Raw genomic sequence first — 133,328 nt, 5'->3', positions numbered from 1 at the left:
TCACCAGAGCAGGTGTGAAACGCTCAACTTCCCCGTCATGTTTTTAACTGTCTGCCTGGTGCATCACAATGGCTGCCTGTGCGTACCGAGCTGCCTGCGTCTGACCTTCTCCCTCAAGCAGCTGTGATTGCCCCCCACCGTTGAACAGGAATCTGCCCTTCTGCCAGTCTAATAAATACAAAAACAAATTGCAGCAGGTTAGAAGTATGCAGCGTGGGCCGGAGCTGTTAATGTAATGAACTCTGCTTCACAGAAATACAAAGCAATTAAACTCCCACAGTGCCTCCCTCTGGTCCAGACAGACAGTCTGAAGGGAGACGGGTGGTGTTGGAGACCCTGGAGGGACAGAGAGACCAAGAAAGAGCAGGAATTTGAGAGGGAGAGAGGGAGAGGGAGGGTGGAGGGCTTGCCAGAGAGAATAGAGCCATTTAGAAAGCCCACAGGAGTAGGAAGTGTGCAGATTGTGATTGAGCTTAAACACCAATTAGTCATGAGGCTGCTTCATCCAGAGGTCACGTCAGGCTTGTGAGAGCAGTGTCTGACCATCGCTCACTCGCCCGCTGTTTGTTTTGGTTGTTTGCCCGACTGATTGGCCTGATTGCCGACTGATTGCCAGACATGTTTAGGTTTTTCACATGGTGAGAAAAACAGGAATCAGGACAGAGATCACAGCCCACTGTGTTCACGTCTGCAGAACTCAGTCTGTTCATTGCAATAAGGTGAAGATGGGGATGGTTTTTTTCATGTGTGTCTGAATGGAGCATGAATATTACAGTATTGACGATACTATCTTTTGATCATGTTCTGATTGTACAAGAGAGAACATTTTATACTGTTTTCATTTCTATTTTCAGACAAATTAAATAAACTTGGTGGGAGAGGAAAGACACTGAGAGTCATGTATATATAAATAAAAGTGCAAACTGAATACCTTTTCACAGTATAAAATCTGTTGAGCATATGAACATTTGTATCATCCGCAGTCTAAGTCCAGGTTGATGGCCTTTCCGGTTGGAGTTTACATTTCCTATGTAAATTTTCTCTGGGCTCAATGGCTTCCTTCTAAAGCCCAAGATGTTTGAGGTTAATTGGTTGCTTTAATTTGCCTCTAGGTGTGAATATGTGAGTTTTTCTCTCTCAGGTATTGGTGATGTTTTCCTTAGTGTCAGCTATGATCGTTTCCATGACCCAAAGTAGCATGAAATGGTGTAACGAACATGAGTGGATTGATATGTACAAGTAGAAACATTAGGGACATTTTTGAGTTAAGACTTCTGCATTCACATTTCACACAGCAAAGTTCCGGTATGGACTCTGATTTAGCAATTAGCTCGACATGAATAGCTGTGAACCGTAGTAACTGCACTCTGGCTTTAAAGAAAACATCATAGTTTCATAGTTTCATAGTGTCCGGCTTCTGCGTTTTAATGTTTGTACCAATTAGATAATGAATACAAATGTGATGATTAAACGATGTAATCCATAAAATATCTACAGGATGGTTGTTGCGTAATGTCAGAAAACAACATCTTGACTTTAAAAAGAATCATGACTTTCTCCATGTAACCAAGCCTTTTTTTTCACTTTGTGTTGTGGATTTTCCTGTAATACCTGTGGAAAAGTCACATTTTATGAATGGCTTCTGTGGTGTTGATTGTTTGATTTTCTCATCAAACTCCTCCTCCTTGAAATTCCTAAATGTGAGACTTCCTAAAATGATGCATTATACAATATATATTATTCAGACCTCAAATCCTTTCCACCATGCTCAGACTGAGAGCCAGAATCGAGTGTGTGATGTTAATATGCTCCAATCAGGGAAGCCTGATCCCTGGGCTTCTGCTACATCTGGTTTGTAATTGGCCGTGCTGCTGTACACAAGGGGCAGAAGGCTGAGTGGACTCTCTGAGGCTGTATTGTCCTCCATGCTGTCTGCCTGAGGCGGTTTATGAAGGAAGTCCAATATCAGCCAGCAGCCCATCGCAGCACGGTTGTTACAACTGGGTATCTGCATCCTGGGCTGCACTGCCAGACTGCTTTTATATCATACTTTGCTCTTGGAATCGTTATTTGCTATGAATATATACATATATATCAGCTGATATTCACCAGATGCAAGTGTGATGGAGGAAGGCAAAGTGGGGACATGATTGAAATTCTAGTGATCCTTCAGGAAGTAATCTGGGCCGGGGCTGGCCGTGGACAGTGAATGGTTTCCGTCTGCTTCTGTTTGCGCTCGCGCTGAGATTTTTGTGAAATGAGAGTTTCCCGCCACATGGCTCACACTCCTTCTGTGTGGATATCTCTACACTGACTTGAGCCTTATCAATCTAGCTGCTTACGTGATATCAGCAAGAGGCGTTAACCTGATCCCTCCACCCAAACACAAAACATCTGTGCTGCTGACTCTCGTAAAACCAGCTGACCACCTCAGTGAGAAACGGCATCCAGGATAGCAGAGAAGCTCTTTGGCTCGAAGGAGCTCACAGTCTGCTGGCTTTGAAGCTACCAGAAAGCTGTTCTCTTGCTTAGCACATATAACACCCCAGCCTTAGCCAAAACTCAGACTCGCCTACTTACCGCACACAGGAAATGAAGAAAATCTGATGAAATGAGTGTAGAAAGCAACAAGTGTGAAGTTCAAACAGCAAAAGCAGATCGTCTGTGTGAGCAGAGTTGGTTTGCAACAGCGTGCAGAAAGCAACAGCATATTTCATATAAAACACCACAATGTTTATATACCATAGGAGCATGTTATAACTTTCCTGAATAAACATTTGGATGTGCAGGGATACACTCCAACAGTTCATCAGTGTATCAGTGTGAACAGTGTGAATTGCAATCAATTTTTTTTTTCCAATTCATTGGATAGTAGAACGACTTTATGGAATACATTTAGATTTAATGCAAGTATTTAGCATTTAAGCAAATGCTTTCATGGAACTGTAAAATGTATGCTTACATGAAACGCTTTGTTCACGTTGTCTTTTTTAAGAGAACTTGAGACAAATCAGTTAGTGATATTACTACTGTCCATTGATTCATATTTAATGCAACACTCAGACATGAAAAATAACTTAATACACCTCTAAATAAATTTAAACTGTAACAGATGTGAAGGCATAATCTTATAGTTGTTATCAAATGTATGATTTGATCCACACAAAAAAAGAAAGAAAGAAAAAGTCAGAAAAATTGACTTGACTGGCAGCAGAAATATTCCAGCTGAGGTTGAAACCCACACCTCTCATGACAACCCAGTACTGGAAACTCTGAGACTTCAGGAAAACCTCCTGGAAACACTGCATCACTAACAGTCCTCTTGCAATTTATTCCTTGAATTTGCTTGCGATTTCAACTATCTCTGGTTTAGTTTTGCAGATGTTTTTTTTTTTATGCCCATGCTCGTTACTACAGTCACAATTTAAAGATGTTCTAATTAAAAAGCAACATGAAGGATGGAACAATGAAGCTGTGGTTTGCTCTGTCACCTCAACAAGAACTGAGTTCAATTCCAGGCCAGGGCCTTTTTGTTAGAGTCTGCATGTTATTTCTGGCTGCCTTTGGCTTAATTTGTGATTATCATCAGTGACTCTAAATTTTCTGTATTTATGAAAGTGTATGTTGGTGATTTTTTTTCTCCCTCTCTCTCTCAGTGTTGGCGCTGTGACGGATTGGGGACCTGATCAGGAGGCTCTTCTCTCAGCTGGGTTTGGCTCCGGCTCCAACTCATACCTGGATAAAGTGGGCAAAGGAGATGATTGGTTGGGTGGACTGACTGGCTGAATTTGGAATCAGGGAACTACAGAATGTAGTTGAAGAATAAAAATGACTTTGAAAAAAACGTCTTCCGAAAGCACTGCTGTGCGTGTGTGTGTGTTTTCAATAGAATCTGAGAAAGCCTCACAACCCTCTATTTTGAAATATGTCTTTACTGCTCGATCGAATTCTGAAAATAAATAAAATGACCTGCTTCATTGGAGCAATAATCAAGTCAACATTTACCTTCTTTTTCATTTTAACTAAGTAACGTCTCAGTGCAAAGTGATCATGGCCACCTTCTCTTGAGGTGAAACAGTTGTGCTGCGGAGCAATGCTCGCCTCTGCTTATGGCTGAATCTCAGATGAGGATCTGACAGGAGCCGATTCATCATCCCTCTCTGGTCATCGATCACTGGCGGCAGGCAGAGGAGCAGCGCTGGACGGGGGGACGGCTCCGGCTCCCCCGGGGAGCGTTCTGCTCTGTGTGCCTACAGGGTGCTCAGTCGAACCTGTTCTTGAAGGAGTCTCCTGTAGCGTGCGGCGGTGATTAGTTCAGCCTGTGCAGGGTTCATGTGTTACAGTGATAGATTGAGAAAAAACAAAAGTCGGCACAAAAACCTATTAATCCCATTATTGCATTAGTAGGTTTAACACAGCTCTGTTTGTGTATTAATCGTGAAAAAAAAGCTTGAAAAGATTTTCCTTTTTCCTGCCAAGAACAGGTTTTTTTATTGTCTTGTTCATGTCTCATATCCTCTTTGATGTCTTCATTAGTTTCACCTACTACTTGATCGATCTTGATGCAGCCACTTCTCTATATTTGTATAATGTCAGCAGTAACACAACCAAAGCACAAGGTGAAAACCAGGTGCACTACATTCAAGGCAAATGAAGATCTAAACCTGTGTTTATCACTTGTTTTGCTGCATGACTGGTTGCACACATCCCTACATGCGTCAGATAACAGAAAAAAAACATTGAAGGCTGGAAAATCCGATCAAAAAATAAACTTCAAATCAACAGACTGAGAAGGCAGCGTAACAACGAGACAAGGCAAGACAGAGTCTGTACCCATCGATTAAGCCAGAACTTCACAAAATCTGATCTGGCTCAGACGAGTGAGTCATCTTTCAATCCCATCGCAATTGCCTCCTGTCTCTGTCCCTGAGCATTCTCAGGCAAGACACTGAACCACAGGTTGGAGCCAGCAGTGGGAGAATATTTGTTACTGGTGTTTGAGTGAATCAGTGTGATTGATTCTGAAGAGTGGTTTGAACTGCAGTTGAGGGAGGATATGTTAAGTGAGTTCCACACAGGTATAAACTTCCTGCATGCTGTACATACCAATCTCCTGATTGTCACATAAAAAAAAGTCTTTCAAAATAAATAAAATATTGGTAGAATGAGCGCTGATGATGAGGCGAGTTTACAAATTGCTGGAAATGTTGGCTTCCTGTAACAAATAGGAGTTTGTGTCTTTCAGGGAAATGTTTATCTTTCGATGAGTCATAAAAAAACAACTATTTCTTGAGAAATTAAAGGTTATCCATCCACCAGGCTCTCTTTCTAATTTCTGAAACTGGAAAACTGATCAAATTCAAATTCAAAACTGGAAAGCCTCATCCCAAAATAACAACAAACGAAATAGATTGAACAGATTTTACAGATGCTTTTGTACATACTGGACTCAACATTCAGCACTGTCTATTGATTAGTTAGCAGTTTGAAAAATAACCACAGGCTTAAATACTCAGAAGTGAATCAAGACTTAGAGGTGCACACTGGAAACTTCACTGCAAACAGGAAAACGCCAAGACAAGAAGCACAATAGTGGAATACAGATAAGGACAGGTTCAGTTCCAGAAAGGAGAAAGTCTAACAGCATGGACGATAAAGTTGCAAAAACAATGAGGGAGTATTAAAAAAAAAAAAAAAATCAGGATACAAATGTTGAGAATGACGACAGAACAGAATTTTAAAAAGACTGAAACACAAACAGCAGGAAAGTATGGAGATGAAAGTCAGATGTAAAGAGATTGGCCAAGGCAAGAGGTGACAACAGGCACTGAAAATCAGCCTTGTGTCTAGAGAAAACACACCATCATTTTTTTTTTTTTTAACACTTTAGTGAGATAGACTATTTGGCACTTTGTCTTGATTACAAGAGTCTTGAAATATGCTTGGCAACAATTTCTGAAGTGACTTAGCTATTGATTGAGCACTGTTCACACCATCTTCAAGAGTCAAGACTGTTGTATTTTCAGCCACAGGCAAGTGGGGGTTGGTGCAGGTTTTCATATCCCCTGGCAATAAAACCTGACCAAAAAAAAATCATAATAATCCAACATTAAAACACCTATACACAACATTTTTGACAATGAGTAGCCTCTGTGCATGCATATGTTTGCGTGTACGTATGCAGGTCAGCATGTGTTCCATTTCTTATTTCAGTGTGTGCAGGCGTGATGAGTGTGTGTCCCAGTCATACACTTCTGCCACCTGTGTTGCTGTCCACTGTGCCTTCTCCTTTGAAGCAGGGTGGTGGTGTGTCATCCAGATGTGGCTGCAGAGGAGCGAAGAGTTCACTTAGTCCCTGGGGATTTTCCCCTTGAGCTCCTTGTGCATGCATGGCCGCTGGGAAGAACCATACAGTCGACATATGTGCTCCTCTCTGCTCTCATCTGTCTCCCAACTCAATTCTCCCTCCATCGATACCCGTGGCTTCTGCCTCTCACCGTTTCATGTATTTCCAGTTTCTCTTCCTCTCCTTTCACATTCTCAACTGTAAAATACTTTTTTCACAAACCCTGAAAAGCCAAATGCAGTTGATTTTGACATGTTTATACTGATAATCTCACCGCAAAAAGACCTAGAAAGGCCTCTGCAAGTTTCTGACTGAAACTAAATTTAGCAACTTCAAATCCTTGTGCTATTTTCCCACAGCTCTTTTTCATTTTAGCACAGGTGTATTTCATAACGAAACGCCCAGGGGCCCTGGTATTGCTGATTCACTGCCATGTGCTCACTGAGACATTTACATTTAAATGAGGCATTGTTAATGTTATTAGACACACCTGCGACTTTGCTGCCATAATGAATCAAAAAATCAGTTGTCAAACTGCAGAGTGGAAAGATGGGGTGATAAATAAAAGAGGCGTGCATTCTCTCGCATTAGATGGACGGTTCAAAATATACACACACAAAGACACACACGTGGCAGTGGAGTTTGATATTAGCTGAGATGCAGATGACCTTCTGTTTTGGAGGTATGGGAAAGAGGAGAGCAAGAAGTTGAACAGTGGGGCCTCTGGGCAGCATGCATCAAACACAATCCCACTCTTTAAGGGCTTACGGCTAAAAGTCCCTGAGATTTAAGGAACACATGTGTCGATTTTTGTTCAAAATAGTCATTTACCAGGCTGTTCTGCGTGTGTGTGTGTGAGTGGACTCTTTCAGTAACTCTATTGGTTTCTCTCTCTCACTGTATCTGGCTAACAATGGAGTGCAGCTGCAGAGAGGGTACTGAACGGTCACTGGACTTTTTGTGGCCACATAAAGTTGCACTGAGCTGAATACACTGAACCATGTGACTCCTCACATGTAGAGAACAGCTCAAACTATACGATCTCAGTCCTGTGTCAGCGAGTCTCAACCATACTTAAAGTGCCCTTCGGCAACAAGCTAAAAGCTCATCACCTCCTCGGGACTGGGTAGAAGAATGAACAAAGACATTAAGGTAAGTATCTTTGAGCTGTGCTGCACATATTGACATGCACAGGCACTCAGACATACAGCACAACAATTACGATGAACTGAGACTGAGTTCACGACAGTATTGGAACAACAACCCTGAAATAATAAACACATGAAAAGTTTCTTTTTAACAGTGTCATTTTTCATCTGTGTGAGGAGGCGAGCCCTGGTTTGGTCTGGAAACAGGATGTGGGCAGGAGAACTGGGCATCTGCCACATGCCATGGAGCCGCCGGAGCTTATTTGCATAAGTGTGTGTGTGTGTGTGTGTGTGTGTGTGTGTGTGTGTGTGTGTGTGTGTGTGTGTGTGTGTCTGTGGCCTTGTTTTTCTGCACTGCTGTGGCCCTACATCTGAACTGTGTTGCACACTAACCTGTAGGGATTCATGTCACAGTGACATACAGACACACAGACACAACCTGCAGAGCACGTAATTATGAAGAACGCCAAAACAAACCAGCTGGAGTCCAGATAAGGATGAGTCTGGTCTCAGAACAGATGGTTCTTTTCTCAGTAACGGCAGGAACAACATGAAGATTGTGTTTTAGATTTGAGAGGCCTTCAGACTCTCTTCCAATAAGATGTCTTTACTGTGAAGAAGTAACTGCATGTAGGTCATCGACCTGGAAGTGGAGTGCATCCATCCATCCATCCATCCATCCATCCATCCATCCATCAGTTGAGGCTCCTCTCAATTTGGAGGAGTAATAGCAAAATTTTCCGTCTCTCCCAGATGACGGAGCTCCTCACTCCATCAGCAAGAGTGACGCCTGCTACCTGATGCAGAAAACTTTATTTCATGACCATAGGTGAGGGTGGAGATGTAGACTGACAGGTAACCAGAGAGTGTTGCTTCACCGCTCATCTCCCACTCCTCATTCGCCACACTGGTCTGATACAGTGGCTGCATTACTGCGGTCGCCTGCACGAACCTGTGGCTTCGCTCACTTCTCCCAGCACTCCTTCAGCAACAGACTAGTGCACCCTAGGTGTAAGAAGGAGCGTTTTCGCAGGTCATTTATTCCAGTGTCTGTCAGACTCTTCAATGCCGCTGTATAAATTCCCCTGTGTGGTGTTTTTGATGTGTTTTTGCCTCCTCCGGTCTGCATACTCAACCATCTATTTATGGGCTGTGGCGCATGCCCCATCCTCCTGTTTCTGGTGCTAAGGATGTGCACGGTGTTGCCTGCAAAATGTGTGGAATGCTTGCCTGCAAACTTTTTTGCACTTTGTGTTCTTGTTTTTCTATTTATTGATATTTATTTTGCGACTGTGGTACTTCTTCTTTGGCTGCTGTAACAGTGAAATTTCCCCATCAATAAAGTCTTATCTTATCTTATCTTATCTTATCTTATCTTATCTTATCTTATCTTATCTTATCACTCGTTATAAGATCCATAGATGCTTAAACTCCTCCACCTGGGGAAGGCGCTTCCCCCTTCTACCTGGAGAGGGAATGTTATTCTTTTCTCAGTCACTTCACACCCAGCATTGAACTGTCCCAGCAGCCCTCATGAGATGATCCCAGGGGAACAAAATCATCCACGAAAAAACAGAGACACCTCTCTCTGCCATTATAACGTATCCTATCACCAAAGAAAGAAAAAGTCACTGAAATGTGCGCTTGAGATCAGTCTCCTGTCACTCTCGACTCACACCAAGCCTGCGTTTCACTGTTCTGTCCAAATGAAGTTACTGTTATATCAGCCTCTCATTAGCACATGATGATCCATTGACTGAGCTGTTCTTACATGCCGGAAGGATAAATTCAGGACAAGTCAAAAGTCCATAACAGGACAAACACAGAGAGAGTTGCAAGCCACACAGGAATGACCCTATGCTCAATTTGTTTTTTAAAAAAGAACAATGTCACTATGTGCAGCGATCACCACTGCACCCCGTCACATGATGAAGGGAGGAAGTATTTTCTTCCTGAGACAATATCAGCCAAATCCTTTTTGACTTTGTGTTTATACTATAGCTAAAATAGACTTGTATAAGTGTGTAAAACCCTTTCCATGCTGCAAATGCTGCTGCTTGATGTTTTCACCCGTAATGATTTAGTCACTGAAAGTCAGGGTATAGCCCAGCCGATCGCCCTGCCATTTCAGCTTCATCCTGGCTTGACCTTCAGGAAAGTCTAAACTCTCAGGCTGCCTCAAACAAACAAATAACTCCTGAGGGAAAATATGTGAAAAACATGCAAACATCAGCACCTTGGCTTCAGCTAAGAGTACGGATTTTGGCCTGGGAACGTGACCTGTTTTGTGCTGGAACGGTGTCGCCTTCATAATGTATATCTAATGGTATAATGGTATTCGTGAAGTATTTTTTTTTTTCGAAAGTGACGATTAATATCAGCACTTAGTTAGATAGTATTTTAGTATTGTAACAAAGCCATATTTCTCTTTTTTTTGCATATGTTTTTGCCTTCATAAGCTTTCAGTCAAGATTATTGGTGCTTCCTTAGTTTACGTTTTTAACTTTTACAGATTTTCCTTCAGTAACATTTTATTTCCTCTGTATATTTTCAATTTCAGTTCCCACTATTTCATCATACAGACTTCAGTAAATTTAAGCAGTTGAAAATCATTTTCAAAAGTAAAGTGGCAGACATGAACTTTCTGTCAGACACAAAACTGAAATTCTGCTTGAAAACATCAATACATTGTAATTTTGGTAGAATTTAGTTTCAGTAAAATCTGTGCTCATGACAGTGTTGCAGAGTGTGAAATCTGGCCACTGCAATGTTTATTCACATTATTTTCACACTCATTAAGCCATTCAGTGACAATCACACAACAAGTGAGAAGAGGTCAGGAACTTCTAGTGTATGCCACATTTACACTTCCTTTGACATTGAATACTATTATATAATGAGAAAAATTGCTCAACAGACCATGATTTATTTCTCTGTAAAATGATGTCTGTAATTTTGATAACACTAAACTCTCAGATATGTATTTATTTTCATAATGAATTTACATTACAGCCGTATGTTAATATTCCTTTGTTCACTTTGTTCATGACTACAATAACATGCACAACGCCGTGACACAGCACTGCCCTTAACTCTTCTCCTTGTCTGTATGACAGTCATTCCTGATAATACTAATTATCATGATGATTATCAACTGTGTACTATTGACTTAAGTTCCTGTTCCCATCCAAGCTGCCTCCTGATCAGTTTCTGTAAGTGAAGCTCCTGTAATCCAAGTCCAAAAAAAACCCCTTGTGTTAAATTCAGCTAAGATTGTCTTCTTTCAAGCTTGACACAAAATCTAAATGAAGCCTGTTCGTCGTTTGCATAAACACAATAGAGCATGATGGATGTTTGTTCCCTTTCTGTGTTATGCAGTGCACTTGCATTTAGTAAACTATTTTTCATTTATTGCTCAGTTTTTCTTATATTCTCCTATATTTCTACGTATATTTCTTATAGGTAATTTCATATGTTTAAACATTTAATTTTTATTTGTGTCATTTGTTGTCCAATAGATAGTATTGTGTTGTAATTTTCTCAGTCATTTCTTCAAGTGGAAGTGAACAAAAGAGCCAAGTTGTAATCCGAAGACAAGCTGAAGGACGCTGGCCTATATTAGAGTTGTAATGATAATGCACTGCGGGTTCGTTAGAAAGAGAGAGGCATCTCACAGTGTTTTCTTGACGTAAACATTTAAATTAATGCACTTCAGAGCATTTCAAAGCAACCTTCATTAAGCCAGGCTTAATGCCCACCACATATCACAAAACCTTTGCAATCATAACCTGAGGCTTCACAAAGAACTCAACAAGGAAAAAGCAGCGAAGTTTAGTTTTGTGCAATGAAATGACAGATTGCACTGATAAAGTACAGTACGTAACTGTGAGTTACTGTATGAGACAGAGAGGGAACATTGCAGGGGCTGCTCTCGTCCTTCAAACTGCTTTTGTAAGATATTATCTAACATCAAAGAGAACACAAGAGTTTAATTAATGAATGTTATGTCTGGACATGTAATACCCTTTGAAATACAGTCTAATCTTTTCTGCTGCCCTCTCATCATTTGAGATTTACAGCGGGGAGCAGTTAGCAGTTAGAGTCACTGTGAGCCATGTTTCTACCTCGGAGGGATATCATTAGGATGTTCCTGCTGAGTTTGAAAAGGAAAAAAAAAAAAAAAAAAAGAAAAGAAAGAAAACTGGTTGGTCATATGTTCTACTTAATGCCATTAAATTCAGCTTTTTTAGGGAGCAGGTATTTGGTGCAGGGAGAGTTTTAGTCCTGTGCAGATTTTTAATGTTTTTTTGGCAAAATTTCAGCAAGACAGAAAACTTATTTTCTGTGGGGAGAAAAATCGTGACTCTCTACTTACTTTCTCCGCTGGGCCTCCTGTCACTCTGTGCTGTCAGACTTAAAGGCCAAGTCCTAAACTGCTGATAAAACACTGTCACCCCTCCACCAGTTTTGTTGACAGAGTGATTTACTGGCCTGAACATATTGATGTGTGGGCTTTAGGAGTTGCTGCAACTCATTTTTCAAATACTTCTGTTCTCGGCGACGCTTTGAACTACTTGATGTGAGTCACCCGAACTGCAAACTGGCAGAGTCAGTCTGGAGTTCTTCCTAATTCAATTAGGTAAATAGTCTGATGTCTGATCTGACTTTTTATGAAAGCAAACCATTTTTTAAATGAATTACTGGTTGGCTAATAGTACGCACAAATGTACACACTATGCTATTTTGCAACTTTGTGTTTCTTTGTGTCCTTTCAGAAGGAGAAATTAATTTTTTTTAAATGTTATTCTATCTACACACTACATTGATGAGAAATAACTGGAGGTGAAAAAAGTATGTGACAGGTCCCATGTACATACATTGTTGGCCTACAAATATTAATTTAACTTATTTACTATGATAGACATATTAGTAAAAACATGGCATTTATGAGTTATTCAACAAGACATCTCTTCAGAGATTCAACTTAAAACCCTTTTCTAAAAATTCATACACACTAGTAATGAAATGTGAGCCAGAAAAGGTAAGTTTAATAGATAAATAACCAAATACAACTTCATGAAATTTCCAGAAAAGTACAGTCACAAAGTGTTCACACTTTACCTCTATGATCAATTAAAGTGAACATACTAATTTTTATTTCCAGAACTGTCAGTTTGCAGAGGTACTTTTGGCACAGTTATGATCGTTGACGGAACATGATATGAGGCATTTTCTTTGACATTAAGTTTGAATTGAAAATCTCGAGCTTAATGCTCATTGAAGTACACTTTAATCCAATTAGAAAACAACTCAGACTCCCTCAGGATGAATGGTAATGACATGCTTATGCATACATACGATCGTAATCCAAGAAGCTAAGTGTGTTTTCTCCCCATTATTGTTGCATTGATCTCCTTCAATGGCACAGCAGACCATTAGTTAAGTGACAGCAGGTAAATATTTGAAACAATCACACTGCAAACAGTGAAACACAATTAGTGCTGCTCAGCCTGTAGTAACATAATCCTGCACCTGGACTCATTCAAAGTATCTGAAACACCTGCACAAAACAGCAATGGACCATGTCTCTTCAAGGAAGAACTCATAGAGGAAGAGCAAAAACTGAAAAGAAGAAGAAGAAGAGAGTATGCATACGAGTGCAAGTCAAACTGATAGACACATGGAAAGAGCGAGAGAGAGAGAGAGAGAGAGAGAGAGAGAGAGAAAAAAGAGAGACAAGAAAGAATGATAAGGAGGAAGATAAAGACGGAGAGACAGAACATTGCATTAGACACTAAGAGCCATTCCTCTCTCGCTAAAGGCTAATGCAATTGCCACACAATAAGAGTGTCTCAGCGGAGGCTGTAAAAAAATCTGGAGAGGGAAATGTAAGAGGAGAGGCAGAGAGGGAGGGAAAGAAGGAGGGAGGGAGGAGAGGAGGAGAACCAGCAGCTCTGCCTTCAGACTCTCATATGGATCTCCTGGGACAATGGTTGAAAGTCTCTCTCTGTTTCTACTGTAACTCCTGGCTGTGTGTAAGTGGCTGAGTGGCTTGGTGCTCTGCTCTGTCTCCAGAGTGATTTATCAGGTTTGCAGGGAGGGGAGACAGAGGGAAGAGGGGGAGACAACTCCGGTAGCAGACAGGCAGCAGTTACCAGTCAGCTGGCTGGGTGTGTTAACTCCACATCTGAACTCTATGGGAACAGAGCAGCCTCCTCTTCACTCTCCTCTCCTGGCAGACTGTGGAAGCAAGAGGGGACAGGTCTTCCTTCTTCCTGCTGTTTGCTGAGCTGACGGGCTCAGGGATCCGGCCCTGGACTGAGAGGGGACGTGACAGGACGGCACGGGACCTCGGCAGGAGAATCGGACTCTGAGGATTGCCCTGTCTGCTGATTCTTGGATCTGAAATGGCTCAGTTGGCACCACGGCGGAGCCGGTCGGGCAGCCGTGCAGCTGTCTAGTCGGTCATTAGTCAGTCAGACAGTCAGTTAGTCAGCCAGTAAATCGGTCAGTGGGGTCCATCCCAGAGAGTCAACTCTTTCCACTTTGTGCATATCCTCATCTGAACTCTGAGGTGACTCAGATAAGCCATGCAGCAAGGCGGACCTGTGGGCATGGTGAGTGGCAAACACAACTCTCTGTCTCTCACATGCTTTCTCACACATCTTCTCTTCCTCCCAGTGTTTCCCTCTGCTGCAGTTCTTCGGCAAATATTTATTGCTCTGTTTTTGTGCGTTTCAGTCTCTTATCTGAGGCAGCTGACCTGTCGGACAACAAATTTGATCAAAGTTTTCAATGTGGCGCTTCATTGTTTAAACGCAGCTGTCATAATCAAGCTTTTATCTTTCGATGGCGGGAAGAAGAAAATGTGTCTGTTTGTACAAGAAACACGCGATTGGCTCATCAGACAAGATAATTCATACAGGTGGTTTAATTGTGTTGCTGTCAGGGGTCAGATGGAAAATAACACCATCTTTCACTCAGAGCTTCTGTGAGCTTTAAGTTGATTTTGTGACAGAAAATCAATAAAAAATATTGCAGAAGTTGAATAAATCTGTATTTAATTTTGATCTGTGAGAACGGACATTTCATACATACCTGCGTGCATGCGCACATGCGTGCGCGCGCGCGCGCACACACACACACACACACACACACACACACACACACACACACACACACACACACACACACACACACACACACCTGCTTGACTCCTGGCTGCTGTGCCAGCACTTTTTCCACAGCGATCTCATGACTACGTGGGGGTTTGTACAGGGCCATAATCTCACTACTATTTAGAAAATAAGTTTGATTTGATAAACTAACCCTAAAGTGAAGTGCAGAGAACATTTTTAACAAATAATTGAAATATCTGAGCGCGATACAAGGTTTTATCAGTGTGTGCTACACCGGCGGAGTTGTTCCTACATACTGGACACTGTTGGGCAAGAACAAAGTTAATGTGCTGAAAGAACTTGTATTAGAAACATATATGTTTACTTGTGTAATTACATGCTTGGAAAATGAGGATCAAAGTAGCTGCCTGAAGTGATGAAAATAGGAAAAATAGAATCAACCACAAGGCTTAGTTGCACAAATTGATACACGGCTATATTTCTCCTACCGTTGTCTTCTTCTGATAATATAAATATTTATTTGTTTGTCATTCTTCATTACCCACCAACATTAAAAAAATTACATGACTAATTTGCAGAGCTGTGTAATCAACACAATGCCACCTGCATAATTAGTCCTCTGGAAATAGTAACAGATACCAAAATAAACTAACATCTGTTGAGAAAAGTTTGCCCAATTAGCTTCCAGCTGAACACTGCGTCACGTGTATATTTTTTTTTATTAAGTGACAACCAGTGAATGTCGAACTTCAGAAATAGACTGACTAAAGTTCAAGAAAATAACAGCCATCACAGCTTGATAACCAGATGTTTAAGCATGTGTCTTCCTGTTTTCTTCCCTTGACTGTCACAATCCACTCGATTTCTATTCTAAACTCCTCTTTAGAGGAGGTCAGACACTTTGTGTTGCCTGTTTGTGGCAAATGCTGACTTGGGCGTTGTCTTGAGAACAATATACACATGTTTGTTGTTGAGTTTGGCTGCTAATTTTATTGTTATTGATACGGTTTTACATGAGCAGAAGCACACGTGTGTGTGTGTGCATCCACCTGCGTATGTGGGTGCATTTTCTTTCTCATGTACAGATGTGTTTGCACAGTAGCTGTGTGTGTATGCATGCGTGTACATGTACGTGTGCATGTCTGTGTGTGTGTGTGTGTGTGTGTGTGTGTGTGTGAAGGTTTGCACATATCCTAAGCCACATGGTTGTCACCTCTCTCATGGTTTTCCTGCACAATGTGAGTTCGGTGGTTCCACTCAGATCAACTGCGGAGTGTTCAAGTGTGCAGGACAGCATGGTTTCCTTGGGCTCTTTCAGCTCGGCAAATGCGTCCCACCACAGAGAATTTCTGTCTGCGTGGAGGCAATTACAGCACACATCCGAAGCCATCTTAGCCTGAAACCAAATGAAGGAGCCTTTGATAGACCCCGACTGATGCATATTTACTTTTTACAACCAACCAAGTAGTAAACAGCTTGCCTTATTGGCGCTGGAGCAAGACTTTAAATACAGGCCTGTTCACACACAAGCATCCACGTTTAAACACATATTCATGAAGGCACACATACAGGCAGACAAAGAATTTTCATAGGACCAAGGTCTCTGCCAGATCACCACAGACATATCCTTGACTTGTTGCGTCTGCCAGCTCAATCCGATAGCCAGTTGCTTTATAATCAGGTTTGTTATGCTATGCCTGGCTGGCTGCTGTTTTTTTTTTTTTTTTTTTCTTTTTCCGAGCTGCAGACACAGCAACAGCAACAGCAACAGCAACAGCAGCAGCAGCAGCAGCAGCAGCAGCAGCAGCAGCAGCAGCAGCAGCAGTAGCCTCCAATTGAAGCCATGTGTGGTGGAAAAACAGGCCTCGTTGTGTGGAGAGATTGCATGCTTAGAGTGGGAGGGAGCTTGTTGGTTACAGAGGTCACAATCCGAACACGCAACTCCTCCTGGCCTTCTCGCATGCCATGTTCACAGATGCATTTCAGTAGTCTGTCAGCGTCCCCTCACCAGCGTCCTCCACTCCCTGCTCACTTTAAAATTTCACCCGGAAAAAGTGTGCCAGCAGTTCATGTTGCTGTCCTTTATTGTATCCTTACAGCGCATGTTTATATCTAATGCAGATTGAACTGAAGTCACCTGGAAAAGAGCTCCCAGCTGGTTTTCCTTATTGTAGGTTGAATCTAAATGTTAAACAGGCACCAAAGAGGGCATACTTCCACTTACAAAACACAAAAACAAATAAACGGCTGGAAAAAAATAGAGGGGTTATCTGAGTACACCGGGAGATATTGGAAGAGGGAAGTCCACCAACATCAGCACTGTCTTCCCAATTGCACAATTTAGTGTTTCTTCTGTGTATACGTCTTTTATTTCTCCCCAATCTTCTTCCTTCCCGATCCTTAGCTCTTCTTCTCAAGACTTTTTAAAAGTCCCTCTCTCCTGGTCAAAATGTCATTCATGCAGCCAAACCTATTAGCTAATATCTGAAATAGCTATCAGATTCAGAGATAGCCCATGACAGGCTGTAATGGAGCTGTGCCATTTCCCACCATGCATTATAATCGATCGTGTTCCTGCCAGAGCAGAGGGCCAGATTACTTTTTTTCTTTCTCAATTGCTCCTGCAGGAGGTACATCAGCAGAATGTCCACACACAACATGAACATGATTTAACATGGAGTATGCTGTGACATAAAACTAGCAAATCTGTTTAGTCTTGTGCTTCTTATATTTTTTTCTAAAAAAAAAAAAAAAGGTTGACAATGATTGATTTAGCGTGAAATTACATCTCTGACAAATTGCATTAACACTATGCAAAGTGGATTATTGTTAATGGGACACAAGAGAAAGGCCATGCTCGATGTCTGCTCCCTTCATCCGTCACATATGAGGGCTGGTTTATCAACACTGTGTTATCAAATAAGCTCAAAAATTAAGCCCAGAGCCAACGAACACTGGTAATGGCTTTTTAATGTCATATTTTTTTTTAAAGTTACCTAGAGAGGGGCTGCTGGGTAAAAACAGGTCCTGTGGTCAGACTAGTATCTGTATCTTATGTTCAAGAAGGTTGTTGTACATATCATAAATATTTGCTGTGCTCTAGACAGAGGTTTTATACAAAATGAAGGAATGTGTGGTCGTACATAATGAGAGAGTTATTCGTGGAGGTTTTATCTCATGCAAAGTGATAACTGAGACAAAGAGTTGAAAAAGCATTCAGAGGCTGGTTCAAACCTGGGTGCCCATATCACAGCTTAAATTTTAGATCATGAGATGGTTAAAGTTGCAGTAAAATTTTCCAGCCTTGTCGAATGTTTGGAGATGTTGATACATTTTTTTTTCAATTTGCTTTAATTGATCCCTCTAATTAAAAATGTCAGCAAAAAGTGAAATGAGGAGCTTTATTTATATAAGGTTATACTGAGAAATTGGGTGAGCATTAGCCAAAAAGTGCAAGTTCATATAAATTAAAAACATTCATCCTCAAATGAAAGCCAGAACAAGGTAACCTTTATAGCCCAGGTGTACGCAAATGTTCTTTCAATCCCAATACTGTATTTGGCAGAAGTTTACAAAGAAAGAACAAGGTGACAAAGCTTTCTTTCTTTCTTTTTCTTAATTCATAACACTGAAGAAGTGTCGTATTATTTAGACGTTATGATTACATTACTGTTGAAATACACTGATAATGACACGTGCACTGAGACCAGGCCTCTTCTTATGGGTATTCACAAATCTGGTTGTTCATGCTGAGTCAAAAGAAATGCTGAAAGATGCGGAAGATGAGTTGGTTGTTGGGTTTTGTTTATTTTATTATTATAATTTATTTTTCTATCAGTCAGGAAATCCCAGACATACAGTTCATTTTATACAGATATACAGCAGTTATATAGTGTGTTTCTTTTTTTTTAAAAAAAAAAAATCTTGTTCAGCATGTTCAAACCTCAGCTGTTGACTGTAAAGTTACACAATTGTCTGATACAGATCTTGCAGAAGGAGTGTGTTTAAGATGTAACTCAGCAGCCTGACAAACGCTCGTGGAGCACGGCTGCCAGCATTCAAATCATTCCCTCTGTTGCTGTATTAAAATCAGCTTAATGTTTCAGAGGAGTCTTTTGTGCCTAACAACAGCTTGACAGCGCTGCGTTCGTAAACCTCAGCTTTTCTAAGGCAGTTATACTGACCGTTACCATCTCTTCCTCACAGAGTCTCACTCCGTTCCGTCTCCGTCTGTCTTTATCACAACACTTTGCCTGAGCTTTGTGAGAGCAGGGTGACAAATCACAGCCACCAGTGTGTGAGAAGCACTGTGACGTCAGGGCCGCATCGCCGGGGTCAGATGGGAATTTTGACCATCACATATATCACCACCACATCCCTTGTGTAAACACTGCTAACTGCGCACAAGAGACTGTGGAGCAAATGGTACATGACTTCAGTTGTCCCTCGAAGGAAGTCTGAGTAACATGAAGTCACACATTTGTAGATTTTTATGTCCTCGTAAATGTGACACTTTTTTTTTCAGCAGCTATATCTGCTTGTTTTCCGAGTTCTCGACTGCCACTTGAGCTCGGCGCTGTTTCCACTCTGACTCACCCTTCAGTCTTTTGCCCAACCAGCAGTTCTTCAAGACTGCGTGAATGAGGTCAGTTTGTTCGGCTGAGAGTGCCAACTTAGCGCTTTCTAAACGTGGTGACTTGTTCACACCTTCAGCCATGTGTACAATAATAAGTTCCATCAGGCTGTAAATTATGTTTATTTGGACTCACACAAGCTGGAGACATTACATTCGGCTTTACCAAGCCACAAACAGATGGCTAGGGAGACTCAGGTCGGCTGCTAAAACTGATGCTTCAGTTGCAGAGAGTAAAGGTCTGGGAAAAGTATTTGGTTGATCTAAAAACAAATAAATTAAATAATGCTACAAATCAAAGTAATAGTGACATTCATATCAAAATCTTTGTGGAAGTATTTTTTTAATGTTTGAGATAAATACTTTATTTTTAGCACATTTGAACAAAAAAAGCATTTCAAATTACTGAAATTATCCAACATGTACAATATCATCTGTCACAATAAGAAAGGGGGTCACACACTGATGGTAGTGGTTAACACTTTCCCCTCACACCAAAAATATCCCAAGTTCAATGATGTTGTGCTTCTCTGTTTTGAGTTTGCATGTTAACCCTGTGTATGCATGGGTTTTATATCCAGGAATAAGTTCCCCCCCACAACAACAGGAATTCTGGGTCAATTGCTGTTTCTAGGTGTGAATGTGTGTCTGTGGTGTATCCTGCCTTCATCCATCCTCCTCAACATATAAACTGAAAAAAACTAATTGCGGAACAATTTTAAACAATTTAAAACATTGTGCAGCATAAAATAAATTCAGTTTTTACAAACTTTCCTGATTGGCACTACTCCCAACCGCTTTATGTCACTGAATTATAAGAGGTGTCTCATCTTCATGACCACTTCGTTCTTTCACTTCACTCTCACCATTTTCTTCTTTTCTTTTCATGCAAAACATGCTCCAACTCATGCACGTCAATGAAAGGCGTACGTGCACGAACACGCACGCGCATACACACATGCACACAAGGCAATCCCTCACTCTGCGTCACTGTTCAGTGAAGCACAACTTCATGTTCCACGTCTCGCAACCAAGACAAACATATTTATTCATGAAATCTCTGGCAGGGAGGGGCTGACTGTTAACACTGCATGACTAGACAGACATATTTCTCTGTCTGGAAGGATTTTACATGCCTTCGTTAGGTTGGACAACTTGTACTGTGGCTCTGTGGAAGATGTCCAATCTTTCACTAGCTGTCTTTGGGTTTTTTTTTTTTTTCATGTTTTCATATCAACCAGAAAACGGCTTTAAGAATTTATGGCAAAACGAAACATAACCACATATATTTTTAATCTCTGGTTTTAGTTACTCATAAAGCATGCTTGTGTAAGTGGGCAGAAGGTATTTTTTTTTTTTTTATCATGCATCAATGAAAACTCATGTTGAATTAAATTATGTTTCTAATTCATTCAATTGACATCAATATCTTTTGGAATTGAGTGAAACTACGGCTCAATATTTCATCCCTTTTATTTAGTTCACCTAAATCAAGTGCTCTAACAGACAAAGATGGTTTTTACTTATTCGTTTATCTTTTCACAGCGGGAGAGCTTTAGTGAATTTATGTGATGTATTGTGGCAACTTTTTCATCTTTTTACAAAATGTTTTAAAGGTTTAAGGATGGGATAATAATACATTTGCTTGTGATGTTATGGATGAAGTAACCACACCTCCTATTCTGCTGACAGCCTCCTTTACACAGTTGGGATTTTTTGATCAATAGGAGAAGCTTTCATGGTCAGATGTAACCTTGGATCCTATTTAGCTTCCCGCACTAATGACCTGTGAGATCATTATTATGAGAGAAAACAGCATGTCTGACATGGAGGTGCTGGACTGTTTCTTGCCTTGGAGCAAATCCCACATGACCTGCACAATATTGAAGTTAGTTGACTCTCTGAGCGAAGAAGTAGTCCCCCCATTTCAGCAGGAATTGAACAAACAAGATCGAACATGTTAATCAACGTGCTTTTCAAGTTCCCATTCAAAAAAAAAAAAAAATCACATTTTTTTCCTCTTTTCCACTCCTGATTTTCAGCTCAGATAAACTGCTGCAGGCCTCATCCAGAAATATACCAACATGTCATATTTTCAATAATTTGATATTACAGAACAGTAAAATCTTTAATTTTTCATCACGAACCTCCCATCATCAGAATTATGGAAGATGAGACGCTGACGACAATGAACTGTTGAGACTTGGTCCCAAACTCCTCCTCCACTCCCTCCTACTCACGGTTTGACAATCCTGTCATTATTCTGTCTCCACCAGGGTGGGCCAGGATGGAATTTTCCCTGCATAACAACATAAACAACAACAACAACAACAACAAAAGATAATGACACACAGAGATGTTACAGTTTTGCACAGAGGAAGTTGTAAAAGGAGCTGGAGTTTGTTTTTCTCCCTGTCTCCTCTTTTGAACCCAGCCATGTCAAACTGTTTCACAGTAAGAAGAGAAATCACACTGACTGTGAGTGGAAATAATCTCATCTAATGAAAGCTGGAGACAACACAGAGCTGAGTACATCTATCGTGGTTTGCTTATTGTTTGTTGAAAAGAACCAAGATATCGCTCTGATGCCTGTTCTCCACACATTTTACAGCATGTTGACGTCCAAGATCGCCAGACAGTTTGGAGTGCCTTTGCCATTTCAAGCAAGTCGTGTTTTCCCTTTTGTTCCTGAGTTGCTTTAAACAAACTTACCAGGTAGCTGGCTCGGCATGTTTCCACGAGACTCCACATCTGCTGCTTCCTGCTGACGTGTGCAGCAGAAAAGCCTGCAGAGTCATTGCTCACATCCCACTAATGCAATCTTTTGTTACAGAGATAACCTGTATCATCTTTCACTCTGGAGTCACAACGAGTGGTTTGAAATGCATCAGAGGCCATCATCAGATCAGTTCTCATGTAAAGGCTTTGTTTTTCAGAGAATGTTCCAGAGAAGTAATGTATTCCAACATTCTTTTTCCACTTTCTTCCAGGTAGGTACCTCAAAGCAGCTGTGGAAGAAAGCATCTGGTGCCCAGGATCCTAAAACTGCAGAGGACAGGTTGAGCAGGGATCCAGCTTCTGCCCTGGCTGTGCTAGGGGAGGGTTCCTGGCACCGTGATTTGATGCACATAGAGAAACAAAAATCACATTGCCAGGGATTTCCACTCCTTCACAGCCCAGCAGGTGACCCAGCGTATCAGTATGTTTTCGTATTTAGGGTGTTAGATGTGTTTATGGACTCTTCTCATCGAGACTGAGAGTTTTCTGTGGGTGAACATGTTTGAGAACTGTGCAAATTCATTTGTATGTTTTCTCTATTTTCTCTTGGGGGATTTGCACGCACCTCTGGTAGCACAGCTGAAACACACTGCAAAAGCAAGCTTCGACATCTTGAGCATTTCAGACTGTAAAACCTCCAGATTCTCCACCAGGCACTGGCGTAAAGGTCTGCAGGAGTCTCTGCTGCTCAGAAAACCAGCCACCCACTTGCTAAAGGCACAGAGCTTAGCTTATTGGTGAGCATTGATCCCTGCTATGTGTTGTTCACAGTGGCTAAGTTCAGTGCCTGAGGTGAAATAGTTGATTCAACGTTGGGGATTTGTTCCACTGAATGGAAAGAACTTGATGATCTTGGATATGAAGAAAGAAACGGGGGAGGGAGGAGGAGAGGAGTGATGAGTAATTAGGTGGAGATGGAGGGAGGTGGAAGGAGAGCGTGACTAGAATCACAGCTCTGTGTGACTTTCTGTGGACTAAATGTATTTCTTACTCATGTCATATAGTCCTGATGTCAGACTCGCAGTGCATTTTTGTTGCGTTCGCCAGGAGCAACAACGGTCTCATCTCACCTCAAGTGTTTGGCAAGACTCATCACGAACATCACATATATTAGAATTTGTTTCAGTGAGAGAGTGTGGCCTTGAAAATGCCACTGATTGTAAAACAATTTAGGGAATGTGGTGCAAAATGTCAAACCCGTCTGGGCACGCCAGTTTATGTCCAACCAAGTAAGCTGATGGCAGCTGTATTTCAGTACCAGATATCAGTTCAGCCTGCAAACACTAAACTGACCTTATGGAGCTCTCCAATCACAGCTCAGAGACTGAAAACTTCAGCAGAATCACGGAGGTAAATATGCACATCGTCTTTTGGATTTCGTGTCTATATTTTTTTCTTTTAACTTGTTCTTGTTCTTTTAACTTGTTCCTGTTGGTTATTCCTCTCTCCCGTCCTCACACCAATCGCCTCCACATCCTTCTTCTCTTCTTTTTATGAGTCTTCGCTGGCCTTCTTCTTCTCTTCCTGCCTGCTCAGCATCCTTTTCCTTGCGTAGCTATAATCTTTTACGCTGAGAAGAACCAAAAAGCTCATCCTTCTCTCTATGACTTTCCCACCAAACTGTCCGACAGGAGTGATCTCCAGTCAGCCTACTGAATCAGGGTCAGTGCCACACAAAAACACAAACATCAAGATTGCATGCAATGGATCAAAATGTGTGTTTCTCTGCTCCAATAAGTACCAATACTTGTAAACTCTACAAAATAAACACCGAATGCTGAAGTTACGTGTTGTGTATTAAATCATCTACTTCTAAGCTTGCCTCCTTCAATACACAAGTACATTTGGAGTTTATTTGAAGGACACTCACGAGATAAAACATCTCTTTTTTATGTCTGTTCTGAATAAATAAAACTGTAGAATAAAACAAACGAAGAACATTCATAGACACAGAAATACACAGAGTTCAATGGCCCACAGCAGTACATGAGTCCTGAGCATGCTGACGTTGTCTGGTCAAACTACATGTGCTACACTGCAAGTCTCTCTTTAAAAGCAGTCAGATAATTGATTTTAAACTTGCGTGGTTTTTTTTTTTTTTTTTGCATGTTATTGACCAGGCACAGCTGGAAATAATGTTGGATGTTAGTGGGTAATGAAAATAAATGTTGCGGTCATCCTTTCTGGTAAGTGCTCCGTGACAGCATCTGATATGAAACAAATTTAATTTACACACCATAAGAGCATGTGCACCAATGTGTGCACCACTAATGTAAGTATGCTGCTGGTGACACATCTTTAAACTATTTTTTACAGATCATTTGTACAGTCATTCTCCACAGTAGAGTTTTGCTTTGAAAAGAATGAAGACGATGGAAAAAGATGGTTTTATTTTATTTATTTCATAGGGACAGTGCACATTAATAAACAACTGCATTGCCAAAACAAATAACAGGTGTAAATATGCTGGATTATAGCCACAAGGCTAATTTACATCTGTAGTCCCTAGACAGATAAGAAAAAAAAAAAAAGAACACGATTAGTACAAAAGAAAACATGTTAGACAAAGAGTCAGTGATTACAAGACTGGTTTGCTTAAAGCCACACTTTGAGCTGAGCTCTGAAAAGAGGAAAAGTGAAGCATTCTCTGACAGTGAGGGGGAGACTGTTCCAGATCTTACTGGCCTTCAGAGACAGAGCATTTTGCCCAAAAGCAGTTCTTATGAATGGCACCTCACAGTCGCCCCTAGAGGTGGGACGTATCCTTGCACCAGTCTTTATTTTAAAATAGCCCAACAGTGGAGGGGGTGCCAGTCCATGAAACACTTTATACACAAATCATGCTGATTTGAAATGCTTAAAATTCTCCAAACTCAGGAAGTTGTGCTTTTGTAAATCATCACAGATATGGTGAGAGATTCTATAGATTTTGAAGCACCCACACTCGTCAGCGACCAGCATGTGATACAGTGTTCGATGTGTGACAAAAATCATTGAATGTAAGAACATTTTGGCGGCTCCAAGCGTTATATACTGACGAATCAGCCTAAAATTTCATAGATTAAACTTGACTTTGTTTGATAGGTTCTTGACATGTCTTTTAAAACTGAGTGTTGAGTCAACAGTCACACCTAAGTACTTAAAATCAGGAACAATTTCTAGTTCTTCACCTCTTAAAAATACATTAGACTGGGTAATGTTTAAAGACTGTTTGGAGAACATCATGTAGACCGTTTTTCTTACTGTTGAGCAACAGGCAAGATTTAAAAAGCCATTGATTTATCTGTTCCATAGCCGAGGTCAGGATTGAAGAAGCCTCATTAGGGGTTTTTGCATGTGTGAAGACAACTGCATCATCTGCATACATTTACATGGTCAGTCTCAGATGTACATTTCAGAATCAGATGATGATGATTAACACGGACTTTGAAGCAATACTGTCTCACACAAGGAAAAATCTGAGTTTTAAAACTGCAGTAGAGATGGAAATTGACGCTCTCTTATTGGACTGCCACTTTGAAAGGATTTTGGGGCTGTGCCCTCCCGTGCCTACTGAACTGGTATCAGTGTTTTACCTGAAAACTGGCTCAGTTCAGCAGGAACAGGAGTGGAGCCCACTGACTAACAACATGTGCCTGCAACGTACGGTAAAGTGTGGCCCTGCCCAGAGTCAGCATGTCAGTTGCTGTGGTAAAGTGAGCACACCCACCACACGGCCACATGGGATGCCTGCCTTGAGTCATTGTTTTTGATGAAACTCAAAGATGAGCCCTTTGAACTGTCGAACCCTGACGACTGTGCACAGCAGAGCTGCTTCACTCAGATGACTGTGCATCCTTTCTGAAAGACGGCTCATGGAGGGATTTGACCGTGTCTGCATGATTGGTAGATTTGGCACAATTGTGTGTATACAGGCATATATCTGTGAGAGGTTAACGGGTTTAATTAAATTGAAAGAAAAAAACAATGATTTGCCTTTCTAATCCTTGCATTGTCTTTTAATTATTGGAGATGCAACAGTGGGGGGAATTATATTTATTTCTGTCGTTCTCTGTCTCTCTCTGTCTCTCCAGACTGAGTCTGGAGTTCATCGTGAGGTTATCCCATTCAAATGTCTGCTGTGTCTTTGTAATTGATTTCACTCATCCATCCCCATTATCAGCGACTGGGAAGGTGTTCAGAGCTGCTTCCACCAAACTCTTGAGAGAACCAGGAAACACCACCAAGGAAAAGTGTCTTATTTAGACGATTTCATACCCAGAGGAAAATGGGAGCTCATCAGCAGGCCTGATGAATCCAATTATAACCACTCCCACCAGTGATTGTGGCTGCCACCTTAAAATTAAATTTCTGTTGCTTTGAATTTCTGTGGATAAATGTTTTGCTCAAACCTGAGGGAGATTAAGGATGGAGAGTTTTCTTTTTCATCATGCCAGTGGTGTGGTATTGACTTCAGGGCATTGTTTAAACCAGGTGGTATCGCTGACAAGCCGGCTACGATTTGTAAAATGTTAATTTCAACAAAATGTGAAAGACGGCCGTGCATGAAATGGATTACTCTAAATGTCAGTGCATATCTAACACCGTTCATCCATTTGGTGCATGATTTATTTTAAATTTGCAGGTGCCGCTATTGTTTCATTTTACTTCTAATCTAGGCTGATGTATTGATTGCAATAAAGGTTAAATGAATAATGATGGATTGCAGCATTGTGATTTCTTTAATGAGGATGTAACATCTAGTATTCCCAGGAGGTAAAAGAGTTGTGCCAAGTAGGAACAATGCTGGAGATGAGGACAAAAGCAGTTATTAAAAAACAAATGAACAGACGACTAAAAAAATTAGATGCTGAGAATTGACGGAAAGATAATCAATGGTAGATCATTACCACAGATTCACAAAAGCTTTTAGGGGTTTGGGCACATATCAGAATTAATCATGACTAAAATTGTAGCGTACTGTAATTATTTTAGTGTCACATTTCAGCATGATGTTGCAGTATCAGAGATGCTATCTGTCTTTATGGATGATATTATACATGGTACTTTCTTTACAGGGGGTCGTTTGGATTATTCTGCTGATGTCTGTATTGATGGACAAAACTGAAAAGCACCTACATGCTGCTTTACAACTTTTTTTTTAAGTTCAAACTTGTAAACAGCTGAAGGAGAGTCACTTTGATGGTGAGTTTAAAGGATTATGACCGGCAGAAATAAATTATTTGTAGTGAAATAGTAAAAGTGTGGCACTCATGATTGCGAAGGACACATTCTCTGCAAAATAGGATTAGATGACACTATGTGTCAGTATGCAGGTTAATGCATATGTTGAATAATATGTGAGCCTTCTGTCTCTGAGTGTATTAAAGTATGCTTAAAGTATTTGAATCCAATATTTCTTTGTCTATATTTCTCAGCCCAACAGAAAAAGGCATTTAACTGTTTTTTTCCTCCCACATATATGGATTGAGGATTCTATTGTGGATGAATCCACCATGAATAATTTCATATTTTTTATGGTTAGAATATGGTGTCATGTATTGTTTTTCTTTCTTTTTTTTTTGTTGCCAGTCTTTTAATTTATTGGTAAAAGTGAAAGGAAAACTAAGAGTTAAACTTTTTAGCATTGAACAAAAAATTGGAGGAGTCATAACTTAAATCTCATTTTCACTCCAAATTAATGAAGCGACTAAACATCACACAGCTTTTCATGTCTGGCAACATTTTCTAAGGACAATACAAAAGCTGACGTTATTCAGATCTGACAGATTTGTCCTGTGAGGAGCGGCAGAGTGCAGAGTGACACTATAGATCACTGACGTTCAAGTGAATAATCGTAGGAGAACAGTGTTAATATGACATCCAAATTCAGCAGCAGACATTCCTAGCACTCTGATTTAATAACAATCGTGTTGCAAATGACGTTGGTGCTTAAATAAAAGTACTATAAAAAGTATTAATAAAAGTAAGTAATAAAAGTATTATTACATTAAAAAATCCTCATCTGCTTTTCATTTTTTTTCATCACAGTTTTTTTGTTCTGTTTACCGGGACATATATCGGCTAACATACAATTTCAGTGCAGTTTCACCAGTTTTTAGGTGGCAAGAAATTAACGTCACAGAAAATATAGATGAACCCCCTCATCTGCACAAATATAATGACATCAAATCTGAATTTTCCGCTGGCTCTCTGGATTTACAGTTGAGCACACAGTTCATCGGTGTTTGTTTTGCTGTAAATAAACTGTGGCAAAAGCACATTTTTCTTCTTGAGGTGAGTTGACTATTTCATACATAAAAAACATATGGTCACATCCACTCAGTCAGGGTAGCACAACCATTTCAAAGCTTCCATCTTTGCTTTTAGTCTCCACAGCAATGCCAATATCCTTTCATCTACAAGCCACAAAGACTGACCAGATGTTGAGATGGGCCTGCCTTTTTCTGAGCCCGATCAGCTTCTGTTGCCCCCTTCTCCATTCAGTCAACATTCGTGTGGTTTCTGCCTGGTGGCTGTGGGCCTGGCTGTGTGATTTGGTTTAGAGCAGAGCAGGAACATCTGTTCTACAAAGCTCCAGCTTGTTCCGATCCTCAGGCCTTGAAGAAACAAATGAGGCCAGTGGTGGGATCTCTGCTGCTTAACAGGAGGACAGCTCTTCGATTAAGACTGAACTTTAGTATGTATAGAGGGAGACTTAGCGACGCGAAGTGACTCATTCAGTAAGCACACACATGAATCAGTGGCATTGAGTCAATACACAGTGAAATATAAAGAGGTATGAATATATTTCTTTTAAAATAGTAGTCTAGTAGTAGTCTTTTCTCTCTCTCTCTCTCTCTCTCTCTCTCTCTCTCTCTCTCTCTCTCTCTCTCTCTGTCTCTCTCTCTCTTTTTTTTTTTTTTTTGCTTTTGGTCTATATTAGTTTGGAGTTCCCAAAATTTTAGAATGTGTTTAGTGAAGTCCTTTGTGCCGACTACAATGTATTACAGAAAGGCAAAAGTCTTATCTCCACTGCAAAGTTGCAAGGCAAGCGAATAGGATGCAGGCAGGAGGTAGCATCTTGTTCAGAGGTCTCTGACCTTTTTGTACTGTATATTCAGTTCAACTTTGATTAGTGCCACTCATGACTGTGGTCAAAGGCAGGGTATCTTGTGGGCAGATCACTGGTCCATCACAGGGCGCACACACACACACACACACACACACACACACACACACACACACACACACACACACACACACACACACACACACACACACACACACACACACACACACACACACACACACACATCAGTTAAATGGTTAAATGCGTGTTTTTGGAGTGTAGGAGGAAGCAGGAGAAAACCTACATGGTAAACACTTGAATGCAGCGCTTAAATCCTGAAAGCCCACCACAGACCTAAGAGTGTGAACTACAACATCAATATGCTGCAGTTGAAATCATTGATCTGCCAAGAAGGCCAACAGTATGTACTTGTTTGATTTCTTACAACTGTCAAAGAAATACTCATATTAGGCTTTCTGCAGCTCCACTGTACAAAGTGATTCAAGCCACTTTCAACAGCAAATATGTCACTCTTCCAATGAGTTGTTGACAGATACATGTTTATTAAATTATCATAATAAATATCATTGAGGCATTGAGTCTTGGTTTGACTGATATTTTTCTCCACCATGTTTGGGTACCTGGCCTAAAACAAAGCTGGCCAGTGCAGCTTATCCACATATGTCAGTCTGTTGAACACCAAGAGGAGCTCATGCATCTGCCCCTTTCGCTTCTCACAGGTAAGTGCCAGCTATTGCAGAATTAGTGTTTAACCCAAATTACTATTGCTACTATTAGTTTTTAAGTGTGTCATTAAAAAAAAAAAATTACAGAAAACATTGCCAAGTCACTGATTAGCGCTTCAGAAAACTGTTGAACTGTTTTCGTGGTTGCTGCCATTCTGGAATTATTTTCAAGATAGTATTTACTGATAGTGTGAGCTTCTAACACAGTGTGAAATAATCCGGCGTTGGATTCACTCATTAAACTCTGTTCAAGTTACATCCAGCCATCAGATGTGTTGTTTTTCAAAATATTGCTATCAGCTTACTAATAAAACACTGTTGTTGTTTCTATTTTACAATGTGCTTTATGTGGTTCTTTACTAAAGCTGATGTGTAATGGAATACAAGCATATATTTTCAAGCAACCCAAAGTACATAATTAAAAATCGGTGGATTAGACAGTCAGTCAGAGAATTTTAGAGAGCTCTTCATTTGCTCTGTGTGAGCTTGAGACGAATGAACTGAAGCTGGGAAGAGAATAGGTTGAGTTCATCGAGAGAGAGCTGATTTCTCTGCATGAGATCACAAACACACACACGATTTGAGAAAATCTGAGAAATATAATAGAGCTTGTTAGATCTCGTCAAAAACTTAAAGGAGATTAAAGTGAGATAAAGTGCATTTTATTACCCAACAGAAAAAAGACGAGACACAGGAGCAATAAGCCCTACTCTCAGTTTCGTGTCACAAAGATCTCGTTATTGTCTAGGTAGGAGAAGTAAATGAAACATTGTTGAGATCTCTTTTCAAATTTTCTTTTCCTCTGGAGAATTACCATTTGTTTAATATAGCAGATGCAGAGAGACACTCCCTGTAGTGGCAGATTATAGTTTGTCAGCCTGTTTGTAAGTTTACATCTTTAACTAAAATTTATTTTTCTATTCATAGAACTCAATCATCTCTACTTGAAAATAGCTCATGAGTCATGACTGTTTGTGCTAGTTTTTTTTTTTATTTCTGATTAATCATAGAAGATAATGATCTGTACATACAGATTAAGGAATGATACAGAAAGTCAAGATAGATTAGAAAACAACCAGTGTTTTCATTCTTCACTCTGAAGACTGCTCACACTTATATATTTATGAAGAAATAAAAACAGTTTTCATTACTTATCAATACAAAAAAACCCACACCATTTAGAGAACAGGGTGGAATATTGTCACAGAAGTATTCTAATTAAACTGAGATTGTACAGTGGTAATATATTACTTGCCTTAGTGTTACTGTGAGACATCACTGATCTGTTGATCCTGAGTCTCGTTTCTGCATAGGAGCCACTTTAAAGGAATACTCCGAAGATTTTGGACGACCGCCCTATCCCTATCATTTACAAAGTGAGATAAGCTCATAAATACCTTTTTTGTGGCCGTTCGTCCAGCTGCTGGCTCCCAGCTGTTAGCATCGTAGTTAGCTTAGCTCAACTGCGGGAGGTGAAGAGGAGACAGAGCCTGACTGACGAAAGTGGGCAAAATACTCCTTCCAGTGGTCCAGGGGACGTCGTATTAGCACGTGAAGTAAATCTGAATTGTTAAAAAACTTTTTAAAAGACGTGTTTTCTTTTCAGCCCGTTAAAATAACTTTTTGATATTCACGGACCTGCACATGCGCAGTGCTCCGCGGAAGGATTTACTGGAGCACAGCAGTAGAAGCCATAGACTCAGCCCGAGAGAAGATGAAGAGAAGCGAAAAAACACACTTCCATGCATTCCCAAAGTTAACAACAGTCATTGCCAACATTTAGGAAACCCAGGGTGTCTGTGGTATTACTACTCCACACTTACAATATAAGGGGAATGAAAAAGCTTTCAGGTGAATTTCCACCCTGTTGGAATACCATTGATTGACTCTCTGTTTGTTAAAAAAAAAAATCATGTTTCTTCTTGGTGTGTGAACTCTGCCACATTGAACAATTTGATGAAGAGGAAACGCCTTAACATTTTCAGAACCCTGCTTGATTCATATATGCCCACAATAGCACCATTTCATGACAACGACTTCACAAAGTCCTTCAGTTACGGTGCAGAGAAAAATACTAAATTAGGACTACATAGCAGCACAGCCATCAATTTATATCTGTCAAATCCCTTTTATCCAAGGCAGGATTATGCAGAGCTGGAGCCAATTCCAGCTGATAACAGAAACAGATTGTCAGTCCGTCATTTCTTAAACACAGAGACAGACTGACACACTAAATACCAACCGCTATTTAAAGCTGCCAACCTAATATTGTTTGCACTGTGGCATTAATTCCAAGTACCCTGAGAAAACCTATGCATGCATAGGGAGAACATGCAAACTTCATGTTAAAAGGTCCTTCAAACTTTTTGCTGTGAGATTAATTAACAAACAGCTGAGTGGGTTGGCTGTTCGTTTTAGGCTTCTGAGTGCTTTGGTCAAGGTATTCTGGTGGTGCATTTCATTCTCCTCACATACATATGTTGCTGGTTGACAGTTTTGAACAGTACCCTCCATCCCTATAAGTTACTAGTCAAACTGTCAGGCCACTAGAAACATAAATATGGCCCAATGACAGACAACCTGAATGCCCTCTGAATTTCCTCTATCATTTCTGTATTAATGCGCAGAAATGTGCAAAATTACTGTGCTTCATTTGGAATAAGGCACTGAACTGCTGCAGCACTCCAGGGTGACGTTTTGTCAGCCAGGTGCATCCAGCTGAGACAAGCATGTGAGAGAAAAAAACGGGTCATGTATGCCAATATTTGATCTGTCTACATGCAGCAGCTACACCCTTCCTGTTATATTGTTTTTCTGGTTGGCATGAACATGTCTGAAAGGAAATGACAAATACACAAATTGATTGGGTGTTGCTGTAACCACAACACTGGATATTTGCACAGCTACTATTGATGGCTGGATGTCAAACCGAATGCTCAGCGCATGCCAAATGTGAGAGCTGTTCTCCAGGATAGAGGCTGCAGAGTAAAATCTTCCTGCCTTCCCTTTATGAAATTACCCTCTCGGTAAAATAGAATGACAATATACTGACAGATTGCTGTTACTGCTGAGTTTGTTCAGGTAAATAAATCCATCTAAACATTAATACAAAAACTATCACTGTCCATCCATCCACCCATCCATTAATCTTCCACCGCTTATCCAGGACCAGGTTGCGGGGACAGCAGTCTAAGCAGAGATCCCAAGTCTTCCTAATCCCCAGACTCTTCTTCCAGGTCTTCCCGGTGGGACATGTCCAGGAAGAGGCCTCAATGTGTAGGATTAACCGCTCTATGCTGAGTTCCTCTCTGGTGCTCGAGCTCTTTACACTATCTCAGCGCCCGACCACCCAACTGAGGAAACTCATTTTGGCTGTCTGTGTCTGGATTCTTGTCCTTTTGGTCATGAAACAAATGTCATGACCGTGAGTGAGAGTAGGAACGTAGATTGACTGCGAAACTGACAGCTTCTGCTTTCGGTTTAACTCCTTCTTCACCATGACGGACCAATACAACTTCTTCACTGCAGATGCTGCACCGAACCACCTGTCAGTCTTATGCTCCATCCTTCCCCCACTCGTTATTCATGACGAGACTGGACTGCACACCAACAAACTTGATCAACAACAGTGAGGCACCTTTCCCCAACACATGGTGGCTGAACTGTGGAGCTATAAGCAAACCCATGCCAGTCCGCTGCCTCTCACTGTGGGCAATGTCCGAGAAGTGGAGAGTTCAGCTCCTTTCAATGGATTGAGCTCCTGAACCCAAACTGTGTGTGGAGGTGAGCCTGACTATATCTAGCTGATACCTGTCAACCTCCCTCTCTAGCTCAGGCTCCTTCCCCTCAAAAAGGTGACATTCCATGTCCCAAGAGCACGTCTCTGTGTGCCTGTATTGTGTCGCCGGGCATCCCAGTGTCGACTGCCATCCAATCCACACTGCCCACAGCTCCTTCACTTCCCTTGGCGGATGTTGAAAAAAGTAACTGTATTCAATGAATGGGGAAATTGCATTTATTTTAATCACTAGCATTTAATAAAATATAGTATTATATTACACTGGCAGACACTTCATCCCCAGTCCTTTATTCATTAAATTTTCTCCTTAGTTCCATATAAATCTGCTGTTGTGTATTGCCTGACAGGCTGCAGCTCATGCTTTCTTTTTATCTAACAAATAATCACATAATCAGGTATTTTCTCATCAGTAATATCCTGACAACCTTTACTTTCCTTCAGCCTTGAAACAAACAGAACATGATGTTGCAGGTGTATACTTGACAACCTGCACAGGTATGGTAATTCTTCATTCTCTGAATAGTCACTTATCGCTGTCAAGCATTCCTGTTTTCTCAGACATCTCAATGTGGGAACTATGTGTCTCCTCAAGTCTGATTACATACACTGTTATCAGAGTTCCTCTTTAGTGTCTGTCTGGAGTGAAGTGTCAAAGAGTGTCCTATCATTTCTCTGGACAAAAGAAAACTTGTATCAGTGTTGAAGGATCATTTTCAGCAGTGCTTAAGTGCTTCTTGAAGGGTTTTTTTTTCTTATAATACAATGAAGTGGTTTGTGATCAGTGCTTCCACTGTGATTTAAGTGCTATAGAGACAATCCTGGAAACATTCATATCCATCAAAATACCTTAAACCTCCTTCTGTCAGAGCTGCTTTCTCAGACTGGTCCTGTTGCATAGCCGCCTACTTTTCTTTTTAAAGTGCTTTTCTACTTAGCCATATTTAACTCTGTGCTGTTTGCTTGGGTGAAACAAGCTGAGTGTGTTCTTCAGGGCATTTACACTTCTGAAGGTATTGTCATGTTTTAAAAGCGAAAAGTATTCTGAGGCAGCTGATTGGAGAGGTATTCAGGATCGCTTGTGAGCAATCATGCTGTTATCCAGTGCATGCATAATTTCCACCACACTTCTGCTTTTAGGTGTCTTAATGCACTGCTTAAATTGTCCCATGAATATATAAAAGCCTCGCGATGCAGCAAATAAATAGCGTTCATACAATCAGCTTTATCCATGCCGAAACTACAAGTGACTGGATGATAAAGGCCTCAGTGATGGACAACAGGGGCAAATTACAATATGTTAACTAAGAATAACAGATGATGAAGTGTCTTACTGTAACCTGCAAATTTTTTACGTTAATATTGCTACTCAAAATTAGTGGCTTTATCTTTAAAAGATTACATTGCAATACGAGTGCCATCAGTGTCAGAGTGATAATCCGGACCTATTTCTTCGGCTCTTTCAAATGCTATAAATATTTCCAAGACAAACAAATGTCTGACAGGCATACCTTTTGCAACTTTCATCCATACCATAATTCACGTCATTCAGTAAATGGAACAATCTTTGTGACTTACGCATGTTTATAAGCATATATTGGAAAAAAATCTGTCAGTGAAATAGACTGCCTTTTTGTAACTAAAGCTTTATAAACTTATAACAGACATGTGAACAGCAGAAAACAAAGTAACATCTGCACAACAAGTGTGCATGAATGGTGCATGAAAACAGCTTGTACCACAAGGTCTTTATTTCATCCACCCCTTGTTTGTTGTATATGAATCTGAGCTTGTTTATTTTCTGGACTCTGACAGCAGCAATGAATGGTACATCTTGGAGGCAGTCATGTTGTTTGTTTGCTATCTTCATGTGAACAGTGTTAACATGGAAACTGTCGTCATCCCAATTCCCAGCTGTACAACTAAGGAAAAAAGAGCTTACATGTTCACGAAAGTGAAACCCAGCAGGAATTAACATGAAATACACATTTTATGAGTAAGTTGGCAGTAATATTTTGAATGTGCAGGGAGCTTTCCAACTTTTAGATATTCTTCGTCTCACAATGAATCATGCAGTGTCCTTGTGATACTGCAACAATAATCTTTTTTTTTTCTGAGCCACACCTTAATGCATATAATCTTCAGAAACTGCAATCATGATTTACTGAATAAGGATAACTTCAGGTTATTATTGACAAACAGGTAACTTCTAAATGTGTGTTCTTGAGTTTTTCAGCTTTCAGTTGCTGTGAAAGATTAATGCCATTGAGTTGTCTCAGTGCTGATGACAACTTATTACACTTTTCACTGCGCAGCTCTTTGCCTCACCCGCCTTCCCTCTCCTCAGACAGTACATCATTAGCTGTCTGCTGAACACCTGGAGGCAAAGCCAGCGAGGTAATTATTGAGGGCATAGCCACGTCTGCACGCAACCACTATTAACCCATCGCACCTCATTTAGAGCAGAGAAAATGCATTGTTGTTGTAAGGAGAGCGGGAGAGAGAGCAGCACTGCTGATCAGCTCCTGACAGGTTAAATATGACACAACAAATGTCTGTTAGCCTTGAGCTAATAAAGCATGGAATTTGCTGTTCCCTTTTTGATCCGGCACTGAAACCTGAAACAGTGCCAGGACCAAAGATGACGGAAGTTTATCCCCCTATACTTAACAGTAAATATGCAGGAATTCAACGTAAGGGAACTCACACATGCACAACTGGCAATGGCTTGTTTGCCTTCACAAACAGAAAACAAGGGAGTGCTGGCATCAGAAAGTATCATTGAAAAATAATTCTCAAATGACTGCTGAAAGGTAATTTCCAGTTGGAGTGTGTCTGGGTGCATGTGTGTGAGAGAGGACATACACCCTCAATCCTGTGTGGCCGACTGTTTCAGGAAAAAGGATAAAGGCAGGATTTCTCAAATGTCTTTTCCCCTCAGTCGATCCTGAAGAGAATGTGCAGCTTAAGCGTGTTATTGTGAAGACCTGCATGACGGAGTCCTAAAGACAGTAAAACATCTCTGAAAATCCTTTGATAAGCAAGTCAATTCATTGTAAAAATTAAAAAAAATACATATATATATATCATTTGAGACTCACTATTCTGATGCTCATTCTAAATTACTAAGTGAATTGATTTTTTTCATGACTGTAAAAACAAACTCTCATCTGAAGTTCACATTATGATCTGTTTATGATCTGTGTGACTTTGTCTTTTCAAGAAAATCCTATATTACACCTTTAAGCTGAAACGGTCGAGGGGATGTGCTTCTGACTGTGCCCCCACCATGTGTGAGAGAGTGGGCGTGGCCAGATGCGTTCAAGGGCATCCCGGAAAGTAGGCTGTGAAAAACAGGCAGTTCTGAGGAGGGCTCCTCAGAGCCACTTTTTAGACCGCTCAAACTCCGAACATAGGATCAATTTTGGGTGAACAAACTTATATACTATGTTTCTGGGATTCTGTGACCTATATGACGTGACTGAAAAATAGCATAATATGACTCCTTTAATTCCAGGTTTCTTTACATCCACATGTAATGAAACCTGTAATACTTTCACATCTGAGAGAACTGTATTAGCTGTCCAACTTTTCATTACGTTTCTTTTTTTCCTGAAATGGCATAGTTCTGGCACATGAGAAATGTTGATTTTAGACAACAGGCAGTAAATCCCAGTATCATGCCTGTGCTTCAAAAATGCTCATTGACAGTAAATATATACACTTCCCGGAGAGGCTAATAGAGCTGAGGCAGCTGAAATATTGGATAAACCTTCAATGCTGAAATCCACAGAGACATTTTGAGGCATTTAAAACAGTCATCGCTAAGTAAGCTAGTAGTAAGGAAATGTCATAAGCCTATATCAATTCATCTTAATCTCTTTAATCACCAACATGTTTTTTTAACTGTGCTGAATTTAACATTCTGTCATCTAATTCTATCAATGCATTGATCTGCCTACTGCAAGTCATACCAATAATTATGTGTAAACACTGACATTAATGATCTACAGACTGCTCATTGACATGATGAATTCAACTGGTATCATGTTTGATAAAACCTGTTAAATTTTAACAAACTGACTGTTGGAACAAAAAGTTGGCTTGTCTTTGACATTTCATTTATATTTTCAAAAATCTGGTTTCAAACTGCACCTAACCTCTTGTTTTTTTTTAAAGAGTGCATTTTACTGGGGCATCAGTCATGTTTGAGTCATAACATGATGATGTTTGGCTGATTGCCTGCAGACTGTCAGGTCTTCGTCACACATGTGATGAAACCACACCACCCTGTGACGATTCAGCAAAACACCATAGTGGTGTGGAGCAAAAACTGAGAAAACATTCAAGCTTCATGTTGACAAAAAAAGAAAAAAAGAACCTGCTAAACTTCCCCAAGTGTATTTATATAGACACACTATATTCAAAGTGAAATACTTCATATCATGCATCTTGAAATGAGTGAGTTTGTTTCTTCTGCTTATGTTCAATTACAGTTCCTATTTCATGAAGTTAACAGTGAAACTGCCACAGAAGCTGAGTTGCAAAAACTGATCTTTCTAGTGTTCAGCAGCAGAAATACAGTACAGTACATTTACATAACTTTTGGCTACATTTTATCTGCTAAACCTTATCTCCCACTCCTGCCAGACAGTCACAATGAATTCATCAATTAACCCTGGCTGTGTGTACCCATGGGGATGCAGTCCCAGCCCTCCACTCCTCTGGAGTGAACTTCGATCAGTCATGCTGGCAGAAAAGCAGAGTGGACAGCAGAGTGAATTTAAAAAAACAAAAAAAAAAAACCTTTTGAAAAAGCTGTTGACATAAACCCTCAGAACAAATTTGCTCTGAGGTGCATTTTCAACAAAATCACCATTAAGGTGAACGACTGTCTTTACAGCTGATGTTATTTTACTGTTGTGGGATATCATGGTGACATTGAAATCAATTTCAAAATTGTTTCAAGATTACTAAAGTGCGTGTGTTTACCAAAAATAAAGTCAAGAAGATTATCCCTCTGTAGACTGCGCAGCACGGTCGTGGGTAGCTCGTATTGAGGATGTCAGTGGTCTGTGTTTGACGGTCTTAATGTAACTTCTCTTCAGTGGCTTCCTGTTCATTTTCCAACTGATTCTAAAATTAAAAAGAGAAGGCGAGGTCTGCTCCATTGCTCAACCAAAACTTTATTGTGAAAACAACCAAGCAAGGGAACATGACACACTCCAACATCAAGACAACTAATAATGCCGGCATGTAGGCCGGGTCACTCCCCCAGCAACCCCCCTGGCCCACGAGTCCGACATAAAGCAATTATAAAAGCAACACAAATTAACACACAATACAGTAACACAACTGCAAAACATAATCATAGATAAAGGAAACCCCAGGAACACACAGAACCCCCACAAATGGTCCCAAAAGTCCAGAACGGGGAGCTCCCAGCATGCCCCGCGGCTCCCCGGAACAGGCTCCCTCTAGCAGCGGCCCCTATCGACCCCCCGCGGTCGCTACAACACTAATGCCTAGCACATGTGCCCAATACTCCGAACGGAATAGGGGGAGCTAAGTAAGTCTAGCACACGTGAACCTGGTCCCCAGCTGCATTACTGAGATGCTAACCTAATATGAGGAAGTTGGCACACATAAAACAACAGACATGGCCCTTCTGGATGTCCAAAAGTTGAAAACCAACACTGTTGTAGTCTTTTCCATCAGGCCCCCCTTGACTTTGGAACCTGCTGGCCAAATATGCACTGCTCTTCATAGCCTGATAATCAAAATATAAATGTATTTTTTGTTGTTGTTACTGCTTTCATGTGAAAGCATTTTGTAAGATAATGTTATTTTCTTCACTTTAAAATGATATTGATGATTGTGATGGAGTTTGCATGTTGTTGTCGCTGAATGTGGTTGAGTTGTCTGCAGATACTCTTGTTTCTTCATACAGTGCACAAATATGCAGTTGTGGTTATTTGGTGATTCTAAGTTGACGCTACATGTCAATCTGACCTGTCCATGCTTGCAGTTCTGCACCCTGCTTTTGCCTGAAGTCACCTGTGACTGGCTCCAAACTCTCATGACCCCAAGTGGGAAAAAGTAGCATAGAGATGATGTAGCATGATGGACAATCATCCTGCAGAAACCACATGAAGAACCAATGGTGTGCCTCCCTCCAGAGGAGAGAGAAAGTACTAAACACTTCAGTGAAAGCAGTTCAGCAAAATAGACTTTATTATAATGTTTTCACATTAGATATACAAAAATTGCTTCAAATTTTAAAAAGCACAATTTTACATTTTGACGTGAATTTAGAGAAATGCTATTACAATTCATAAAAAAAATATGTGTGTGTGTGTGTGTGTGTGTGTGTGTGTGTGTGTGTGTGTGTGTGTGTGTGTGTGTGTGTGTGTGTGTGTACATATATACTTATTATTTCCAGGTGAACGGTAAATGTAAATACAGTGCAAAAACATCATCAGAATTTATATTTTCAACAGGTTTTGTCACAGTATCATCAGTGCAAATGCTTTTACACAAGTATGTCAAACCAAAACTCGGAAGAAACGGTAAGATCAGTATCGGCGCACACAGGTCTCATCTGTTTGGGTGGGGACCACATTGTGGTCTAACCACTTGAAACCGACAGGCAGCTGGTGGTAGTGCTCAGCCTGCTTTTTCTGGGTACCCTTTGAGGCTTGACTGGGCTTGTCGGAGGGGAAACCAAACTCAGATTTCTTATTTTCTTAAAACTATTCCTCAGACTGTCTCTCCTGCTCTCGGAGGTGCTGCTGGTTTCCTTGGATGTGAACGTGTCTGGGTGACAGAAGCCACCCTTCACGCAGCAGCAGCACAGCAGTTTAGCAAATGCTTTCCTCATATCACTGCTGCCCAGGGCATAGATGATAGGATTCAGAAAAGAGTTGATGACGGCCAAGGTGATACAAACATCTGCTTTGGACAGAAATTTACACTGACGGGAGGTACAGGAAAAATCCACCATTAGCAGTGCGAAGAGTGGTCCCCAACAGAGCATGAAGACTCCAACAATGATGACCACGGTTTTAAGCAGAGCTCTGGAGTGCCTGGGACTGCGCTGTGAACACAGCTGAGCACTACTGTGCACACGACAGTAGATGGCCCCATAAAGCACTCCTATTGCCAAAAGGATGAGGAGGAAGATGATGAGGGAGAAGAAGATGTAGGACTTGGAGTAAAGAGGGAGGAGAGTGGAGCATCCATCCAGATTGCAAATACAGTTCCAACCCAGCAAAGGCAGAAAGCCGATCACCAGTGCTAAAACCCAACAGAGAGCCACCAAGCCATAGATCCGATGGAAGGCGTTCATGGCAGATTTCTGGTGAAGGGGCTTCACCATTGTGGTGTAGCGCTCCACGGCAATCAGAAGCAAGCTGAATATGGATGCTGCCAGGGCCACAAACAGCATGCCCTCTCTGAAGAGCCAGAGCGCAGGTGTGAGGTGAAATGTCTGGCTGCCAGACATGCAGATGTTGACCACGTAGGCAACACCAGTGAGGAGGTCACTCAGCGTGATGTTGGCGATGCAGACGTAAACCCAGCGACGGCTGTAGCAGATCCGGGAGACGACAGCCACCAGCACCAGCAGATTCTCCACGATGATGACTACACTGAAGAAAAGAGCAACGGCTGTGGAAGTACTTATGTGGCCCGGGGTGTTGGAGATGGACCTGTTGAGCAAGCGGCCCGTGTGGTTGTAATGCTGCAGGATCACTTGGTTGATCCCATATAATTCGGTTCCGCTGCTGGAGTTACTGGCCGTGTGGTACAAGTGGGAGCAAGAGGAGGAAGAAGTGAGACTGGAGAAGACATCCATATTGACGAATCGGCAGGTCAGATTGAGAAAGTTGATGCAAACAGGCTAAACCAAGCTGGTACGAGCTACAAAGCAATTAGTGTGAAACTCCTGTGGTCAAACAGGCTATCGGCACACTCTAACTGAAGCTCTGCCTGTGCACAACACACACCTGAGGAAAGAAAAAGAAAAAGAAAATTGAAACGGACATTCATTTTAAAAAGCGATCATGAATCATGGACCATGTTACATCAGAATGTGTTAAAGTAAATACCCCCTGCTGGCAGAATGGCAGGCTCTTTAAAACACGTCTTGGATTTAAAGCATCATTTAAATGCCTCCCATATGCTGCAATGAACACCAAGCTGTGGTTAACACAGGATGAGTGCTCAGAGAGGGCATTTAAATTACCACATGAAGGAAGCACACATGTTGTTTTTAGAAATAATTGAGAAAAAAGTAGTTTCCTATTCTGGACACAAAAAAAACAAACAAAAAAAAAACAAAAAAAAAAAAACAAGATTTTAAACCTCCATCAGATTAATGATTTTAAAACCAGAATCAATAAATCAATAGATGTAATGATTAATTTTCAGACATGACAACTGTTTTTCTGTCAGTTGTTTTTAATCAAATCTGAACAAAGCTTACATTTTTCAAATTAACTAAGTAAACTAAGTAAAATTTAAATCTGTATAAAAATTAATAGCATTCTCTGCTATCCCGCCTAAATGCTAATCAAATAAGTTACAGTTGATAATCAGCGCTGCAGAGTGGGATGAATGTGCATTGGAGCGTACTTACCCTGGCTGCTGATGGTGGTGTTGAGTGTGTGAGGGTAGCTGTCACTCTCAGTGATAGTAAAGTTTTGCAACACATATAATGGGGAAGTAAAGGTATTTACAGACCACACCCAAGCACGCATGCACACACACACACACACACACACACACACACACACACACACACACACACACACACACACACACACACACACACACACACACCTAACCCCAGTGGCAATCTGACACAAACTATACCAGTGAACCTCATGAACATCATGGGACTGTGATCATGCATTTTGGTCCCCACAATTACGAGTCTCTAAGTGCATGTTCGTACTCTATGCACATGCACACAGAGAAAATGAGTCCCTCGTCACTTTAGTACCTTCACCTTATTAAAAGAGAAGAAATTCATAATTATGGAAATTGTCAAATGCAATATAGATTTTATGTTGTGTTTTTCCTGGATGTCCTGTAAGTGCCACTACAAGTGCACATCCTGACATTGCTCAAGATGCCCTCTGATAACTTGTGCGGGAAAGACTTACAAAACATGTTCCAATAAGGCAATAGTTCAAAACGTTTCAATTAGGATTTTTTTTTTTTCTCAATACTTCTCAGAGGAAGGTTCTAGAGAAAAACAGGAACCTTCAATCAGATGGAAATGAGCTCCTCCCTGCAGATAGAGTTTTCTTGAAATTCACCATCCAGCTGTGTAACCACAGTCACGCACTTCATGCCATACTCTTATCATCACTTAGGGCGCACAAGGTTTTCAAGTCATCACTGAATAACAGTCACACCCAACATTGTAGAGCATCCTGTAAGCATCAGGAAGTGATGCCATACAACAAAATAACACTTTCCAAATATGAAAACAACTACGGCTTTTGACAATTTGACAGTTCTGACGTTTAACTGCCATAGTAGAATATTCAAGCAAGTGTGATGTTATGCATTGCAAGTTTTGAGAAATGCAAGCTGCAATTGTATTGCTCCATTATAATTGTCACGGAGAATATTGCAAAAAAGAGACACATGAGCGCAACTACAACTACAGACTCCTTGGAACTCCTGCCTTAACTGCAATTAGGTCAAAGAAAAACTCATTTATTCTCAAGTGTTTTGGAAACAAGAAAAAGAAAGTCATCCTCTACAATATGTGCTATGTAAATGACTGTAGCTTCGTTTAAGCAATTCCAAACAGAAATAAAGCTTTGCATGCAAATGCAAACACATAAGAGCTATGTAAATACACTGTGAGACACCTGACCTACTTTATGCACATCTGTAATGAAGCATCACATTTCTTTAGTGCCACCATCTAATGTGTCCTGCAGTTTCCTTTCAATCTCAAGGTATAAGAGCAAAGCAGACATGCATCAATTTAAAGTACAACATCTGTAGATGTAGCGTGTATGTTCGTGCCAAACTTATGACAAGAACTGAGACTGTTTTTGTAAATAACAAGAGGAAAATGAAACCTCTGAAATTATAAGGAATGACTGCTGTGAGGTGTTACCAACACCCACAGCTGTTAGAAACGCCCTGACTTTGAAGATATGGCTTTAAACAGTGCTGTAACCACAAGTGTGTGTGTGTGTGTGTGTGTGTGTGTGTGTGTGTGTGTGTGTGTGTGTGTGTGTGTGCTTGTGTGTGTGTGTGTGTGTGTGTGTGTGTGTGTGTGTGTGTGTGTGTGTGTGTGTGTGTGTGTGTGTGTGTGTTTGTGAGCGCATGTGTCTAGCCATAATGGAAAGAAACAGTTGTATCTGTGGTACAATTATTGTTTCTCTACTATTGTTCTACAAATCACATCCAGAAGAATATTTAGAATTTACGGATAATAAAGTCTAACTTCACCTGTGTAGTTAGATGCTTCCAAAGTAAAACACATGATAAGCCTTGATATACCCGGTAACAACCATAAACTCCATTACAATAACAGTAACTCACTTTCTAAAAGTATGTATTTTGATTTAACAGGTAAAAAAAGTTTATTTCATCATCATTTCAGCAAATAATTTGAAGGGTTGAACAGCAGAAAAAGGTACCCAACACCCCCCACCCCCCACCCCCTCATCATTTCTACCGCACCCTGTAATCAGTGAGCCATGGTTTCAATTAATTATTCCAAATATTTTCACCTTTAACTTACACTCTAACACCGGCTCTTTTACATTGCACACGTACATGAGATTGTCCAAGCTGATATTTTCAGAATATTTTCCAAACTTTATATGCATTTTGGAAACTTCTATACCTTCCTGTTGTCTTTGACATATATTTCTGTTGTTAAAAAAAAAACAAAACTGTTTTGATGAAGGCATAATTCACAATAACACTGTTAGAATAGGCTGCGTCTCAAAATGTGATAGTTATGAAAACTTTGGAAGAGTAATAGTTACTTGGAATTGCATGAAGAGGATGAAAATAACTAGCATCATTTTAATGTTGTGTGCTTGTTCAGAACTTTTAACTTTCATTATTATCAACAGATCATATTAAAGCAGATGCTGGTGAAGATTATCTGCAGCTCCTCTAGTAAAAATGCACTATTGGTGCTGAACAGACTACATCTGCTGGCCACAAGGCAGAATTACAGTTTCTCTGAGGTACAATTAACTGTTCTGATACGCTGACCTGAAAGTGGCTGTTTTTGTCTTTTTTCAATTAAATTTGTTAAATTCGTTTCTCTTTTATTTTTGTATGTTAATATCTGAATTATGCGTGGCACATCAGTCTATTTCTAACTACTGATTTGTAGGGTAATCATTTGACAAATTAACATATTTCATTGTTAAAAAAATATCTCATTGTAAAACAGATGACTTCTGCCAATTTAATGCAAAATTAATTCCCAGCTAGCTAAAGAAAATGTTCACAAAAGCTGGAGACCTTGTCCTTCAATTGTAGTGTTTTGTTTTCTTTCTTTCCCTTTTCACATATTCCAGAATTTTGAGCTCAGAGCAAAGTGATAATAGTTGTTTTTTAAAGCAAAAGTGACAAATGACATGTAGAACAGTGCAAGAACAAAGACACTGAGAACATACCAATAAAAGGTGTAAGAAAAACCTGCAATATCACGCTAAAGGGGTGTGATGCACCTCCACTAACATCAACAGGATGAAGGGGAAGAAGAGAGAGATCATCGTATAACTAGAATAGTCGACAGCAATGAGGTCTGCCCATCAACCAAAACTGGATCAATAAATTCAGTGAGACCACAGAAACAGTGGGCATTAGCAACATGAAGGGGGCAAATAAAAGTAACTTTTGGTAGAATCCATTGGGTTCAGTAAGGGCTTTGAGAAGAAGCAGCCCAGCGAGGAGACACATCAATTCATACAACTGCCAGACATCCAAAATGAACCTTTATTGTGATGGTCCAGTTGCCACCATTGTGGCCTTTAATTATTGTGATCAGTGATATGCAACAGCAAGGCAGGATCTGGCCTCTGAAAATCTGAACCTGATTCTTTTAGATTTTATATTTCTAATAGCTGTTATTTGTTCTGCTGCTAAAGATAGTAAAATGAGCATCACTGCTATAAAATGAAAGACTCGAAATACTAAAATAATACAAACTCAGCTTTTGTTCACTTTAATACAAAATGAGTAAAAGCAGTCAAAAAGCTGAATGAACCAATAAAACTGCAAAAAAAGAAAAAGAAAAAAAGAATGAGAGAAAATCTTGAAAAATACCAGAGAATGTGCGGACACGCTAAAGGGAGTACAGACCAAATAGCTGACTTATTGTTATGCTGCATTTACAGCAGAGTTCTAATTATTTTATATTTTGGCATTACATAGCTTGTAGGGATCACATTTTGGTGAGCAAAAATGGTCCGGTGAACAGTAGTAAACTCAATGAGAAAGGTGAAAAATGTACCATGCAAATGGAATCTGTTTACTAAGGCCACAAATGCAGCACAAGGTAATGCAAGCTATGAAATAAATACGGCAAAGAAAGAATTATTCACAAATATGGACATAATGCATTTAGAACTATTATTCAAATGATAAAATGAAGTAGATCAGCAGGAGGAAGATCAATATTTGAAGACATCCTCAGCTCTGTCACCCCCTGCTCAGTTTCTGGTCTTTTGATCTGCATCATTGTCTTTAAACCATATACACAGCTGGTGCCAATAACATCCTGTGAACTGTCCCCTTCAGTTCTCACTAAAAAATGTTGAGTTATTTTGGGTTATTTTGTTGACCCAGTTTATCAGTTGTTAGTGTTGGGTTTGGGTTATTTTCAGCAACCTATTTGCTGAGTTATAGGGATATTATTTTAACCCAATTTCTGGGTTTTCAAGGTTATGGACCATTTTTGAGTTGATTTTCAGAAAGCAATCCATTTTTGGGTTGGAGGCTTGTTTTTTTTTTTGTTGCTAATAAGTTTTTTTTAAAGAGAGTATATTATTGAGTAATCTTATTGTCATTATTTATAATCCAACATCTTTTTCTTTAATTCTCTTATTGATAATCACACCACAGATATAATATCGGCAGTCACATCAGTAAAATTACTACTGCAGGGTGATTCATTTGTCAATTAAAACAAAATACCTGTTGAACATACAGGCAAACACAGAGCCTGAGGTGTTTGTTCACTTTTAGAAGAAAATATTTCCAAATATTAGTAAATTACGTATGGGAAAAAAAGAAAAACTAAAACATTCAATGAGTAAATGAAAGGTTGCAAGACAAAATCCTACAAAACAAAATCACGTAAAAGAGGGGTGCCTTAAAGAGATAAACTTCTTCTATTGTTCCCAATCATCTTCAAATCTAGTTTTCTGTAGCCTTATAGAAAAAATAATTCTTTCCATTACATAATTTTCGTGAATGGTATCGTACCATCCTCATGGATGGGCTGCCTGGTTTAAGCCACTTCCTAGTAATTACTTTCTCAGCTGATACACTCAATATCCCAAAAAGGTATCTAGTCTTAATATTTGTCGATAATGAGTCTGATATTCCAAAAAGGAATTCATCCTAGCTAAAACCTTTTTTTGACACAAAAATACAGCTCTTAATTCTGTACAGATCGTTTTCCAAAATATGGTTATAACAGGACAAGCCCAAAACAGATGAAAGTGTATAATGACACATCTTATGTACATGAAATGCATCCTTTACCTTCACTCCTTGTAGTTGCTTCTCAACTGATCTCCCCATTTCAACGCATCTTAATCTCACTGAACATGTCATGACATATCATTTCATACCATGATATCAATACCGTTAACATAACAACTCTAAAATCAGGTTTTGAAGATCTCCATATTATAATCTCTGTCAACTCCTCACACTGATAAACTGGTCTGTTTACATTGTGCTGGACTCACAAGAACCAGTAATAAACAGGGCTATATCTCTATATCTTTCACCCACTCTGCCGCCCTGAATTTCATCACGTCTGTGCGTACTCAAGGCCAAAAGATTCCAATTAGAACACTTTGGGATTTTTGTCACTCCTCATAAATGTATGAATATATGAAAACCATTGTCAAATACTATTCCAAAAAAAGAAAAAAATCAATAAGTGGTAATGGGAGCACTGACATAGTGTGATTCTCAGACTCTTTTCTCCAATATCTTAAGTCCATTGACAGTTGTTACCCACTGGTGGCATTTTCCCCTCAATAAATAGACCAGATCCACCAGTAACTGAGCCCTCCAACCTCCTGCAGTTGTGCTCCACCTTTTTTTTCCCACTCCCCATCTCACCCAGTTATTTACAAGTTTCCGCCTCCTCTCTGGTGCTGACGTATCAGATATCTCCTCCCTGTCACCTCTGTTATCTGGAATCATTTGTTCCTTGCTCACCTCTGGTTTTGTTTCACAATCTGTTGCTATAACTCCAGATCTTAATAAACCCAGCACAGGCAACTTCTATAAGCTTTATCCCATTTCTAATCTGCAATTTTTCTCAAAGACTATGGGGAAAAAAAAAAAAAAAACTAAAGAAAACTGTAGCATTTCAAATTCACTCTCACCTCTCCAACAACAGCAGCCTCGATGAGCATTTTCAGTCTGGCTTCCATCCTCATCACAGTACTGAAAGTGCTCTTGTAAAAGTCATCAACAGCCTCCTGATTGCAACGGACTCTTCTCTAGTATCCATCGTCCTCAATTTAAGTGCAACTTTTGACACCATTTCACACTTGATCCTCCACCATATTTTAGCAACCTTCTGACTATCGAACACACCCTTGGACTGATTCAAGTCTTACCTCTCTGGTCAGAATCAGATAAATTCTTTTACATCGCAGCTATCTCCCCTCTCCCTCACTATCCCCCAGGGCTCCATCCTGGGTTTGTTCCTCTTCATTTTCTCTCTTCTCCCCCTTGTTAATATTTTCTGTAAGTACAATGTGCATTTTCATTGCTATGTGAATGACACTCCGCTCTACCTTTCCACCAAATGTTGCTGCCCAGATCATCATCAGAACACCTTCTTTTCATTGGCGTAATACCAGTTCTCCCTTAACTCCACAGCCCCCTAGTTCAAAAATGTAGTCTTGTCAAATGTATACATTTGACATTAAAGGCCCTCCATAACCTCAATCCTCCATATCTCACTGACCTCACCCAGCCGCACTCTCAGATCTGACTCCTCTCTTAGCTTCACTGTTCTTCTGACCTGCATGACCTCGATAAGGTCTCTCTTCGATCCGATCCATCTGTTAATCTTATGTCCATCCTTCCACCACTCATGACCACGGTCCAAGATACTTAAACTCCTCCACTCAGGGTAGGGTCTCTTTGCCTACCCGGACAGGGAAAATCACCTCATCACCACAGTTTCACAGTTTTTCTTGTATTTTAAACATTATTATTATTATTATTATTATTATTATTATTATTATTATTATTATTATTATTATTATTATTATTATTATTATTATTATACTTTGAGCATTTGAAAAACAGAAAGAATCAACCTTTGTATTATTTAAATTGCTTACTATTGGGCATTCAGTAACATGTTATATGAGATATATCCATCTTCTATACTGCTTTATCCTTTTCAGGGTCAAGGGCTGCTTCAGACAATCCCGGCTACCTATGGGCGACTGCAGGTCACATTTATGTGATCACATGTAGCTGTTTTGTAATGTACAAAATCAGTCCTAAAGGGATAAACTCTACCCCCTTGTTTATCATTCAAGAGTATAAACTCAGTGATGACAGCAAATGTTACATAACCGTATTGACAGCAAGTTCAGAGTACAGAAATGTATACAGCAAACCAGTGATCACAAAATCTTCATTTATATAAAGTGTTTTTTTCCTTGTTTGTTTTGCAGTAAACAGTTTTCCTGTGAATTTACTGCATGTCTTGTTCTGTGGGGCCAGGGGATGATTTTGTAAAAATTAATTAAAACTTAACTGGGCTTTAATATTTTATATATTTTATATCTCCTTCAGTGGCCGACTGAGACACCTTGAGTGCAGCAAAGAGCGCTAACACAGGTCCTTCATCCCCACCGCTGTCAGACTGTACAACCCCATTGTGTAGAATATTACAATAACCCTGGACATCATATCTGTAATCATGGTCACTTTATAACCATCATAGCAATCATGGACACATCCTCACTTTTTTTGGCACCCCCTGTGTGTTCTATGAGCCTCTGTAAATGTACATTTCTCCATGGTGAGATGAATAAAGTCTATTCTATTCTATTCTATTCTATTCTATTCTATTCTATTCTATTCTATTCTATTCTATTCTATTCTATATTTAGGCAATTTCAGCGGGGCATTATTTAGTTTGCCTTGCAGGGAAAACACAGAGAGAAAAATTAGTAATATAATGAAGTGATTGTAAAGAAAATCACTTCATATTAGGTATCTAATATGAAGTCTAATAGGTATCTTTGTGTGTGGGAGCGAGTTTTTCCTATTCTTGAAGAGCCAGACTTTATAGTGTCTATGTGAAAACATACCGCTTGGGACGTTGAGTGTGACTGAGTTGTACGGCCGGTGTCGTCCTGCAGGGGGCGCTGCTTTATAATAAACCCCTCGGAGCAACAGGGCGCTTCATTGTGCAGAATCTGGTTTGTGCCTTTTTCCCTCAACTTTCTTCTGCTCAGTCTGCTGGTACTTGTGTAGAGAGAAAGGAAGTAGCGACAGGCTAGCTGGTTAGCCGGTGGGAAGACGCTGTTTTTTTCAGGACCGAAGGGACTTTTGACTCAGTTTTTGTTAACTCTGAGGTCTCGTTTCTCTTTGAGGAGGGCTCAGATCTCTTCTCTTCGTGTTTCTTTTTCTTTCTTTTTTTTTCGCTTCACAGTCCGAGTTCAAACCTTCAGACTGTGTCAACTCCTGGAGCTTTGTCTGTCCGGGGAACAATCGTTTGGCAGCCTGCTTCAAACGAGTCAGTCCCTTTTTATTTCAGGGGGATAAAAACAAAGAAGGAAAAAGACGGGGGCAAACAGCAGCGACGTGATTATCTTTTTTCTGGCCATTTGGGTAAACGGCGGGGAGTGCAGTAGAGGATTACAGCAGGACAATGAGACAAATGGCCGAGAAAGGTAGGTTAAACATTTAATGGTGCTTCCTATGTGGGACTAGATCTTTTTATTCTTCTTTTAATTTTTCTTTTTTCCTTTTTTTGTGTAGTGTAAAGACGTGTGTGGGTTCATAGGTGAAGTGTATGTGTCTGATTTTAACGGCCACCAGGTTCTTCTTGAGACAGCTGTTGTAGGAAGTTGTTGATAAGTGGCCCGTAAAGTAAAACCCTTCCCACAGCCTTCGCAAGGCGAAAGGGGAATATTTGTTTCGTGACAAACTAAAGCTAAGTGAACAGTGGCTGTCTGAGTGTTACGGTGATAACGGTGTGTCTGTTTGGTCAGTGACACATCGTGGCATAGTTGCATCCAGTGTGTGAATGACTGCAGGCTGACTTGTTGCAGAAGGTCCCCGGGCCTGGCTGCTTAATGTGACTAACCTGCATGTCAGAGGGCTGCTGGCTGGTTTCACTGAACACTCTGGAAAGTTTAGTGCACAATCCAGAGTCCAGAGAAAAAGGAAAAAAAAAAAAAAAAGAAATCCGACCAGCATTGTGTAGAAAGGGGGCAGCTGTCCTTTATCCAAATTACCATTTCATCATGACTGTTATTATGTTCCCTGCACGGGGCACAATTTACGGCTGAGTGCAACCATGATTGCTAGTGATAAGAAAAGTAAAACAGCAATGATGAAGCAGCACCTCTATGTAATACTGGTCTGATGATGTAGTTTCCCATTATATTTATATACAAAATTTCCCCTCGTCATTGCAACAAACTTACAATGACTGTCTGACTGAATGATATTTGCAGACTGCCAAAACCTTGTTTGCCTATCCTTGGTTTACATCTATTATCATGTGGAATCACTGTCAGCTCATCAGTCCTCATCAGCCCTGAAAGGTATTACCACTGATTGAAATCAATAGCGCAAAAATCATGTGCCATGTGTTGCACACTAAAGATGTGCAAATATATATGTGTGATGCCTCAATAAAAACTAGAATATCCTCTGAGGTATGCCACTTACTTGGGGTTTCTTTTAATTGTATACTGGTGAAAACCTCATTTAAGTGAGACTGAGATGGCACTATATTAAATATATTCAAACAACTTATATCAAGCACAAGGGTTGTTTGGCACAAACAAATCCTACCTGACTATGGGTGGAGGCAAAGTGCACATCAGACAGTTTTAGATACAACGGAATTTATATTATCAGGAGTATTAATGATGAAATGTTTCTAATGATATATAGCCATGTTTCTGCCTGCAATGTGACCTAAAACAGGTTACCATAACAGGGTGTGTCAAAACTGTGTGAACAATTTGATAGTGGGTTATTCATTAAACAGGTTTCCAGTGTTAAATGTAATAATATTGCAAGTATGTTTTGTATAGTATATACGTATGATAATATGATCTTTCAGTTTTTTAGCTGTTTCTTCCATTCAGTAACTCATTGGCCAAACCTTCCACAAAGGTACAAAACTGGGCTCTGGCTGTATAACTAACATCCAGATGGTGGAAAAAAGTCATCATGCTAAGCTATAATGAAAGTGCACTCTGGCACTTCACTCGCTCTCCCTTTCTCTCCTGCTATTTCTTGTATTTACCCTGGATTGTACTGTGTCCTCAGCAGCCAATGATTTAATGATGCCACTGTACTGTATTTACCCTTCTATCAGGCTCACAGTCACATGTTTTGACTCTGGCCTGAAGCAATAGATTGAATTATGGTCACACAAACAAAATTGAAAAACATTTTTTGAGATGTGTGGTCAGGGTAGTGCCATCAGTTGTTATCTGGTGACCATACAACAGAGATGGAAGGCGCAAATGAATAATTTTTACATTTTGCGTATGTGCAATGTAATTTTTCTATCTTGAACCTATTTAGTCTCCATGCCTCTTTGGAAAAGAGGCAGTTTGTCTGTATGATTCAGAAATGTTGGCATAAAAGTAATTGGTTTGAATTTAGCTTTTTTGCAGCTATGTTCACCAACACAAAGTAATTCCTTAACAAATCACAAAGATAGTGTTTAAGCAGCACACACACACACACACACACACACACACACACACACACACACACACACACACACACACACACACACACACGCGTGCACAAAATGATTAGATCAATGTTATCTATATCTAAAGTGTCTGTGAGACTTAAAAAAAGAGAAAAAGAAAACACTATCTAATTTGACTAACAGTTGTTTTATTTGTTATCAGCAGAGTCAGCAACTGAATTTCCATGGTCACTTTTTGTCAGAATCAAGCAGTTGTGCTTTGTAAAGATCAGCGTAAACCATCCTTCCTGTTGGGAAAGAAATTTATTTCCTTCGTTTTTAGACCAGGGCCTTTTGGTGGACATGCTTATTGGAAGCATTTTAATCCTGCTCAAGCTTTCATCCTCATTTTGTGTCCATGCAAACACATGGAATGTATTGACATGCAAAGCAAGAAGAGCTGTTCGTGATCTCTGATACCTGTAATCCCGCTTTAGTAATGTCGGCAAACCAAGCAGGAGCATATTCAGTACAGTCAACATCCCCATCTGTTGTATTCAGAACTGAATTAACACCCCAATCCCTTAGAGAAAACTTCAATATTAAAACCTTAATTTAAAAGGCTTACTGTCTCGCTACTTATGGGAACATTTTCATAGCTTCTGAAAGGTTTAAAATGTGGATGTAGCTGAACACCAATATTATTCAGATATACTGTACCTGTATTCATATGAATAGTATGCACATGCACCCTTATTTTTTTTGTCATAACAAACTATTTTTTAAATCCAAAATTGCTACAAACAAAAAGCCCCTCTCTTTATGTTGTATTAAAAAATAATTTTTATCCGAAACATCCGTAAACTGCTTTTAGACATGTCTGCAGTGCACAGAATGGCTCTCTGCCATATTTTGAAAGAAAAGGGCCATATGGCCCCCTGGTTTGTACTCTGCAAGCCCTACTGCAGAGCCGACAGTAGTCTGGGATGAGTGGGGGAGGTGAAGGAAGACCAGCTCTGGTCTTAGTTGGAATCATCTGCACATTCTGGTTGATTTAATTGTGTGAAGCACTGGATGGAAAAAATAATTGCCTTCATAATAGCTATGCTAATATTTCTCAGAGGATACTTGAGGAGACCCAGTTGCCATATTTAGCTTTATTAGAACAATTTTTATGTGCTAGTTTGCTAGACTTCACCTTTTATGTTTCTCATCTTATTTCCCCACAGTTACCACTCTTAATCAAATTTTTTCCCACAAAGCTTTGTCTGTAAATAAAGTAAAAGATCTCACTTTCTCACATGACAGCATTTTTAATAAATTTAGGTCTGTTGCTAATTTGGACGTTATCCCTGAACTCATCAGATAGTGTTACTACCTCCGCCAAGTAGGTTATGTAATCACGTCGGTTGGTTGGTTGGTTGGTTTGTTAGCAACATTACAAAAAAAGTTATGGATGGATTGCAATGACACTTTGTGGAAAGGTGGGTCTTGGGCTAACTTAGAATCCATTAAATTTTGGTGATGATCCGGATCACTGTCTGGATCCAGGAATTTTTTAAAGGATTCTTTATCATTGAGAGATAGGGTAGTCTTTGTCATAGTTGGGCAGGCCCGCCAACAGGGGGGGACAAACGGCTCTGTTGTCCCAGGCCCTGGGTTTGGGGGGGCCCATCCAGCACCCCACTCACGGCTCCCGACGCAGCATGCAGGCACTGCGCCTCCCCACCCCCTGGTCCAACACCGCATGCAGGCACCGTGCCGCACCGCTCCGCACGCCGCGCTGCAGTGCGCCGCAGCGCTCCGCTCCGATCATATATGGTGTTCTTATTGTTGTTGGTGACTGATTTGAGCTGTGGCGGAGGTCTGCGCTCTCTGAGTGCCAAATTCTAGTTTGCTCATGCAGCACTTGCCATGCAATATATTCTCTGATGCGCAAATATTATCACAGCCAGCAAGTAAGCTTTATGGAATCATCCAATGATTTTTAAAGGTAACCTTGAGTGGGTTGTGAGCTTATTTTGACACTAATGAAATGTCAAAATTACTAAGCCTGTTGTTTTTAACATTTTTTTATTTTTAGCCAATGTCTTGTGAGGTGTGGCATATAATTGTGTAGATTGCAAATTAAACTAGAAGTTAGTTCTGTGGGGAAATAAACTAAAATAGTTGCTCTATATTGACCATTCCTATTGCACCTTTGGTTTTGAGTCTGTACGAAAAGACTGAGATCCTTGTACATATGCTTGATGTATAATCGTAGTTAAAGATACAAAAATGCACTTAAACGTGGCTTACACGAATCCAGCATTGGACTGCTTCTGAGAGCTTGTCTGTTCCTCTTGTATCATGCAGAATCTGTGTAATGTTGGTCTATGACAGAACAAGGGCAGGATAATAGGTCGGGCTGCGGTGTGCTGTGGCATCAGCGATTTCTAATAAGTCCCTCAGCAGCATGTGTTGTCTCAGTGCAGCTGGTGTATGTAGGCTATCTGTGGACCCATGAGTCTGAAGAGCACCTTTACTAAATCACAGTTAAGTAACAGACTTCTTGCCAGTTAATCACTGACATGTTGGTTCTCGATGGATATGAATTGTTTCTAAACATTCTCAGATTGTGGGCTGAGTCTGTCTATGGTTAAGTTTGTACATTGAGTGGAAAAGATAAGAAATAATGTAAGTGCACAAGATAAATTTGAAGATTATTTGCAATATGACTTTGTGTTACACCAACTATAAATTTAGCAAAAGACAAGTATTGCTTTTTTTTAACTACATCAGATGCAGTAAACCACTCACAGCCTGAGGATTGGCAAGAGTAGTTAAACATGTATAGGCTTGTTCTTTATTTATGTGTATGTACTCATCCAACTGTCTGCACCATGATGTGGGAGGATGCCATCAGCTGTTGATCAACCTGTGAGTTGAGTTTCGGGAGTTTTGGATTTTCAATTCAATAGAGTCCAAATGTACACATTACTCATCTGATTTGAACATACTGTGATAGGGAAAGTCAGATAACTTAGTTGAGCAAGTTGAGTGGATTTATGGAGGTAGAAAATGAGATAAATAGAAGGCCAAACTATAGAGTGTCAGAGTATAGTCTAAAAATGCTAAAGGCTAAAGTTCCAGTGCAAAATCTTGGTTGGAAAATATCCACTTTGGTTCTGTATAAACTACTAACCAGGCTTTGTGGTATGTATCCCATAGTAACTAAAGAGAGCAAACTGTAGATAGCTTGTGTGAAGCCGAGAGAGGGACAGAGTTGAAATGTTTCAATTCCACAAACTCCTTGGTAACTCTCTCCTGGTATGTTCTTTCAATGTGGTAAGTTGAATTTATGGGCTTTATAAATAGACCCAGCTGTAATGATAGGGTATAAGTGAAGAAAACACAGACTGACTGTTTAGTGATGACCTACTTACAGTGCATTTGTTTGTTGTGACTTACTCTTCACTTAGCTATCATTGTAGTTTAAAATCACATCAAGTTGAAGTGACTTAAATCAGACCACAATTGACGTAATTATTAACACTCCAAATCAACATGTTTATATTTTCAGTATAGATGCCAAAGGTTTAACCAAAATGTACTGTTTCAGAATTTTCCATTGTCGTGTGGAAAGTGGTCTTTCGGTGTTCTGGTAGCCCACATTAAGGCAATTGGAGTACTGTTTTCTACGTCAGGACTTGGGGAAACACTGTATAAAATAATACAAGGAAAACTATTTCCAGTTTCAAGATAAAAAATGTTATAAAAAAGTGTAAATAATATCGTAGAACTTTTGAAAATTAACATGAATTTTTCACCTAATTACTTATATTAGGATTGATTTTGAAATGAAAGATTAACCAAACCCTTGTACTTTTCCTTTTTCCTTCAGCATGGTCCTGAATGTGATCTTTCCAACAGTTGTCAAATGTGTGACATTGGCCACGTTTACACAAGACCATTAATTTCTCATTAATTATTAATAAAAGTTAATTCTGCTTTAAAATGACTGTGTAAACGTCGAGTTGACAATGGAATGTTTATTCAAATAAACTTAATTCCGAATAAAGTGACTGGTTTATTCTCATTTTAAAATGGAATTAAATGATTCCTCGTCCACGTAAACTTTTTATTACGGTCGTTCTGCGCATGCCCTTTCCCAGAGATGCTCATATTCCAAGATGGTGGCCCGGCGCAAGCGTTAAACTCTAATGGAGGTGATTTATTTAATGGGACCCTTAGAAGAAATGGGCATAATGAGAAGAGTGGATAGATGGAAGCATAAAAATGCGGAGCTTTGTAAGTCTGTAGCATCACAGTTAATCGAGAGAGAAAGAGCGGCATAAACGCATCACTTCCGCCCACTGTCCAGTCAGAACATTTCCCAACCCCCGCAGTTAAAGCTGAATGAAGTGGAGGCAAATAAACATTTCCCATGTAAACGTGAAGAGGAATCCTTTGATTCAGAATCACTTAATTTTGGAATAAGCGAATTAATTTATGAACAGATTTTCTGAACTTTGTATGTAAATTAAGATGAAAAAAACAGCCGAATGATGGACCTGGGGCACATGTGACAGTGATACATGAAAGAATAAATCACCAAAGCCTCTTTTTTACTGTTTTTTTTTTAACTTAGCATAAGCATTTGTGATGGCAGATGCTATCATAGCACGAAATACTAGCATATGACTTACGTGCTGCTTTTCTTTGTTATTAAATCCCCTAATTCCACATGTGGTACTGCTGAGGACATTTCTAGATACATTTTTTTTGTAATGACACCAGTTTTTTTTCCTGAGTCTGCATGCTGTCACCTGGACACAAGCTGTGACAGATTAATTAGCGTAGCTGGTAGGTAGATGTTGACAACAGATCCTGGGTCAGTTAGGAACGCTGCAAAAAAACCAAAGCTTTTGCAATCACATGATTGCAATTTCGATAAAAAAAAAAAAGATCAATCCTTCAGCCCTAACCCATACTTGTGAAATTAGTACTTGAGCTTTGACTTTGGAAGTTGCTCCCATGCCTGAAGATCTCAGAGCAGGAGCCTTGAGCTTGTTTTGCCAAAAATGAATTGTAGCCGTGTAATGCCACAAAACAAAAGCTTTTCACGGGTAATTGGTTAAATGTACATTTGAACTTTGAAAGCCTTTGCAAAATTCTGCCGCTCTCCTTTCTGGTCAGCAGTGCATGTGATATATAAAAGAACAACGGCATAAAAGAAGTCAACACTATTTTCTGGTCTATCATATTGGTTGTCAGTACCTCCTGTATAGGAGGAGGATGTTGTGTCTGGCTACAGACTGACTCATTGATGGCCGCGTTGAGTGCTGTAACCTCCTCCTCCTCCTCCTCCTCCTCCTCCTCCTCCATCCTTTCTGTGGTCACTGATCCTGCCCTTAGCTTTGGATTATGGGCAAAGAAAGGGAACGCCCTGAGACTTTATTTGCTGTTGATCTGCAGGAAAGTGCAAAATGTAATCAGCAGGTGTAGTAAATGAGGGTCATTTACACACACTGCATACAATTGTCTTTCTTGTGCTACTTGCCTAACACTGGTATTGGGGTTTACTTTGTGTTGCTTGATGAAATCGCACTTTTTTCCTGCCTTGTCACTACCGATGGCAGCCAGCAGGATGGCTGGCTATATTTCAATAAAAGATGTACACTGAGCACACTGTAAATACTCTCATCAGTATCTTACTTCAATTTTGAAGTGACACTTTTCTCACAAATTTAGTTTTACTTGTTTGCATTTGTTTCTTTTCCCTTATAGAAAATAATTTTTAGAAGAAAAATGGTGTAGCTCAAGCCAGACCGTACAGATGACACATTGTTCCAGGTTTAAGTATCTGTTTGTTCTGTTGTAAAAAAACAAAACACACAAAAAAACATCGTTATGATTACATCTCAAAGATATAGCATCGAAGAATTACTTACATTCTCATGTTTATGTAAACATAGGTCATACATTATAAATAATTTGCTTTGAGCAAATGTATTATTGCTTCATCTTCGTATCACCAAAATGCAATTCGCAATTGTGCATTCAACTTTTAGATACTTAGATACTGGATATATTAGTCGAAGGCACATAGTTTCAACGTTTCTGTCACTTTCTATTCAGCATGAGGGTTCGACTCGTGTCCCAGCGTGCTGACTCCATCTTAATCTCACCACTGAATGCCTGGAGGGAGGTGGAGAGTGGCAAGAGAAGAAAAAGTAAAGCATAGAAGTACAGACAAGGGAGGCACAGATGGGGAAGGAGATGGAAAGAAAGAGACAAGCTGGGGGTTGATGGAGAGCGAGAGATGGAGCAGAAACGGTAGACCTTGGCTGTGAGCTTGCTATTGGCTGAACTCTGTTCTGTTCTGTTTGTTTTTGCTCTATTTTTGACCATGTAGTCTGCCCCTGGTCACTGACGAATGACACCATATGTAAGTTACATTTCATCTGACAGAGAGGATGTGTGGTTCACAGAAGAGGGAAAATGTTCAGAGACATGTTGTAATCCATCCAAGAGACAGTCGGGGCAAGAAAAAGAGAATCTAGGACTTTTTTTAGCAAGGCTTTTCGTTCTTATAGTTGGAAAAAATATATATATTTTACTGGTATATTATGTGTGTTCTATATGTACCTGAGGTCATTGTCAGTGTGCTTTCTTCAAATTTTTTGATAACTCAATGAGGAAAAGGTCATATTGGGCCATCGTCATCATTAGAATGTCATATTTACATGTTGTATGTGAATCTTCCAAGCTTTCTCCAGTTCTTCCAAGCTTTCTCCAGTTGTCTGCCAGACAGTACCATATTATGTATTTACATGTATAATTTCACAAAAATCTTTCTAAAGTGCATTTCTTCAGTTTTTAGCCACAGTTTAAAGTTCAAATTAAGGTGAGTGTGTGTAAAAACAAACAAAAAAACAACAACAGATAATAGCTCAAATAATACTACTGTGCTTGCTCATTAGTGAGGCAGACTGTTCTCACTGCTGAGTTACTCAAATAAACAAACATGCAGAAATAGGAGACAGAACAGAGCTTCAGCTTTTATTAGCCTGGTTGCATCTCATATCTTCTGCTGCATTTGTTGTTGTATGCTACGCATTGATATATTTTCAGAGGAAGAAAATAGCGATTTAACCACCTGTTTGGACTTTTTGTCCTATTGAATAAAGAGACGTGCAGCAGTGGCAGAGTTTTAACATGTACTTTGTGCTGTGCAGCAGCTATTCTGGTGTTACAATAGAGTCATGTGTCTGGGAAGTGTTTTTAGCGCTGGGTAACTCAAATGAGTTAGCGTGTACAATAATCCCCTCTGTCTGACTCTTTCCCTTCACTTCCTTTTCTCCTCTTCCTGATTTCTGCCTGCAGCTGCCCCACATCTCCAGATGACTTAACTGTATGTATGTTTGTCTGTGCATGTGAATGCGGTTCATCATGCTAAACGGGAAGGAAGTGTTTCCTGAACTGAAGACCATCCTGAGCAGCCGCTGTTTAAACTAAGATCAAATGATCCTGAATGAGTTAAACACATGTTGACTTCAGCATTCATTTAAAGTGACCTTCTTGATATTAAGATTGTGAAACACGATTTTGTGCTTGATTATTGTAAATAAAATGGTCAAATACCTGGGGATTTTTAGAAATTACATGCCACATCAGATGTAAAACAGCCCCACTGAATACAAGAATTACCTTTGTTTTTTTGCTTCAATGTTAACAAATCTTGAATTTTGCACAAATCCAACTGCACAAAATAACTTGAGACAATAGTGGTAAGCATTAGCTTGACTACAGGCAGAAGTGCAGTATGATAGAAAATAAGAATGATTAGAATGTATATTTTTAACTATTAGGAAAAAAAGGAAAACTATTTTTTGATTTTGGCATTTATAGACGATCATTTGCTTGGAAGTACAGGTATTTTAACCTATGATGAGTGGTGGATATCACTCAAATAATCTTTAAGTAGTTGGGTGTAATCACCGGTAGTTATGGTTTCTCCCACCTCATGATCAGCCGCACAATTGATAATTGAAGCCATTGCAGAATGTTTTTATGAATGTGGATTGCATGGGGGTATCACACATCTTGCTCTGGTGTAGGAATTGCTTTGATACTAAAAAAGATATATCAGTACTCTTGGCATTTTTTCTGAACTCTATTTATGAACTGCTTGTCTAACGCAGTGTTTAGTTCAACATGGCTTGTATGACTGATCCAGAAGACTCTCCGGAATCCCCTGTCAAAGCTAACCAGACTGAACTTCAAAATACCCCAATCACACAGAGCAGAGACTTCTGGGATGCATTAAGTCAGACATGCTATGGCCTCATTGGTCTAGTGTGCTTCATGTGGATCATGCTGCTTTGAATCTAGAGTTTCAACTCGCCACACTGATTGAAAACATCATTTTGCCCTCACTGCCTGCTATGCTTCACCTTATCCTTGTGTTAATCTATGGATGAAAGAACCCTGGAGCTTCAGTCTTATGAAGAAAAATGAGGATTAATGTTTTCCTGTGAGCTTAAATCTACTCCATTACAGTGCTTTGCAAGAAGTTTGCAAAAGTTTGACCTAGTATGTCGCTGCTCATTGAAATCTTTCTCATGGCTTTTCACTGCTTATTGTTAGGAATAGCAAGAAGACATTATCCAGAAATTAAAAACATTAGTGCCCAGGGTAATATATTTGGTGACATTTCCTCAATATTTTGTTTTTCCTCTGCTCTTCTGTTCTCTTACTCTGTCATCTGGTCTGAGTTTAGCCAGCAGTAACTAAATGTTAGGCAAAGAAGGGGTGATCAGTGGGGGGCTGAATGGGATGCATTGGAAGGCAGAGCTAAGGCAAATTTTGTAGAAGGCTGTGATATGACAGGAGGGAGAGGGGGAAAGGGGCATATTTAAAGAAGAAGTTAAAAATGGCAGTGCAGCTGACGCAGGGTGGCAAGACATGGGGGAGTAGTGTGAGACTGAACCCGGGCCTCTTGAATTACTGACCTGCTGTGAAATGTACATGAAGCAAGAGTTTAGAAAGCTTTGGCTGAAAGTACTGTACTATTACCTCAGGCAACAGAAGGACCGATCAACAAATGAGGACCGTGTAGGAGCAGTATGGCCACAATTTCAAGTTGTTTTGAATTAGGTTGTCCGTTATGTTCGCAACCAGCCCCAGCTGTGGCTGTTTACCCCTCTCTCTTGGTTTGGAATAAGCTGTGAGTGATTAAAGGGTCATATCTACCTCCGAGGGATGTCAAATGAACATCAGTCTGCTTCAGTTTGTCAATACCTGACTCAGACACATGATATTGGGAGTGGTAGATCAATACAGTGCACTCAGATGACCACGTTTTAATTGATTTGTACTGTCCATCATAGTCAAGTTAGTCTATTGGGCCAGACAGTTGGTGAGCTTATTTCTCCACTTTTTTCTTTTTTTTTTTTTTCTTTTTTTTTTGGGCGGGGGGCTGGAATTAGGAGGATTAAATATTAAATAGACATTGTTGTATATATTGATAATATTAATATTAAATCTAATTATATGTTTTTGTTCTCTCTCTTTTTTTTTTTTACCATCTTGGTTTTGGTAAGGCAGAAAACTTTGACCCTGAGCATATATCGCATGAATGGGATAATATCATCAAGTCAAAGACTGGATCCCTGCGGCTCCTCTTTCCTTTATCCTCTTCTTTAGACGGAGGGACCAGATGCTCCTCAGCTCTGGTTTTATTGTTTGTAGCTGGCTAGCCTAGGAGCTGACTTAAAGACAGGGGGGAGGAGATGAGCTATTGGTGCCTTTTTTTTCTCTTCTTTTTATTTCACTCTCTCTTCACAGTTCTCTGTTTTTGTCTTATTGAGCCCACTCTGTGTCTGTTGGATGAGTTAACTCATTGATTTCGGTTTGGGTCCATTTAAACAAAAGACTGCCTCTTTGAATAGGCTTCACAGATCTAGTGAGATGGCTTTCATAACTTTTTTTGAATGCAACACTGCCTCTACAGCCGCAATGCTGACGCATATTTACTACTAAATATCAGCAACAGGAGCAACATCTGTGTATCACGCAAGTATCCTGTGTATAAATGTGTGCCAAGAATTGCAGGACAAAGACACACACACACACACACACACACACACACACACACACACACACACACACATGTTTGTACAGCTATATGTTGTGAGGACATTCATTGACATAATGTATTTCCTAGCCCCTAACCCTAACCCTAACCATCAAAAATGAATGCCTAACCCTAACCTATGCCCTAAACCTAACCTAAACCTAATTGTAACCCTAAACCAAAAATGAAGTCTTAACCCTCAAAAAGGCCAAAAAAGGTCTCTGAAATAGTGAGGACCGGCAAAAATGTCCTCACTTTCCACAAATTGTCCTCACTTGTAAGGTTAAAAACCCAATGTCCTCACAAAAGGTCCTCACAACATATAGCTGTACAAGTACACACACACACACACACAGAATTAATCTGTACTTCTCTTGCCTCGTGTCTCATTGAGCCCAGAGAAAAATACTCCTTGTTTTGGCAAAGAGCCAAACCTTCTCATCTCCATCAGGTCATACAGAGGGAGTTGTAGTGGTGATGGATACTTGAGTGCCCCAGCTCCACTTTCCCTGGGGAGAGGAAGGGTCTTTGCCCATAGGAATTGCAGGCACAGAGATGCGCTCTGGGAAGGGTGGCTGACCAGTTCAAAAGAAATTCTATATACCAGAATGAGAAGAATACTATTAATTTTTTACCTTTGAGCTTCTTTACATACTTATAATATTCTCTAAATATCAAATATATGCGTCTTTTCCAACGGAAGCTTGGTTCAGTTATGGGGTGGCAGTTTTCGTCTGGTAGCTGAACTTGAATCAGATCCAGAAACCTTCAAACTCATGGTGAGCAGCACCTGTGCCTGTACTCATACCCAATTTAATTAAGATCAATCATGTCCTGTTTTTGGATCAGGTACTAGTGCAGGCTAAAGAAGTAATTGATAATGCTGATATGAAAATGCCTCAATGTGTCAATGAATTGTGTTGTTGTTATAAATTACTGTGTGATAAAATCACACACTGGCTGCTTCATTCTTACCTGCTGCTGCAGTGCACTACAGGAAGTGCTGGGGGCAGTATTGCTGACTGTTTATATTTTGCAAAAAAAAAAAAAAAAAAACAGAAGAAGCATGCATTATGGTGGACGGTATGGAAGCTTGAATACTCTAAACCAATTTCCAAAGTTTGGGAACACTTCACTGAAAATAAGGGCGCTTTCACACCGGCCCTGTTTGATGCGGACCTGAGATGACTTTAGGGACTTTTTGGGAAAATCTGCTTCATTTTTGCATATGTGAGGCCCTGAACCGGCGAACTCTGATCCACTTGAAACTGCGAGTTTCTCTTGCAAGTGGACTTTCCAATCAGATATAGCAAGAGGAAGTGATGTGGAACACAATGCATTTAGGTAGCAAACAAATAAAGCCAACAGTGTGAGTCAAAAGAAACAGACGTACAAAAAAGAGTTGGAAAATATATCGTGCATATATCGTGCAGGTGCTCATTGATAGATTACAAATCATGGTTGTTTGAGGCTAGCCGGCTACTGGGCCAGAACGTCTGCTTTCGGTTCGGACCGATGAAATGAGCTGGGATTCTTCTTTGTCAGGCTTTTACTGCCTCTCTGGTCGATGTTTGTTTCGGGTGACAGCGCCCTCAAACGAACAGCTGCTGCAGTTGCATAACATTGTCCAAGTGTTGGATCTGCTTTCAACAGTGCAAAGTGAAAGCAAGCTACACCAAGTGAGAGTGTAAAAATTCTTCCCAAGAGAATTTTTTAAAGAGAAAACACACTGTTCTCTTGTTTTGGTTTCCAAAAGGTTTTATATCTACACAATGTCGGTTAACACGGAAACAGCAGAAGCGCTCAAAGTGATAAAGTCTTAATGCCAGACCACAAGTTGGCACTGTTCGTTGTCTTTGTAATGAAACCGCACATGCATGCATACATGATGAACATTAACAATGGTGAGCACATGGACATTTTAATGGACGGATGACAACGTTGGTTTGCTAAGAGGTGAGAACTACCAAGTCTCAGAATAATATGGCCACTGCTGAGGATGCGATTGTTGCTATTGTCCATCTACTCGCACATTTGCAAAAGAACTATTGACAATGGTCATGGTGCACATGTACAGTGACAGCATTTTAGATAAGTTATGTTTTCCCATGTTTACATGGAGACAGTCAGAGTGTTTCTGAAAAATTACAATTTGAGTGTCGTTCTAAGTAAGATGTTTTCAGTGGCTCTTAGCACCATGGTTATGTAAACAGTTACCTATGATACCAGGGTTTCCGCCAGACCTTTTCAGTGCGGGCGTCCCACCCGCGCTAAATTCTGCAGCGCCCGGGCTACAGACAGGAAAAAAAATAATAATAATAGCGCCGCGTTTGTGGCTAATTAGCAGTTGCGCTCAATCGAATGAGCTGGAATCTCCGCTACGAGTGAGCACCGCGGAGCTGCAGCGGCACGCTATGAGTGAGTACCGCCCCGCTCTGTGCCGCTTCGACGCTCCGTGTGAGCAGCGCACCGCTCGGCACTGCTTGCCCCCACCCCCTCTCGGCAACGCTCGCCCCCCCTGGCCAAACTTTTATTCCCCAGGAAACACTGAATACAACAGAAGTTTTCCATTTTCACTTCAAAATGTGTAGACAAGGCCTTGAAGTTGTTTTCAAAAAGTGCCATTTTTGGAGCCTTGCAACATTTTGCCATAGGAAAAAAAGAAAGCAGCCAACATAGAAGTTATAGAATTTTTATTTTAAAGTGTTGCAAAAAAAAAAAAATAAAATAACGAAAATAATGAATCCCCAGAAAAAAAAAAAAACTGAATATGAACATTAAAATGTGCAGTTGATGGTGTAGCAGCTGTCAACCATCTCTTGTGCTTAGTTTATAAATTTCTATAGTTTTTTGAAGAAGTGACCTCTGTGGCTTATAACTGCTAGGATGGTCATGTCCATGACGAGTGTGACTAGTTGTTCACTTGGTGGGAGTGGAAGCCCTGACTCCAAAAGATTTATCATGCGTCATACTCTCTGACGCTGAAGCAGAATGCTGGGTGTCACTGTTGGTTTCTCACACACACACACACACACACACACACACACACACACACACACACACACACACACACACACACACACACACACACACACACACACACACACACACACACACACACACGCACACACACACACTTTTAACCTGTTATGTGTCATTTGATCATTCACTTCCTGCCAGGTCATACAGTCATTCGGTAGTGTCTCAGCACTGACTAGTTGCTCTATTTAGGCAGTCTGAGTGTCAGTCCTGGCAGGTCCATTAAAATTTATTGTTTGTTGTACATACTTTCGAGCTTAACAGTCAAGGCTTTCACACATCACTAAGTGAGATCATAAACTCCTAACAACTAGCTCTATAAAGGGGAACATATTTATTTTCTCTTTCTACTAATTGCCACTCCAGACTTGCAGTTACTCCTCTTCCTCTTCATTCTTCTTTTGACAGACATGGAGTTGAGTGGCAGGAGGGAGTAAGCACACAGATTTGCTTGTTTCATTTGTGCCAGTTGAGTGTCATAAATTCCAATTTCAGTACAAACTCCATCAACCACTTGTTTTATCTAGCAATGTGCCTCATCCCATATAAACAGTGTGTATTTAATCAATATTGAATCGAATTGTGTACGGTTTCTTTTTATAAGTTGTGCTTGTTGGTCACATAGGAGATCAAATCTGGTAGGTCATTCACTGTTGACAGTATGGTGAAGTGTTACGGCGTTGAACATGACACAATTTCCTCAGGGCAACATTTAATTTGTGGGAAGTTGCAAGTTACTCATATCGACTCATTTAAATATTTTTTTGAGGTGAACTATTGCCACTTAATGTTCACCCTCAGCCCTCTTGTATATTCTGAATTTTTTTTTGCTTAGTGATCAGTCAGCGAATTTTTCTGTGCATGTAGTGGAATTGGTTTACAGGAAGTCTATTTTCCTTGCCTGGATAATGAGGGGTTAATTGGGATGAGGTTAGCAAGTTCAATGGGAATGAGTGTTAGCTACATGCTCTAAAAACAGCTGGTTTAAGGAGACCGTTAGTTGTTAATGCCACTTCCTGCCCACAATAAACAGTAAAAGAGACCATCTTTGCACTCATATGTAGCCTATTGCTCTGATGTCTTTCTGTCAACTCACAGTAAGCAGCTAAAGTGCCAAGTTAAGCCTACGCAAAGCAGACGAACTCTTTCTTTTCTTTCGTTTCGTTTATTTGGGCATATCACATAACATAAACATGTCAACAAAATATACAAAACCATTCAATGAAGCCCAAAAGGAGTAGGCTGAAGCAGAAGCTTATCAGTGCCTACCCCTTCCCATATCTCGTAATTATATCACTGAGGGTCACATGGCAATGTTGTTGTATTTGTACATAATTTTATCATCCATACCCAGGCCATTACACAGTAGCATGTGCATGTGCCTGCCTATGAATGTGTGTGTGTTATGTGGTACAAGATTCATGTCCTGGCATGCCACACAGTGTGTGTTATGTTTGTTTGGCATAGTTATCAAAAATACGGCGCATATACAGTTTTTTGAATTGATGTATAGTTATGGCACTTTTTAGGTTCCCATCTAAGCTGTTCCATAGATTTACGCCTCTCCGGGTAATACATTGGCTTTTGAGGGTCGTACGAACACGTTGAACTTTTAAATTAAGCATTTGCCTGGAAGAATAATTGCCCTCTCTATTAGCAAACAGACGATTTATGTTACCGGGAAGTAAATTGTTTCTTGCCTTGTAGAGTATTAACAGAGATTTCAAATGTATTAAGTCCTCAAGTTTTAGAAGGCTAGATCTTAAGAACAATGAGTTTGTATGGTCCTTGAACCCCACGTTGTGTATGATCCTGATAGATTTTTTTTGAAGTCTGAACAAAATCTCCAAGTGGCTTCTGTAGGTATTTCCCCAAACCTCTACACAGTACGTGATGTAAGGAAGGACAAGTGAGCAGTACAAGATTTGGAGAGCTTTTTGGTCAAGAAGGTGTCTGCATCTTCTCATAATAGCAATGTTTTTAGCCATCTTAGTTCGGATACTGTTGATGTGCGGCTTCCAGCTCATGTTGTGACTCAGAATCACTCCCAGAAACTTGTATTCTTTCACTCTTTCTATTTCAACATTATCTATTTTAACTTGGGTTTCAGTGTCTTCTTTGATTTTACCAAATAACATGAATTTTGTTTTGAGTACATTTAGCGATAATTTATTTTTATTGAACCACTCTTTAATTTTACAAAGTTCTGCTGTAATCTCAGTCACAAGGAGCTGCAAATTTTTGTCAAGTCTTATCTGTGGAATGCTGGGCATCATCACAGAGGATCTCCTCAGCAGGGAGGAAGCGCCATTATCACAAAGCCTCTGTCTCCTTTGAATGAATGTCCCCTGAGGCCCTTCTCTTTTCTATCTCACTTTTAAATGTTTACCTTTCTGTCCTAGCCTTGCTCTCTCTTTCCGTCTTTCTTCTCGGTTCAGTCATTACATGTTTTCAGCCTTATGGTTGCTGGGGTCCTTTTCTTAACTATTTCAGAGGGCAGCTCAGGAGTTAAAGAGACAGATTTAAACCAGACTTATGATGGAGGATAATGATGATGCTGGCCTTTGTGGTCTCTACAGTTTTGCATGCCTTGGCATTTCACAGGCTTGCATGCTTTTGGAAGTGTGGTCAGCTAGCCTGGCAAAGGAACAAGCTCATGAGTCTCAAGTTGCTCTGTTTTTCCTCTACTTTTCTATTGTGACCCAGATGATTCCAAAGTCCGCTTTGTCAAGACATTGCAGTTGAAAATCGTTGTTGCCTTTTTGCATTGAATGCCCGATTGACATGACTTTCAGAAATATGAATTCAGTTGTTGCAAAAAAAAGATGACAGTTCTTCATCATCAAGGCAAAACACTTAAAGACAATTGAAGCAACTCCTCTTTTATTGTTGATACATCCAACACATTACTAGAAGCACAAGCACGATGTGGTTTTATTTGGTATCTGTTATGAATGATCTGTTATGAAACTGTTTTTCCAGAGAGAGCTTCTTTGATTATGCTTTAATCAAGGCGCCATTCATTTGAGTGGAGGAAGACACATGATTATCCCAGTGTTGCACAGCTAGAAAATCTTTTGCACGACTGAAATGATGCATGAAATTATGGATCTCCTTTTCTAACATTATCGACCAAGCTAAGTTTAGAATTAAAAAACAGAAAATATTTCAAAGCCTGTATAATATGTCATTATACTGTCATCGTGTCTGTTAAATTATAACATTTATTTTACTGTCATACTGTCATCGTCTCTGTTAAATTATAACATTTATTTAGCATTTCTATGATCAAAACAGTGATAACCTGTAGGCCTTATTGCTTACAGGATTTTTACCTTGATTATTTTACCCATCCCCATTTTACATGACACTGATTGACAGAAAAAGTCACAATGTTTTCACACAAGAGTTCAGGTGACAACATTTTATAAATGAGTGCCTAACACAGAAATGCTGAGGACACTTTAGTTTGCTTGTCAGACATCCAGTGGGCGCTCTGTTTTTGTAACAGAACCACCCATGCATGCACACAAAGAACAGAATAATGGAAATCTTCAGGCTTCCTTAAACTGCCTTTGTTACAAAGACCCACTAAGAATTCACTGTATGTAAATGTACAATTTATTGGAGAAACACTGTTAAATCCAAAAAGTGACCAACAGAAACACTTTAGATCCCTTCATTGTTGGCAGTGCTATTGTAGAACAATTTGAATGCTCTGCGCATTTGCAGTACCAAGCACTTAAGAAAAAAAAAAGCATTTTCTCTGTTAATATAAAGAGTGGATAATTTAAAACATTGCATTCTCGGAGCTGTTTTTAAAAAGTTAACTTTTCTTTGACTCTGAAAGTCATTGCAGTGTAAAAAAAAGAGTCTTAAACGTTGTGTACATGGGCCTAAAGCATTTTATTTTGTCTGCTCGGCAGTGTTTTAATTCAGCTTCCTGCTTCCCACTTCCCCCAGGGGGAAATCACAGTTTGAACAGCATGTATTACTAATGCGAAGCAATGTTACTCGATCTGTCATTATTAGACTAAGTTTTACCCCATCGCAATCTGTATGACTCACAGCATTGACTTGTAATATGGTTCTTTGGCTCAGATCCAGTTGGATGTTTCTCTGAATCAGTCCTGGATTATCGCGGTGCTGTTTCAGTAGACTTTAAATGACTATGTAATGATGGCTGAGATTTATGCTCACTCGTCTTGATGTACATTTGTCATCATACTATTCTGGTGAAATAACCACAGTAAAACACACTTATCAGTAATTTGGGTGTTGGTTTAAGTGAGCTTGTTCAAAAAAAGTATCATGGTACAATACTTTGAATGCTAATTATAGAGGAGTGTGAGTTCTAAAAGATTTTGTACTGACACTACTGTGGTGTGGAAAAATTCTACCTGATTCATTGATGATCTCAGCTGTTAAGCACCAGTTGGAGAAGTTAATGAGACATTCATGAATCTGCATTTATTGTTTGGTTTTGTTTACAGCAGAGAGCATCAGACCAAGAAAGACAATCCTCATATAACATGACATACTCTGTGAACTACTATTGAAACTGTCTGTTTGGATGTCTGTCAGTTTTCTTCAAAATGAGGAACAGTCACATTTTCCTTGAGGGAAACTCTGAATACTACAAAAAGCAGGGATTTAGTCTCTATAGTAAATTATTCTGAAAGTGTCACTGTTAAAGTGATTACTTTAATGGTAACATTTCATCAAGGCCCTTTTATGTTGGTAATTTAATATAGAGCCTCTTACTGATTCATTGTTTACTCTTGGTTTTTTTCAGGGTTAAAAAAAATGTTGATGTCCTGCCAGATGGAGAAATAATAGTTAACTATGTATAGTGTGATCAGTTGATGCAAAAGGATCAAGAGGTGAACATATCCACTTGCTGAATGTCCCAGCTATATGTACACAAATTAAACATATGGCACTGTAAAAACAAAGACTGATACTGAACTTAAATGGAAACAACTCTGGGAAATACAATGTGGATTGTGAAGTTATCATACTGCCAACACAGTTAAGGTTTCGCACTCGTCAAATTTGTCAGTATTTTTGTTTTAAGCACTGAGAATGTTGAAGTTACTGAGCTCTGTGACAACATTCTACATTGAACAACACTATAGGTGTCTTGTCTTTGCAAGTGAATAATGTGCAGTCATTACATAATTTGTGGTTTACCCCTAAGTCTGTTTGTGTGTCTAGGGTGCAATCACTAAGCGGAAGGGTTAAATTTCTGTGCAGCAGCTGCAGCTTATGGTGAAGTTTCAGTAGCAGAATACATGTAAGCGTGTGTGCTTGCGTGTATGTGTGTGAGATGATGTAACAGGTACAAGTCAACAGGACTGTCCTTCATTTATTCTGCGAATGTGCCTTAATTTAAAAAAGAGAAAAGCTGATTCCTCACATCATTGTCCCACCCCCTGCTCCCTCTCAACAAATCACCTGCTAACTCACTCTCAATGTGCATTCAGGTAGCCCGTGGTTAGGAAACTACAGAACATCATCCAGTCTTGAAAAAACATTGAATTCACTTTAGTGGTGTTACAAGCAGATCCCATCAGCCAAGGAGAACCAGAACATTGAGCATACTTGAGCAATTGGTAAAGGCAGGATGAGGAAGAGAGAACACAGAAGTCATCACCATTGCTAATGCTAAGCCAGCAAACAGTGAAAAAGAGGCTATAGTGAGTTATATGGTGCTTTTGGGATAACTCGTATCACTGTTGAATGAGCACATGCATACATCGTTTGACCATTTTTATGTCTTCAATTACTTTAATAGTAGACTGCAATGGCAATGTGCTGCTGTCAACTCTGACATTTCAAATGAACACGAACGTCTTCCGGGTTTCCGGCAAAGTAAGCTTGAGATAATGAATTATGGTCGAATTTTATTTCCCAACTTTTTCAAAATGAAGACATGTTAAAAAATCAGATTTCTGTTTCCCTTAGCAAAGGTCAAGAAGGAAATTCTTTGTGTTAATTTGTTGCTCAGTTAAGACACTCCAGTAAGAAATGCTTCAAATTATGGACTTGCTACTGCCTTGAAATGCCAAATAACAGAATTTTAAACATGCAATTCAAAATGTGATTAATTATGGAAATTCTGAAATTAGTTGCAATAGAAAAAAAATCATGACTACATACCATTACTCTCCTTATACTTTCTTATTCATGATGCAACTATTGTGCCATTGGCTGAGTACATTGTCAGTTCTTGGCTATTAAGTTAAACTAATATTTCATCCCAGCAAACATTGAAATCAGGGGAGCCACCAGGTAGTTTTGGCCCCAAGAAAAGATAGTGCCATATTCATTTTGTCAGTATTATAATTTTATCAGGGGCCTGTCGGGGCCCCTATTAATGATGGGGCCCTAGAATCCTTCCCCTTTTCCAATGCTTTTTGGCACCCTGATTGAAATTGTAATATTATTAATCTGTGACGCAAAATGCAATGCATTTATTGCAAAAAGGAAAAAGCTGAATTTTGTTGAAAAATCTGAAAGTTGTGTAACAGCCGAAAATAATTTACAATATATCAACAATCACCCGCTGCTATGTTGACTGACTGTAGCCTGATGATTTAGTACTTGTCTCTTGTGTCTTGCAGTGTCATTGTGCAGATACTGCTATGTAAAATATCATAAATCACTGATTACATTGGTTTAAAAGATTTTACCATGAAAGAGGCTGAATGAAGTAGACCTTTCAACAGTTTGTAAAAATGCTGAACAATATAAAGCAGAAGTGCTTTATATTTTGTAGCTCTCCTCAGGTATTGGGTCAGTGCTGTGTTGAGTAAATATTCCAAATTGAATTTATTGTCAGTTACATGTTTTTGCTAGCCTGGTTCCAAAAACCTAAAAGGGATTTTGAACTATCATTTACTTTGTTGTTCCCAGGTGCAGTTTGGTGAGAGTGAAGCAGTGGGAGCGGCATGCTGAAGTCACACCCCCTGGCTCAGGATGAGTGTCAGAGATGGCGCTGCCACAATGGCAACAAGTGCAGGTGGAGGAGGGGGAGGTGGACTCGCTACTCCTAATGATCACGATGGGCGCTCATACATGCTCCAGATCTATCCCCGGTTAGCTGTGCAGTGCCCCTCAATCTCCACCTGCTGCAGCTTGAGGTGAGTTTTCAGCAGCACGACAGCTGAAATATGTCAGTTTAGCTAGAGTTTACCTAATATTGTACAAAAGTACTTGAGATAACTCACTAAGTATAATTTTGAGTAATTTAAATCGCATATTTTTTTAAAGAAACTAATGAAATGTTCTGTTAATATGTGTTGATTGTGTTCTTTAGAGTGCAGAAGGATGCAACTGCAGCCTCAGTGATCTCAGATGCCGCTACAGCCCTGGGGCTGGACCCCAGTCGCATGTACGTGCTGGCAGAGGTGAAAGAAAGTGGTGGGGAAGAATGGGTACTGGAGGCCGGCGACTTGCCCGTGCAGAGGTTTTTACTTTGGCCTCGGAAAGCCCAGGAGGAACATCCTCAGAGCCTTGGCTTTTACTTCATACTTCAGGTAGGATTGATGGCATACTGTTATCTTTATTTTCAGATTCAGTAAATATAACCCACTGAGAGTCCTTCCTCTGAAGCATTACTTTTTGGTTCCCTCATTTCTCTCTTCCTGTTTTTGACATTTTAACAATAAAATGAACAAAGCAACCAACTGCAGAAAAAGTTGCAAACCAATAATAAAAAGAGGAATTAACCAATGAAGCATGTACTGTATATAACACACAATGTGTAATTTTTACAATCTCATTAGGCCGCACTAAACTAACGCATATGCATTATGTTTTTCTTTACTTGATTCAGGAGAGGAATCATGATGGTTCCATCCACTACGTTCACCTTCCTCCCTTGTCCAAGGACCAAGAGGCACAACGATTAGCTGCCAGGGGCTTCCTTCCTCCTCCCCAGGATGACTTTGCGGACCTCTGCAACCTCCCTGTTCTTAAAGAGGACAGCATATTGAGCAACCTGCGCTCACGTTTTTACAAGAAAAAGATCTACACCTATGCAGGCAGCATTCTCATTGCTGTCAACCCCTTTAAGTTCCTGCCCATCTACAACCCGAAGTACGTCAAGATGTATGAGAACCACCAGCTGGGCAAACTGGAGCCTCATATTTTTGCTATTGCGGATGTAGCCTACTATGCTATGCTCAGGAAGAGGGTCAATCAGTGCATAGTCATCTCTGGGGAAAGTGGTTCAGGCAAAACCCAGAGTACCAACTTCCTGATCCATTGTCTGACTGCTCTTAGCCAGAAGGGCTATGCCAGTGGAGTTGAGAGAACCATTCTGGGGGCTGGACCCGTCCTCGAGGTAAGATGCTAACATTTTAGGCACTTTCTGTTTCAGCTTCAGTTCTTCCTAACCACCAGCTTGCCATGGCAGAGTTACTTCTTCTCACTAGAGGTCCAGGCCAGTGTTGATTTGAAAAGGAGTGATAAGTCATTGGCCTTCTTGAACAGTGGCCTTGTCATGGCAGAAAGGATTGCATAGTCTAGCAATCTTTGCACCTATGCAGTCTTGAGCACACGCTCCTGGTACGGCAACCCAAGGTGAACAGGTGTAGAGTGAAGGCCCAGACAGGCGCACCCAAACATGAAGCCAAGGAGACACAGAAGATCATGCACTCTGCTTGGACAAGGGTCAGCAGGACACACCCCTGGAGCGGGTCCGTTTGGTGGTGTTTGCCTGCAAGTATCTAGTGGCTGGGTAGCCCGCATGTCCTGGTCGGGCATAGTCCAAACAAGCAATGTTTGGGAGGCTACATGGGCCCACTACCCACAAAGTGGATAGAGCAGTGCATTGCTCATGAAATATGAGAGAGCAAGGAGGCTCATGGCATCACGGGTCCCTGCCCTGCTAGAGAAACTGGCTTCTGGAATGTGGAATGTCACCTCACTGAGGCTGATGGAGTCAGAGCGGGTGCGGGAGGTTGAGAAGTGCCGACTGGATATACTTCGACTCACCTCCACGCCCAGCTTGGACTCTGAAAGCATACTCCTTGAGATGAGATGGCCTCTTTCCTACTCAGGTGTTGTTATGGGTGAGAGGCACTGGGCAGCTGTAGGGATGCTCACAAATCCCCTGCTCATGGGAACACCGTTGAATTTTGTCCCACTGTATGTGAAGGTCACCGCCCTGCGGCTTAAAGGGGCTGTATCATGCAAAATTCACTTTTTGTATGTTTTAACCTTGTTATACAGTTATGTACTCACCAAAAACACCCCCAAAGCGTTTTTTTCCTTCATGCCTGCGTGTTTGAGCTTTCCTCATGTTTCAACTGCTCAGAGAGGCAGCCCCTCCTGCACCCGTGAAAACGCTCCGTTTCCCACGTTCACGTCACACTGCGAAGATGGCTCCCCTGAGCCCCCCTCCCGCAGGCCCTCGGCAATCAGTGTTGCTGCTTTTTTCTAACTCCGATTAAGGAGATAAACTTTAACCATCATCTGAAAGCAACACTCAAGCAAGAGCAAGAGTCTGAAGGGTCTGTGCTTGGTGAGTTTCTAACAGGAAGAGACGTTTCCGCGTGTCTGTAGAGAAGCTAGAGCTAAAGAGCTAAAGCTAGCCAGCGTATTTGTTTTGAAGCGCTGATTGGTTGAAGTACGCTGTCAGTCAAAGTCCACAGTGGGGAGAGGCGGGATTTCAGTGAAACAGAGCGTTTTCTCTTCCGGGTTTCAGAATTAGCCCCAGAAAATCTTTTATTTCACACAAAATTACTTTTCCTTAGCGCCAAAAATAAACTATTACCATGTTAATGCCATTTCTAGGGTTTGGACTAGCTAAAAAAGCATGATACAGCCCCTTTAAGGTGGCGGGAATGAAAACTCTTGACTGTTGTTTACGCTCATGTAACAAACAACAACTCAGAGTATTCAACACAATTGGAGCGAGTTGGGTTTTGGGTAGAGCTTTGCCAACGGACTTCATAGTCTTACTGGGTGATTTAATGGCTCACAGTGGCAATGACTAACATGGCAGGGGTGACTGGAAGGAACGGCCTATCTAATCTGAATCTGAGTGTTGAATTGTAGGATTTGTATGTGCTCATCATGGATTGTCCATGACAAATATCATGGTCAAACACAAACATGCTCATATGTGTACTTGATACCAGAGCTCTTTTGGTCTCACAAGAACTGACTGAATGAAATGACTTTGTTGTCATTTCACCTGTCTTCACCTGTCACCTAAGTGTCCATATGCTTTGGACACTTGGGTGAAAAAAGGTACAGAGCTGTCAACTGATCACCATCTGGGGGTGAGTTCGATCAGGTGGTGCAGAAGATTGTGGGCCACACTCATCAGACTCAAAGAAATATTGAGGGAATAGAATAGCCACACTCTTGTCAAACAGAGCATACACTAGCTGGTGCACATTTGAATGAAATTTCAGACTGGTAAAACACCCCAAAAACTATTAAACAATTATTATTCAAAATATATAAAAAACATATATTTACAACATGTACATGTACAGAAATAAGAGCTCTTTGTTCAGAGCTTTTGTTGACTAAATGCTGAGTCTTATTTGTGGTTATTTCAGTCGTGACCGCTTTTCCTGCCTTCTGCTTTCTGAGAAACTCGACACTTGTGCTGACTTGTTTGCTATAACCACTGGTAGAACCAAAATAAGAATAGCTACAATCTCAGGCCATCCAGTTCTAATGAAGCTGTTGAGTCTAACAAATAGTAAATTAATGATGTATATAACACCTATTTATGATAAAGCAATAAATAAATTTCCTCTACTTTAATTACGCTGCACAGGCATGATCTGAGACAAATGTGGCTTCTTTGCTTAGCTGATTGACCAGGATGGCATCTTTATGAAATACAGGCAGAGGCAGTACAATCAGAATGTACTCACATAAAGTACCAATCCAATCTCATACATTATGATGATAAACTTTCAATTATACGTTTAGATTTTGATTTAGTTTTGCATTCAGATGGAATGTCTGAAGTACTGAAAGCACTACACTGTTCATGTCCCACCACTAGTGGTTGCTGTTTTTATAATACACTGCTCATGCATGTAAATTCTACAAATGTTACAATAATAATACATTTATTTTTTATAACGCCTTTACAAGATACTCAGAGTTGCTTTACAGATAAGCTAAACAGACAGAAATATAGAGGTAAAAAAATAAGTACAGAGTAGTTAAGCATTAAAAGCTATCTTGAACAGATGTGTTTTCAAAAGGGATTTGAATGTGCAAAGGTTAGGGCAGAGTCAGAAAGGCAGTGGGAGAGAGTTCCAGAGGCTACGAACAGTAGCAGGAAAAGCTCTGACCCCCAGGTTCGGTGTCTGGTTCTTGGTGCTGTGCCGAGGAGGTGAGCAGAGGAAGATCGAAGGCTGTGGGAAGGGGTGTGGGCCTGGAGCAGGTCTGAGGTAGGATGGGGCCTGGTGATGGAGGCCTTCATGGGTTCGAAGGACGAGTTTGAATGTTATGCGTTGTTTGACGGGAAGCCAGTGGAGATGTTGAAGGATAGGGGTGGTGTGATCACGTGAGCGGATAAGGGAGAAAAGACAGGCTGCAGAGTTTTGGATGATCTTAAGTTTGTTGAAAAAGTTCACAGGGCAGAGCGTGGAGGAGGCTGGAGTCCAGTCTGGAAGTGATGAAAGCATGAATGAGAGTTTCAGCGGCAGGAAAGGAGATGGTCGGAGTCGGGCAGTGTTTTTTAAGTGCAAGAAGGCTGTTCATTATTTTTAATGTCTGCATGTAATTCTCATTGTTGACAGCTTTCTAAGGCCATTGATGGCAATTTTTTGAATGAAGATTGGAAATAGGCTACATTGCAGTTACAACTCTCAATGTTTGGTGACAAAATGGTCCCACACAAAGATGTGCAGAAGTGTAGACATCTGTTAGTTTTTACATTGTTCTTAGTATAATCACTGCATCATGAGGGGTTACTGCTTTCCTCTGCCTTTGGTTGGGTTTAATTCCTAAGCTACGTGGCAAAGAACAGAGTCAACTTCTCTTTGTTTACATTTCATCTTTGTAATGAGAAACGGGATCTCCTCCACTTTCCCATGTGGAAGAATTTACCTCTGGTCAGACCTCAAGCAGCATTATTATTCTGAAATCATTTTTTCAAAATTCATTCATGTCTGCACGTTTGTCTTTTTTCAGTGTTGCAAATTGCAGATCATTTATTCACTGCAGTTCTTCAACATGTGAAGCTGCTTGGTCTCTTTAGTTGTGACAGTGTAAAATGAATGATAATTTTGGATGCTTGGATGTATGTTTTCAACTTACTGGGTTTTATGAAAGTATGCCTCTGTCAGTTATGTCACACTTTAGAGTGCTTTTAGTCACTAAAGTAATCTGAACATATGTTTCACTTTATATACCAAAGAAAAATATAAACATTAATGTGAAGAGACACAAGCAACATTGCACTTGGAAGCTGTCAGTCTGTATACAATAAGTTAAATTCTGTTTTAACACAAAAAGCCCGCTTTGTTCATGAGTCAGTTCTGATGTGGAAGCAAATCTGCTTATTTTTCAGTCTCATTTCTTAGCAGTCTGGCTAAAAATAGCCTCTTACACAGAAAAGCTGCATGTGGAATGTAGTTTATTGAAAGTCTAAAATGGTCGTGAAAAGTGAAAACCTGTGAACTCTGAAAGTAGGTTCACTGGATCATAAGCTGCAGAACAAAAAAAGAAATTGGCCTAAGCTGTCAGGCTTGAAAAATAATGGCAGGGATACTAGGTGGGCAGTAACTTGAAGGCATTGCGTATGCATTTACCAGACCATCTGTCTCAGTATCCAAGATTTTACTCACAGATCTGCTGTTGTTGCTCTCAGATGCGAATAAGTGCCACGTTGGTCCCCTGATATGTGTCAGTCTGTCAGTGTCTTTGGTTCTGGTTGGCAGATTGAGGAAAGAAGGGGGAAGGGATATATTGAGGCTTTTTTCCTCCTTCATCAGCAAAGTTCTGGTCCCTTTGGCAGACACGCTGACACTCTGACATGACTCCCAAAGTGCTGTATATATATATGTGTGCTCCTGTTCGGTCCAGAGCTGTGGTTGCAGGTCTCGTCAAAGAGACGGGTTTAGCTTTTTGGCCTGGTCAGTGGTGGAAGTGAACTGCATCTGGGAACAGTCTTGTAATCATCCTGACTATTGAACAGCTGCACATTTCCTCATGGCATCATTATTGCATGTAAACATGCATTTTACTCTAAAAAATGTGAACCACTTGTTGAGACAGTTGCTTTTAATTTTTTTTCCAGAAGATTATATCTGCATATACATGCAGTTAATTTACATGAAACCATTGTGTGTTGAGGAGAGTCATCAACTTAAGGGACTTAATCATGAGACGGATGATATGAAACAAATGCTGCTTTATGGACAAAATCCGATTAAATAATGTTCCCCGTGGCTTCCGTCCACACTCTTGTCTGGACTTTTGTTTGATATATTCAACACCATTTTTCTAAACATTTACCCTACATAAGATTGTTTTAATCTAATGCAAATATTAAATTCAGAACTTGTCTGCCTAAACCTAATCTCTTTACAGCGGTGGAAAATCTGTGTGAGTGCATGTGTGTGTCCTCAAGCTATAGGGGAGATCTCCAGGCCTGGGTCACATTGTGAGGAGATGAGATCATCATTTGCGGTGCTGGATTCTGGCTGTGTGTTCTCTGTTTCTGGCAGATTGAATGGTCCCAACCTGAAACCTTGTGGGAAAGCTGCTGTCCTACTTTACTTAATTGTACATGTTTTTTTTCAATTTATTCCATTTTATTTTTTTTTCTTTTGTTTGAGAAATGATGTAGGTAAAAGATAGACAGCCATTAATACCATCAGTACTTTAAACAAATAAGGCATTTTCATGTACAACAGCTCACTAACTGTCAGAAACTGGTTGAACTGGTTGATCTTCTGTTACGTGGTTCTTTTGCTGTCTGTTTTCTATTACAAGACTTTGAAGCATTTTTTTCCTCCTACAGTCAGCAGGGCCCACCTCTGTTACAGCAAGTTGCCTTACACACACACACGACTACATGCTTGATTTACTGAGTATATCTGTGGGTTGGATTTACTGAATATGTCTGTAGGTCTAAATTATGGGCCATATTTCTTACCTCACTATAACTGTCAGAGTGATCTATATTCTTTTATATGCTTTTGTTTAACTTGTCTGAAACCTTTGGAAAACATGTTTTATGACATTATTATAAGGTTGCAGAACTTAAAAGTTTGAAAAATGCGACCCTTGAATTGCATGTGGAACATTTCTTTAGATACTTTAGTTATCTCATTGGATTAAAGTGTGTCAGATTTATTGTGTTTGTTTTGAATTACATTTGTCTCAAATGTGATTCCATAATTCACACCTGTCTGGCAAAGAGATCAATCAAGTGAATGACAGTAACTCCTTTTCAATACCCACTTATTTGTTTGGAAAAGAACAAAAAAGTAAGATTGATGCTGAAAAAAGTTATATCAATATTTATATAATGTGTAATTGTATATACCTAAAATTAAATTTCTTACAGTTTATACAAGAAGAAATAATACGATGAAGGTTGTCAAAAGAATGAATGCGTTTTTCATATCTTGCTACCTGTGTTAAAAAATACTTATGTTGTGCTTCTAACGAATTTACACCATTACACTTTCAAAGTATCACCAAGACTGTTCCAGAGTTTAACGCCATGAACAAAAATCCACATGCTTTAACAGCAGTGGGATGGACAATACACCATGAATCAAAATCGCCGTAAATCCCCTCTGTAGCTGTAAATCATGTGTGAAAGACTGTTTCAGTAGAATCCAGGTGCAAATCTGTGAATACCTTTTGAAAGTCATTAAAACTCGGCAGTCTTTTCACTGTTGAAAATGGTGAATACGTTGAGTGGTTCAAGTCCATTGTCGCTGTATTTTCAATTGCTTACATTTCATCATCAAAAAATAGCGAAACCACTTAAGTACGGTAGCTTGCTTGTTTCTTAGTTACTTTATCCTTACTATTAAAAGAACTGATGTGGTTCATACTGAAGAAGCCAACGGTTTTAGGACATCTTAAACTAAAATAAGGCTGGGGATTTCAGTATTTATATATTTCAGAAGATCATTTGGTGATTCTGTAATTAAGGCTTAAGGTCCTCCTTGCGTACATGTCTGGTCATGGTCCCTGGCCTCCTTTGTGCCACTTGATCTCACAGCTTCAAACAGGAAGCTTCTATCATCCGGAACCCTTTTAACAGGAAGCAGCTACGACACGGGAAGTAATGGCAGTAGTTCTCTGTACTGTTAGCTCAAAGCCTCATTGGGGTGTGGATACACCAGAGTATTGTATTGTAGTTCAGGAAGCACAGTGGAGAAGCTGGTCATTCTGCCTGCTAATCCATTGTTTATCTCTTGCTTATGGGTAGTTATTCTGGATGGGTGGCATTGTCTATGAGTCTGGGAAAAGCTGGCATTACTGTGTTTAAGTCACTGTGTCATGCCCTCATGCCCATGAGTCAGTCATCTCATAAATGTACAAACACACTTGTACAGTACATTTTTATCCTTTTTCCCCCTGTAATCGTACCACTTAAAATCTTGCAGACCCTACACGACTTACATGTAACAGCCGGCTGCAGGCCACTTCAGGGTCTATTTGTGGTACCACACCACAAGCTGGGTTTTGATGTGGTACCCATCTAGACATGGGTGGAGCAGCCTGAAATGTCTCCAATCTGCTACAATACCAAACCACAAGAACAGCCAAGCCAGCACTTGAAAACTTTACCCTAATCATTGAAACCCTTTACCTCTGGTGTCTCTTGTCCTTCAGAGTTTATATTTTTATTTTTGAATAGCTTCATCCTCTCTGCTGATGTTCTGATTTTTTTTTTCGACAAACCCAAATGAATATGTGAATTCTAAGGACAATTTACATATTTGTTCATAATGTCAGTTTGCCAAATCACAGTGTCTCATTTTACAGAATAGAAAAAGGTGTGAGGTGATAGCATTTTAATGATATGATCTTCTTAAAAAACCTTGAAACACTGAAACACATAAAATATGTAACGCCAAACTACTGCATACTAAAACAGTTTTTTTTTCCTGCAATTATGCAAAAAAGTACCGCATTCTTTTTCCCCAATTTTCTTTTGTCCTACACAACTTCGCTGGGAAATGCAGTAATGAAATATCGGTTAATGTCTAAGTAAAGACACAGAAAGTTTTTCAGATATTTTTTTCCTGGAAAAAGTCATTTAATGAATTAGCAAAACCACACTCAAGGATATTTACTTCTGTTATCCCCCTGAGTGAAATTGACTTTTTTTTTTTTTTTTTTTTTTGCACTTTAGAGAATTAGTTCTTTGTTATCAATTTAGATGAGTTAAGCTGCAGGAGCTCAAGTGTAGTTGGAGAAACATACAGACCGCTTGAAGCAAAGCCAAGCATAGAGGGAACTTTGTGTTCTGTTAGTGCCAACGACATGTGATTCGACCAAAGTGTTTTTCACATTCAGAACAATAAACAGTGATTACTTTGTCATTAAGTGCTATCCATATTTTGCTTCCACGTTGCAGGTATTCTTGCCTACATAGTTCTTATACTCCTTCTGGTGTGATTATAACTGAAAAGTATATAAACTTGAGGCTTAAAGACACATGTTATGTATCTGAAGTCCTGCTCCGGAGAGGTTAAACTTATTCTCCTGAAGCTTACATTCATTTTTTTATGAGTGATTGTTGTTGTTGTCTGCTGCTGTTGTGGGAACTGTCTTTGTGGCAGTTGGACTATTCAGTCCTTTGTGGGTGTATCCAAGCTGCAGTGAAGTGTCAGTGTCACAGCCTTGGCACGGCCTGCGGAAACATTTCAGTGAAGTTCTTTTGAGCAGCTTTTGTGAGTATTAGGATCTCATTACAAGTTTACTAATTAGACCAAAATCCTGTTGGGGTTTTTTGTACAAGTGTAATGTTGAAAATTCAGGAAACATGGCAACTTTGAGGCAAAAAAAAAAATTAACAATTGTGTTTCAGTAATTTGTAATCAATACATTAGACTATTTATCGTTGTATGCTTGTTGAGACAAACAACTAAAACTAGTCTTGGGAAACGCCCCTGGTTTTGTTTGTATGAACAAGAGTGTGTGTGTTTATGTGAGGGACAAAATGAGGATATGAGACTGAATATTTGAAGTTAAAGTGAAAAACTACTGAGTGTGCTACTTGAGCAGCTACCATTTCACAGAAGCAAATCGCTTAAGAAAGCCTTGTATAATTTTGTTTTCACTGATATGAAACATGAACATACGTACACAAAACAAACGGCAAAACCCTCCCCAAGTGTCGGGTTCTCTCAGCTTTTCTTTGTTTATTTCTCTCCCTCTTCTCTCTTCCTTTCTTTTGAAACCTATTTGAGTGCAAGCCTTGTTTTGTGAGAATGCAGATTAGACCATGACGTTTCTTGGACACAGTTGGGAAAGCCGTTGGTCTTCTTCCTCATACCTGATGAGCCATCCAGCCAATCAGATCACGTGCCGATGGGCATGTTTGAATACGAATGATGGTGTGACTTGTTTAAGATTCCCTCCATGGCGCTGTGGCCTCAGCTTTGTAACAATTTCAAAGAGTTTTGTACAATAGACTTTCCACTGACCCTGAAACCAAAAACGAAATCAATTGAATTGGCCTTTGCAGATGCCGAGAAAACTTAAATGAGTAAATAAAAAGAAAATTCATTTTTTCTCTTTGCAAAACATACATAATCAGGTTTGACACCGGCGTAATACAGGTGCTGTTATTTTTGTCTTGTATGCACACACATGTGAAAACCATGAAAAAACCAGTGAACCCTAGATAGGTGGGTGGGTTGGAGTTTTGTCTGAGCAAGTCCAGGTTTGGCTTAAGATAACTTTGGTCACAGGCAGTTGGGCTCTTTCATTCTCTATGATCCAGGAACAACTCTTGCCTCATACCTTCCCCAAGTCTCAAAACTGTTTTCAAAAATATGGCTTTGAAAGTTCTGTACATCACAGGGAAAAAAGCATATATTTAAAATAAAATCGGTGTAACAATGCAGCAGAAAGAAAATAGGGCAGTGGTGCATCCTCAAAAATCTCAATTCGACGTCTGTTTGTGTGTCGAATCAATCCCAACACCACTCTATGAAATCCATTCTGCAACGGAAAATACAATGTGGATCATATTTAACATGCACTGAGTCAACTGCGGTGCCCTTTTGTTGTGTGTGTGTGCGCGTGTGCATGTCTGTGTCTGCGCTTGTCTGTGTTGGATGTGAACGTGCAATATCATGCTGAAAAAAGAGGATGCTGTTCTTTACCATACTAATGCAATAAACCAGGCCCCTCGTGAGGCTCTTTGACTGTTCACTGGCTTAGAATGAGCCTCAGGCCTGGAGAGGGAGAGAGACGGTGGTCCTCTCTGCTGCTTTTTCTGGTCTGTCTCTGCAGTACAGAAGGGCTTTCCCTACCTCGTTCATCATCACTGACCTATGCACCCTCTCTTGCGCTCTCCAACCCTTTTGCGCATGTGGAAACAAACAGATTGAATGAAAAAATGAAGGGGGGGGCGAAGGTAGAGGGTGAAAGAGGCAAGAAAAGAGATGGATGGATGAGGAGAGAGTGACAGGAGGGTAGAAGCAGACAACGAGTTGCAGATGCTTTCCCCCTTCTCGGATACCCCACCTCACACTCAGGCCCACCCCTTCTGCAGTTTTAGCGGCTTTGTAAAAACAAGATTTAACCCCTGGCCTATTCAGCGGCTTTGTTGTCATGAAGAGCTGTTGACTTCTGTGAGAGGTGCTTATTTGAAAGTGCACTCCACTACAGATGCTGTCGTGGTTCTCAAAAGCAACACCTTATATGGTTTGAAAGTTGACACCACTCACAGTCGTGTTTCAAGATATCAGCAGTGAATGGCAGAAGCCGTGAAATGTTTTGGTGTATGCTGTATCTTAGTGGATTATTTATTCATCCAGTAAGGACGTATGTCCACATTATGTTGGTTTGCACAACTCTCCACTCTGGAATTATAAACAGACTTTAATCTGTCCTCGTTTCTGTTTTACAACTTGCAGTGAATTTCGCATTTCGAGACATTACTCGCTAAAATAAACTTGTGTTTCTCTGTTCTCTCACATCTAACAGGCCTTTGGGAATGCCAAGACAGCCCACAACAACAACTCCAGCCGCTTTGGTAAATTCATTCAGGTTAACTATTTGGAGACTGGAGTGGTCAGAGGGTGAGTAATCAACAGCACGCTCATGTATGTACTTTCTTTGTCTGCTTATCTGTTTGACTAGAAATGAGGCTGATAACAGAACGCTGTGCAGAACTTACAGAAACATTGAAATGACTGTGTTGTACATCTTCTTCCTGTAAGTTAACATTAGGTCCTTGTGCTTGACTACAGTCCAGCACCTTCCTCTTTGGGTTTTTTTTTTCTGTTGTTGTTGTTTTTCTCTATGACAAGTCATGTGGTTTTTCTTACGTGTGTATGTTCACTGTAACTTTCAGCCACCAGCGTGTTCTTCCTTTTTCTCATCAGCCACTCTGATTTGAGGCTGCATCAAAGTCTGGTCAGCTGTGTCACTTCCTCATTTCCATCGGGAGGGAGGAACAGCTGCTTGGTGCTATATCCTAAAAAAGACTACACGCTATGCTGAAGGACGCAACTAAGACATTTACCAAATCTTAGAAGATATTTTTAATGGTAGTGAGTCAAAGGAATAATTAAAATAAAGATGTCACTTGCAAACTTTTAAAAATTGTAAAAGGTGCTCAGGTCCACACCACTTTGTCTTTACTTCTTTCATTATTGATTTCAGGTCTCATCATGCGCAATTCATTTTATTTTGTATTATTTCACACAGGAAATTCTGTTATTCTGTCATTTTCTGCAACAAAACACAGCTTGTTAAACAATTAAACAGGAAAATTGCTAGATCTACTTGAAGTAAACGGCTTCGGTGTAGCTTTCTGCCTCTCAACAGTAAAGGACTCAGAGCACCATCACAGCTCTGCTCTGTAGACCTAACAAAAGCTGCCTGTCTATCTCTCCATCTCCAGTGGCAGCTATTCAGACAGTCAATGGAGAAGGTTAACAAAGGGGAGACTGCTGTTCCGCTCTACTCTGCTCTCCAAGCGGACTGCTTTTATGCTTTCGCTCTTTCTTAGTCTCAGTTTAGCCATTCCCTCCTGACTGAGGTTTCAGTGGGTCGGAGCACAATCATGAAAAGCCACACAATCTTTAGAACTGTAAAGATGAGATGGTGCGTTATCCAATGAACGTGCTGGTCTCTTATTTAGTAAATACTGACAGATATATACCAATTTACTTCCTCTTTAGCTTGGTTTCCAATGACTTCAGTTAGCATTTCTGCAAACATCTGAACATGAACCTATCATTTTTGTTTCTTTTATATTCTCTTTCACTCTGTGTGTGTGTGTCTCTCTCTCATATAAAATCTAATTTAGACAACTTTATGACCTTGGCCTGGTGCAGTGGATAAATACCACTGCTTTTAAAGCTGCATATCTCATAATGGTGGGGAAGCTTACCTATGCTTTATCCTGCAGTTCCTGCTGCAGACTTTCAGTCTCCTCTGTCTCATTCTCTTTTAAAATAAAATAAATGACTGGCGAGGTGGTCCTTATGTTGTGTGTGATGTGCTATGCTTTTGACTATATCTGAATGATTTGTTGACTTGTAGATCGTTCTGACTACCTGGCCTCTCTTCCCCTCACGCTCCTCCTCATTCATTATTACCAGCCTGCTTTCACGTGACTTGAAAGCACATACGCTCCCAGACTGAATTGAGTGACCTTTGATTTGAAGTGATTCATCCTCATTGTCTTGTTTTCCGTAACCCTTATCTCGGCTGCTTATTTTCTGTCTTTCAGTGCTGTTGTGGAGAAGTACCTCCTGGAGAAATCTCGTCTGGTCTCCAGAGAGAAGAATGAAAGGTGAGAGGGAAAGGGAGGGTCTTGACCCTTCACCCACACTGACCTTTTGGACTCTTGTCTATAAACAAGAAATGTTCTTATCCTGTGATTGGACATGACGTTCAACGGAACACTGCAGCGGGAAGGTTTGAGTTCAACTGCTTACCTGCACACCTCCTTAAATTACATGCAAAGGCATTAAATTGTTACCACCTTAGTTAATTGAGTAAAATCCGATGAGCCTTTAGCAGATAAATCACAACATGAGAAAGATTTATATTTACAAAACTAGTTCCATGATTAACTTTTTTTTTTACGTAAAAATAAACTTTCCTGTCCATCACCTCTGAGAGCGACATAGCTTTTCATGCAGTCAATCCTGATTCACAGCGACATTCACTACTGTCTGGATTACTAGTCTGTTGCTATGAATGTTGACATTATGCAAACAGATGTTTGACTTTCAATAATTGAGGAATATATTCTGAATTGTGAGGGTCATAAACTGCTCTTTCGCTGTTGTTAAAGTGGTGTGTTTACTAATTAAATACCATAAACGACACTTATTTCTATCGGGTCCATGACAACGATTAACAAATTGAACATTATATAGTTTTGCTATTAAAGGAAACCGTCCTATTCAAACAGTAATTTTGAATTCAGATGGTGAACAAATACCTCTCATGGTCTGCCTTTAAAATCTTAGTAAAACACAAGCCTCAAGCAGCTGATCCCTTGCATAAAAAAAGCTAGCTGTCACTGCTTTGAGTAGGATGAGGATTACTCATTCATTAGCGTCCTGTCTAGTGTTTCAGAGTTTTGGAAAATCTCTTTGCCCTCCACTGAAAAATCCTCCTGCGTAAGCTCCTGCCTACTCCCAGCCTGCCCATACTGCTTGTAACAGTATTATGAGCCGGCTGGGAGTTGGCCCGGTGGTTGTTTGTCAGTGTCTGTTGACCATGTGTCTTGCCTGTCTAGTCAGAGAGTCGGTCTCCTGTATGTCGTTATTATTTCCTGGTGATAATGGCGGAAACTCATTATTCCCATGTGCCCTTTCGACAACGCCGGCCAACTTATTTACCTGTTCACTGATTACACAAGTGGAAAGTGATGTCAACATCACTGAGCTCCAGATATTGTCTTCTTTGTATTACTGTTATTGATTTATCACTGAAATTACTTTAAACGTTGAGGTTATACCCAGTGATAGCTACTTGCCGTACAATAGAACAAACAAACGAAGGATACCAATAAAAATTATTAATCACTTTGTTTTGTATCAGTGCAACATAGCCTTGGGTTACGCTCAGTGTGTGTGAAATTTCAGTGAGTTTGTTTTTTTTTCCCCAGGAACTACCACGTGTTTTACTACCTGCTTCTGGGTGCTTCAGAAGAGGAAAAAAAGGAGTTTAAACTGCTGTCACCTGAAGACTACCACTACCTCAAGCAGGTATAATGCTGCTTGTCACACCCAGCGCTTCACATTCAACACACTAGCTGCAACTTACTCCGAGTCACACCAGTTCTATTCATACTGTCCAACACACTGAATAACCAATCAACAAATTGTCTTAAAAATCTGTCTGTTTTGACATTTGACCTTTGAGATAACACTGTAACTCACTAGGATTGGAGCTACTATTCATGAAAGCTGCAGAGCTTCTGAATAAATGGCTGTGTACACTCCCTGCACACATGTGAACTGCATGCTAATGAAGCTGTCTTTTGTTCTCTGACTTGTTTTCATTCACTGCTTTTCACACCCTGCTCTTCATTCATTGGTGCTCTTCACCTGTTTGTGGGTAAATTTTGTGAGTTTGCTTTGGTTTTTAAAATTTTCCCTCATTTCCTCTGTAGCAAAACTTTAAAATTGAAGATGAGGAAGACTTGCGCCATGATTTTGAACGGCTGCAGCAGGCAATGGAGATGGTGGGCTTTCTTTCTGCCACCAAGAAACAGTAAGTCAGCAAGGAAACTATTACGTGAAATGTACACAAGTGCTTAAAAGTTTTCTAAACATGTTTTGCAAATTCACTACAAACCATTATCTATTGGATACTGCAGAGAAAGTCATTTTGCAAGAGCTCAATGCCAGAAATACAAAAAATTGTGCCTGCATCTTAACAGGCTAATCCCACTGCTTATTAGAGACAGTGTGCAGTTACAGCACTGTACAGTGTCTTTATTTAGTTCACAAATCATATAAAATGATCAGATGATCAGACTGAAAAACTGCAGAATTACTACATCTGTTATTTGACTAATTCCATTTTTTTTTCTGTTTACAGTTTGTCTAACTTTCTGACTATATTGCAGGATCTTCTCTGTGCTTTCCGCCATCTTGTACCTTGGTAACGTGACCTACAGAAGGAAGTCGACGGGCAGAGATGAGGGTTTGGATGTGGGACCACCAGAAGTCCTGGCTACCCTCTCTGACCTGCTAAAGGTACCAGATGTCTGCACACTTGTCTGGGCAGTTAGACACTTTACTGCTCAGTTCTGTGTGACTGTGAGAAATAAACTATGATTGGTGGTTGTCAGGTCAAAGAGGAGCTGCTTGTCGAGGCACTAACAAAGAGGAAGACAGTGACAGTCAATGACAAACTGATCCTCCCTTACAGCCACTCTGAGGTAAGCTCCATACATGAAAATATCCCTCAAACCGGAAAAACCTTTGAATTTGACATTGTCAGCTGTGCCTGCCTATCTTTGCCTTCTGCTGTTTAAGTCTACACCTTCACTCCTTGATGTGTGTAAAATTCGCTGTGACTGCATTTGTTTTCTCATTGTATTTTATTGTGATTCCAACACCAGCAGACTGCCTCAACTGCTTTATTTATTTATTTATTTTTATTTATTTATTTCTGATCATGTCCCAATGTGTTTCTTCTATCAGGCCATCACAGCCAGAGACTCCATGGCTAAATCTCTGTACAGCGCGTTGTTTGACTGGATTGTCTTGCGCATCAATCACGCACTGCTCAACAAGAAAGACATGGAGGAATCTGTTCCAGTATGACACACACACGCACCACACACACGCATTGTAGCACTAAACGATTAGGAAAAAAAATTTAATTAACGTTGTTATTGGTGAATTATTAGCACTTGCTTTCTGGATGGATATATTATCATACACTCCCCTGCTACTCCTCTTTGTTCAACTGATGTTCAAAATTCTGTTTTCTAGTGCTTGTCCATCGGTGTCCTGGACATTTTTGGCTTTGAAGACTTTGAGAACAACAGTTTCGAGCAGTTCTGCATTAACTATGCAAACGAGCAACTTCAGTATTACTTCAATCATCACATCTTCAATTTGGAGCAGGTGAGCAGATTGGTTTAGTTCAGTCTTCTTCTGCGTTTGCAGTATTTAAAACTTCATGTTCTGTTTTCATACTCCTCCTGCACGGACTTGAATTCATTGCATTGTTGACTGAGACCTCTTTCCTGCCTCATCCAGGAGGAGTACCAAGCAGAGGGAATCACCTGGCATAACATCGACTACACAGACAATGTTGGCTGCATCCATCTCATTAGCAAGAAACCCACAGGGTTGCTGTACCTGCTGGATGAGGAGAGCAAGTGAGAACTGCAGAAATTCTATCTACATTCATGCCTTATAGCTCCCAATAGGAATAGATGTTTTTGTTCAGTGGAAGCTGATTTTTTTTTTCTTTTCTCATGTCAATGTTTCTATATCTTCTTTTCCATCCTGTTCATTTGCCGCAGCTTCCCCCATGCCACAGATGAGACGTTATTAGCCAAATTCAAACAGCAGCACCAGGGAAACAAATACTTTGTACCCACTCCAGTCATGGAGCCAGCGTTTGTCATTCAGCACTTTGCTGGGAGAGTCAAATATCAAATCAAGGTAAAGACAAAAAAAACATGGCAACTAAATGTAAACAGAGACAATCGCCATAAAAAACTGCCTTTTCTACAGTGTCGGTGCTTTAGAGTCGTGTATTGATGTTTATCACCTCATCAGGACTTCCGGGAGAAGAACACTGACCACATGCGTCCAGACATTGTGGCTCTGCTGCGGAGCAGTGACAGAGCTTATGTGCGGCAGCTCATTGGCATGGACCCAGTGGCGATGTTTCGATGGGGCATTCTGCGTGCTACGATCAGGGGCATCGCTGCTTTCAACGAAGCTGGACGGTCCTGGGCTGCCAAAACAGCAGGTACATCTTAGATTCTGTCTTCTCAGAATTTGGGTGATAATGTGTGAGAATGTACAACACAGTGATCTACTGGGGATGTTTTCTCTTCATTCCACTTCCACTCCTACCACCGCAGTTTTTCTGCTCTGTAACTATTCTTACAAGTCAGCACATATAGAGTTATTTGGAGGCCACAAAAAGGTTTTGACTTTTTATTTCTTTTAAATCTGTGTTCCTCAGATGAATTTTCTGGTGCTCAGAAATAACCAAGTGAAGCAAATATCTTACAAGTAAATTATGCTACAAAAAATGCTGCAGTCTTGGTTTTTGGATCAAATTTAATCAAATAGATAAACAGTTTACCCTGAAACAATCACTCATTTCATAATACTGCAGTTTGAATGTGGATGAATCACATGGATGTGTTTTAATTTCTTGTGTTTATTTAGGTGTTGTGCGTCCCATCTCCAGAACGCCTTTAGGAGAGCTACAGCGGTCCAATGCACCAATAGAGAGAATGTATAAGTAAGTAGTGCACATCATTGAGTGTGACTCTTGTCTGACTCGCCGTTGTTGATTTTGAACTGATTTTCTGGCTATCGGGTCTGTTTCCTCTGTAGAAAGTGTGTCGTGTGGATGAGGGAGCAGGGAATGTATTTACTTCTCTGCTTAGAATTGTTTTTATTCTTTTTCACAAACAGAGATTACATACAGTAAGACAAACACAGTACATTTTTCCTGTATTCTGAAACTAAACACCAACTCGTTTTTCAGTGCTCAGGGCGCCAACTTGAGTTGTGACTTCTAACCTTTAGTGCTAAAAAAGTCCAGGAGGGACAATCTCACACACATAAACTCTCATCATTTAAGTTTCTATCTGAACTGCCAAAAACTCTTCCTGTGGTGTGTCGCCTGACAGACAAATCATCCTTCATCGAATTTTCCTTCACCTCGATTCAGCCACTCTTAAGCTCTCCACCTTTTGGTGACCCCAGTGTGTGCGGTTTTCTCCTCTTCCTCCCCTCTCCACAGACGAGCATCTATGCTCGATTTCTACTTTGATCACTCAGAGGAGCGCCCTCTAGAGGCCTTTGAAGACATCTTTGCTAGCTATGAGACTAAGAAGTAAGTGAATTTGGTGGACAGAAACGAGAAATGAGGACATGAGGCCAAGTAGGAAGGAAATGGGTTTTGTTTTGTTTCGACAATCAATATCGGTTTGCTCCATTTTCTGTGTTTGCTCTCAGTGAAAAACAAAGATCATTTTGAATGCATTTGAAGCTTTGGAATTATAATGGTTTTCATGTGATATCTGCTTTTCTAGATATGAACACAGCAGTCCAGCTCTTCAACAAAAAGTCACAGCAATATAATGCATTACAGCAGAGTTGCCCTTTACCTTGCATTCCATCTCTGTAATCCCCATCTTTTTCTGGAACTGTAATAATCCCCCTCCTTCCTCACGTTTATTGTTCTAGCTATGTAGCACAGGAAAGTGTTTGTTCTGGCCACCTCTGATTAGCCCCTCGGATTACTTTCATCAGCTGTGAAGCCCTGGAAGCACACCAGTCTTCATGTCCACAGAGAGACCCCTGTACAAATAGACAAAGACAACTGTGAGAGCTTCCACAGAGTGAGACCAAACCAGAAAGGATATTTTTGGATCATAGGGTGTCTGAACTTTGACCCTCTACCTTGTGTGTTCAGATCTGAAATTACAGTTGTTTCAGGCAACAGTCTTGGCTTATTTGGCTCTTGTCATATTTCTACTGTTACTAAATGATTTATTATTTCCAGATCTGCACACACTGAGTTGTAGTGGTCAATTTTACTATGACCTTTTATCAATGGTTGTTCCTTCCACCGCTTGGCCTCTGTTTTCATTCTGAATTATGGTAAGTATTGAAAATTACTGCATGGACTAGCTTGAGGCACAGAAAAGCCTCCGTATTAACCTCACCAGACCAAGTGTACGGTGTAACACCAGTCCCAATTAAATGACTTATTTCATACACAACAGCCTCACTAGTAACAACTGACAGTCACACGGCCAGTAACGGCCGCTGCATGGCAACAGACGGCCAGCCACCGTGAACGTCAACTCAACTCTGCATGTTAACTACCACAGCGTGGCAGACATATTTGTGTGAATACAACTACATGCTCCAGATTTTCCTCCTGTGAGCATGTGTGTGCGTGTGTGTGTGTGCATCTTACTTTCCCTTTAAAAAGGATTCAGCGGGATCATTTGGAGGTCTTCTTTTTCCTGTGTTCTTTTTTTATGTACTTGACTAACGATGGGAGAGATTCTCTGCCTCATTTTTCACAGATGAGCAGCGTGCGATAACAAAGTTTTTTCCTGATCTTGAAACCCCATCTTTCCTGCGCTTTGTGTTTTTGTTTTGGGGTAACTACAGCGGTACATTTACCTTTCAGGTGTTCTAACAGTGGTTTTCAGTCACACCCTGCTTTACATTCTTTTTTTTTTTTGGGTCTTCTCCTTCTTGTCTGTTTTCGTTTTTGCCCCTTCCCTTCCCTTCTCCTACTCCTCCTTTCCTTTCCTAATCGCGCCGGTTATGTGTGCACGGCGTGATCAGAGACATGCATGCAGAGATCATCAGCTCCATTAAGAACTTGCAGCTGGATGGTGAGGACCCTCGCAAGCTGCTGCAATCCTGGGGTCGCCTCCGCTTCCCCCGACACGTCCTTCAGTGAGTCTGCAGACAGACCCGGCGTCAGCTCTTCTCCAGATCAGTCCAGTGTGATTGGCTCAGGCAGAACATGCTCCTATCATATATTGCAGATTTAAACTCTTGTAACAAACAGGCATCAGCTTGGAAGGCAATTCATAATAACCAGCTACACAGAGCAGTTGTAGCTTGTGCATTTATTGCTTTTCTCTTTTTCCCAGTGGATTTTTAGCATTTCTTGTCAAATGAGCAAATAGATTCCTCCAAGACGCATGTGAATCACAGGCTGCATTGCTAGTTTTACTGTGTGAATTAATATTTCTTGAAGGCTGAGGATGTAAATCCATAAATACCTGCCTTAAATTGTTGCATGGATTTTAATGGAAAATCATGCTGGCATGCAAGGTCTCTCAGCGCATCCTGTGAAAAGCTGTCCCAGCAGCATGTTGAAATTGACAGCAACTTCAAATTAACAGACGGGAGCTGCGAGAGAACACGAACAAGCAGCCTGTTGAGCCGCAATGAAGCAAGAGAGCATGTCTGTCTTTGTCTGATGAGTCTCTGCTGGGCTGATTATATAGAGTTTCATCCCATCTCTTGCAGCAAGCTTCCCGCTTCCCTTTTACCTTCCTATGTCACTCATCAAACCCTGTCTGTTCCCATTGTTCGTCTGTTCCAGGTGCAAGTCTTCATTTTATCACTGATTGCGCATGAGAAAGTCACACATACGTACTAACCTGGCTTCACACACTTTATCTGCTTCTTCATTCCAAACTCAAGGCTCAGGCCTTCAACGTTTTGTCCCTGTAACATACCCTGGACCATTTTTTCCTTTTTTCACAGGAAAAACAAGAGCACCAGACAAAGGCAGGCCATACCCAAGGTAAACCACAATCGAACCTGGAAACATGTTTGTTGACTCGCAGTGAAACGCAACTTTTAATGACTGTGAGCTGATTATTTATTACGGTAATGTTGTGCAGAGTTTGTTGGATTCTCGATCACTGAAGTTCATTGTGAGCATGACCCTGCACGACCGCACCACCAAGTCCCTGCTGCATCTGCACAAGAAGAAGAAACCTCCCAGCATCAGCGCCCAGTTCCAGGTAACTTCAGCTGCCACAGTTTCACATTGTACTGAAAAATATATATTTTTACTGAGTAGTGAGAAAAACCTGTCTTTGTTTAGACATCTCTGACCAAACTGCTGGAGACTTTGAACAGAGCCGAGCCTTTCTTCATTCGTTGTATCCGCTCCAATGCTGAAAAGGTAAGACTGCTCATTTCTCAGTTGTGTTGCTTTGACCAAATCCTGACGTTTTCTTTCTGCATTACATAAAAAATTCTCAAAAGAAATAATATTGTCCATCTAACTTCTCATGTCCTTCATGTTGGTGTCAGTAAACATATATTATGAACCAATAAAAGATGTGAGCTATGAATATTATCTGATAGTTTGCAGCAGCAGCAACACCTCATATGAGTGTCAAACATTTCAGTGATAAGAGTAAAGACAAATGTTCTTGTTTTCTCACCATGTGAGCAGAAGGAGATGTATCTGGATGAAGCCTTGGTGGTTCAGCAGCTGCGATACACAGGAATGCTGGAAACTGTTCGTATCAGGAGGTCAGGCTACGGTGCCAAGTACACATTCCAGGTACTGCAGATTGGCTCTTTTCATTTAAGAATCTGCGAGAGATTTTTCTTGGAATATATTGTGTAAATAAATTGCAATAGTTGCAATATTTCAGTGTTGAATCTTGCATCAGAAATACTGCTTGTAGCTGTGTGAACATGATAAGTAACAGTTTAGGAATCTAATTCTGTAAAATATACAGCTTTCTTTTAATTACCGTACGTATTAGATTTCAATCATTGTCACTTCTGTCTGTTCTGTGGAAGAGCCTCTTGCCTTACTTTTATTTACTTTTCGTGTTTCTCAGGAATTCGTTGAACAGTTCAGAGTTTTGTTGCCAAAGAACTCCAGTGCATCTAAAGAGGAAATCTCAGCACTACTTGACAAAAAGTTGGGCCTTGATCCTACAACATACCAGATTGGTAAAACTAAGGTATATCCCTACGTCTTCTTCTCTGAGTGTTCTTTCTTGTTTGATGCTGTTATTTTAAAGTTAGTTTTGCAATCCTCTTTTCCATTTTATACTTTAGAATTGTTTGAGGTGTCATTCTTTTATGTTTTTATCTCTTTCAGGTGTTCTTGAAGGAGCTGGAGCGACAGCAGCTGCAGGATGTGCTGCACAAAGACGTAATGCGCAAGATCATCTTTCTACAGCGCTGGTTCAGAGCTTGGCTGCAGAGAAAAGAGTTTCTAGACATGAGACAAGCAGCCATCTTAATACAGGTCAGCGTTCTGTTGATACACTCCATTATTTCTTTTACAACTCACAGTTTCAATTTTTATGCTAGTACAATTCTCAAAGTTCAGCACCACCAGCAGGTGTTGCCAGTAAGGCACATCTTCACTTTTATAGTTTGATGATATTGGGTCTTTTGGCCTCTTCAGTCGCGGAACATCAGGCTGACCAGACCTGGGTGTGTGTGTTGTGGCTGTTATTTTGCTGGTCACTCGGGAGACATTGCCACGTTTCTTCTTTTCATTGAAAGCCAGCACTGAACTGACTGTTTACTTCTGCAATTTTAGCAAGCTTCTCTTCTTTCCTGTGTGGATGAATTCTGACTCCTCCTTCCTTCAAAAGCCCCACAGTCCAACTCCAATGGATGCATTTCAATATTCCATCGTCTTCACCTGCAGAATTGGAATATTGCAGGTGTTTTGTTTTTATAGGAAGACTAAATAGGGCGTTCCCCTATTTTCACCCTACTGAATGAAGGCTGTGAAAGAGTCTTGTGCTGTGTGCCAATCAACATAGGCATAGATGACGACACTCTTGCTCAGCAGCAGGAACCAGCCACATATCCCAGCACTTCAGCCTGTCGTGCATCATCTTCTGAGAGCACTGCAGCAGTTATTGAACAGTCACACAGGCTTCAACCCTTTCAGCAGCCAACCGAAACAACCCTTCTCTTTATACACTATATACACTGAAGTGCACAAATCATAGATCCAAAGGTAAAAAGAGAGAGATTCTGCTGTTTGTGATTACCACTAGATGGTAGTGTTGCTCAGCCACTGCTTACACTGAACAGAAAAACAAAGATTGAAGGAAACACTCCACATGGGGTCTTCTGACACCAAACAATATAGCACAAATTACAATTTCTGTGTGAGACAATGCAGTCTGGCTTACACTCTTGTTAATAAAAATGTAATAACAGTAATCACATTTTTATTTCTTTTTTTGCTTTGTTTGATTTTGTATTTTGTCATTTGTGGATCCATCAGAATATTTGCAAACACAATACTGATTTTCCTTTTTTTTTTTTTTTTTTTTTGTGTTTTAGCGGTCATGGCGTAGGTACTGCAAAAACGAAGAAAGGCGACGGGCAGCTACTGTGATCCAGGCTGTCTGGAGAGGACACAGACAACGGTCCGAATACCACAGGCAAAAGAAGGGGGCAACAAAAATCCAAGCCCTGGTCAGAGGACACTCAGCACGCAGACGGTAAGAACACTGACACTCACTTCTTAGTTAGCATTGATAGGCGGCACATTGAAGTTGTTTTGGATCTCTGATAGGCACTTTAATAATTTTTTAATTTTTTTTTTTTTTTTTTGGTGTCACAATATGTTTCATGCATTGCAGGTGTCATTCTATGCGTGAGGAGAAAAGAAAAGAAGAAGAAAAAGAAGCTCAGAGGAGGGCAGAAGAGGAGGAACGGAGGAGAAGAGAGGAAGAGGAAGAAGAAGCCAGGAGAAAAGCAGCTGAGGAGGAAGAACGGCTGCGGCAAGAGGAAGAAGAAGCAAGAATAAAAGAAGAGGAGGAAACCCGGAGGAGGGCAGAGGAAGAAGAGAAAGCTAGAAAAGCAGAGGAAGAGCAGAAAAGACTCGCAGAAGAGGAGCAAAGATTGGCGACAGAACCCCAGACAAGAGAGGATCCTGACATAGAGCTGGTCACAGAGGAGATGCTGGATAAAACCCTCCCTGTCCAGGAGATGAAGCATGACGACGGAGGTGCTGAGGTTACCTCAAACTCACCTGTGGAGGAGCTACCTGCCAAGGATGAGGAGCCTGAGAATGAGGATTCAGAGACCAACGGTACTTTGGCTGAGGCTGGACTTCAGCTGAATGAGAAAGAAAAGGAGGATTTGGAGAACCAAACACTAGGGCAGTCAGATTCAAAACCTCCTTTGCCCTCCGATGGGGGAACGGCCGATGCACTCACACCCACATGTCCTGCTCAAGCGGTGGAAAATGAGGCAAGCCTTACCTCCACATCCTCCAACTCTGAAGAAAAGAGAGAACAACCCATTGCAATTAGGGGCCAGACATCCAGGAGCCAGGAGAAGAGAGAGCAGCGGAGACGACGAGGGCTGGAGCACAACCAGAGAGAGACTGAACGTGCTGCCTCATCCTCGTCTATCCAGAGGGACCAACCATCCTCACCGAAGAGCAAAAATCAAGAGACGGCTAAGATAAAAGAGCGCTCAGACAGCAAGGAGCTGGACCAGTATACCTTTGTGGCCTGGAAAATGAAGGAAGACAAAGGAGGGAAAAAGGAGGGAAAGGGTTCTTCTGCCTCTGCTGCTCCAGTCCGTCCATCTACATTACCTCTGCAGCCTGTGGATTCTGTACCCGACAGAAACGGCCTGGGTGAGGGTGCCGGAGCAGTAAGTCTCCAACGCCGTTCCGGAGGAATGAAGGAGAAGCCAGAGAAATGGAGGGGTGGGAAGAGGAGTGACGGAGATCCAGCCGAGGGCAGCAGCCCTCCATCCAGCGAAGAGAGGAGTAAAAGACCACTGCTGTACGTCTTCTGCAATCATTCATATCAAGTAGTAGTGTTGAAAATGACCTAAACTGTGTTGACCTGATCTCATTCTGAAAATTTATCTGCTAAAAACAAATACAAAAAATAAGAAACTGAATGTTTTTTATTCAGTATTTGAGGTTTTCTCAAAGCCTTCTACTTTTCTGGGGTTTTTTTGTTTTTGTTTTTGTTTTTTTAAGTTGCTTGTTAGGATTTGTTGACTTTGAATCAAATGTTGTCAGAAAGCAGACATGCAAATAGTTCATGATGTAGTTTTGTGTTGTTTTCTGTCAGTAACAAATCTTCTGCCCCGAGCCTTCTATAAATACGTCTCAAGCTTCAAATTCAGTGTTTTGTGTCTGTCTTTCTCTTTTCGGCAGAGGTGAAACGGCGTCTTCGTCAGTTGACAGCTTGTCCCCGGGTTTCGAAGCGGCTGGTGCCACTTCAGCCAGAGAGGTGTGCTGAGTGTTGGTCTGTTTGTGTCTGCCAGCATTTCTGAACATATTTCAACCCTTTCATTTTGTTTTCTGTTGTGCAGATTGTTTCTCCATCTGATAGTCATCACAGAAGAAAACATCAAGAGAGTTACCAAGACTCTGCCCATGCGATCCCATCCACACCAGACAGGTATTGAAGCGAAGCGCTTAGACCCAGAAATGAGTGACGTGCTGATGGATAAACTTGACGTAGCACGTTTGACACATAATTTTAAATAATGTGACGGTACAGTCGTTCGCGTCTCTGTTGTGTTTAGTTTTACCTTATTTTAAATACTTGTTTCAGAATCATGGGAAAACTCTTAGCTTTGTGTGTGCAAACTGTGTTCAGTGACTCCACTTTCCCAACAGGAGATCCATGATTATTCAAGAACGATCAGTAATCATTTGCCACAAGTATTTTCTTATCACATCAAGTTTATTTCTGAGTTAATTTTTTTACTTTTTCTGCAGAGAAGAAATTTTCGCAGGTGAAGTCATGAAACTTACTTCAGTAAATGATTTATTTTTTATGGTATTTTAATATATTTCAGTATGTTGCTCATGCGCACCAAAAAAAAAAAAAAAAAATGTATGTATATATATATATATATATATATATATATATATATATATATATATATATATATATATATATATATATATATATATATATATATATATATATATATATATCCTGTTTGCTTTGTTGCTGTGGAACTATTTGAAAAGAATTACTTCAAACATGCAAAAAACCAAAGAGAAGCCAAACTTTACAGTTTTAAATGATGTGCTGTATGTGTTATTCTAATATACAAAACCATCTCCAGAACCTCTTGTGTTTCTGTGCCCTGCAGGCCGGGAGGTTTCTTCAGCAAGATTTTGAAAAAACGGCCCCACAAAGAGGCTCAGACTCCAGACAACGGAGAGCTGACGCTGGCTCAGGTTCTCGGTGAGAAGGCGGCAGCAGGGGAAGGTATATAACGTAAAAATGTTGACAGTTTTCACATGTACCCTCTTCAAGCTTCTCACTCTTCGCAAAAGTGCAGTTGTTCTCTTGACTGCATGAAATGAGACTCGGAAAGAAAACCCAGCTGTTTCGTAGTATTATTCTCAAACCTGCACTGATCCTGCGGTTTATTTTCTGAGAAAACACGGACCCGTGCAGAGTTGTACTCAGTGATAACAGAATGACTTTACTCCTTTTTGTCATGCCTTCATTCATGCACTTCAACAAACATAAATAAATAAAGCAGTTCACGTTTTCTTTTTTTGTTTCTCTGACTGTGTTATTAAAACTTTTACCCTTGCAGCGCAAGCGTCTGGACACCCATATTGGACTCTTTCGCAGCAACATGGTGACCGCGCCGGTAAAGGTTTAGGCGGAAACCCCAGTATCAAGATCAGCCGAGCCACCCGGGTCTCTGAGCAGTGGAACGCTTCTCTCGACCGGGAAATCACCAACGCCAATGAGCTCCGACATCTCGATGAGTTTCTGGGTAACCAGGTGGGTTAACGCTCTTACTAGTCAGGTGTACTGCAGGATGTAAATTAATTGGATGTACATATTGTTTAGTAATGTTCATTTGCATTGGACTGCAGGTCAATGATTTCCGCTCGAGGGGAAAGTCGCTATCGGCCACAGAAACAATCTTTGTCACAGCAACCATGCAGTTCAGAGAGACAATCAAAGCCATGTATTCTCTCCCAGTAAGTCTGTATGCAGACACGATATCAACACATGCTACACACTGGTCACAGTTCTTCCTCATGATCCTCCTGTTTGTTTGTTATTTTTTGCGTGTTCCTCAACAGAAACCCACCATTGGCTACAAAGGTCTAATGACGGGCTACCAGAACAAAGTGATCCACCTGGCAGGCAGCAAGCAGAAAGAGGAGGTTCAGCTCGTGGTCAACTTGTTCCAGTCTGTTCTCGATGGTTTCATCAGAGGAGAGATGAAGAAGCAAGAGGCTGAACCTGCAAAGGTAGAGATTCGGAATCATTTAGCTTCATGAAAATGTGTTAAGGATGTAATTTAATCACACATGGGCCCCTTTTTCTTTGAACTTCAGCCTGCCAAAGCTAGAAAGAAGAGGAGGAAAAAAGATAAAAGTGTAAGTATACAAGATGTGAGATTAATTTTTAATCCACAATATTAAATGTAAAGTGTGGTTAATAACTGAGTGACTCTCTTGTTAGATGGAAAGCCCCCTGGATCACATTTTCACCAACTACCAGGTCAACATTATGCAGTCATGTGACCAGTGTAACTCCTACATCTGGGGCATGGAAAAAGCATACATGTGCAGCTGTGAGTCAAATTACAAACACTTGAGCTTTTAACGTCACACACAATGGAGATTTATGTTAATGCTTAAATTATTTTCATTATTGCAGATTGTAAAATGGTGTGCCACAAGAAGTGCCTCTCCAAAATAGTCTTGGGCTGCAATGACTTCACTACCAAAAAGGTATGTATTTGTTTTTAGAAACTGCAGGTCTAGACCGATGTGTAATAAAATATTTTCTTTAAATTACTTTACACTAGGATTGAACAAATGTTTAAGTTTTACAATTCATTATGAAGCTGCGGGTGAAGAGCTTAAATTACTGGAAAGAAGATGTGATTTTTGTGAATGTGCGGGCTTCTTACCGGTGTGACGCTGCGTTGAATCCACAGAGCGATGAAGATTGTGCCGGGCAGCACTTTGGGGTGCGTGTGGGTCAGCTGGTCAGCGATAAGAGCCCCGTGCCCATGGTGCTGGAGATGATGCTGGAGCATGTGGAGATGAACGGCCTCTATACCGAAGGCATCTACCGCAAGTCGGGCTCTGCGAACCGTATTAAAGAGCTTCACCAGAAACTGGAAACAGGTATGACCCCCTTCTATATGACATTCACACCTCACTTGTAAATTAGCCAGAGAAATTTTCCTGTCTTGGTTGATTTTTTTGATTTAGCAGTTGTTGGTGTGATGATTGTTGCATTAATGTAACTTTCTTTGTGTGTAGACCCTCACCCAGTGCGCCTTGAGGATTATCCCATCCACGCGGTGACGGGCCTCGTGAAGCAGTGGCTGAGGGAGCTGCCTGACCCCCTCATGACCTTCACACATTACAATGACTTCCTGCATGCTGTGGGTGAGGAGGACGTCTCTCAGTAGTGGAGCCTTTTTTCAACTTCAACTCTGTGTTTTGCTCCTGTTTTCATTCTCATTTCATTTTGATGCTGAGCTTTACCTCACATTATTTGTGTCATGTACTCATTGTCTTTTCTATCATCCACCAAAACAGTCTTGCAGTCACAGACAATGCTTTTTTTTTTTTTTTTTTGTATTACATCGGGTGTAACAATGATTAACAAATACGTTTTATTTTCCTTATATATGTGAAGTACTGTTAGTGTGTCAAAGTAATTTTGTGGGATTTGTTTCGTTGTTGTGTCTCCCTTGTTAGAACTCCCAGAGAAGCAGGAGCAGCTTCATGCCATCTACAAAGTGTTAGATGAGCTCCCTACTGCTAACTTCAACACTTTGGAGAGGCTGGTCTTCCACCTTGTCAGGTGGGCTGGGGCTTTGCTGTATATTTTTTATATGATCATGGCAAATCTTATTTTTTTGGGGGAAATGTTTGTTTTGACATTTAGAGCACATAAATAGTTAAACGTAAAAGCGATAGTTATTGACACAGTTTTATCTGCTCATGTTTCTTCAGAGTTTGTAAAGAAGAAGATTCCAACCGCATGTCTCCAAACTCATTGGCCATAGTTTTTGCACCATGTATTTTACGCTGCCCCGACAGTGCGGACCCTCTGCTTAGCATGAAGGATGTCGCCAAGACGACCATGTAAATATAAATTACTTTCTCTTTTTTTTTAATCATGTAATAAATTAATACTATCTGCATAATAATACACCTACTGACACAGTTTGATGCGCTGACTGGACTGCTTCTCGACCCATAGGTGTGTAGAAATGATCATCAACGAACAAATCCGGCTCTACAATGAGAGGATGGAAGAGATCGAGCAGCTGGAATATGCTGAGGCTCTGGCAGTCAACCAGCTGAAATTCAAAAGGAAAAACATGGTGAGCAACGATGAGCCTCTCCCTCCCTCTCCGGATCACTGTTACACTCGATACCAATGGAAATTAATTAGTTGGACCAGTCGTTTTTTTCCAGATCCGTTTTAAATCAAACAAGCCCAGATTCAGAAGTTGATGTTTTTAGGTTACCTGGGTAACTTTGGCCAATGTTCCTTGTCTTTCTTTAGCACTACCTGCATTTACCTCTCAGGTACTCAGCTCCTTACAAAGGAGTGGTGGTATGTATCATCCAGCTCTCATAGTTCTGTAGATCTAGCGGTTGTAGAATGTAGTATTGTGCCATGTCAAAGCACATGTGCATGGCATGTTAGCCGTGGGTGATGCTCTGGCTGTTGTCTTCTTTTTTTATTTTTATCTTTTTTTTTTTTTACTTGGATTGTTATTCTTCCATACTAACTGGGAGTAAGTTGCATGTTGCTGTTAGTTTGGTTCATTTACTGCTTGTGACGTGAAGGATTTGCTGTTTTGTTGTTCTTCTCTCCGTTCTGAGAGGATGACATGGTTCTGGGTTGGTGTGATCATTCCGATCTTTCCTTGTTAGTTGCCTAACAATCAAAAATTGAATGGCTTAATGGCAGCGGTGCATTTGTATCTTTGTGGTATATGGTACTTTTTTAATAATATAAACATTCTTATTGGCAGAAGACTTAAAAAAAATTATATTTAGCGAGTTGTGAAATGTTTCTGTATTTCTGGTGACATTTCTAACTTTGATCATAGCTTTGCTACATATTTTCTCTCACCTGTACTGTTTTGAGAAGTTTATGAATATAATTTGTCACAGCCTCATTGTTTCTCCCTTTTAATGATTTCCAATCACAAAAGGGCTGAAAGAATTCACATGTAGATGCATGAAAGCTGCAGACACCGTCCACCCTGCTTTTTTTCCTGACCTTACTAACAAGTTTGGCTTCGGTTCCAGATCGGGGTTTTGGTCGAATGTGTTTCGGGGCCTCTCACTTTATTATACCGATATTTACTTGACTGAATTACTGAAGGGGAATGTCCAGGTCGAATTGGCTGGGACAGCAGTATGTGACATTGTGTCCTCTGCAGGTTCATGAGAAGGTCACATCGGATCTCGGTGTGGTCCCTGAGAACGAGCCTCTAGACTCAGACACAGAGGCTGAGAAGAACCTGGTGGAACGCATCAAGTCCATCAAACAGGAGAAGTAAGAATGTTTCCTTGTTAGGAATCCAAACGTAAAGAAAGCTAACTGGGAAAGAAAAGCTTTATTGTCACTGTACAAGTAGTCTGAAGCCACTGTGCTGGGAGCTGCTTGCCAATACATTTTCATTCCTTCATTCATTATCTACCGCTTCTTCCCTTTCGCGGTCGCGGGTGGCTGGAGCCGATCCCAGCTGCTGTGGGCGGGATATGCCCTGGACAGGTCGCAGTCTGTCGCAGGGCCAATACATTTTATTTTTGCCTTTTGTTTGCACGAACAGACATAATGGGAACTTTGAAGGCAAAAAACGGAGACATTTTAATTCACACACCGTCAGTGGACCTTTCCAAGATTGCTCATCTTCTTTTCACTTGTTCTCGGAGTTATTGAGTGCCATGCGTATCTTGATCTAATGTTGAAATCAAATTCTCTCATCTTAAAATGAAAAGCATAAAATTAATTCCTCCTGGGATTTGCGATTTCCACTTACATGAAGTTGCTCCTGGGATGACGTGGATCCCACTCAAACTTCGCTGCAGATTTAGTTCTGTTTTTGCTATGATGAAGCGTCGTCCCTCTCGTGTGTCTAGGCTCTGACTCTCTTGTCATCCATTACCCTTTAGAGAGGATCTGGCCTGCCGGCTGCCAGAGATGGAGCAGCCCGGGTCTGACCAGGAGAACCTGGACTCTGAAGCCTCGCTGAGCTCCGAGAGTCTTTTAGATGAGCAGCAGCGCTCTTCTGCTCACAGCTCAGAGCTTGAAGGTCAGTATTCAGGGACAGTCTGAGCTTTCTCTGTCTCTGTCCTTCTCACCTGTGGGTTTCTGACCAGACCGCGGGGCCTCTGGGTTTGGCCCTTCCTATCTTTTGTGGTGCAGGTCTGGACCAATGATGGTGTTGGTGGCGGTGACGTCTGCTGTGTAATGAAGCAGGTTGGAGGAACAGCAACCGTGTTTGTGTGTTTGTGTGCATGTAAATGCATGTGTGGCAAAAAAGCGCGTTCAAACCTTATCCAAAGTTAATCAATTAAAAATTAGTGACCGGAGCAATTCAAGGGTCTGTGACGATAACCTGCGGAACATTTCTTTCTCAAATAACATGGTTGCATGATCTTCCATTTGTCTTCCATGGCTCAGGACTGCATTGTCAATCTTTGAGTTAATCAAGGTTGTGAAACTGTTGAGTCAACTTCTCCTCCTTCTTCTGTGTGCTCCAGGAGGAAGTGGACCTCACAAGAGAGACAGACCCGTTTGTCCTCCCAAACCGTCAGACCTGGCCTTGCGACACAAAGTCCCAGGTGGACGCATCACCTCTGCCAGCACCGCTTCCACCACCCCCGTGTCCAGCTGCACTTTTTCAGCATCTGAATCCTCCACCGCCTCTCTCAGGCATCCGCTGCAACGCCGAAACCCTGTCATCCCAGACACAGTCAAGCTCCCCCCGGGCGTCGTCGCCCAGCCCGCAGCTTCGGCTCACGCTTTCACTCCTGGAAATGGAGCTTTTAAGTACTGGCTCAAGCGACGAGAGCAGCCTGGCCGCCGCAAGGACAGCACCCAGTCTCTGTACATTGACAACGCCGAGTGTGAAGTGTTGTTGAATTTTTCTTCTTGTCCTCCATCTGCTTCCTCCTCTTCCTTATCCATCTCCATGGTTACGCCCTCTCCTCAGGGAGAGCACCACGAGATGGAAGTATCTAAGTGCCAGAGACGTTTATCTGACCCAGATATACCCTACATGGAAGATGATGCCTGACCGGGGCAGAACAGGAACATTGAAGAAGATTTAGGCAACAATCTTTGAGTGGAGAAATTGACTTAAAAACTTTAATCCAGAGTTTACAAGCATGGCAGTCGAGGACCATTGCCTGTGTCTGTGCATGTGGAAACCAGAGCATGATTAAGCTGCGCCTCTGCAATGTTAAACTGAAGTTACACAAAGTAAAAGTTCCGATGTCACGGGGAATATAATCAGGACATTTACAAAAGTGTCTCATGTTGTGTGTTGTCCTGTATCACATTAAAACTGGACAACGTGTTCCCAAGCACCTTTTCTATGGGTTTAATATATTTTGGTTACTGTCCATGAATTCAGTTGGACCAGAGGCCATGTTTTCTGTACCCTCATCTATATATATGTGTTTGTTTTTTGTTTTTTTGCGCTAATTCAAAAAAATTTTACAGATTCCAGTCGCACTTTTAATTTGTTCTTTCTCATAATGAGCTAAACATTATCTCCGAAATGTTAGCTAGTGCCTTGATAATGTTCATCGAGCTGATAAGAAACTCAGCCCTCATGTGATGGACTAGTGGTCATGGAGGGAGAATGGACAAGGGTTTTGTTTGGGATGGAGAATGACCTTTATCTCAGACTGTTATTTGTATTGAACCTACACAAGGCATGTTCACAATATGGACGTGAACATGCAGTATGGACTACAGCCTGTTTGCCTTCATTTTTTATTTGCTGCACGTCAGACAGGAAGTCATTGCTTTCACGTAGTAAAGGGAAATGGGAGCAGCACACGCCACTTTCTCTACTAAAACAACAAATACAAAGCCAGCTATGATGCCATGCCATGATGTCTCTAAAGCTCCAACTCCTTGAACGTACCTATGAGCAGGTTCTGAAGTCCTAAAGCACAGCTCTGGTCAACTTTGTATGAAATGTAATGCTAACGGTCCTTTCTGACTGCTGTTGAATGATGATTGATAGTCTGTCTGGAAAATGAGGAAGATGTTCTGATGTATTATGTGTAATAGAGAGTGTATGTTTTGGACTGAATGACATGAACTGTAATGGTTTTTAGTATTAACATGGAAATAAATGATGCTTCTACATCTATTGCTGTTTCACCCCTGAACTACATGCTTTAACTTGAAGTTCCCACACAGATTTTTCAGTTTGCCATCGTGTTTGCACTGTAATGAAGTTAGCAAATTAAGAAATACATTAGATTTTATAAAGTACAATTTTGTTGAGGCAAATTCAGAGTCCTGTCTGTCAATAGCAAACATACTGAGCTGGCAACAACTCTGACATGCAAAAAGTGGAAACAGTGTTTTGAGTTGAATCACATAAATCTGTTTTTAGCTTTGTGTACATGTGTCAGTGAGTAGTTCCTGGTTTTTATATTAATCAAATTAAATGTACTTTGTAGTTCAATTTTTTTTACTTTGACACTATTTTAATTTATAATATAGGTCATTTCATTTTGAATCAAATAAGAAAATTTGAGTAAATAAACGTTCAAAATATTTTTAAAAAGTATTAAGCAAATGTAGCATGTTATAGCTACAATTACAGTATGTGCAAATTGTATTTTTACAAAGTGTAAAAGTTCCATTAGAATTAAAGTGTCATGTGGATACAGTATGTCTTCAGTATTTTGATTTCAGTAATTGCAATGGCACTGCATGGAAAACGGGTCAATACAGACTGATAAAATAGCTTGGGTTGGAAGCAGCTTCAGATGGAAGGAGAAAGGAAATGGCTGTAGGGTCCATAAGTAAGTAAGTACCATAAGTAACATTGAATTGCCCTGAGACTGGGTTGGCTTTACTGGGAAATGCAGTAAATATAATGAAACATTAAGAAAAGCAGAAAAGGGAGAATATATAAAGTGAAACCTTTGTTATAATAAAGACAATAACATAAGTCAACCCTGTTGTTTAATGGAAAGCCTCATCAAATAGTAGTTCAAGCAGAAAAACATGCATGTCAGAAAAACACATCTGTCTTGTACAATTTTATTCTTTTTTCTGTTGTCCACAGAAAATGCCAGTATCAAAAGGAAAACAGCGAAAGATGGGTACAAACAAAACAAAAGTTGTTTAAAAAATGGTAAAAAAAAAAAAAAAAAAAAAAAAGAATGTTTATATGTTGTATTAAAACATATCATCGCCAAAATGTTTATAGGCCTATGTGTGCAAATAGTCGTGTGCCAAATGTATGTAGTCGTCCTTGACTCCTGTCACCTACAGTAGAGTTTTAAGTCCGATTTAATAAAACATTTTAAGAGAGCACCTTTGCTCGGTGGAAACAAAAGGCTGTGCATAGGGAATGTATGAACAACATATCGAACATTTAATATCCATTCAAGATAAGAGAAACAAGGGGATTTGAAGGATATTATTCGGTGTTTTGACTTTATTAATCTACAAACCAATCAATCATTAAACGAATTAATGAGCGTAGGACAATACATAGTCCAACTGTCACATCAAAAGAAAAGAAATACAAACAAAAAGACACACAAAACTCATTGGGTCGCAGACTGATTATGTCATCGTCGGTGCGCCGTGACGTCACTTCCCTGCGGCGGTGGGTCAGTTTGCAGCCATGGCTTCCAGATTGGAGATTAATTTCATCAGATTATTGTCCCGTTGTGAAACTATAGCTTCGGAGAAGCGAGGAGAGACGGAGTGGAGGCTGGATAAGGTAAAGCTGAAGGCGGGGGAGTCTGGTGCGCTCGTTCCGCGCTGGTGGAGCTGTTTTAGTCTCTGCCAGCGTGAGCCACGTCGTCACTGAATGAGCTGAGTTAAAGCAAATATCGGAGTGTTATCTTCTTGTTCTTCTCTGGTCGCGCAATTAAAACGTTTGTCATCTACAATTCCGAACTGTGTTTAACTTCAAAAAACGACAGTGGAAGACGGAAATGCGCGTTAGTGCTACAGGAGGTCACGGAGTTGCTGTAAACACCCCAGATATAACAGAGAATTTTAAATATCGCTGCTCAAGCAACTCCAAGTAGATTAAAGATCACGAGGAGACTGCTGACTGTAGACCACAGCGCCCAGACTCCGTGTCCCGAAGGCTGCAGGTCGACATCAGTCATGTAGACAGAGCGACAATGTTTCAGTGGCTGTATGTGATGGGCATTTCAGAGACTGCTGTGTGTAGTGTTTGTGTTGTAAGAGCGAGCAAAAAGCACACAGACCTCTGAGAGCGTGTCTAGTGCGATCTGATTCAGTAAATCTGATGTTTTTCTCATCACTTCAGTACGTTGGTGCCCTGGATGAGATGTTGCTGACTCTGAAGAAAAGCTCCAGGTAACACCTTTCATTAGTTTTTTCTTATATGTTAGTTTTTTTTCTCTGTAGCATAAACATTTGACTGTAACCTTTATTTTCACTCAGTAGCTCACACTAAACTCTACCTAAACTTATTGTTTATTTTGTTGCACAGATGATAATCCTCCAAAATTATGCCGTATACGGTGATAAATCCACCCATTTTGTGTACCACGTTATCCTGTTCAGGGTTGTGGGGTGCTGGAGCCAATCCCAAGTAACTGAGGGAGAAGGCGGGGTTCACCCTCCACAGGTCACCAGGTCATCTCAGTTCAGTCACTGAGAGACACACACCACACATAAACTCACACTGACGTCTATCCGCAATTTTAGGCTCACCAATTAACCTCACATGCATGCTTTTGGATGGTGAACGGAAACCAGATTACCTGGAGGAAATCCACACACACATGAGGAGAACATGCAAACTCCACAGAAAAAAGCCCAGATAGAATTTGAATAAACTCACTCCTACTTTGATCATATAGAGACCAGATGAGCCTTAGCAAAAGGCCCTGGACTTTGTAGTCCCAAAGCACCCCCAACAAAACTTCTGTCCAGTTTCCTCCTCCGCCTGTGGATCCAACTCACCACCAGGTGATGGTCGGTCTACATCTCTGCTCCTCTCTTCACCTGAGTGTCCAAGACATGGCCGGAGGTCAGATGACACGATAACAAGTCGATCATCGACCTCCAACCTAGGGTGTCCTGGTGCCGAGTGCACATATGGACACTCCTGTGCTCAAACATGGTGTTCGTTATGGACAAGCTGTGGCTAGCACAGATGTCCAATAACAGAACAACGCTCGGGTTCAGATCGGGGAGGCCGTGAGTCCTGATCAGCCCCCTCCAGGTCTCACTGCTCAGCACCCCTCCCAGGGACTCCAGAAGGCCAGGTACTTGCGCCTGTCCCCAAACTGAAGGCGCAGGGATGCGACCCTCTTGTTCGACTGCACACAGACAGACATTCTTAAACCATCACTGATTCATCAACTATTAAACATTTGAAAACTGTCAAACATTGGACTGGTCACACACACGTAACTAATCCAAAGTTTTTTATTGTTCCTCAGTGATAGTTCAGGTAAATGTTGATTCATTTGGGGGTTTTCTAGATACTGGAATATGTTACTTTTCTCTCTTTTAAACATGATTTTTAGGTACGTTTTAAAGTCAGTTGTTTTGTATTTTGTGCATGCATGCTGTGCTTCTGAATGGTACTACATAAATAAAAGTATTTCTTCCAGCAAACCAACAGCTGAGGTTTTGACTGAATACACAAGAAAAGTTGATTTCCTGAAAGGACTTCTGGAGGCAGAAAAACTGGTCAGTGACGTTTCTTGTTTAGATTTCTCTCAATAAAATGTGCAGATTTAGCTTAATGTGAAAAAGCAGTGCTTAAAACATGACAATTCCTCTCTGTTGCCATTCTATCAATTTTATGTTTAGAATGCCAAAAGAAAAAAAAAAAAGGTATCAATACAATTACCCTGTTTGAGAATTTGATCTGTTGTTTTGGACCTGATGTCTGTTCTGTTCTCTTTCAGTCTTCAACAACAGAAAAGGCTTTAGCGAATCAGTTCCTTGCTCCCGGCCGAATGCCAACAATATCAAATGAGAGGATGCCCGCTACCAAAACTGTGCACATGCAGACAAAGGCCAGATGTACCAGAGAGATGAGGGACGAACTGCTCAGCACGGTAAGCTGAGAACTACAGTGTAGCCACAGTCGATCTTTTAGTTCTTGAAGACGTTATGCCTTGCATCTAAACTGATGCATGCTGTTTTGTGTTACAGGGGACATCTGGGAAAGGTAAGACATTGTTTGGACTGCTAATCATTCAGCTTCTTGTCTGACAAAGAATAAGAACAAAAAATATCCCAAAAAGTAAGTTGGTGTGGTGATTTTTTTATTTTTTTTTTACTGTGAGAAACGGCTTGATTTCAGTTTTTAGTTGGTGCAACGTCACATGTATATGGCTTCATATGCATATTCCCTACACATGTGACAGCCTTTTAAAAAAGGATTTAATGTCCTTTGCCCATGGATGGATTTGCCCATTTATCATTAAGGAAAATAAATCCTCAAAACACAATGTTTTTTAATATTTTGTGTTATGTTTATGTCACTGTAAAGATGCTTTTAAAGAAGGTTTTTGCCTTTTCTAGGTGCACCAGACACAGACTTGAGACAAAGAAGGTAAAACTGTACAAGCCATTGCTTCTACACCAGACCTGCTGTTGAATGTTTGTTTTTAAATAGGACAGAATAGTTTATTGGCTGCTCTGTATTAAATTCATATAATTATCTAGACTTACTAGACTGCTATAGATTTTTGTTCAGCTTACTATTATCACATTGCTGATGACTGTTGACTCAAGTCTTAAGAGTGAATGTGTTGTGAAAAAAGTTAGTAGTCTGTTTCAAAAATAAGAATAATTTATTTTTTTATTAGACTATTCAGACATGTAGTAGAAATCTTCTTAACAATTCAACTTTAAAAATTATAGTGTTGACAGCGGTTTCCTGCAAACTAGGGACACAGACTTGGGATTGGGAGTTCATGGGTTTGATTCCCACAGTGGGCTGGTCACCGCTGTGGCTCCCTGAGCAAGACCTTTGACCCCCATCATCTCCTTTGAGGACCTTATTGTGGCTAGTCTCTGTGTCCTGGAAATGGGATCTGTAAATGTTGGGAAAGGGAATTTCCCCAAGCGGATAAATAGCATGATTAGTTTAGTTTTAGTTCACATTGAAAGAAATTATTGGACATATTTTGGCATGTCATTAGCACAAATAATTTGGACTTTTAAAAACAAAGTTCACTTTTTAAAGACAGTATTAGACAGAATTTGGGCACGGTGTATTCCAGCTCCAGCCCTCGATCTGCTGCTCTCTGTGAGTCATTAACTACCGTGGAATGACAAGAGACCCTCTCCTTACTGATGGTGAAATTAAATGTGATGTGTCCAGATGTCTTCCTCTGGATGAGCGTCAGTCTGCTGCTGAGCTGGACGCTGTTCTGCAGCATCACCACAACCTGCAGGAGAAGCTGGCGGATGACATGCTCAACTTGGCCCGAAATCTGAAGAACAACACTCTGGCAGCGCAGAACATCATCAAACAGGACAACCAGGTAGCTGGATAGACCACATAGGAGCTGCTCTGTGACGTAGGTGAGATATAGATCAGTGATCTGGGCTTTGGTGAAGACCAGACCAGACGCGCTTCAGGAAGTGTGTCTTTCTATCGAGGCTACAAGTTCAGCAGATGCTCTCTTGAAGGTGATTCTCATCTTATGTAGGACTCACAAGTAAGGGGGAAGTGGGAAAAATGATACGATTTCTTTACTAAAATTGTTTTCTCAGTGACAAGTGAAAGTATCCTTTCTATCCATCTTTACTGTTTAGTCAGTATGGCATTGCAGTGGCAGTATAGAGAGCAAAGGAGCTCATTCCCTCCTCCCAGCCAGACATGCCTGGTGAACCTCTAATGGGAGGCGAGCAGGGGCGATCCTAATGAGGTGCCTGGACCACCTCAACGAACTCCTCTGACTGAAATCCATCCACCATTTTAATTAGTTTTGGAAAGTGAGAGGGAACCATCGAGTGGAGAACAAGTGTACTGATTCCCAACCCCAAGAACAATGGAAATGTCCTAAGCTGTGGTCACCACAGAGGGAAAAGTATGAAATAAGTATGAAATTGTGGCAAATATTAGTTCAGGTGGAAGTTTCTTTCTTTTTTCCAGTTGTTGAGTCATAGAAAACCTTTTGTACGACTTGAATCCATGTCACGGAGAAGGACAATAAGCTTTCCTTTCATCCATCCAGCATTTGTTGCTCTGCATGTCTCAGCTGAATATGGCCAAAAGAGGGCAGCATAACACCAATTATAGTCTCTCAATACACCCTGCAACCCCATGAAACTTTCCTTGAAGCGATTCTTCATTTTCCTTCACTTTGTTTCCAGCTTTTTGTTGACGTGAGCCGCGTCTCCCCTTGCCTCCTCAGACTCTCAGCCAGTCCATGCGCCAGGCAGACCTGAACTTTGAGAAGCTGAAGACGGAGTCGGAGCGTTTGGAGCAGCACACCAAGAAGTCCGTCAACTGGCTGCTGTGGCTGATGCTCATCCTGGTGTCCTTCACCTTCATCAGCATGATCCTCTTCATCAGGCTCTTCCCCAGACTCAGATGATGAGCGTGTGCAGCGCTGAACTCTTAGTCCAACACTCTCCTAAGTTTACCAGAGTAGTAACCAACTTAGGCCTCCATAAGCATGTCTGCTGCGCACATGCAGTGTGTTTGTGATACCGATGGATTGATGGAAAGAGCCACAACAGTTCAGTGTGTTCAGCTGACATTTTTGCACTTTCGAATATGAAATTGTTTCTCTAAGCAGTCTGGGCAAAGTTTGAAATACTGTCGGAAGCTTCAGTATTGGTTGTTTTAACTAGGGCAGAGCTTGAATGGAGGTCAGAAGCTACTTTGGATGCTTCAGTCTGCATACAACAAAGAACGAGCCTTAATCACATTATTTTCAGGTAGGCTACGAGCCATTCATGGTCTGAGTGCGGCCGAAGCCAGAGCTTGTTGAGCGTTTCTGTACATTTTGTGTACATCATTGATGATCCGTCCACATCGTGAGGTTCTGTTGTTTAAATACCGATCAGACTTGTTACCAAATGTATCACAAATATGAAACATTTTAAGGATATAAGACTGATCGGAAGTTTCATTCCTTCTCTCATAAATGTTTGCCGCATTCATTCAAAGGGCTCTTGGAGCTCCGATGTAGTCATCTTGCAGAAGGTCCAGCGTGCAACATTCAGTTCATTCTGTCGACAGAAATCAAGCATGTCGAGTGGGTCGCCACCTCTGTGTTTACTGGAGGGCCGGGTTGTGTCCAGTCAGTCCACCGTCTGCATCACAGTGTTTCTACAGTCAACCTAAAGATGTGGAAACTGACTTTGAAGTTCATCATTTCCCATTTGTTGGTAGTTTTGATAACAACTTCCGTTCTCTGTCAAGCTGGGAAGGAAGAAGTGAGGGGAGAGCATATTTAGCTGGTTTGCAATCTGCAAATTGTTCACCAAATTGTTCTTCAAATTAACCCTACTGTATGTTTCCACTGTCTCTAATACTGTTCGCCGTTTGAAGTAAGAGTGTTTCAGTGATTCTTTCAATAAAGCTATGATGTGTATGATGTTGACGGTGTTTAGTGACAAATGATGAGGCTGCTGATTTCCTCCAGGAGTGAGTGTGCAAATCAATGACTGCCATATCCATTCTTGAATGAGAACTTGAAGGGCTTTGACAGTGACAGCTGTTTGTCAGCAACTTATGAGAAAGTCACAATAGTTAATTTTTTTTTTTTTTTTTTTTACGTTTTCCTCAATTGTGTGTTTATTTCATTTCCGAATAAATACCAGCTAGTGTCCTCTGCCATTGTGGGGGGGGGGGGGAGCTGCAGTTACTTGACGCTCCAGTGAGTGTCAGTCAGGTCTGCTAGATGTCAACACACAGCGACCTCCGTGACCCCGGTGGCCCCTGTTATGTCATGATTTCTATATTAACCCCACTACTCATTTAGAAGTGTGCTGAAAATTGACCGACAGCTGGAGTACGATTTTTTTTTTGGTGAAAAAGTAGATAGTGATACTGTGACGTTCTATCTGTGCTTCTTTCGGCCATTGTTCTTCATTAATCAAGATTATGTTTAAATGTGTAACTCAGACATGTTGCAGACATTTCCAGCAGCTTCGGTCTTCCTCTGCTGTCAGAATTTCTCTTGTTTCAGGCCTGTGCAGCAGAGTGTCGTGGTCAGGCTCGCGGCTCTCGCGCTTCCCGGCTGCTGCCCCACCTCGCAGCAGCTTGTTGGCTGCCTGGAAAGGCCCAGACCTGGCCTGCTGTGTATTTTAGGATCCCTGGTGGCGAGCTCGCTGGAAGCTGTGGTATGCAGGCCACCAGGAGACCAAATGAGGTTGTGTCACAGTGGAAGATCATCATACCTCAGTTTAATCACAGCTGTTTACGCCTCCATTCTCAGGCCGTGTGACTCTGCCTTTGAACCCAGGCGACAGTACGTCACTTCATCAGCCCAGTAATTTGTCACGTTCATTCCGACTTTATCTCACTAGCAAAAAATATGTATTATCTATACAATAGCATATATTGTATCAATTGTTTTACTCCCCTCCACAGCCAGCAATCTAAGATGATTTCAGCTTGAATCTGCATTCAAAAAAATACCCCTGTGTGGCTAATTAAGGGCTCTTTTAACCTTTGACCCAGGAAATCTGAATAGACTCCTTCCTCAAGCCTTTTCCCACAGGGATGATCTGAAAATAGTGCCGGATCACTTGTGCTCCAAGACATGTTTTGTAAAGTGACCTCAGTCAATTCAGAGACCATTTGCAGGGGCTTCATATTGTAACCAGAGGTAGGACGTGAAGGACAGAGTCCAGATTTGAGACGATTTTGTCCAACTGCCTCTTTGTAGTTGTTGTATGAGAACTTTGACTTTTTATTTCTTTGTTTTTTGTTTTTCCTTTCATGTTTCGGAAAAAAAAAAAAAAAAAACCCACCAGAAGTAAGGAAGTGTCTTTGTGGAAGAGTCTCACATGATTCATGATTAAAACTGCCTTTATTAAAAATATATACTTTCTTAATGTTGTGCAGGGAAATTAGCAAACATATTAATGAATACCATTTCATAGTTGCTGGTTGAAGCTGGCAACTTTAAATTAGTCGTCATTGAATTAACAAGACTTTAAACACAACTCTACAAGCAATTTTGCTAATCATATTGTGAGGTATCATAAATAAGATAAAATCTGTTCCTCAGTCACTTCAGTCCAGCTGAATATTTCTGTCATCACCTGTCGTGTGTCTGCATGCTTTTAATTGATTTGATCCCTCTGAAAGGAAGAGAGAACAAGAACAAACTGCTAAGCATGAGAGAGCTTCCATCTCCTCTTAGCACAGCACTTTGCCTGTTAAGCATCCCAACACTTCAGTCTTTTTAATTTAGTTTTTGGCTGTGGTCACCCTGAGGATTTAGGGTGCCTACAGAGATGAAGGAGATTTTTGTTTTTCTTCAATCTCAGTTTTTTTTTCTTCCTTTTTCCATACACTTCCTTCTGGGATTAAAGGAGGTAAAAAGGGGATTTTCTCCTTTTCCCTTTTTTCCCTCCAACTTTTTTGTTCTCATTTTCACTGCCAACACTTTCAATGTGGTGTCAAGTTCATGACCTAGTGGGAGTATAATGGCTTGTATTTGTAAAAAGTGCACTATTTTCCACATACATTTACATCATGTTTTGTCTTCACTAAATACAGAGTTTATATATTTTACATTGAAATCCCTGTAAGTCATTTATTTGATTTTATTTATCTTGTATTAAACTTTTCCAGTTTTTCGCCCACAGATTTTGTTCCCGATATTTCAAAGTCGGACAAGGAAAAGGTGGTCTACTCCTTGTTAAGTTGTGATAAACTGATGCTACATCAGAAGAGAAAGCGGGAATGCATCCAGCTTTTCCATTCGTGATGAAAACATCCATCTTCTACATCACCTTATCCAATTCAAGGTTGCTTAGCGCTGGAGCCAGTCGTAGTTGGACGTTTGAAAAAAACACGACTGTGGACAGGTTGACAGAGCATCACAGGAAAGTCAGAGTCACATTCACACCTGGAGGAAGTTTTATCGCCCACAGTTAACCTGCATGTCTGTTAAGAAACTAGAAAAAAGACCACTCAGACATTGGGAGAATATGCAGACTTTCCAAATCCACAGTCAAACTGTGGATATTATCACTGTGATATGAGAGCGTTAACCACCTGATTCAAAACCAAATTAAACTTCATATGTTTGTGTAGTAAGCACTTCGGGGTGGTTTCCAGTGTTGCCTGTGGTGTAGCTGTTTCCAATCTGATGATCTCTGCTCTGCACAGGTGCTGTGAAAGTTCCTCTGTGTTCATTTTGCCGTTACCGTTTCCCTTGGCTGCTCCCACCTCCGTCTGTGTGTGTGTGTGTGTGTGTGTGAGAGAGAGAGAGAGCTGCAGTGTTTCCGTATCTCTGGCTGTCTGTGTGGTTGTGTTGTGTCTGTGGCTCTTCCTCAGTCTTAGCACCCTAATGAGGGCTTCCCTTGAAGCTCTCACACTCACACAAGTGCACGGCTCTGTTGTGGCAGGTCTCATACTGTTTGGAGCAGCTAAAATGCAGAGGATAAAAACTTTCACCTCTCCTAACGGTATCTGTGGCAGAGGTGGGAGACTTTTGAGGATCCGGACTAATCCCACAGAGTAACGCATTATCCATCACCATTAAAAAAAAAAAAAAGGAACATCGCTGATTTACTTTGGGTTTCCTCACATGAGCAGCCATAACAGCACCTCCTCAACAGTGTGTCTGTACATGGCTATGGGTCTCTACCTGAGCATGTTTATGGCAGCCCAAAGGCCTCAGCCGTACTTCATTCCATGCAGCCCCTTATTGCTCCTCCATCACCCCATCGTGGTGTCAACATGTAGGTTAATGCACTGAACCTTCCAGCCTATTTGTCAGGCGCTGCGGCGCTGAAAGAGTCACCAGCGGAGGAAAAACTTCCCCGCTGGTCTGCACTCAGCCTTTGATGTAAGAACCCAGGTACTGCTGCTGCTGCTGCTGCTGCTGAGAGGCTTAATTTCTCGGTTCTTTGTTCCTTCACCTTTTAGTGATTCGGGATCTCCCAGCGGGCACGACAAGGCTGCAGCCACTGCTGGTATTAGAAGAGGCTTTGAGGCCTGATGCTGGGAAGACAAGCTTGTTGGCCATGAGACAGCAGATTTAATGATTAGTGAAACATTTTGGAAAATGTGCTTGTTGGCTTTCCACCTCAAGTATTTTAAAGATTGGTGCACTTCTGTCATTTTAGCTGAGCATAAAGGCTGAACCCAGCCTCACTCTGTCCAAAGATAACAAATTAATCAAACCCGCATCTCTGCATCCCACTGCTGAACATGAACAAGGGAAAACAACTCTGAAGTATTTTGCTGTTCTCAAGTCCAGCTTTTTCTCTGTATCCAGAAAACTGGCAGCATTTTAGCAACATGTTCTCAGAAAATACTGATTAACTCAAATAATCCAAAGGAAGCCTGCTCTAAACATGCCCCTATGGCCAATTCTGTCATTTCATTGGGGGGTTTCGAAGTGTGAGAACAGGAGTTTCCCTGTTTCACAGAATTTAAACTATATTTGCAATTCTAAACATTTTGGGATTGAATATGCATGTTATCGCTGCGCGTGGATGAACTCTGTTTTCCCAAAAACTTGCATTTAATTTTCCGATGGCCTCTTAGCCTGTGTGTGTGTGTGTGTGTGTGTGTGTGTGTGTGTGTTCAGCCATACAGCTGATCAGCTCCGGCATTCCACGACCTCGAGTTGGTTGAAGCTGTGTAAGAGATTGTTGAATGAACAAGTATAAAGTAAAGATTAATTTCTAAATCATGACCAGTGAAATGTTTCAGGCACTGGAGAAGTGACAAGAAAAAAAAAAATCAGCCGATGTGGGAGGAGTATAAAGAGTTGGCCTCAGAGAAAAGGTGACTGTTGATGGAGACATACTGACGAGGGAAACATCCTGGTCATAAAGCAGAAAACCACATAAGAAGACAGAGGACATTCAGATCAGTTGTGTTGGTTGTCATCCATAGCATGAAGAGGATAGGTTTGAAAACAGAAACTAAAGTAAATATTAAAAAAAAAAAAAAAAAAACAGTATTTTTCGTTATAATAGTCTCATTGAAGATGTCTGCATTTGTCAACTTTGCATAAATGGGATGCTACCACAACAAAAAATTTTCTTTTTACCTTGTTTTCTCATAAAGTCACATTCTGGAGCATCAAGTGTAACCACGACTGTCAGAAAAACAGCTTTAGGTATTTTCATTTCATTCTGGAGGAGACAATGCTACTCTGTGTTTTCCATAATTTTCCTGTCGAATGTGCTGCGGGGAGGGTGCAGTGCGCCTGGGCTGAGGCTGAGAGCGAGGCCCAGATCGGGATGTGTCCCGTGTGGTGGAGGTAATGGTGGTGCTGTGTATCCCCTGGAGTCATGTGCTGTTTAGCAAATGTGATATGTTGGAACCAGGCCCACCTCTACTGGGCCTCCTGCATTTCCCCAGCACCACCCTTAAAGGACCCCGAGCCACCACAGCAGGTGCAGGGCCTGTCCTCAAACAAGGGAAGCTGGTCAGGGCAGCACATTCGCAGTAGGTATGCATGTGTTTGTAATTACACATTCCTTTGTTTTTGCTTCTGTCTACTCATTTGTCTGTCCAGGTGTTGTTGTCTATGTTGTTACATTCACGTATTAACAAAGCACTGAAAATTTGTTGATTCAAGCCAAATTAGTTTTGCAAAAAACAAACAAAGAAAAGATGCAACAAAAATATTTATAACACAGTGAGGATGCAAAATAATGTGAGGATGAAAATGACTGAATCCTTGGCTGGTTATTTGTGAGGAGGTTTGAGACCAAGGTTTCATGCAAGGGCAATGTTAACATAATTCATCGGATGTCAAGTTTGCTGGGGTGGTATGTCAAGGCTGGCCAGATGGTCTATGATTACTTCAAAATACAAAAATGCTTCACTTGAGCTCAGTTCTTCTCCAAGGTTTTCAACCATCTTGGTCGTGTAGCCTTTGTGAAAATACAGCCAAAGCAATGAATATCATCATAATAACACTTGGCCACAAAGGACAACTAATTGTGTTTGGCCTTACTGTCAATCCCACACATGAGTACAGAAACTCAGGGTGCCTTCTCCATTCAATCCAGATCTATTTCAGTCAACTTTATGTGTATGTATGTATGTATGTATTTATGAACATATTATCAATAGACAGGACTGGGAAAAAAAGAGTAATTATATAATTCATTACTGAATATTGGTGAAGCGGTTAAATTGTTAGACTCCTACAAATGAAGACATATAAAGCCCAGGCTGTGATGGCAAACAAGATGGCAACAATCTGACAAACAAGAGGTGAGTGTGTAAGTAGACTGAGAGACTGATTTGTAATGAGGAGCAGGTGTGCTGAGTGAGAAAACAAGAAGTGAAGCATCAGACCCTGTGCACAGTATCTGGATACAAAATAAAAGAGGAAGTGAGATCAAAGCAGTTTTTTGTCACACAAATACAGAAGACTGACCTGAAAGCTGTAGTACGAAGCGAGATAAACATACCTCAGACATCTCACCGTTATCTGGGTTGACCCAGACATTCACAATCCTTGACAATCGGTTCTACGAAGATGATACGATGCAAAGTTGATAGATATCAACTCTATAATTCAACCCAGGGTTTTTCCATCTTGATCAACGCACGCTCACATAAAAGGGAAGGTGTTTTGGATGTCTGGTCAGTTGCAAGCTTGTAGAACAGCTTACTTCTGTTGGAGGAGCAGACAATTATTTTTCAAGTAGAATTCAAACACATCATACAGGCCAAAGCAAACACCATCGCCACACCAAAAGCCAGGAAAGAATGCTGGCAGAAAATTGCAGACTCTGTTGATTCATAACTTCATGAGATTATACAATCATAATAACAACAATGTAATTCATTAACAGACAACACTGTACTCACTCAATTTCACTTTTTTTTTTTTTTTTTTTTTTGCGGCACAGACGTTTTGGACAGAGCACTTCCTCGGTGCTTTTTTTCATTTATATCTTCTATTGAGTTCTTTTAAGGCTCAGTTCCCCCACATGAGCATGCTTGGTATTAATTCTATATTATTATTCTATATTATTTGTCACCATTACAGCTATCGGTAGTTGTGTGTTCTGCAGCTCTGCCATGTGCGACCATTATTATTAGCCTCATTATTTCAGATACAACCCATAATTGAGCTAAACAGACTCAGGAATGAGTCAAGAACAAGAACAAAAACATACTTCCAAATGCTCAATGACAAGTTTTTAATTCTTCACACTCTCTCTGTTGTATTGTTGAAATAGATATAATTTTATTGATATGGTTTATTTATTCCAGATTGAAATCTGTACCTTTCCAACAGGATGTCATCTGAGACATCAAAATGATTTATTCATCTCTAAAAGATCTTTCTCTCCTCTCACAGCCCTTGCACCAACCAGGATCTCTAAGAGTGGGCAGGTAATTTTCCAGTATCTCTAACTGCTCAGGAGGTGGTGCTTTTATACTCAATCTCTTATCCAGAACATATTCTGTGTCCAATCTGTCATTTGCCAAACCTTTCAGTGAGGGAATCATTGATGGAAACATCCACTTCCTCTAAAATATAAATGCAAGATCCTTCAAAATAAAAGTAGATCACATCAATTTATATTTAGAATTAGGTTGTGTACCACAGGCCTTTAAGGTTGTTGTGATTAAACCTCTTTCAAAAAAGCTCACCCTTGATCCAGGTGTTGTAACAAGCTACAGATCAATATCAAAACTATTTAGATCTAAAATCCTGGAAAAAGTTGCTGCAAGTCGACTATGTGACAATTTAAGCAAAAATGATCTATTTGAGTCCTGTCAGTCAGGTCCAAGAGCTCACGGCTCTGTAACGAATGGCTGCGTAAGGACGCAGGTACCTTCCAAGTTTAGACTAAAGACATTTCTATTTAGTAAATCTTGGTTCAAGCCTTCCAGGACCATTTTCTTAGTGAAGCTGCTGTAGGTTAAGACTGCTGGGGGACCTACACTGAACTTCTCTTCTCGCCTTTCTCACTCATGTTCCACTACTATGTGTCATTAACCATGCTCTCTCTCTCTCTCTCTGTCCCTCTCTCTCCACCTGGAGTGAGTGGAGCTGAGCTGATTCAGTCACTTATGCTCACTCGTGTGTTGAGCTGTTGGGTTTTCTCTGTAAAACTGTGTTACTGTAATACTGTATTGTGACTGTGTTGTATTTGGCGCTAAATAAATAAAGCTGAATTGAATTGAAACCAGGAGTTTCTTCCAGCAGCCTTCAAGCACCTACGTGGCAGTCACTGGTGTCTGCTCAGGAAGTACCAGTTGTCTATTTAGTTGCAGTGTGAGACATTAGTTGAATTGTAATAGTTTGTTCACAATATAACCCCTGAAATCCTCTGATATTCATTATGTAAGCTGTCACTGTCAAGCTCATGTAAACTTTGGAACATTGCCAATTAAAATTGAACTCAATAAATACACTATGTATCATACATGCAGTTACGATATGCTTGGACTGATCACCTGTCTAATCTTAGCCTGCATGATTGATGAGGTTGGCTGTTTTTTTACTCGGAATATTTATGTCCAAATTTGGGCCATTTTTCTCTGATGTTTTCAAAACTGGGGTTATTTATAGTGACTAGACACACTGTACTCTCACACAACTGGCCTCTTCCAGGCATGTCTCACACACACACACACACACACACACACACACACACACACACACACACACAATTTGTCAAGTAACTGTCATTACGATAATTCCTGCTTATGTAAGTCCAGCGATACAGTTTGTTTGTTGACTGCCAGACCCCTCACTGAACTTTTACACTCGTCCCACCTCCCCAGTCTCCAACTTCCTCATCCTTCTACTTGTGAGAACATAAACAATGTTTCTACTATTGTCACTGAGGGAAGTTTGAAGACACAGCCCCCTCCTATGTTCCCTTCATTCTCAACGTGACAGGCGTTGCCCCTGGGGGTCATGGAGCAGCACTGTGCTCAGTCAGGTTTGAGTCTCAGGATGTTAATGTATTGTGCCTTGGAGCTCTGGCTTGAAAGCGAGTTTGAGAAGAGGGAAGACTTTAAGCCTTGATGCTTAAGGTCCCTCACTTCAGCTCCTTCAGGATGGAAGAGACCACGCTGCACGAACACACACTCGAACTCCTCAATCGAACAAGACTCTTGGGCAGTGCTTAGGCATTGGTCCTCAAGGTCAGTAACAATAGCAAAAAGGAGACCGAGGAGAAAACTAATCAAGGCATTTGTCAGTTTGTTTGGCAGCCCCATTACTTCTAACTTTGTTCAGGGAAGAGAGTTCACTGGAGGGAAATGACTCTGCAGACGCTGGGCCAAGTTACTATCTAGAGAAGCAGTTAGTCTCCTGTTCCCCTGTAATTGATGCCGTTGTGATCACTGCTAGTCCAACTCTGATCCATGATGAAGACGTAGCTCTCACCTCGGATGTGGCACTACCGGGTGTTGTGCGACTAGCTCTGTTTCCTCTGTAAACACCAGTATAATGTTGCTGCATTTATCTCATAACCGTGAATCACTCTCAGGAAGTAAATGTTTCCCCTTTCTCTTATTTGGTCTGACGTGATTCAGAGAAAACAGTGGGCTCAGACCTGTTAGGCTCTCACATATATTAGTTGTGCAAACACTTTTCTCGTTTACTTTCGTCCTTTAAAACATAACCCCATGTAGCATATTTATAGGTTGTCTTTTAGAGTAAATGCACCACTGTTGTTGCTTTTATTTTTATCAGATACGAGATTTTGGCCCTTAATTTAAAAGCAATTTCCTGTTCAAGCAAAGTTGAGGAAAACATTGACCGAGACACAGATTTTTTTAGGTTTCTATGACTATCCATCCATCCATCGTTGCATCCCAGCTAAGAATGGAAGCATTTAATTTTCTTTTGAATAACAAAATACTTGATAAGAGGAATGTGTGTGAAATATCTAATACATTTATCAATTACATTAAAAAAAATCCTTTTTTAATTTCAGTCTCATACATATAGTTTCACATCTATGAGCAAACACACAGCATCTACAGTTTTACTGTCATTTCTGTTGTGAGGCATTTCAGCTTTTTTTGAAAAGTTTGTCATGATGTGTAGGCCTCTTTAAGAAAATCTTTCGCTCACAGAGAAAGAAACAGATGCCCCTTTCCTCTCACTCTTTAAATCATTTGGATACATGTGCTTTCATAGATATTTAAATCCCCAAGGAGCTGGATGTATCCATTCAGAGACAGCACAGAGGCTCATTGTAAGCACTCTGTGTCACTGGAATCCTGGGAATTTTTATCCCCGCTCTGATCTGCATTCACAAGTTACCCCACTGCTGATTTCACATGCAGCTAAAGAAATGACAGCTGTATTTACTGATATTAATGATGAAATATGGGGTTTAAAAGTGAAAAACAAGTAAGCAAATGAATAAATAAAATATTGAAGAAATTCTTTAATTTTTCTCAGAGTTTAGTTTGTCTTAATCAATTCGTTAAAGCTCAAAAATTGCTTACTTGTAGGCCTTTCACATTTTTGTTGTGTTGGTTTTTATTTAAAGGTTTTTGTTGTTGTTGTGGATGTTAAATGTTTGGTTCTTTTTCTTTTTTCTTCAAAATCACATCATTTACATGAGACTGGCCATGCCTAAACTTGGCTTGACTGATTGTCTTGATCCTTTCCAAAAAAAACGTTTCCAAGAACTGAGCTGCTTGCACGTGTACGTGTGAAAGGAAGCAACAAAACAACGCAATCCCCATCTTCCCAATGTCAGGGGAAGTACGAGAGCCGTGCTCTGATGCTGTGCAGCACACACAATCTTCCCGGTGCCAGCACACCTTTTCCCCCCTTGAGCCTGCGCTGCTCGGGGGAGCAGTGACTCTGACCTGACCTTGACCGTTAACTGTGCATTCACTGTGCCTCTCTCACTGGATGTGTTGCTCCTGTTGTCACTCTGACAGCATGTGGATAAAGCTGTCAGTGACACATCCTCTCAGGAAGGGAATTCAGCTTAAAGCACGTCATGCTCCACTCCAGCCCACTTCCTTATCAATGATAAAATGAATCCTTTAACCCCACTGGTTGCCTCATGACCCTCTGAACTGTGCACCAGTATGGGAAAGAGAGCTCTTTTTGTTTTTCTTATTTTCTTAAATTGACCTGGAGGTGGTGAAGGAGGGGCCAAAATGAGACGGCAAAAGACAAAGCAGCAAAAACGGAGACAAATGTGTAGGAGGTGGAGTCGACTACGACAGCGTGACAGAAAAGAGCAGGTGAAGAAAGTTTGGACAGCAGAGTGCAGAGGACCGCAAAGGTGACCTTGACAGTCTAATCTGTTTATAGATAAGTGTGTTGTGGTCCATGTGTGGGAAAACAAGCCACTCTGGGACATGCGCGTGACCCAGGGTGAAGTGTTTTACACAAAGAGCCAGGCGTACACACACACACACACACACACACACACACACACACACACACAGACAGACAGCACAATGATGAAAGAGGGTGAAACAGGGGCGGAGGTCGGGTTTACTGAAAGTTCCTATTAGTTCAGGACGCTGTGTCAGAGATAGAGCTGTCTCAAAGAGGAAGTAGAACCTTTGCTTCAGAAAATAAACTGCTTCAGGTCTTATCACAAGAGCTGTTGCAGAACTGACTTGGTCAGCACGACGTATGGGACGAAAGGAAGTTACACTGTCACGTTTGCTTGAACTATTTCACTTCATAACATCCGCAATTATCCCCAACAGCCTCTTATCATTAGCAACAGCTTCCTGTTTGACACAAAAACTGCTCAATAAAAGTTAGCGGTCCTCATTTGGAAGCTGGGAGAACAAAAAATAATAAAACAACATCGTTTTTCTCTAAAAGTAGCCATATATAAAGGAATAAGATGTTTCCCTCCTGTAATAATCTCTGCATCGATACATTTTTGTTTGATTAGATGTATTAAGAAGATTAGTGATTTTTTTTTACAACTTTCTGCACTTAATATTACATTAACACTTTTATTGTGGAGCTAAAACACTTAGCATCAGAAAATAGGAAGCCTCTTCTGAAGTGCATTAACCAGTAACTGATATCAGCTGACCACCAGCTGGTTAATCTGATGCTGTTGCTCTTATAATAGTCAATTGCTTGCCAATAAAAAATGCTAAATAAATATAAATTGCACAAAACTGTAATACTGCCTAAGTCTGAGGCATCACCCCACACACAACAAAGGCACGATATCTGTTCTCATTTTTAGAGTAGTTGCTCATTTCCTTTCTATCAGTTACTTTTTTGTTGATTAACATTAAAATATTTGACTGATCATTTCAAGTTGAATATATGACGCAGTAAAAACAAATTCAACAAAATTGTGAAACTTTTTCATCGTGTGCAGAATATTGCTGAAAATCATTAGCTGATTAAAGTTACTGCTTGGATCTGTCAAGGTTTTGAAGATAAATTAGCTAATTATTGCTTTCAAGAGTATATTGATATGACAACAGAGCTGCTCTTCGAGCAAGACAGACAGAGACAAACAAATAATTAGCTCATATGAAGTTCAGGTAATTTTACTTAGTCAACACTTAATCAATTAATCAATCAATTACAGACCATTTAATAAACTGATTTTAAAAACAATCGGACCGTGATGTGTCACAAGACAACTGTGTGGAATAATAACTAAACAACCTGAACAACAAGCCTCATGACACACGCACTGGAAATATATTTTCTATTGCATGAGGGTCTTTAAGCATGAGTGGACTAAAAGTAGAAGCTGATCTGACGTGCTGAACTGTATCCATGTATATATCCATGTGTATGTATGATACCAGGAAGCAGGGCAGTAAATTGTATACAGTGAAAGTGTCCTCTTCTGAGGGGCTGATGTACACAGTATGTACTGTTCAGTATGTGTGATTCATAAATCCCCTGTAATGCATATGAAGCTGCTTTAAATATCTCTGGGTGTATCCGTGGTTACAGTTTCATGTATGATTGATCAGACAAGACAGACAAAGTTTACTGGATCAGGCCGACGACCTGAAAAGCAGCCGTAGATTATCGGTCTGTGAGTGAGATTTATGGGATTACTGAAAGCATCATAGGGCAGATAATCACAGCGGTGTCCTGAACACAGTGTTTTTTCCAAAAGGTTCAATCATCCTCATTGATGACTCAGTCTAACATTTATTTTTAAAGTCAGCACCTTCATCATCCTCATCGCTGCTCTATTTTAACACTTCTGGACTCTCAGCAAGGACCAGAAGAATCAGGAATCACTTACAGTAGGTCCATCAACATGACCGGTAACCATGACTGAAATATCAATTTGTACTCTGGTGACTTTATTCTGGTTAACAAAGTTTGTTTCAACATTTTGTACCTTTACATCCTATAATTCACCACATACGTGTACCTTTAAATCTTTAAATTGATGAAAATTCCCTCCATCTTCCATCATCTATTCTCCTTTATCTTGTTCGGGGTGCTGGAGGTGATCACAGCTTACTGGACAGTGGACACACTGGACAGGTCTCCAGTCCATCACAGGACAAACAGAAAGACAGACAACCAACACTACACACTCAGACTCACACAAAGTGACAATTTAGGGTCACAAATGTTTGTGAATGTGGGAGGAAACCACACACTCATGGGGGTAAGGTACAAACTTGACACAGAAAGGCCTGGCCGGTGTTCGTTCCCAGACCTTGGTGAGGTGAGAGTGCTAACCACTGTTCCACCATGAGGCCTGTTAAAGCAGCACTAAGGAACTTTCAGTTTTCGTTGATTTTGGCGGCGCCAGTGGACAAAAGCGGTAGTGTTTTGCCTGAACGAATACTACAGTTCCCATGAGGACTAGCGCGTGGCTCCCGGTGGCATGCTGTCAGACTTAACTCGCCTTCATTTGTTTCCAGTGGCTGTGAGAAGGATGGATAGCGACGAGGTAATGAATCTAATGGTGGCTAAACAATGTTATATCATGATGTGACGCATGCCGTAAAGCAGGCCGCACATTTGTAGTTTTTTAGTGTGCAGGGTTCCTACCACCCTCCTCACAGCTGCTCAGTCCAAGTGAAAGCAATACTGACGCCCTCAGCCCGTGACAGAGGGGTCAATCAACTAGCTGTAAGTCGATGTATCATCACAAAAGATATTAAAATGTTTTATTAAGGTTGAAAAGTTCCTTAGTGTTGCTTTAAAAGAGTCCCTTGACTTAAATTTTTTTCAGTTTGTAGTTTTACTCGCAGAGTTTCACTCTTGCTGATATTTTATGTATCTTTTCATGCTTGTGGCGTCAAGGTGAGAAAAGCAAGTTTTAACAGCAAGAAGGCTGTGGGTTTGAATCCCTAGATGGCGATAGATTTTGATGTTGAAATTTCACTGTGGGCCCAGGTGTAAAGCCTCAACTACCACAGCGGTAACCAACTTCCGTTCTCAAAGAAGAAGCCTAAAACTCACTGCACCACTGTACACTCCCAACAAATGAAGGATTGTATTTCTTCTTTTAGATTTGCTCTAATTTGAATATCATTAATTGCTGATGTATCTGATTTGGACTTTTCCTTTTTGAAAGCTTACTGCCTGTACTACTCATACTATTATGCATGTGACAATTAAACATCGTAAAACATCAAGGCCTGTGTAAGAACCTGTACACAACAGGCAGGAAGACAAAAGTAATAGACCAGACAAAGAAAAAGTGCCCACTAACTAGGATCTCATTCAATCAAGTGAATTCATTTTAATGTCTCTACTTTTTCACTTTAATTAAGGTAAATAAATTTAATTTGTTGTGCTATATCCCCTGCTTAAAAATGAAAAACTATTCAAATGTAAATGAAAGTATATATTTTATAGATGAAAAACTTTTAGCCATATCAAACTACCTCGCTCTCAAATGATTAATTTATCCCTATTCACATCATGTCCTTCTTATGAATGAGCCCAAAACCTTCCAAATTACTCCGGCAGCTTCATTAAATATAAACAAATTTCATCTTATGTATTTCAAATGAGCAGATCAAACAGTGAATGGTCTCAGTTTCAAAACGTGACATGTTATCTATGGGCAAAAGATTAGCAAATTAGTGCATTATGTTTGTATTTAGAAGTAACACAACATCCCAATTTGGGGCCGGGGGGGGGGGGGGGGGGGGGGGGGGGGGGGGGAATTTTCCAACAATGCATGAAGACTAAAATATTAATTTGTAGTATACAAATAGCAAATCTACAGTGCTCTGAACATATTTCATCCACTTTACGATCATTTTAGGAAGGTTGTCTTGATCTCTGCCACAACAGAGAAGATTGTGTGTGTTTTTGCTACCAACAGTCAAAAACTTAACTAGGATGTAAATAAATTTACACTATTTTGAATCGTTGCTTATAGTTACTTGGAAAATACATTTTCAATAACTGAGAGTGATCAGATATAAAGGGTTATTGCAGCAGTATTGTTAATGAGACCATACACGCTGCACCTGCAGATTAATGTTGATAATCTACCAGGTCACAGAGCGGTGCGTCAAATGACTGAGTAAGGATATAGTTCAGAGTTTTGCTTATAGGCAATATGTGAAGCTCCGTTACAAATGTGGAAAACCATAGTACATTTGTACACATTTTCGGATCATGCACCAAAGCCTCCTCAAGTCACAGATAAGGTGTGTGCTGAGTGTCAGGCGTGTATCCTGTTGTGTAAACGCCCTCTTCCTGTGTCACAGGAGCTCCGTTATACAAAGAGGTACCTTCAACTGCTCCACATTAGAGGAAAGGGTTGTGAGCCCCATGCCTTGAATGACAACATAATTAAGTGTATGTGGACAGAATGTGATCATACAATCAGATACTCAGGGGTCCTGTTGTTTGTTGGTCTGTCTCAGTTACATGCAACTGGGCATGAATGCAGCAACAGAAAATACTTAAAAGTAGAAATCAATAATAACACAGGCAAGTCTTTTTAAGAGAATGATCCTTACATGCTTGGTCCGTTTAAGCTCATGACCCTCTCTTTAATGGTCTATCTCACACAGATGCCCTCATGCATAAACACACAAGAGGCTGAATGGAGGCTCTTGCTTCCTGGCTCCCTAGGCAGCTAATTACTGAGCCTTCCACACCGACAAAGGAGAGAGACTCTCTCAAACATATGAATCCCTCTATTTCCAGGCTGCAGCAGGGGCGACTGCAGAGAGAACGAGCGGAAGTTTGTTTTACTACTTCGTGTGTGTGTGAGACAGCAAGACAAAGAGAGAGAGAGAGAGAGAGAGAGAGAGAGAGAGGCAACCTGTGAGTGGAGTAAATGTTTATAATGTGACACACGAGAAGGAATGCAAATATGTGCATTTGTAATTTATTTACTTGTGTACATATGGTGAATTCAGACTGCTAATGAATGCTGATGCTTTTCTGCTATTGTTGCCAAACACATGCATTGTTTTAGATTGCATCACAGAAAAGAAATGACATAAACATAGAGCCAGAAATTAAAAGAAAACCTACAATGCATTATGTACGTATCAATGTTTGTTGTGATCTTGTAGTTATTTCGCCGACCTTTAAGTGTTCTGTGTTGATATATGATTGCATGTAATCTGTGATCTGTGTTCATCACTGTATTCATGAACAAGGCCTCAGCCCCCCACTGACAATTGGTGTTCGGAATCCCCAATTTAGAAAAATGTAATTCCTTTTGAAAAGCCCAGTTGTAGCACTCCAGTTTAACACCACATCGCAGGTAGAAAATATGATGGATGAATCAAGTAAAGAAGTTTCTGCACAAAATTTTTCACTATGGATAGAAATATTCTGTCAAATTTCATTCAAAACTACAATGTTACAGACACAAAACCTAAAGACAACACTGGAGAAGATGGGCAGGCAGAAGCCATTGAACCTGTAGAAAAACTTCTGTATGCAGTTAAGATAACATCTCACGTCGACACACTGACTTTCATTCTTTACATGAACATTTTGGGGACAGGGGAAACTGGTGGCACACATGGTGAGGTGGTGAATTGAAGCCAGATTCAACTCAAGCATTTAATGTCATCACACATCAGACATATAGATCCACTTAATTATGAACACCCAAGCTTGCAGTGTTGTAGATGAATTCCTATAGTGAGCCTTCAGGCCAGCTAAAGAAGTTGCAGCACTAGGTTCATAGAGTGGTTGCTATAGCACTGATTGATTATTAATGATGAAAAAGTGTGTAACTATCAGTTTAACTGCTGAATAGGAAAACAGCACAGAGAGAGCTGTGTGTAATACTGCATGATGAATCTGCTGGCACTGCTTGAAGATTACACTAGTGGTAGGATCAGGATGGGGAGAGTTTTTAGAGACCAGGAATATTTCCAGGCTGATGATAATGACTGGCTAATAAGCCGATGTAGATTCTCTAGAGCAGTGCTCTTGGATCTATCTGCTGAACTGGGTGTGTTGTTAGACTGACCAACCTGGCGGAACTGTGCTATCGCAGTGCTGGAGCTGACCACTTTTGGGTTTCTATCAACCGGCTCTTTCCAGCAGGAATTAGCCGACAAATAAGTGTTTGATATGTATTAAATATATGATGTGTTCTGCCTAAAGCTCCTATACAATCAATGTCCTTCTGACTGTTTGGGTTTTAAGCAGGAGGTATTAGAAATTTTACCACAGGGATAACTGCCCGGTGGTGGCGGCCAAGCGTTCGTAGCGACGCCGCTTTTGATCCTTCAATGTCGGCTCTTCCTATCATTGTGAAGCAGACATCACCAAGCATTGGATTGTTCACCCACTAATAAGAAGTGTGAGCTGGGCTTAAACCGTCATGAGACAGGTTAGTTTTACCCCACTGATGATGTGTTGCTGCAATAGTAATCCTGCTCTAAAATCTGCACTTTAAACATGGTTATGACAAATTTAGTGTCATGGTGGCCTGGTTCCACACATCACTCATCACTGTTTCTACTCCGAGAGGGACTGAGGAGACAACACATCAGGCCACTGGGCCTTCTCACAAATCCCTGTTGAAACATTAAATGTATACATTTAATAAACAGACAGATTTGTAAGATACTGATCTCTGCTGTTTTCTCTTCCAATTTTGTGTCAGTTATTGGCTGCATGTAAACCTACTGAGTGAGGTTCCTTTTCCTTGTTTTCTCTGCCATGATTGGGAATAAAATGCCATTGATCACCACTCTTATTTATATGTAAAAATATTCATGAGGCAATTTGCATTGATCGTCCATGTTAGAATGTGGGCAGGAGAGGACGGGATATTGGATGAATCCACCAACACATTTTAAACGGACTGTGATTTATTAAGGGAAAAGTGCATACAGATGTGCATGCTCCTGTTTTTGTAAATCTGATTATTTATTGGGGTACGTACACTTTTAGTATGGATCCTACGCAAAGTTTAATAAATGAGGCCCCTGTTTTTTTTTTACAGGCTCAAATTATCAAACCCTGTGGCAACAGACAAACAGCGTCACAATATCACTGTGATGAAGTGGTCGGAAAAAAACTCCCACAGAGGCAAACACAACCCACAGTCGAGAAAAAACAAAAACAAACACAAACAAAAAACAAACAAAAAACTATCTTCTAACAGGAAGAAACTGTCAATAACACCAGATTCAGATTATGCCAATGTTATTTGGAATGTTCACCATGACTCAATCTCAATTTTTAGAAGCAAAACACAAAACAGGCTTACCTTGAAAATTATAATAAAGGAGCAAATGAGTGAGAAACCTAACAAAACTGACAAGCTGTAAATAGCACTGAAGAGGTGTGGGTAGCTCCAGAACAGGTTGAAGGCCCCTGGATGAGGAGATTACTGAAGGAGAAAAGAACAGAATTGATTAATACTTAAAGAAACTTGTGTTCTCATGGCCACAAAAATCAAAGCTACAATACAAGAATGTTCCCTGGTGGAGATGAACAGGCTTCAGATACATATGCATCAATCTTAGCACCAACACAGTGAATGCTATGCTGCAACCACAGTTCAATGCTGTGGCAGTAAAGGCCGCAGAAGCCAAGGGTCAGAGTCTTCACGGCCAAAATGGCATGATGTGAGATGGTGATGTAGAGCATTTTTCCTGTGCAGTATAAAAAAAGAA

At 40.6% G+C, this 133,328-nt stretch overlaps 3 protein-coding genes and 1 long non-coding RNA gene across 9 annotated transcripts; 2 read left to right on the top strand and 2 right to left on the bottom strand.

Annotated features, from left to right (window-relative positions):
- Positions 1-39,751: 39,751 nt before the first annotated feature.
- s1pr4 (sphingosine-1-phosphate receptor 4) lies at positions 39,752-42,318 on the bottom strand. The gene is made up of 2 exons (XM_030083171.1): positions 42,276-42,318; positions 39,752-41,643 (listed from the first exon to the last, which is right to left on the bottom strand). The coding sequence occupies exon 2, from the start codon at positions 41,490-41,492 to the stop codon at positions 40,266-40,268; it is 1,227 nt and encodes a 408-aa protein (XP_029939031.1). The 5' UTR covers positions 41,493-41,643; positions 42,276-42,318; the 3' UTR covers positions 39,752-40,265.
- An 8,034-nt stretch (positions 42,319-50,352) lies between these two features.
- Positions 50,353-107,252, top strand: myo9b (myosin IXB). Of its 5 annotated transcripts, XM_030082794.1 has the most exons (45): positions 50,353-50,802; positions 72,871-73,097; positions 73,274-73,493; positions 73,793-74,302; positions 85,129-85,223; positions 86,885-86,947; positions 88,277-88,376; positions 88,784-88,884; positions 89,243-89,372; positions 89,468-89,557; positions 89,823-89,939; positions 90,117-90,251; positions 90,387-90,508; positions 90,656-90,797; positions 90,915-91,110; positions 91,539-91,614; positions 92,122-92,214; positions 93,687-93,800; positions 94,623-94,662; positions 94,763-94,885; positions 94,969-95,049; positions 95,326-95,436; positions 95,723-95,848; positions 95,989-96,138; positions 97,200-97,360; positions 97,502-98,659; positions 99,043-99,118; positions 99,201-99,289; positions 99,996-100,114; positions 100,452-100,645; positions 100,741-100,848; positions 100,954-101,124; positions 101,212-101,253; positions 101,339-101,450; positions 101,537-101,610; positions 101,820-102,012; positions 102,151-102,279; positions 102,595-102,700; positions 102,853-102,984; positions 103,103-103,226; positions 103,412-103,462; positions 104,301-104,416; positions 105,037-105,176; positions 105,290-105,343; positions 105,628-105,767. In XM_030082794.1, exons 2-44 carry the CDS (start codon positions 72,934-72,936, stop codon positions 105,301-105,303), a joined length of 6,408 nt encoding a protein of 2,135 aa, XP_029938654.1. In that variant the 5' UTR covers positions 50,353-50,802; positions 72,871-72,933; the 3' UTR covers positions 105,304-105,343; positions 105,628-105,767. The 5 variants fall into 5 exon arrangements, with proteins under 5 accessions (XP_029938654.1, XP_029938650.1, XP_029938652.1 ...); XM_030082790.1 differs by lacking the exon at positions 105,290-105,343 and having other exon boundaries at positions 50,356-50,802; positions 105,628-107,252; XM_030082792.1 differs by lacking the exons at positions 92,122-92,214; positions 105,290-105,343 and having other exon boundaries at positions 50,356-50,802; positions 105,628-107,252.
- A 1,497-nt stretch (positions 107,253-108,749) lies between these two features.
- use1 (unconventional SNARE in the ER 1 homolog (S. cerevisiae)) lies at positions 108,750-118,867 on the top strand. Of its 2 annotated transcripts, XM_030083357.1 has the most exons (9): positions 108,750-108,848; positions 109,410-109,459; positions 110,728-110,806; positions 111,028-111,180; positions 111,278-111,293; positions 111,650-111,680; positions 112,455-112,617; positions 113,494-113,679; positions 118,842-118,867. In XM_030083357.1, exons 1-8 carry the CDS (start codon positions 108,750-108,752, stop codon positions 113,674-113,676), a joined length of 774 nt encoding a protein of 257 aa, XP_029939217.1. In that variant the 3' UTR covers positions 113,677-113,679; positions 118,842-118,867. The 2 variants fall into 2 exon arrangements, with proteins under 2 accessions (XP_029939217.1, XP_029939216.1); XM_030083356.1 differs by lacking the exon at positions 118,842-118,867 and having other exon boundaries at positions 113,494-114,678.
- On the bottom strand, positions 118,408-131,318 carry LOC115381763 (uncharacterized). The gene is made up of 3 exons (XR_003930446.1): positions 131,213-131,318; positions 126,706-126,712; positions 118,408-118,420 (listed from the first exon to the last, which is right to left on the bottom strand). It is a non-coding gene; the product is annotated as an uncharacterized LOC115381763 (long non-coding RNA).
- Between the last annotated feature and the right edge of the window lie 2,010 nt (positions 131,319-133,328).

Source organism: Salarias fasciatus, chromosome 23 (assembly GCF_902148845.1).
Source record: "Salarias fasciatus chromosome 23, fSalaFa1.1, whole genome shotgun sequence".
NCBI lineage: Eukaryota > Metazoa > Chordata > Actinopteri > Blenniiformes > Blenniidae > Salarias > Salarias fasciatus.
This window is presented reverse-complemented; position numbering and strand designations above follow the sequence as displayed.

What these genes read in the sequence shown, in the direction of transcription:
- s1pr4 (XM_030083171.1), bottom strand. Translation starts at nt 41,492, where the DNA reads ATGGATGTCTTCTCCAGTCTCACTTCTTCCTCCTCTTGCTCCCACTTG.
- myo9b (XM_030082790.1), top strand. Translation starts at nt 72,934, where the DNA reads ATGAGTGTCAGAGATGGCGCTGCCACAATGGCAACAAGTGCAGGTGGA. An exon ending in CCCTCTCTGACCTGCTAAAG is followed by an intron (nt 89,373 to 89,467) that starts GTACCAGATGTC and finishes GGTGGTTGTCAG; the next exon opens with GTCAAAGAGGAGCTGCTTGT. An exon ending in ATGACTTCACTACCAAAAAG is followed by an intron (nt 101,611 to 101,819) that starts GTATGTATTTGT and finishes TTGAATCCACAG; the next exon opens with AGCGATGAAGATTGTGCCGG.
- use1 (XM_030083357.1), top strand. Translation starts at nt 108,750, where the DNA reads ATGGCTTCCAGATTGGAGATTAATTTCATCAGATTATTGTCCCGTTGT. An exon ending in CGGAGTGGAGGCTGGATAAG is followed by an intron (nt 108,849 to 109,409) that starts GTAAAGCTGAAG and finishes TCATCACTTCAG; the next exon opens with TACGTTGGTGCCCTGGATGA. An exon ending in TTCTGGAGGCAGAAAAACTG is followed by an intron (nt 110,807 to 111,027) that starts GTCAGTGACGTT and finishes GTTCTCTTTCAG; the next exon opens with TCTTCAACAACAGAAAAGGC.